The sequence below is a fragment of the Prosopis cineraria genome, unplaced genomic scaffold (genome assembly GCF_029017545.1).
Source record: "Prosopis cineraria cultivar Desert tree isolate PC_DT_omini unplaced genomic scaffold, ASM2901754v1 PC14, whole genome shotgun sequence".
Classification (NCBI taxonomy): domain Eukaryota; kingdom Viridiplantae; phylum Streptophyta; class Magnoliopsida; order Fabales; family Fabaceae; genus Prosopis; species Prosopis cineraria.
In genome coordinates this window covers 981,270-1,125,448 of record NW_026555345.1, presented here as the reverse complement: position 1 = coordinate 1,125,448, position 144,179 = coordinate 981,270, and the positions used below count along the sequence as shown (strand labels likewise).

Below are 144,179 nucleotides of genomic sequence, written 5' to 3'. Positions count from 1 at the left end.
ACTTGGTTACCTGTCATACGGAATCATCTCCAGCTTAAACTTCTTTTGCTAAAACTTCAAGACAAAACGTCCTCTTCCATTCCAATAATATTGAAGTTTCTTTTGACACTTGCACGGGTAAAGGGAGGTGCTGAGATGCTTTATGGTTCTGGTTTCTTGTCGTCTCTGAGAGTGTTGTTTGCTGAATGTGATGAGGTGTTCTCAAGAATTCATAGTGAAAATGTGGGTAGCTTACATGGAAGGTTTGAAATGCCTGGAGACATTTGGGGACTCGGATTAGCTGTGGTCACAGCTATGGTTCAATCCTTGGAAGACAGTTCTTCTTGCACAGCTCTTGTGGAAAGTGTGATACCTTACTTTTTCCAGGAGAATGCTTATCTGATTTTTAGATCTCTAAATGCTCCAGACCTCCCAACAGATCATCATGACAAGAAAAGACCTCGGCCACAGAGGTCGTGGATTTCTCTTGCTAATCTTAAGGAGACAGAACATACTTTGATGCTCATGTGTGAACTAGCAAAACATTGGAATTCATGGGCGAAGGCAATCAATGAAGTGGATAGACAGCTTAGAGAGACATGTATCCATCTTTTAGCCTTTATTAGCAGGGGCACTCAACGGCTTGGTGATTTGTCTGACAGGAGTGCCTCACTTTTATGTCAGCCTTCTCTTAAAGAGGATTTTGACAGTTTCTTAAAGCCTTCTTTTATCAACAGTAAGAATGGATGGTTTGCCCTCTCACCGCTTTGCTGCGTGTCAAAACTGAAGACCAATTCTGTCTCGACTGCTTTGACCATCTATGGTGAAGCAACTAAAAGTACAGATTTGTTTCCAAAAACATGCTTTTCTGATACTTTTGCTGTGCAGATATATAGAATTGCATGTCTCCTTTTAAAGTTTCTCAGTTTACAAGCTGAGGGAGCTGTCAAAAGGGCTGAAGAGGTTGGCTTCGTTGATCTTGCGCATTTTCCCGAGCTTCCAATGCCAGAAATCTTGCATGGATTGCAGGTATGTTGAAATTCTCTTGCATACGCTGTTCTCATCCAGTTATCAAATGTAAAAGAATGTTCTGACAAATAAAATTAATAAATAATGTGATGGAACAGAAATTGTAGTTGTGCTGACTTACATTTCATTTGTGTTAGCAGTATCATCTTGTTTGTGATGGTAGAAAGCGGGTGGTTAGGAGAAATAGAAAATTGATTTTTGTCGCAACACCGGAAACCAATAGACAACGACATTTCTTTTGAGCTTATTTTCTTTTGATGCAGGATCAAGCCATTGAGATTGTTACAGAGTTATGTGAGGCCAACAAACCCAGGGTTTCTCCCCAAATTCAGAATCTCTGTTATTTATTGTTGCAAATAATTGAAATGGCCTTGCAGTTGGAGCTTTGTGTCCTGCAGATCTGTGGCATAAGGCCAGTATTAGGGCGCGTGGATGATTTTTCAAAGGAAATTAAAACTCTATTTGGTGGTAATGTACCTTTTCTTTTGGAAACTTTTTTGCCATTTTGTATTGGATTCTCAATATTTATTCGGTTGTTCATAAAAACTGCTAAACATTTATTGATGCTTTGTGCAGCAATGGAGGGGCATGCGTTTCTGAAGGCTTCTAAGAAGTCCTTAAAACAAATGGTATTTTTGGTCTATCCTGGAATCCTGCAATCCGAGCGTTTATGACATCCGCTGTAGACGACGAAAGTGAGAATAAAATGTATATAATTATTTAATGGCGTGTTGCCAGTTAGAATGAGACCTTTCTCACTCGGTTTGAGGCTAGCCGTGGTTGTTCCTGTTGTTTATATATAATTTTGCTTTTTTCCGCTCCTTTCTTTTTCTGATTCTTCCCATTCGGCGTAGATTTTTTTATCTGAGAAAAGGATGGTCATCGCTCATCAGTGAATGGTGGGGTCTAATTCTGTAAGTAGTGCGTTGCATGGTTGTCAGAAAAGAAGATTTCTTTTCTTTTGCCCTTTTTGTTTTTGTTTTTTATTTTTATTTTTTCGGGTGGATGAACTGAATTCGTATTGGAAGGATCCGTTTCAAAGTTCAATGTTCATAGTCCCAAAGCGACTGCCCGTGACATGTTTAATTTTTTTTAGTTTTCCGGATTGAATTGCATATGATGTTTCTAAAAAGCCTTGTGCTTAGGCTACAGATGGTACATTTTAACATGGTGGTAGTGATACTACCCGACTTGTTTCTTATAAGTAGAGTTTGGAATAGCATTGTTTTTAAGAGTTGAAATTTTAGAGTATTAACATTTCTGCACAATTAAGAAATTGAGTTACCCCTGCATTTTTTTATGTACTTTGGTATAAGTTTAATTGGAACTATAATTATAGTTTAGATAATTAAATTATATATACTATTAAGTTAATTAGAACTTATAAATGATTAATAGAAGTTTCTCTAAATAAATTAGTTACAAGTATTAGCAAGGTATTATCTGATTTATTGATATACTTTGGTATTATCCTTCTTCTAGCGCACAAGAAGAAAGGTAATCTGCTAAAAATTGTTAATTTAAAATTAAAGGAGTGATAACTGATAACGCTAGTTGGTTTGCGCCTCTTTGGATCTGCATTTAAAATTAATTAATATTATAGAAATCATGTTTTGGCAAAAATTATTCAAACACTTATGTTACATGTTGAAATTAATTATGAATTTAAAATCATGTTTCTAAAAAATTATAGTTTGCTTAAAAATATTCAACCACCTTTTATTATGTGAAAATCAATTATGAATTAAAAAATATGACCTGTAAAAAAGATTACTCTTTTTATTTAAAAATGTAAGTTATTTTTAATTGAATTTTATTTCTCAATTTACTTACTTTTAAACTAACTTTATCTTTTTATATTTATCTTTATTAAACACTTTACAATAAATATAAAGTTACTATTAATAGGGATGTTTTTGAAAAAAAAATAATAATTACACTTTAAAAGATTAAAAATGTTTTACATTTTTAAATATTCAACTCTTTAAAAAATGCCTTACATTTTTAAACGGAGAAAGTATATAATTTTTGAATAAATTTTTAGAAATAAATAATTGAAAATTTGAATTGAAAAGCATGTAGTAGTAATTTATGAGATAATTGTGGTTTTGAGTTTATAATTGATTTTGACATGAATGAAGGTGTTTGAATGTTTTTAAGAAAATCATGGTTTTGAGTTTAAAATTAATTTTGATGTGTATAATGAGATTTTGAATATTTTTTTAAAACATTATTTTGAATTTATATTTGATTTTAACATGTAACTTAGGTGTTTGGATTTGTTTTTACATAACCATGATTTTATCTTTTTTTAATTTAATTTTGCTTTTCAATTTTGGTTAAAATCAATCTTATTAATTAATTTTATAAATTAATTATATATTAAATAACACAATCAATTATATTTCAAATGACTCATATTAATTAATTTTTTTTGAAAAAAAGATGATTCATTCATATGTTAGGAAACAAGATTAAGATACACCCAATAGGTCATTTCTCTCCCCTTCCTCCTCTTCCTGGATAAATAAAGGAGGATGGTTAAAGAAATGGTCCTTTGTGGTAAGTGTCTAAGAAACTTTGCTAATGCATCAGAATGTTTTATGAAGTCCTAAGGCATGTAAATAATATTTACAAACCAATTTCTTTATAGAATTAATCTAGCTTCCTGTATAATATCTCAGTAGAGGTGGTTCTGTGGAGAGTCCCTCAAAATCATACTTATCACATTTGCAAAGTCTAAGATTACATTAACTTTCCTAATCCCAAGCTTCTAGCTGTAATGTAAACCCATGGTAATGGCTTTCACCCCTGTAATGGTTGGTGGTAAAGATTCAACCTTTGAACACAAACTCAAGAGCCATCTTCCATTTTGCTATTTGATAACTCCACTAGCTGCACTTTCTTTCTCTTGTATGCAAGATGCATTTGTTTCCAAAGTGAAAGTCTCCTCATCCTGATGGTGGCAGTAGCTATATGAATAAACACTTTACCTTTATGGAGTCATGCTTTGCTTCAATCTAAGATCTTGTAACACCTGAAATAAACATTATATGTGCTCTCCCCCCATCAATTTCTTCCTCTCTAAACAATCTTTTACATCTATTAACCCATATATCCCAACAAATATAAGAAAAAAGAGAACTCCAGTGGATGAACCTAAAACTAGGTCTACCCAATTCTTTGCTGAGATTCTACTTCATCGATTCCTGGCCCTCTAAATTACAAAACTTGTCCTAAAAATTGGGCAAAATAAAATCAAACCCTTTTCTTTTGGCATGGGTACAATCACGAAGTTGGTGCATCAAGCTCTCCTCAGTATTACAACCAAAGTGGAAAAAATTGTCTTCTTGAATGCCTTTATGCTTGCAGAGATCCGCCATGTGAACCCTGTTATGGGCAATAAGCCATAAGAATGATTTCATTTTCTTTGGCACCTCAATTTTCCAAATGCTCTTCCAAACAGTGTTCCCATTACTTGCCATACCTGTAGATAAAATCAAATAAGCAGATTTTATGTTAAAATTTCCATTAGGAGATGGAAGCTATATGAATGGATCTGTTTCACTCCTCTCACAAAAAATTCTAGTGCGAGCTATGATGTTCATAATTTCTGAATTGAACCATAACCCCAGTTTTCAAGTATCCCACTCCCCATTAGGTATGATGTATTTTGAGACTTTTTCTTCCATATTACATATGAGTACATTTTCTCTATTGACCTTTGCCAATGGTTTTCCTAATCCTATCCATAGATCCTTCCAATAGAAAATTTATTGTCTCGAGGTAACTTGCCTCCCTAATCCATCTTTGAACTCTTTCCATAAATTCTCAATACTATGCCAAGTTGAGGAGGCATTCCTTTTCTTGGTAACAGTTTGCAATTGTTTTATCCCACAGTTATATTTTGATTTCAAAACTCTAACCTATAGAGTGTCCCTTTTTTAATCAAAATCCAACACAACTTCATAATAAAAGTCTTACTTTGAATGCGAAGGTCTTTGATCCCTAAGCCACCTTCTATTTGCCCTTTTGTAATTTCCTTTTAAGATACCAAATGAATCTTTCTCTTATCCCCTTCACCAGCCCATAGGAAATTCTTGCTTGATTTTTTAATATCTCTCAACAAAGTGTTCAGTAAGTATATGGTTTGTATGTAATAGCTAGGTAGGGCAGAGACAACTGCTTTAATCAGAATGGTTTGCCCAGCTAAAGTCAGGAATTTCCCCTTCCATCTGGCCAACCTTCTTCTAGTCTTGTCCAGTATCGGTGAAAATAGGCTGGTAGAAGCTCTCTTATGGGTAAGAGGGATACTCAAGTATTTTCCAAGATTACCTGTTAGGTAACCCCCATAGCTCTACATAACTCAATGCCTCGGTTGATGTGTACATTATTAAAAACACACATTTTAGTTTTATGTTTATTCATTTTTTGGCCTGACATTTGATAGAACTCACAGATACAACTTTCCATAATCTCTACCTATCTTAGACTTGCCTCTCTAAAAAGGAGGAAGTCATTAGTAAAGAATAAGTAGGAAAGCTATAGGCCATCTTTGTTGAGCTGTATTGGTTTCTATTTATCTCCCATGATAGCATCTTGAATGATATAGCTCAATTTCTCCATGCATAATGTAAAAATATAAGGAGATAGTGGGTCTCCTTATCTCAAACCCTTAGGTAGACTAAACTCCTCAGATGCATCTCTATTATATAAAAATCTCATTTTAAAACTAGAGGCACATTCCAAAATGAGCTTATATAGGTGATCTTTAACTCTAATTTCTTTGAGGACCACAGCCAGAAAGTTCCATTCCATTTTATCGTATGCTTTTTCCAAATCTACTTTTAAAGCAATGAACCCCTTCTTCCTTTTCTTTATCTTCATAAAGTGAATGATCTCTTAAGTTATAATAATGTTATTGCTCCCCTATCTTCCAATTATAAAGCTACACTGATAATGTTTGATCAATTTGTTTATAACCCTTTTTACTTTATTGGCAATCACTTTAGATATGACCTTGTAGCTCACATTACACAACAAAATAAGATGAAAGTCCTTGAGACATTCTGGTCTCTCTATCTTCAAAATAAGCATAAGGTTAGTCTGATTAATGGTTCCTAATTTGACCAGATTTTTAAAGATATCTTTCACCATCTTGCACACAAACTCCCCTACAATTCCCCAATATTCCTGATAAAAGAATGCTTGAATGCCATCTAGGCTTGGTGCCTTAAAAGTACCCATTTTGAATACTGCAGCTTTTATCTCTTCCATAAAATGTCTTTATGCAGAGACCTCAGTTCCTCTTCATTTAACTTCTTGAAAGTAGATGTAGTCTTACATCTAGGAACCTCATTGCTCTCACTAGTGAAGAGCTTTTGGTAGAATTGCTTAGCCATATTTTTCAATTCCTCCTGACTCTCAATCCGCTCCCCATTCTCTCTTTTCAGGGTAAACATATTGTTTTTCCATCTTCTTTCTATGGTAGTTACATGGAAGAATTTACTGTTTTTATCTCCCCATGTTGACCAGTTACATCTCAATTTCTGGTACTAAATCAACTCCTCTTGATTTAATACTTTATTTGTAGTACTTTTATAGTTCTTTTTCAACTTGCCTCAAATATTGGCTATCACGTGTTACTCTGGCTCTTTCAACTCCTTCAATTCTTCAAATTAGTTTCTTCTTTTTATAGATAATGTTACCTACTTTATTTTTATTCCATTCAACAACAAGCTTTTGTAAGGCCTCAGTTTTTTTTGTCCACTCCTCCTGCTTCCAAGCTTGTGTAACAATATCACTAAAACCCTCTTCAAGAACCTAGGTAGCTTGACATTTGAAAAAATTATTTTTTCTAGCTAGGATATCACTAGTCCCTTTCTTTTTGAGTAAAAGAGGTTTGTAGTCTGAGCCAAATTTGCTTTGATGGCAGAACATCATGTCTAAAAAGCTAAATTGCCATTCAATATTAGAGAAGACACAGTCAAAACGTTCTTTTGCCATATTCTTTTCCTAGGTATATCTATCTCCTACTGCCATAAACTTTACAAGATTAGCCTTATTGATACATTCACGAAATTCCTTCATTGATGTCTGGTTGATCATGTCCCTTACTTTGTCTTCATTAGTTAAGTGGGCATTAAAATCTCCCACTGGTAACCACTAGTCCTTCATATTCTTGCTGATCAAATGGATATCATTCTGCAGGGTTCATCTATATTGGTATAAAGGTTCATTATAAACGCATGACAACTAAAAGTAAGCATCATTAGATCTTTTTTTTACCAGGCAACGTAGCATTTGTGTAGAGGAATAATTGTAGGAAATATCAAATTCTTCTTCATTCTATAAAAGCCAAATTCCCTCTGCATACCCAGTAGTAACCCCAGTTTTTTTTTGAAATAGAGTCTACCTTTTGTCTACTAACTCTAGTTTCAACAATGATCAAAATTTTAACATCTTTATTCTTTAATAAATCCCTCAATCTTAGAGGAAAATATTTAAAGGCTATGCCTCTGTAGTTCCAAGCAACTATATTCATAATAAACAACAAGTTACATGAAAAGAACTTGAGTTAAACCATTAAGGCATCCTCGAGTTGCTTTCCATGGCAGTGGCATGCATGCCTTCCTTGTCAATTTCATCCCTGGTATTGGTCAAATTTTTGTCCCGATCACTGGCATCCAAGTAAAAAAATTGGTCTTGATTTTCTAGCATTCCAGTACTTAGACATGTGTTTGCTTTAGTATGTATAGCTGGGTTTGAAGGTTTTGAATTTCTTACTCCCCCTAACATCTCTTGTAAATTTATGAGTATTATTTATAGAGAAATTGGGCTAACCTTTCCTCATTAAATTGGGGGATATTGGGCTTGTATGTGTATTTGATGACGGGTCCATTTGCAGTGGGCCTTTTCTAGTGGCTAAGCCCATAACAATTTTGTACTCTCTAGAGGAAGCTTTCCTATTTAATTTTGGGATAGTATCTTGGGCCTATATACTAGGCTTCATTTCAAACCTGTAACTTTTGACCTTGAGGATGATCCACCTCCTTCCTATGACTCGTGTATCTTATTACTTTTCTGCCCTTTATAGTACTCGTTGTGTTTTTGCTGCTCTAGTGCCTTAAATAAAAAAATTATTTTTTGTTTCTCCCAGATGAATACCTTCCCTATTGATTGGTGCTTTTCCTTTGTCATAATCCAACCTACCAACTTTCTGCTCTATCCTTATATTAGTTTCCTTCCCTATGCTATCTTATACTCCTTTACTGTCATTCTTCTCTTCACCCATGTGACCCATGTCTAAGAGTATATCCATTATTGACTTCCCAGTCACCTTTTGTCCTTTTCCTCCCATCGAGCTTTGACCCTTATTATGACCTTGTGTACTTTTCTTTACCCCATTTCTCGAGGTTCTCCATATTTGAGGATATTTCACCAGTATCCATTCTCCAACCGCTTCCTCTACCAAGACTTCGTTAACGGTGCATAACAAGTTTTGGGCCTCTTGAGTCATCGATTTCCCCTTTTCTACCTCTTGTCTCTCTTCTATTTCAATGCCACATGACACTACTTTTTGTGTGTATGGGGATGATTCCATTTTTTCTCCATTACCTGCGCTCGTGGTTGGTTGATGGAGTAGACACTCTTCCTGTCGATGTCCATATTGGCTGCAGTGGAAGAAAATAACATCTAATCCCTCATATGCAATTATGAACACATGTTTTTGAATCACAAAACAAGATACCAACCTTTTCGATAGATCTTCTTTAACATTGATAGGCATATAGCCACCCCTTTCGACAACTTAATCTTATCAATGCCTTTACATTCTAAGGTGTTCATATCAACTTTTAAGGTCTTCGTAATGACATTTCCCAGCTCCTGTAAAATTTCTTCATCATAACAGTACACCAGAAGGATGGGAACCCTAACCCACACTATAAGTTTCCTTAGAGTATTACTGTATGGATTGAAGTTTGGACTCCAATGTTGAACAGCCACATTGTGTCCTTGAATCATCCATGGTCCTTGAGTAAGAACCTTATGGTAGTGGGAAATATCACTGAATTTAACAATGTAGTACCCATTAACAAGATCAATAAACTCAAAGTCACTAACAGACCATAGCTTACTTAAACAGTCCTTGAGTTCAAATTTGTACATACATCCTTCTACCTAGGAGAGTTACCACAAGGGCATCCTTCCATAGTTTACACAAATTCATCCATCTCTCATTTGACATATCTAGCTTCGGGATACTTGCAAGAATTTCTTTTTGAGCATCTACCAGAGTCAGAGCTAGTTGTGCTTCTTCTTGCATCCATTCCTTCATACATTCCATTATATCTCTCTTTTTCAATCTTCTCTTCTCCTGCATCAGGAATTCTTATTGACCTTCTACTTTGTCCATGTTCTTCCTTAACCTTCTCCTGCATGACTTCATCTTCAACTATCTTCTTCATACCTCTTATGAGGACATCTTTATCCATTTTGGAGGGATCCTTGTCATCTACTTGAGATTCTGAGGCTTTGACATTAACACCTAAGCTCGCACTAGTTATCACTCTCTCATCGTCGCTCACTCTGGCTCCTCGCTTTCTCTCTCTCTCTCTCTCACCATCTCTCTCCAGATTGTTCTGCATTTTTATTAATTAATTTTTTTCATAACCAATTATATGCAGATGAAATTTAAATGTATAAGCCATTTGCCAAAAAAAATCTGATACAGTTTCCTACACGTCAACTTAAGGACCTAACAACGTTACCGTTTGGAAAGGTCCTGCTCCTTCAGAACTTGTGCAGATGGCCCCACAAATTTATCAAAGTTCTTAGTCATATGAGGGCACGTATGACCACGACTCTCACCGAACGATTTATGATCCGACGCTTCTGAGGACGAACATATCTTATGCTACTTTTTTTGTTATGAAAAAAAAAAAAGCAGATAAAAGAAGCGGCGTCGTGTGTTAGGGCTTTTATAATTTATAATAACTTGTGTGTTCATCTTCATCCCCTAAAAAATAAAAATAAATAAAGCACATTCACCTTCCTTGGATCCTCCACCAACCATGGTCGCTTCGAACTTAACCACGGTTACTTTACCCCTCTCACAATCCTGCCACGTGCCCCAATCGAACGGCTAATTCAAAGATATTAGATACACGCCCCACTCTATATAAACCTACTCATCACTCCAAAATCCCTATCCTGTCCTCTTCTCCTCTGTCGATCACTCTTTCCTCTCTGAATCTTTCTTTACTCCCTCGCAACAATGGTAAACCCTAAGGTCTTTTTCGATATGACCATCGGTGGTCAACCTGCTGGCCGGATCGTCATGGAGCTTTACGCCGACACCACCCCCAGGACCGCCGAAAACTTCCGTGCTCTCTGCACCGGTGAGAAGGGAGTCGGTCGCAGCGGCAAGCCCCTTCACTACAAGGGATCCTCCTTCCACCGCGTGATCCCCAACTTCATGTGCCAGGGAGGTGATTTCACCGCTGGAAATGGCACTGGCGGCGAGTCGATTTACGGCGCCAAGTTCGAGGATGAGAACTTCATCAAGAAGCACACAGGTCCTGGTATCCTTTCCATGGCGAATGCTGGCCCTAAAACCAACGGATCTCAGTTCTTCATCTGCACAGCCAAGACCGAGTGGCTTGATGGCAAGCACGTGGTGTTCGGCCAAGTTGTGGAGGGCATGAATGTGGTGAAAGAGATCGAGAAGGTCGGATCTAGCTCTGGCAGGACCTCCAGGCCTGTGGTGATTGCTGACTGCGGGCAACTCTCTTAAACGGCTGTGGCCTTTCTGTGGTTGCTCTGATCTCAGAACCATTATGCTGTGTCTTCTGTTCGCTGTCTCGAGCTTTTCTTAATCCTCTGCGTTTACTAGTGTCTTAGGTATTGGGGTTGTGGTTATGATGAAGGTGCTCTGGATCATGTGAAACTTTTTACTCTTTTTCGTAAAAGTCGGTATTTGATGATGATAAAATGAGCTACCTACCCTGAATAAAAGTAGAATTGTTGACCAAATATCTTCGATCTACGAGTTTATTGTCTGAGCATGCCATTATGTTTGTTTGAGTCTTATAAATTGGTCAAATAAAATGGATCAGTAAACTGGCTCCTTTGAAAACAGGAACAAAATTGTTTGTTCCATTTCCGGGAAAATGAATTGATTGCAAGGATGAAGGGGAAATTAGATGGACTACATTGGGGTCATGGAAGAGGTGACTGAATTTTTTATGATTGTTAACTGCTAAAAGATGAGGTAGGTTTTGGTGCTTGATGACTGAACTCTGAACACGAATCTCGCAATCTGGGCTGAATGGATTTGGGATTGGCGTTACCCATCCCAACTCTTTCTCTACTAGATTTGTTTTTTATTTTATAAGAAAAAAGGGGGTAGCTTGCAAGTAGCCTAATTCTATAGCATTTTAAATCCTTTCTAATCATCCTGTTTGCTTGATGTTTTATTTACACATAGGGCAATCGTGACTTTTTATTGTCATGGTTTTGGGGCGGTTTAAATTTGCATGAGCAAATTAGACGTGGAATGGAGTGTAGGTGGGGAGACGCATGAGTCAGTGCATCGCGTAACTTGAAATGTGATCCACAATCATGGCTGAAGCACCGAAAATATCTGGTACAGCACGCAGCGATTTCAATCATCTCATTATAGTTTGGGTATGTGTCGTCCCACCGCAGGTGATGAGATTATGCAGAAATACCACCGTTTTCTAAATTTCGACTTTCGTTGGGCCAAACAATTTCTTCAAGATGTTGTTGTAAAGACAAGATTATTTTCGAAGAAATATTTTCATCCGATTTTGCAGCAAAAGCAGTTAACCTGATCATTTGCCGCAAACAAGGCATATATTTGTATTTCGCAGTTACTTTTACACCTGACAATAAAGAAAAGAATATTTTTGCGGTAGAAATTCACCCAGAATAGATTGGACACCAAACACGAGCCAGTTTCTTCAAGGGCAAAAACAATGTGATCACTTTTCCGTTGCCATTTACGCGCGCGCGCGCGCGCACACGCACACGACACAAGGTGACAAAGGAAGAGTCAAAATGAGCATGAAAAGTCTAATGAATGAGTGATGAGTAATTGAGCTGGGAGCGTTGAGAGTGGGGCAAATAAATATAAATTAAATTAAAAAGTGGGGCAAATAAATATAAATTAAATTAAAAAATTAAAGAAGTTATTTGTTGAGAGCGAGTCCATCCAAAGGAGGCATGATATGGGCTGGGCATGGGCTTAACCTACTAGCTAAGCGGGTAGATCCAACAGTCCAAAGCCGGTGTCCAATTCTTCGGGCTCTCCCCGAGGGCATTGCATTAAAAGGCAAGAAGGAAGAACTGGATCCTTCTGGCAGGGAATTCGATTTTTGTTTGGCGGCAAACCAGAGCACACAGACGTCCCCGTCTTCATCATTGTTACCGATTTGTCATGTTCAATGGTTAAAATATACTATTATTCTGCTCTGAATTTTTTGCATAAGGCGACATTGGAAGCCATATTTTGTGTGAAACTGAATTTTTGAAACGCTCTCAGGGTCATGTGAGAACAATTTATGAAGTCCCTGATTGAATTGAACCCTGAAAGTCTCAATATAAAGGTCTAAGGTCCTCCCTCTAAATATATTAGGATAGTTTCAGTCACCTCACACTCTTTAATCATCCATTGGGTTCATTTCATTATTGTTTGGGTTCATTATCACCTATATTTATCATCCTTGTCACCTAGGTTCATCACCTTGAGGTTTGTTGGTTCTTCCCACAAGTTGGTGTGATGTGGGATATAGTCTTCTTCACTTTTGGCTCAGTGCCTTGGCCCTCATGTATCAGATTTCATCGTTTTTGAAATAGAGGTTCGTTAAATCATTATTCAATCTTGATTCATGGCTCAACTACGACGCCTACTTTCTAGTGATATACATTTTCTAACCTTATTCGACATATAGGTTGTTTGATATGTCATTAATTTGACATCTAGTTGTATTTTGAAATTTGTAGGAGTCGGTAGTCATTATACTTTTCTACTTGAACCACTTTGTTTTCAGGACTTTACTCTCTCCTTTTGGGAATTAGGATACATGAAGGGGACCTTGAAGTGATGTTTAGAGATTGTGTTGCTAGCTGCAAGTAGTTTTAAGTTTGAGTTGTGATGAAAAACACTATCTTTAACAGCTATTTTGCCATATTATTTTGTTCGCAGGACAACCTTTCAAGATTAAACGGATTTTTTTTACAAAATAATAAGGGACACAAAATAACAGAAACTAGCATAAATAAACTCAAGCACTCAATAGCAAAATAGTGTCAGAGAGGAGATATAGCTTGAAAATTTGAAGGCTGGTGTGAATTGTTTTGTCTACATGCAAGCCTTCATATGGCCGCAATTTATATATGAACATTAAGCATCGTTTACAATCATAAAACCTTTGTTCGGAAAGGTTGGGAAAATAAAACTTTAATTTGACAACTCCGTTTAAGGATCAAAATGTCGGCTTAATGACTATTAAACTAAAGCCTTTCAAATTCAAATTTCAAATAGCCAAAATCCATGGTTTTCTAATAAGCTATTTTAAATGAATTAATATTTATTTTTGTGAAAATAAATCTAGTAAAAAGTTCCTAGTACTGCATTAACTTGTGCACAAGGGGAAAAATAAGTTGTTTTCAATTACAGCTGCTCTATATTGGCCTATCTCATAAACATGAGTTTACTCTTTTTCTAAGCCCATTTACTAGCACACTTTCATTCCTTGGTACTTATACCCTTGAAGTTCCTCTTATGTGAGTAATATGGGACTTATCATTTTAACACATCACTCAATTATTGCAACAATTCCACTCGTGTTAAAAGGATCACTATCATCTGAATTATTCATATGGAAGATAATCATTTCGAATCTAGTATTTTTTAACTTGAACCTAATCTAAACTAATAAAACTTAACACACAGAAAAATTGATATAACTTCGTTATTGAACCACACGTTTTAGATGTGTACTAGAGGTCTTATTAATCGAATTATACCCCCATAGTCTCTACTATTAATGATGATTTTATGTGATATTATGTGCACACCTGATTCTAACAAATTCTCTAGAAATTTTGCCACAATCTTGTAGGAGTGGCCCCACTTTATATTCATATAGGTGTTTTCATCAAGCATACTTGCAATAAATACATCATCTATACAGACTATAAAAATCATTAAAAGCTTTCTCTTAGCCAATCAATGCATTCTAATACTTTTTCAAGTCATATAGAAAGGGATAGAAAATTTTGCGTTAGCAAAACTAATAAGTGACTTATTCTTACTTGTTGAGCCATATTCGTGGGATTTTTAATCATAAGGTTGGATTGCCATTACTTGTAATTTCAAATGCGTTTAAGTCTCATTCTTCTCATTGTTCCAATAATTAAGTTCTTCCTCAGGGGTTTAGTTAATGGATCCACTAAATTTAACTCTGATCTTATATAATTGATTGAGATAACCCTATCTTTAAGCAGTTGTCTTATTATATTATGTCTCAATGGAATGTGTCTACTCTTGCCATTAATGGTCTTATTTTTAGTCGTTGATATCATAGATTAGCTATCATAATGTAAAGATATTGATGGTGTAGGCTTCTTACCTACTGGGATACTTAACAAAAAGTTTTTCAACCACTCAACATCAGTTTCAACCAACTTCATGGCAATAAATTTAGAATCCCTTGAAGATTTAGTAATAATTACCTACTTTGCAAACTTCTAGGTTTTTGCATCACTATTAAGAGTAAATATATAACCACTAATGAATTTTGTCTCTTCTAAATTTGAGATTTAGTCAACATCACTGTATCTTTCCAATATAGTAGAAAATCAACTATAGAATATATTATAATTATAATGTATTATAATTCATGGAACATCTCAAATATCTCAAAATTTCTTCCAGAGCCTCCCAATGTTTATTATCTAAATAGTGGGTATATCTATTCAATTTACTTATAGCATAAACTATATCAGGCTTAGTAAAATTCATCAAATGCAATAAATTCTTAATAATCTATGCATACTTACATTAAACAGCTGGATTACCCTTATGCCTTTTTATTTGCATACTTGAATCTATGAATACTTAGAGGAGTATCCTTAAGGTGTTCAAACTTTTTGAGAATTTTCTCAACATAATGCTCTTGGGATAGTAAAATTTCATTGTTATTCCTTATGATCTTCACACCTAAAGTAACTTTGACTTTACCCATATCTTTCACATCAAAATTTGATGAAAGAAAGATTTTGGTCTCATTCACAATATTCATATTGGAGCAAAAAATTAGCATATCATTCACATACAAGCATACAATGGCACAATCATCATTTGCAAATTTTGCATAAACACAACTTTCTACTTTAATAGTAGAGAAGCTACCACTAGTCAAAACTTGATAAAGTTTCTCATGTCATTGTTTAGGTACTTGTTTCAAACGATATAAAGATTTAACAAATTTATACACTTTGTTTTCTTGCTTAGGGACAACACATCCTTCAGATTGTACCATATAAATCTATTATTTTAAATCACCATTTAAAAATGTTGTTTTAACATCCACTTGATAAATGAAAAGCTTGTAAATCGAAGCCAAAGTAATAAAACTTCTTATGGAAAAAATTCTAGTTACAGGAAAAAATGTATCAAAATAATCAACATTTTCCTTTTACGTACAACCTTTGGCCATGAACCTTGCCTTGTATTTATCAATTAAACCATTTAAAAAATACTTTTTTAAAAAAATTCAGTTACACCTAATAGCCTCTGCTTCTTGAGGCAAATCTACCAAAACCTAAGTTTTATTTCTTCCTTAAGGAATTAATTTAATATCAATTGCTTCTTTCCAAAACTTAGTACTGGAAGAAGAAATAGCTTCATGAAAATTTAATAGTTCATCTTGTACTAAATAAATATAAAAATCATCCCTAAAATTTGTTTTTTTTCTTTGTCTTTTGCTTCTCCTTAAAACCGAATCCTCATTTAAATTTTATTCAAAAAAAAATTCTCAAAAGATTTAAAAACATGCTTAATTTTTAAAGGAAAAAATATGTTTAAAAAATTCAACATCTTTAGTCTCAACAATTATATTTTAGTCTAAAACATCACTTTTTAAAATCAAAAATCGATAAGCTACATCTTTTTCAGCATAACAAATAAATATGCAATCAAAAGTTTCAGATCTAATCATTCTCCTTTTATCATCCATCTCAAGTCCAATGCTCAACACATGCTACTGTAGAGGAATACTGGAAGTTTAATCACTCAGAGCCTTTAATTGTCCCTGTTACTGGGTCTTTTAATACTGTGTGGTCTCGTCCTGATTCAGGGACCATAAAGATCAATAGTGATGGAGCTTTCTTGAGTATCAATCATAAAGCTGCAATTGGAGTCATTGTTAGGGATAGCTTTGGTAAGTTTCTAAAGGGATGGAGGGAGCTTGTTGTTGCAGACCCAATTTTCTTGTCCGAACTTTTGGCTTGCAGGAAAGCAATTCATGGAGCGTCTGATTTTAGCAGAAGCAAAGTCATTACTGAGTTGGATTGCCTCGACCTTTATCGTGCTATCATAAAGAGAGATGTTGCCTACTGCTTTTGGTCATCTCACGGCATACTGGAAGACACGTTTGTTCCTTGCCTTTTATCTCTTTCTCGTTTATCAAGGGGGAAGGGAACTTAGCTGACTCAGATCAAAATCATCACTCATATTACCAGCATCTTGTGATTAACAGGGATAAGGAAGGCGTTGGTTGATTACTGTGATTTTTCCTCTCCTTCGTTTCAAATCTTTCCCTTCTTAGCTTATGACTTTTCTGCTATATTATACAAGTACTGATACGTATATCGGATATGTCAATATTTTTATTTTTAAAAATATAAGATACAATATATTTTTGATACATGCAAATGTATTTATAAATATGTTATAAAAATATTAAAAATACAATTTCAATTTAAAAAATATCCAACCTAGTATATATGTATAGTTCTTCATAATGATATCAATCAAAGCATAATAATTAATTATACTTTTATTCCATCTCTACCTACCACCTAATCCTTGCTAATAGTTCTATACTTAGGATTTATATACCAAAAAATTATATCCTACATTTTTATAATTAAAAAAATAATTTTTATCTTTTTATTATATCTAAAACTTATTTTTGTAATGAAAATATAATCTTTGACTTTAAAATAAAATCATAGAAATATATTAGAAATAAAAAAATTAATATCACAATATTTAATAAAATTTAATTTCTTAAAAATAGTCTCAAAGTATCAGTTTTAAAATGTGAACTCGCACTTCAAAAGTATCGGATATGTATCCAAAATTTAAAAAAAAAAATTAAATTAAAAAAATAACATTTTGATACTTTATAAATACGTATCAAAGAAATATCGGTGAATATCGATATCAAACACGATACCAATATAGATACGTGAGATAATTTGAAGTATCTCATCCTTATAGATTTTCTGTTGTTGCTTTCTAGACTCTAGTTTATCCTTTTAATGAAGGTTTTTCTGCTGGTTAAAAAAAAGAGTGTATAATTGATTGTTGGAGGTTATTGACTCTAACTTGAAAGTTTAACTGTTTGGGAGTTCAAGTAAGTTTTAAAGGTTAAAAAGATTACTTGTACATAGATCACATTTCAAGAGAATTTTGTGTAATTTGGCCAATCTTCTTCTCTTAAAAATTTAAGTAGCTTGAGATAAGTATTTTTTGGATATTAATTTGAAGGTGTTTGGTATATGGTTTTACTCATTCTAGTTCATGGAATGCTGTTGGTGAAAACTGTTGTCATAAAAGATTTGAAGAAGGCACCAGATTACAGTAATTTGGGTGTTGTAATACCCCCTAAAACTATAGTAAGTATATCCTACGATATAATTTGCAGGAGTACAACAATCATGAATTGTGAAACTAAATAAAAAAATTATAAATACAGTGATATATTATTATATTATAAAATTTCATAAACTAAAATTTAATTTAAGATGCTGGAAAGTATTGGTGGGGTCAATCCTCAATTCTCGATGGTCGCAACCACCACGGATCAGGGCCTCTGGTCCTTTGTTACAAAATTTTTATTATAAAATATTTTTAATCTTTTCATACATTTTAAAAAAATTATTTTTATATTATAAAAAATGTATTTTTATTTTTATTATTAAATTTAAATGATAATAATATAATTATATCAAGGAGAGGATGAAATTAAAAAAGTGATTTAATTATTATAAAATGTTTTATATTTTAAAATAAAAATTATTTTTAAAAGATATTTAATAAATAAAATTAGAGTAAGTAACATATTTCTTGTTTGGAGGAGAGGATTGACCGATGAGGAGATCAATTATCCTCTCAGCTGATGACCTCCATACTATTTAATATTGAATTTTGTTTTTCTACACAATTCTTTGCAACGCTTAATACAAATTAAAGTACGCATGGTTATGAGTAAGATTAATTAGATTCATTATTATCACAGGGATTTTTTTTAAAAAATCAAATCCACTTTAAATATCCTTTTCTTTAATTATTAATACTTTTTATTATTTTAGGTTAAAACTTCATTTATTTAAATATTGATAACTATTTCACAAAAAAATTGATAGTTAAAAATTGAAATTATCTTTACTTAACATTTCGCTTTATTGACATACAAATTGTGATTTTCAAAATAAAAAATAAAATCTGAACAATTTAACTTTAATTTATATTATATAATTTTAGCACAAATTATGTATTCTTAATTTAAGAAAAATGTATAGTTTTTTTTTAATCAATTACCAGAGAAGAAAAAATATATAAATTTATATTTTAATGTAAGTGAATTCTTTAGCTTGTTTACCATGTTTTATTATTATTAACACTATACACTTGTTTTTTAATTCAAAATCCATTTTTTTTATTTATTTAAAAAATCCAGATACTTAGCATTTATCCTATCTTAAAATCCAGACTTAGAAATTTTGGCAAAAATATATAATTTCAAAAATGAACACAAATTCAACCATTATAAGTCAAATATTGAGCAATAAAAAATAGTGAGTTTTGTAAATGTGAATGACTCCCTTTTCTAATAGGTGAGCATTTTTGAAATTAACTCTCAATAAGCTGTCACCTTGAACTTGTACTCGGGCCTTGGTGTTTTTATTAAAAGGTCAATCTCATGGAGAAGGATGACTTCTAAAGGTATTAAATTTTGACAGAAAATGTTTAAAACTCAAAGCAAAAAAGTTTTTTAGGACATTTTCTCTATTATTTTTGTGCTTAAAGTTGGAAAAATGAGTCGAACTCATGAGATCAACTCATTCAGACTCAAGTATTATGAGAATTGACCTTGGGATCTTGACAGTAAAATAGAAAATAGCCTATCAACAAGCATGTAGTTGAACTAATAAGTGGTTATAATGGTTTCACTAATGGTTGAGTTTGAGTTCTGAATATACAACTATGTTAAATACTTGTTAAGAGAGCTTTATCGTTAATATGATCTTACTTGACATGACTCATGAATAATGGGTAATTATATAAAATAATATAACTCAGCCTTATAAGGGCTATTCTTAATGGATTAAAAACTTAAACAAGCTAACACTTTAGGATTGATGAGTGGTCCATTTATTTTTTTTTTATATTATTGATATTTTTAGTATTGTTGATAATACTGCAAGTATTTAGTTATCACTATTTTTTTTTATTATTGAACTTTGCATAATGGTCTAGTTTATTTAATTTTAGATAATAATTTTTTATCTAAACTTTAAAAGATTGTTTGATTTGATTTATGTTATGTGTGTTATTGTTAATATTTTTAAATTATATTTGTTGACATGAGAGTATTTTTATACTTAAACTTTGAATTTTATTATTTGAATTAAAAATTTGAGTTTTAATTTTTTATTAATTGAAGGTAAAACATGTTTTATTATTTGAAATTGGAGCCCATTTGAACATTTATAATTCTTAGATGTTATTGTTTCATTGAGATTTAGAAAATAATTATTTAACTTATTTTGTTTTGGACAATGATTTAGTATTATAGCGTACTAATATTTATTATTTGAATTAAATTTTTTATGAGATTTATTTTTTTTATTTTGTATATTCATTTAAAAGAAAAAAATTAAAAAAATATAAAAGAGTCAAGATTTTTTTTTTCCCACCATAACCTAATCTTTCCCTAAAGGAAAGATGACTCACTCACACAACACACACACACACACACACACACACACACTTTCCCTCATATCACTTCGGGATTTTTTTCATTCGAGGAAAGGATTAATTTGATTTGAGGAAAAAAAATCCCTCAAGTTGCTAATTTCTTTCAAAAAAATCCCTCTAATAGTATTAGACACAGTGACCCGTTATATCTCTATTTTTAGATTATTGTTGCCAATGTGTTATCTTGTCTCCTCATCCACAAGGAGCAGCAAGGTGAGTTTAAAGGAATTAAAATTTGTCCAAACTCATATTTTGTTTCTTATCTATTATATGCTGATGACTCAACTATTTTCTTTGAGTTAACAAGGAATGCAGCTAAGACTATTTAAGAGGTCATTCATAATTTCTGTAATTGGTCAAGGCTTTCATTAAATGTGCAAAATCTTCTTTGCTTCTAAGCCATAACTGTAACACTATACTTTTTAAAACAATATTTATCAAAACCTACTATAATAATTAAAGGCATAACTTATCTTTTAGAAAACTTATCATGGCAGAAAGAAATCTAACTTGTTTAAACAAACTTTATCATAGTGGAAAAGAATTTTTCTTAATTAAATAAAATTGCTTCGAAACAAACTATCATGGAAGAAAGAATTAAACTTAATAAACATGATTACCATGATAAATAGTAATTTACCAAAATAAAGAGGTCCACCCTAGGGGATCCAATTTTCGAACAAAGTTTAAAACTCAATTCTTGTGGTAAAATATAAATAATCTAAAATCAAAATTTCTAGGGACAAAATTTCGTCTAAAACATTAAACCCTACAAATATATAAATATAATGATTCAAGTGTCCATCCAAGACATTTTATATAATCAAATATTGGCTTTAGTTTGATACACAATACTTTCTACTATAAACTTAGTTCACAAAACTCATTTAGGGCCCAAATAACAATTCCTGAACAATCAACTTCACAATACAAACCAAAGCCAACATTTAGTATGAATAACTTGATCACAACCCAATTATCAACTTCATCATGTGTAATTTCCATCACAACTAAACACAGATAAAATTTATAGTTAGCTTACAACCACATATAATAATTTATATAAAACTGACCATAATTGCATTCATCTTCAAAAGATATATAGATTCTTGAATATAACAAATTAAGATCATGGGTATTAGACACAATTCTCATGGCCAACATATGTAGAAAGGGGCGAAGTCGGGATTTAAGAATAAAAGGGGCCAAGATTAAAAAAACATATTTACTCCAAAGTTTTTATAAATTTTAGAAGGGCCGAAAGTATGTAACACCTATATAATATAAAAAAAATTAGAGAAGCCACGGCCCCTGCTAGTCCCCCCTCCCTTCGCCACTATATGTTAAGTCTATCAAAAACTAGAGTCTATATGCTCAATTATATTTAAAATTTTTGTAAGTTGGCAAATATACATTAAATCACAAAATGAGGCATGACAACATAAATTGGTGTTTCATAAACCAACTCTAAGTCTCTGATGCTTCTGCAGCTAGATCCGCTCTTATAAAAATATTAATAATAGGAAATGAGATAGAAAGGTCCTACTAACTAAAATGACTATGCCATAATGCATGTCATGCAACTAGTCATGTGGGTGCTAAGTAGGGTATGTAAAACAAATTTCAAATAATTTAATCCAAACACATTTCAAACAAATATAACCAAACAAAATATGCAAGGCCATCGCCTTATCTCCCCTTTTCTTTGAGACCGAAGCCCATGCTTGATACCTGACTCACACAACTAAATGTAAGCTAGTTCAAGTGATAAAGTGCCACTCATGAATTAGATGAGGGCGTATCACGTGGCATAATTTGTTTCCAAACAATAAACTCCCACTTAATCTCCCAAAATTGAACAAGTCTTGCATATAATGATTTCCAAATAGTTATAAATTCCAAACATTAATACATACTTCTAAATATAATAGTTTCATACCAAACATAAGTCTATATAAGATTTTCATCCTACAAGCAGCACATTTTTCAAACTACAATATTCATTTCCAAACATGTATTTTCCTAAACAACATTTATTTGCAACAAAATATACACATAATTAATTACAAAACACATACCACAATAAAATAGTAAAGGTTACTTTTTGTCCCTAGCAATTGAACTTCTCCATACACATGAGTCTTCACCAAAATGATTACCAATATTACAATATACATACATGATAATGTCAAACATAATTAGTACTTGTGATTAAACACTAATTTTAAGGTTAGGTTAATTAATCTCCTTAATCCAACACCCTTCCATACACTTTAAATCTTAAAACTTAATCATCTCCATCATTAATTCACTTCTAATGCACTCATTTAATCTCCAATTATCATAATTAATATCTTAAAAACCTTAATTTTTGAACTTAATAAATCTAAAAAAATCTAAAGCTTGACCCAAATTTCAAATTATCATTTCAATATCTTATGAATATTTTTCTATACTCAAATAAATTTCTATTCATCACCTTCAAAATTCAGCTTTATGAAAATCTTAGCCACATAAGTCTAAGATTTAACCTATGAGCCTCAAATTACAAATTTTCTACACTTAATGCTATATTCAAAATATTCATTTTGTGCATTTCAATCTCGACCATCAAGTTAAACTGATTAATCCTCAATATAACCTCCAATAAACATAATCAATCCATTAAATTTGAAATAAACCACCACTGTATTTGTAAATAATTTATCTTCTCAATTAAAACCTGACTTTGATTCCTCAAATCAATTATTTGGACAAATTTAAATCATACAAACTCTTATTCTAAAATCATTAGCTTTATTAACAACTAAATAGTTAACAAAAATATTCAAAATTCAAAATCTAACAAATCCTAAAAAAATTTCTGTCAAAAATTCTGAAAAAAAATAAAAGAAAATAGTTAAAAAAATGTTTAGGATATATAGTTTTAGAATGTTTAAAATTATTTTTAGAGTATCCTATTATAAAGTCTCCTTCGAGAAATCACTCCCTCTTGGTCAGTCACTCCCCCCTCCTGCCACTGTTTGCGCCGCGCACAGATGATGAAGAGGAAGAAATCGTGCAATGGGTTGGGAGGAATAGAAGGACCGAAAGATCAAAGAATAGGGTATTATGCCACGTGCATCCACTCCTCTTCCTTCTTTTTTTTTTTTTTTGTTTTTTAAGTCAAAAAAAAAACTTCTGTCTTTTTTCTTTCAACAATCTTTAAAAATTTATTTTTGGATTATATATATCTATTCTATATATTATACCATTTTTTAAGATTATATTAATATCTCTAAATTAAGCTCCACTAGCTAGTTTACTATACTCAAACAAGATTTTTTTTTTCATATTTATATGATTATAGTTTCTTAAATGAAAAATAATTTACATATTATTATTTAATCCTCACTTAAAATATATAACCCCTCTTGAATAAAATTATTTTTACTCAAATAATTTTATAATAAAATATATTAAATTTAATAATAAATATTTATTACTTTTAATAAATTTATTTTCTTCTTTTTCATAAAATAATAATTTGATGCTTTAAAAATATAATTAAACTCTACTTATCTAGATCAAGATTTTCCCTAATTTCATGTCCCATTTAATTAAAATTACAAACCTATGTGCCTCTATATCTCAAAAAATATTAAGTTATATCTAATCTCAATTTACTTATTTTGTATTTTAAAATTTTTTAAATTCTTAGAATAAAAATTGAAATGTTATACTAACTACTCAACTGAGATTCAAGAAAAACTTATTGATCAATTGGGTATTCAACCCTCTGCTTTTTTAAGTACTTGGATTGATGTTAAAAGAGATAAATCATTAATTTTTGCCCATATCATATATTTCATTGAGAAGAGAAATGCCTCTTGGAAGCTCAAATTGCTCTCACAAGCTTCTAGACTCACTCTCATCAAATCAGTTTTATCTGCATCTAACATCTACACTCTTTCTTGTGTTAAGATTCCTCAACTTCTTTGTGACTCCATTGACGCTAAACTTGTTGATTTCTTTTGGGATTATAATGATGATAAAAGGAATATTCATCTTATTAAGAAAGAAATCATTTTCTCTCCTATTAAAGATGGTGGGCTTGGTTTGATGAACTCCAAAAATATGAATTAGCTTTACTAGCTAAGTAAATGTGGGGAGTTTTAAATGTTGAGGAACACTCACTTTTGGGCAACACAATCAGAATGAAGTATTTTCATAATACCAATGGCTCCTTTATAAGATATCTCATAATGCCTCTTAATGTATTTTCAAAGCTTCTAATTTGATTAAAAAGTGCCTCACTTGTCATGTAGGGAAAGGTGAGTCTTGGTGGAAGTTCAAAAATAGAGATCTTGCTCGTGACTTGAATATTTCTAAGGATTTTAATTTAATCATCACCAACCCAACACTATCGATGGTTGCCAAATAGAATGTTTCACTCATTAATAATCTCTATGGTAGGGAGGAGGCTAGCTTAATTTTAAGGACCCTCCTTCCTTTTACCAATCAAACTGATTGTTTAATTTGGGGCTCTAGTTCCTACTTTGTTAGATATAGTTTTCCTAGACTCTCCTATAGCCTTCAAGATAATCCCCTTGCAAAAGAGAAAATTTGGAATTTTCTTTGAAAACACCATTCACCATATAAAAATCTTCTCTTCATTTGGAAATTAGTTCATGAGGCCATGCCTACTGAAGATATCTTATGCAAGCATTATCTCAATTCTTCGCTCTGGTGTGCGTTTGACTGTAATTCACTAAGTACTTTACATCACACTTTTTGTGATTGTTCCTACTCAAGAGACATATAGTTTGGGTCATTGTCCATATGTTCCTTAAACATCTTTAGCTGTGGTCTTGTTTTTTGGATTCTATAAATTTCTAAATCTCTAATCCAAAATAAGGAGATTTAAACTCTAGAATGCATTTACATTCTTCTTCATTTGATATGGTATAATAAAAATCAAGCTCTTCATATGAGGAAGATAACTCCTATTGTACAAGTTATTCGGCACTTTCATGAACAATATTTATTTCTAAAAGGTGCATGCAGATGGAATAATTGATGTAATGCAAAGATATTTACAAACTATAAGGTCATAAAAGAATGATCTCTTCTTTCTTTTGATAACCCTCACACTTAGTTTCATTTTTCAACATGAGAAATTCATTTTACCCTCTTCAAAAAAAGAAGAAAAAGTCTTATCTTTCAATAATGAAAGACGGTTTGAATTACTACTCTATATATATGAAGTTATCTCCCCACAACTTTTTTTATCTTTTGTGTTCATAACCTCTTAATTTAAATTAAAAATTTCACATTAAAACGTTTTGAAAATCATGTGAGTTTAGAGAATTTGAAGATTAAACATAACAAAAGAGTTTGCTTCTATTCTAATTCACAACATCTCACAAACCAGAATATCTTAAAGCTTCTCTAGAATTTTAATAGTTATACTCTTCAAAAATGTGGTCGGTCCTAATGATTTGTCTTTTCTTGCTTTCTCTATTTACTTTAACATACCCATTTTAACACTTGCTTTGTAGACTTTTTTTTTTTTTTTTGGGTTTATGCATTTGCTTTTTCACAATAAAGAAAACTTAGAGGATTTGATGCCACAACTTTCCTCTTGTCAGGTGAGGGTTTTGGCCAAAAAGTCAAGCCCTTAAACTTGCGCGATCAAAGCCTGAATTTACCAATAAAAACTCGTTTACATAAACTCGAACCTATCAAAAACCAGCTTTTAGAATCCGGCGGCGCGTTTTCGAATGTCTGCTTGTGGTCATGATATTTCAATTTTTCTTTGAACTTTCCCCGTTTTTTTACAAGTCACAACTTATCTCTTTAAGCTTTCCAATTCTGATTCTTTTTGTTTTTGTTTTTGACAGCTCAAAAATTCTCTCTCTAAGCTTTCCTATTCTGACTCAAATCTGTGACAAGCCCAAAAACCTTACACAAAAATGTTTATTTTATTATTTTAAAAATTAATATTTTATAATTGTCAAAAAAAAAGAATTGATATTTCATAAAATATGTTTTAAAAATAAAAATTATTTTAATAATTTTTTATTTTTAGAATAATAAACTCAAAAATATTTTTAAAAATTCGTTACAAGGCAATTTTTTTTATTTTTTTATTCTAAAAACGAAAAACCGGTCTCCAAAACACGGTGTTATGACCGTCTGTACAATTTGCAACCTCATTCTCCACCGTTTGATCTCCGGGTGTATATATACATACAAGAATACATATATACATATACATATACATATACATATACATAAACTCATCACCTAGCTTTGGTGCCAAGCAACGAAGAGAGGGCGAACCAGAGTTTCGAGGGAGACGCACGAGAGTGAGGCTAACCCAGCCATAATCATGGCGGCTACTGTATCTGCCTGGGCAAAGCCCGGAGCCTGGGCCCTGGATTCCGAGGAACACGAAGAGGAGCTTCGTCATCAGAAGGAAGAAGACAACACTGCTGCCTTTCCTTCTCTTGCCGCTGCCGCTGCAACTAAATCCAAGAAGAAGAAAGGCCAGACCCTCTCCTTGGCTGAGTTCTCCTCTATGGAGGCGCTAAACCGGCCCAGACCTCTCAATCCGATGTCTTAACGCATGAAGATCTCATGATGCTGCCAACAGGTCCTCGCCAGCGAACAGCCGAGGAGCTTGACCGTGACAGGAGTCGACTCGGCGGTGGTTTTAGGTCATATGGTTCGTATGACCGGCCTAATAGGAATTCCGGCGGCGATGATTCCTCCAATTCTCGATGGGGTTCTTCTAGGGTTTCTGATGAGCCAAGGCGGAACGGTTCGTTTGGTAGGGAAGCAAATCGGGATATGGCCCCCTCGCGAGCCGATGAAATAGATAATTGGGCTGCTGCGAAAAAAACTACCGTAGGAAACGGATTCGAGAGGAGGGAAAGGGATAGAGGACGATATTTTGATTCTCCTTCCAGAGCCGACGAATCGGACAGTTGGGCATCGAAGAAGAACTTTGTGCCATCAGAGGGACGGAGGTTTGGTTCTAATGGTGGTGGGTTTGAAAGAGAAAGGAAAGTTGGATTCGGTTCCAGTGGTGGTGCAGATTCGGATGATTGGAACAGGAAGAAGGTGGAATCCAACGGTGGAAATGAGAGAAGTGAGTCTGGAAGTGTTAGACCGAGACTTGTTCTGCAACGTCGATCAATGACTGTGAACAATGGAAACCAGGAGGGCTCGGGGACCGTGACCAAGCCCAAAGGCCCAAGTCCTTTCGGAGAGGCAAGGCCAAGGGAGGAGGTTTTAGCGGAGAAAGGGCAGGATTGGAAGAAGATTGATGAACAACTTGAGACAATGAAGATTAAGGACACGGTGGAGCAAAAGGATGGGTTTGGGAAGAGGGGTTTTGGGACTGGCAATGGCCGTTCTAATTTGTCAGATGATTGTTCTGAGAGAAGTTGGAGGAAGGCTGAATCTGACAATAGTCGTCCAAATAGGTTTGTCAACTTAGTAATTTAATTGTTACTAATGTTTAGCAATTTTATCATTCTTTGTTCATGATTGGCCGTGTTGATTCCTTCGTGCATGATTTTACTTCCTTTACGCTGTCACGAAGCTCGAGACCTTTTCGAGTTGGATTATGCAATCTTCTTTTGCCATGTTGTGTTGCTGGTTTTAATATGCTGCTACTCTTTTGGCTTTTCATGAATATTCCGCCTCTATAAGTTGGCTATATGCTGTTCTGTATATTGCACATTGGTTGTTGTTCTGCCTGTTGAGGAATGTACTTATTATTACTGGTCTGTTTTGGAAGCCATTATTTGGGATTCTTTTTGATGGGTGGGACTTTTTCTATGGTCTTTTTTATGTTCTAGTATTTTAGCATCTTAAAGTTATGAATTCTCTTTTATTGCTCTCTCTGCATGATCTTGTTTTTAACCTTAGCTGGAGGTTCTGCTACATTTGACTCGGCGACCTTGTGCTGGTTCCCATGTGTTGAACATAACTTGTTGACAATGTTTTTGATCCTTCATATTTTCCTTCTGCTGAGATGAATTTTAAGAACATAGAGTTTATGAGCCTATATGTCTTGATTGCTTATATGTAGGCTGAGTGTTTTTGGCAGCCTGTTTTAGTTCCTTGGGGAAATCTTCAAAGTTCCTGCTTGTTGCTTATTGATCTTTAGACTAGTTTTACATTTGCAATTTTCTTACACTGCAGTGCCGAGAAAGTTGAAAATGGACATGTTGAAGAAAGCTGAAGAGCTGTGAATCACCTTTGCCCCTGCACATTTTTGGAAGAGTTGGAAAGGTATGTGGGAATGTTAGACCTTAGTTTTTCGCCAAAATTAAGTTGTGTCACCATGACTTCGGCCTTTTCTTTGTGAGACAGTACTGAAATGATAAAATTTTGTTAGTTATTATGATAACTTAGGTAGTCTTGTAGCTTTTATGGCTTTTTTGTTAAGTGCAGCAGTAATTTTTATTTTCTTTCACCATTTAATGTATAAACTTCTGTTATGTGCAAAATCTCATTGCTGGGTTTTGCAGACGTAGTCTGTGCTGTCGACAAATTTTCCAGTGCTTTGGCGAGATTATTTGTTTGTTGTTTTGTTCTTTTTCATCATGTTAGGTTTCCTTGTATTCCACAAAACTTGGTTATAGATGTCAGTATCATTTTCATCATGACATGTTGATTATTATGAAGTGTACTGTGTGTTGTTTAGTTTTAGCCAAAAGAGTGTGTGAGCTGTTGGTAAACTGCTGGCTTGTGTTTTTCAAGGTTTAATAACTTTTCTGTTCTTGGTACAATTAGATTGTCATATCCTTGACCATGTCTCCCATGGTTTGTTCTGATTTGATTTGTAACCGTGTTATCATGATCTATTACAACTAGTGAATGGCATTTTTCTTTCTTTCTTTCTTCCGTTTTTGGGATACAATAAATGGTACGAAGGTTAGGCATCTCGGGCGCCAATCAATAACATTGAATTTGCATCGGAAAAGTCGTTGAGAAAATAGTGTAGCGTTAATTCATGGAGCGATTTTAGTTTTTCAAGCTATACTTTTTTTAACATATGATGCAATGAGATTTTTAACATTAATAGGTATCAAATATATCAATAAAACGTACGAGCCATTGTACTTTCGTGAGAAAAGAGAGAGCGAACTTGGTTGTAAGTGTAGTTTTCCATCCAGTATTTGATGGCTTGTGGTTGGCCATGTACCCGGTGACGTGTACCTTTCTAATGGATATGAACTTTTGAGGATTTTGATCAATGAATATGCGAAATTATTCGCTTGGAATGGAGGCAGTTTTCCAGTTTTAGATATTGCTTCAAGGGCTCCAAATACTTGTTATGATCGAAGACTTTGGTTGGGTTGGGTTTTTAGTTTGTTGAAAATTTATTTGATAAAAGTTAGTTTAATAAAAATTAATTATTGTAATGAATTTATTTGAATATATATTTTTAAAAGTTTGTGTGTTAAATAAAAAGTTTAAATTAATGATGATTTGTGTTTTTAAAATGTGTTTATGTAATGATAAAAAATAATGTTAATTTATAATAATTTATAATTTTTTATACAAATGTGATATGTTATAGTTAATGTTTGAAAATATGAAAAAAATTTAAAATGACATAAAATTTAACATGTTAAACATTAAAAATATAAAATATAAAATTTAATATAAAAAAATTATATAATAAATAATTCAATATTTATTAATGTTCATTAATATTGAATAATAAGGATATAAAAATATAAAGTTAGTCCTATTGAATAAAAATTATTTAAATAATTTAATAATATTAATATTAAAAATTAACATGATTAATTATTTAGTTTATATAATGTCTTGTTATAATAGTTTTTAAAAAATTTTGTTGGCAATCAAACTTTTATTAATTTGATCCCTCAAAAACTTGCATGTAATTTTTTTTTTATAAAAATTATGGGTATTATGATCATATAAGAAAAATAAAAGTCATGTCATGAAAGTTTTTCCATATTATATTTAAAAAAAAAGTACTTTCAAAAGCTTTGAAAGGATTTTTGAAATCAATTTTAAAAAATCAAACAACTTTAAATTCTTAAAATTTTCAAAAGTCCTTCTGAAATGTTAGAAGTTAAATACTCGAGCCTTTTGATTGTTAAATAATTGATTTTATCCCTATTACATGATTCTTGGATTTACATAAATTCTTTTTTTGCCTGATCTTCAAGAAATGAATTTAGCAAATTAATTAAAGTTAAAGGCTCAACATACTGCAAATCTATAAACGCTCGCACATATAGCAAAATCATTGTTGCTAAAGTTAACTGTAGTTTCGCTTTCACAGCGTTTCTTAATCTTCGTGACATTTATTTTTTAAAATAATATTTTCTTAATTTTCTCCTACATTCGATGCTTATTTATTATTCAATGAATTGAATGAATTACTAATTTTTTGTTGATATCACATCCTCTCACGGAATTGAGTTATATATATATATATATATATATATATTATATTTAGTTTTTACCACTGAACTTCTATATTTAGTTATTAATTAGTTGTTAACTATCAATCATGAATCATCAATGTAACATATAAGCATGAACGCATAACTAAAAAACATCAGCCTTTTTTAATCCTAATCATATAGCCTTTCTTTTTATTTTTAAAATTTATATAAACATTTTCAAAAATAAAAAATTATATGGTATGGGTATTTCTGTTGTTTTAACATTCAATTTTCATCTAACCAATTGTTAATTGATCATTAAATCACCTATCTTGGATCAAAATACTATTCTTTAACATAAATGTAATGCAAAAACATTCAGGTTGAAAAAATAATTTTAATATATGCATTTTGACGTTTTTGACATATTTAAAAATATTTTAATGTTCAAAATATATAAATTGGCTAAATAATAGTTTAAACCTGCGTGTACACAAAAGTCTTCCTGAATTAGGAACTTACAATTATAGTTTAAACCTGTATGTACCCTCTGTAAATGACGGTTTTGAAGACAAACTACAGTACATAACAGCAAATGTTTCGTAAATCCTCCATTTGGAGGATCAATGATAATCTCCAGAGAAAGATCCCACTAAAGAAAAAAACAAACATTGACTAGTAATTAAATGCCGGCTAATGCATTACTTAACGAGTCATTTCAACATTTTCTTTTGTTTTCGCATGTTATTCTGGTACAACAATATATGCTAATGTCTCATTACTCGTACAATATTTCTACCACCCAATTTTTTCTGAATGTTCCCATGCAACTTTAAGAATCTGCCGTAATCTATACACAAAGATGTTGATTAATTAATAGATTCCTTCTCTGGTCCATGCATGAAAGAGACCAACGCGAGCTCTATTTTAATTTTTAAAAATATTACGTTACTTTATGCTTCCAAGGGATATAAATAGCCGGGCAGTGCTGCAAAATTGGCATAGAACAACTAGAGCTTTGATGGCTACCACATTAACGCCTCAAGGCATCTCAATAATGCAGATAATTCTCGTGATCATATTATCACTTGGGTCACACTCCATTTCGATACAAGAGTTCTCCATTAAAGAAGCAACCATTGATGAGATCCAATTGGCTTTTAAGCAAAATAAACTCACCTCCAGGAAGCTGGTTGAGTACTATTTGGGAGAGATCAAGAGACTGAACCCAGTTCTAAAGGGCGTGATAGAGGTGAACCCAGATTCCTTGGATCAAGCTGGTAAGGCTGATTACGAGCGCATGATCAAAGCACCAGAGTCCCTGTTTGGATTGCATGGCATTCCAATTCTGCTCAAGGATAATATTGGAACCAAGGATAAACTTAACACCACTGCTGGTTCCTTCGCTTTGCTTGGCTCGACGCTGCCTCGTGATGCTGGTGTGGTTTCAAAGTTGAGGAAAGCTGGAGCTATCATACTGGGAAAAGCAACCATGACTGAGTGGGCTTCGTTTAGGTCTCTTACTCTTCCTAATGGTTGGAGTGCCAGAGGCGGCCAAGGAAAGGTTTGTGTCAATCTTTTCGTCCTCTTACGATTTGTTGTTAAGTGTCATGAGCATGAGACATGGTATGATTAACGTTGTTTGCATCAAAATCTTGGTGGGTATGCAGAATCCTTATGTATTGTCTGCAAATCCATGTGGGTCAAGCAGTGGATCAGCAATTTCGACTACTGCTAATATGGTTGCAGTGTCACTTGGAACAGAAACGGATGGGTCACTTTTGTGTCCAGCAAGTTTTAATTCTATAGTAGCCATAAAGCCAACAATTGGACTCACTAGTCGAGACCAGGTTATTCCTATCTCTCCCAGACAGGACACTGTTGGGTAAGAGTTATATTCTTGCTTTGTATTGTTTCCTCTTTCAACTTGAGTTTGATTTTTCAAGAGAATGATTTGTAGATTTAGATGAAGTTAGACTTTAAACTTCTTTAAGCATGTTACATCTTTTTCTTTTTTCTTTTTTCGGCAGGTCTCTTGCTAGGACTGTATCAGATGCTGCTTATGTTCTTGACGTAATTGCAGGGCCAGACTATAATGATCCTGAAACTAGAACTTGGTCAAAATATGTTCCCCAGGGTGGCTTTAAAAGATATCTTAACCGTTATGGGCTGAAAGGGAAGAGATTGGGAATAGTAAGAAACCCATTCTTTAGTCTTTTGAATGACACCGATATTACTCTCGCTTTTGAGAAGCATTTTCAAACCCTAAGGTAACCAACCATCACTTAAGCTTTTACAGAATTTATATATTGTACTCATTGTTATAGCACCACTTGTAATTTTCTGAGAAATGTAGGGAAGAAGGAGCGACAGTAATAGATAATCTTGAAATAGCAAACATTAATACCATCTTAAATCCAAACAAAAGTGGAGAAGCGGTGGCACTATTAGCCGAGTTCAAACTATCCCTTAATGCATATCTCAAGAACTTGATTGTCTCACCAGTAAGATCATTGGCAGATATAATTGCCTTCAACATCAAGAATGCTGATCTGGTTTGTATAACAAAAGTCTTTTTTTTTTTTCCCTACTAAAGATCAAGTCCCTTTCAATGAATATGAACAATATCCATTCATAATCGAGTATGAACCCTGCAGGAAAGGATCAAGGAATTCGGTCAGGATATTATCTTGGCATCTGAAGCAACAAATGGAATTGGAAATACTGAGAAGGCAGCATTGGCCAATTTGGCAAGATTATCAAGAGAAGGGTTTGAAAAATTGATGAGAGATTATAAACTTGATGCATTGGTGACCCCTGGATCCAGGGTCTCCCCTGTTCTAGCGATTGGAGGATTCCCAGGAGTGAATGTGCCAGCAGGATATGACAGTGAAGGAGTTCCATTTGGCATTAACTTTGGAGGATTGAAGGGTTCTGATGCAAAGCTTATTGAAATTGCTTATGGGTTTGAGCAAGCAACTAGGATCAGGAGGCCCCCTACTTTCAAAAATTGAAACTCTTGAATGTTGTTTTGTTTTCACGTTATATTTGTTGATTGATTTAATCTATATCTTTCCTCGTTGATATTTGAAGAAAGCTGAATGTAATGTATCTGTGTCCTGCTTCTGCGGGCTAAAATAAATTTCTTGTCTCGTTTTCTTTGTTTTATTAACTTGGATTTCTTCAATGACAAATTTCTTTTCTTTAGTCCATTACAAAACAGACTAGGACAATGTCATGCCATGGTAATTTCTTTATCATGAATATCATAAGAATCATTAATCTCATTTGTTGAGTGTAATCCTGACTAAAGCATAATAGATTTGACTTAATAGACCAATTTAACTCTCGTTCTTTAAATAAGTGGGATGATGATTTAGAATTAGCTTCCAAGAATATGTTTTTTTACCTTCCATACCTTATGAAAGATTAATATTAATGTTCAATGTTAGTTGAGGATTTTTCTCATGTTTTTAAAAAAAGGGTTAAAGGTCATTTATACCCCTCAATTTTACCTAAAGATCATTGAGCATCTTAAACCTAACTATAGCTCAATTATTTCCTCAATGTTAAAGACTTCCTTTCTAGTCACTTTATCATTAACTCACTGTTTGTTCATAGTTAGTAGATCTTACATTCAAATTTTTTAAATATTATTTTATTATAAAATATTGAGTTAAGAGTTAATTTTGTCTCTCAACTTTTCCTCAAAGAGTTAATAGACACCCTGAACTTGAATGTTTTATAATAAAAAATATTAAAAATTGAATGGGGAGCTCAATAGTAGTGAACAACTGAATTGACAACAAGATAATAAGGGAAGAGATTTTTAACGTTAAAAGATATCATTAATTTATAGTTGAGTTCTAGGATACAGGGATATTGATACGAGTACATATCCAAACCTTGATACTTTTATTTTTAAAAATATAGGTCCTAATGCATCCATGTATATTTATAAAAAATTATAAAAATATAATTTCAAATTAGAAAATATCCAAACTAGCAAACATATATAGTGTTAGAAAATATGCTCTAGTGTTAATCATTGTACTATGAACATTGTTATTTAATGAATTTTTTTTGTTATCATATTAATTGCATGTTCACTATGATAATTGTATCATTGAATAAACTATAGTGATTGTCCTAAATATTTTTGGTCGGTTATCTATGAGGGTTTATAAATGAAACAAGACTATTATGACTTGGAGTAATTATAAATCAAAGTTGTAGGCACTTAAAACGGTACAAGGTGTTGGGCCGACCTACTCTGAGAAAGTTGCATGGTACAAGTCATAAGCTTGTCTTATAAGTAATCATGTCACTAAACCCTTTGACTTGAGATCGTCATGGATTCCTACATAATAATTATTGAACTTTGACTTAGTCAAAGTCACCTTTAACTAAGTGATTATAAAGGTTGTGATTGAATTTAGTAATATTCATGTAGAGGAATATGAGTTGTCAAGATAGAATTTGTCTCTCACATTAATTGAGAGGTATTACTAGGCCTCTCAATAAGTAAAATTGAGAAAATGTATGGCCATACTATAATGAAAAAGATTTTTTTATTGCTATAATCAGTCTACTCAGATATCGAGAAAGTAATGGTCAGGTAAAAAAGAATGATAATTTTATGTCTTACACTTGATCGAAATATCGTGTGATAAAAAGGACGTGATATGATTATATGATAAGTTACATCGGATTATTGATCTCTATATGAATTAGATAATTGCAATGTCGTACTAGAAGTCACTTGTAACTTGTGACTAGTGGCTAGTAGTGTTATTGGCCTATTGTCAACTTTATATGGGCTTATAGGATCACACACAAGAACAACCCAACTCGAGCTATAATGTTCAAATTCATTGAATCTGGAATATGTCTAGATTTAATGAACATAATGTTTTATCTAGGATGAACGAATTATATATATACATACATACATACATACATACATATGTATGTATGTATGTATGTATTTGAATATTTATCTAATGTATATATAATATAAAATTCAAAATATATATTTGTGTGTGCGTATATATATTATATATATAATTATATTATAATATTGTATTAGTTTTAAATTTGCTTTTATATGATAAATTAAATTTAATAACTAACATGATATGAGAAGATATCATATCAATTTTATAATTTAAATTTATGAGATAAATTTAAATAAAATATGGTATCATAGATTTAATTTATGAGATAAATTAAATTATATTTCATTGCTCTTCTCAATTTATTTTAATTAATTAGGAATAATTGATAAGACATAATTTTTGAAATAATTGTGATTATTTTTAAAAATTCATAAGGGAAGACAAAAACCCTAAACTATATAATATAAAGAGGGACGAGCTTCCTTACAAAGACAAACTTCTTGACGACAAAATTCTTGACAACCATAAAAATACCTTAGAGAGAGGAAAAAAAGGGGGGCACGATTGACTGAGGCCACAAGATCATATTTTCCAAAGCTTTTGTATAGACGGTGAGTTATTGAGAGTGTTAGCATATTGTTTGTGTTGAAAAGCCATTAGTGTGGATATCGGTAAAGGGAGCCAATTTGTGTTGTTAGCTCCTGAGGTTTAAACACTTTAAGGAAGTTTGAAAGTTTGACATATAAAAGGTACTTTTTCTGTCTACTTTGACTTAAACAAATTTGATCGGTCTACTATTATGATTGGGGTTTAGAGATTTTAATTTTTCATTGTGCCCTCCAATCCAACATATAGTCCTTTATAGTAATACCAAGAAAAACATAATCATTAATTGTACTTTTATTTAATTTATACCTAATTACTTACTACCTTTCTTACTAATAGGTATAGTATCAATATCTTCTCTCCTAAACCATCATCTATAAAAAAAAGATAGCTTCCATATATGGTTCATCAAGAGATAAGTTTGTCATTCCTAAAATTTCAGTAACATTAAGATCATTCCATTCATCTCCACTAATATCTTACATCTTAAACTTGCCTTGTTTATATTCTTCACTTTTTCTAATCAGGAGTCGCAGATTAGTATGGGCATTCACCTTTTAGGATTCAACTTGTTTTCATTGGATGAGTAGGTACTCCATTCCTTTCACAAGATGATAAAAAGCATGGTTCCACAAGAAGCTTAAGAGCAAGCTTTTGAAGTAAAGGGGTTGAAGGATCATACATCACCTATCAAGATTTAAGATTTAATATTTAGCTATCTTCAATGGAGTAAAAAAAAAAAAAGACTCATAATTTTAAAGTATTAGATGCGTATTGAAAATTAATTTTTTTAAATTAAAAAAATAATATTTTGATACTTTATGGATTTGCATCAAAGAAGTATCAATGAGTATCGATATTAAATATGACATCGATATGTGAGGTAATTTAAAATATTGGTGCATCATAAGTTGAGTTTGCCTCTGACATTTAATTGTTAGTTAGTTGATTAACTATGCTTTTGTGGCATACTTATGGCTTTCACCTTATTTTTTTTGGATAAAATATTTGAATTTGGCTTCTCTTCATTTTTTTTTCTTTCCACTTCCTCTCCACTTCTCATCTCAACCGTCAAATTTATTTTTGAACGGTTGAGATTTGATATTTTATAAAATTATATTTTATAAAATTATTTTAAAAATGAATTTGACGGTTGAGATGAGAAGTGAAGAGAAAGTGGAGAGAGAAAAAAAAAAAATAGAGGGTACAAAATATTTGCTTAACTGGAAACTTGCTCTCTCCATCGCTCTAGTCCCCAAAACTGAGTTTCTCCGTTGGCTTCCATCTCGTTTGGATTAATCTGGAGAAATCCTAGGTATTTTAAAATGCTGATTCGTCTCACTCCAATTCCAATCGTTTCCCTTTAACTCGAAGCTATGTACTCTACTACCACTTCCGTCAACAATTCCTCGGGCAGAATCCAACGAGAAATCCAGGATGACCATAGTTGCTCCTTCACAACAGCCACCGAGAAATCCACTTGCCTGACAGAAAACAAAGATCTAAATCTAAAAACGAAAAAAATCTGTGTGAAGTCTTCATGTTTTCCCTTTCAAAGATCTAAATCTTCTCTCCAAGCGCAGTTGTATACCCAGATCCCTCCTTTCTCCGACGCCGCTATGAAACCTATTACCTTCGTCGCCTCTCTCTCTCACTCTCATGGAGTGAAGGGGTGGCCGACTCCCCAAATCGCTTGCTTCACAGAGTAGGTGTCAACGGCGGCAGCGAAGGATTTGGCCGAGATGAACGGGGGCTTTCATGAAAGAGTAATGGTGTGGAGAGGCAATTTGACTGCAATACTACCAAAAAAAAATATATATATATATTTACCTATACGTTACACTTTTAAAAATATTTTTTCACATACTCAAAATTTAGATTTTAGTTTCATACAGATCGAGTTTCAAAATTTTTTTTTAAATATGAAAGTATGAAACTTGATTTTAGTCAAGCCAAATTTTATATTTTATTAAAACAAAAATTAATGTGATAAGTTAACATCCTTTTCTTTTTTTGACTATTGTGCGAATACTTATCCTTTTTTCTTTGTTTTTTATTTTATTATTTGGTATCTTAAAAAATTTAAAGGTATTATTATCCTCAAAAAATATTTAGGTTGATTGGGAGTATCATGTCATTTGTGGCATGTCTAGTTAAAATATAACATTTAGGTAATATTAAATATAAATTAATTTTAATAATAATAATAATAGAGAGAGAAAAAGCAAAAAAATTAAATATGCATTAAGTTATAAAAATAAAATTAATTTAAAAATATCATACAAAATTTTATTTAAAGTATTTTAATTGAATAGACTACAAATGACATAGTGTACTCAATCTATTTAAGTATTTTTCTCTCATCTCCTGCTCAAATTAATGTATACTCCCCCGTGTGTGATTGTTATTTATGTGTATTTGGATATAAATTTTATATTTAAAATATCTCATTTCAAATTTGATGTTCAAAATTTATATATTTAAAAAATTTTATTTGAGTAGTTTAAAAAATTTCAAATAAAGAAGAGAGATAAGTTGATATTTGAAACAAAAATAAAAAATTAAAAGTAATGAGTTAACTTTTATGTTTTTTTAATTGATGAGAAACAAGAACAAGATATAAGAAGATATAAAGATATTAATAATAAAAACATGATAATGAAGTATTTGAAATGATTGAAATTTTAAATTGACAATGGTGTAAATGAAATTTAAAATTACAGAAGAAATATAATAAGAAATAAATAAATTTAAATTTGATACTTAATTTTTTGTGCATCAAAGAAAGAGATTTAATCCAATTCAAATTTCATCAATCCAAACAAACACACATGTATAAACTCATTAATTCAAATTTTTCATATTTTTATTATTGATGTCTCTATGTCTTCTTATCTTTTGTTTTTGTTTTTCATTAATTAAAAAATAAAAATTAACACATTACTTTCATTTTTTTACTTTTATTTTAAATATTAACTTATCTCTCTCTTTTATTTAAAAATTTTTAAATAATCTAAATAAAGAATTTTAAACATATAAATTTTAAATATTAAATTTAAAATGTGATATTTTAAATATAAAATTTATATCTAAATTTATATAGATAACAATAACACATGAGGGAAGTTCGCATAAGTTTAAACGAGATGATAAAACTTCCAAATTTTCTAATATACCAAATAATGGAATAAAAAATAAGAAGAAAATGATAAGTATTCAAGAAAAAAAAAAGGAGGGAGAACACTGTCAATTTATTACATAAATTTTTTAAATAAAATATAGAACTCCGCCTTGTTGCAATTGGATTTCATATTTTCATATTAAAAAAATATTTTAAGACTTTGTTTGCATCACATCGATATTTAAATTTATAGTATATGGGGAATACCTTTTAAGTGTGGCAGGGAAATAACTTTTTTTGTTTTTAATATTGCAGTCTATTGCCGTGTGGAGAAGATGATAAGGATGGATTCGTGTTAGTTCTTATCTCAGATTTGCTCGCGCTCAGATCAATCTCATCTCAATTCTTCTTTGGAACGTTAGTATCTGATCCTGATTTGCAGATTCATGAAATAATTTTTCTTTCATGAATGGCTTTCTTAGTCTCGCTTGTGGAAGAGGCATGTTCCTGATTTGCTGGGTATGCTATTTTTTCTTTGACTTTGGCGGAGATGAACAAGGGCTTTCATGAAAGAGTAACGGTGTGGAGAAGATGATAGGGATGGATTTGTGTTAGTTCTTATCTCAGATTTGCTCGTACTCAGATCGATCTCATTTGAATTCTTCTTTTACGAATGGCTTTCTTAGTCTCGTTCGTGGAAGAGGCGTGTTCCTGATTTGCTGGGTATACCATTGTTTCTTTGACTTTGTTGGGTATTGTTTCTTGATTTCCTAGGTATTGCTGATTCTTGACTTGACTTGTTTGATTTGCGGGGTACTATGCGTTTTGTGCTTAATTTGTTTTTGGATTTTATATGTTTTTTTGGGTTCTTGAAGAAGCTTGCTCAGTTTGTGCATCTGAAGGAAGATGGGTGAAGAAGGAGGAGAGAGAGGGGACGGTCAACGTAAAGCAGAAGGATAGCGTGCATCATGGTCGCCAGGGATGTAGAAGGGAAACAAAAGGATGAAGATAAGTTGAGAGGATGCCACGTGGATATCCCTATTAGCATTTCTTGTCAAAGTAAATAGTCAACGTTTTCAAACCGTTAGATAGGATACCGTTTTAAAAAAACATCGAGAGGAGCACCTGCACTACTCCTAAAAATATTTAAGGATATTAAAGAAAAATGAAATTTTTTTTGAATTATATAAATAATAATGTAATCTTTCAAAATATCATAATTTTATTAAAATCTTTAAAAATTTTTATGTTAATAAATTTTAAGGTGAAATAATTATTTTTTCCTTATTAAAAATAATAAGTTTAATCATAACTTTTACTTAAAAAATTACAATATTTATTCTGTGATTTACAAAATTTGAATAAGAAATTATTAAATGTAATTTTTATTACTAAAAAACAAGTAATAGTTACAACTTTTGTTTAACTTCTGTTTTATAAATTATAAGAATTAAATAAAAAATTATAATTTATCAAGTATAATATTTGTTATTGAAAAATAATTTCTCAAAATAAGAAACACCAATTGCAATTTTTATTTAATGAATAATAATTTTTATTCAAATAATTATAAAAAATAAACAAGAAATCATAACTTGTCAATAAGAGTAAAATAATATTTTTAATTTAAAATGTATTGATATAAAAAATTTTAGAAACTTAAGTGGAATGGTTGAATTTAAGGGACCATATTTTATTATTATTATTTTTTGGATATTAATTGCAACTTCAAAAATATTTTGAGGTAAATTTGCACTTTAATTTAAAATAAAAATCAATGCTACTTCTTCAACAATGAATTTGGATTCTAAAGACATGATAGGGCGTTGCTGGTTGCCAACGAAGGATATCAATCCCACACATAAAGATGGGAATCAAAGTGGGCTCGGCTCTTAAAGGCTCATCCTAAAGCTTGGTTACCTAAAATTTGACTTAATTTTGAGACCCGACCCTTATTTATAGGATTCAGGGCCAGGTCCTTAAGCCCTATTTCTTGAAAAAGATCTAACATTTTAATTTAAATAGAATATTCTAACATTTAATATAAAATAAATTAAAGTCTCACATAAAATTTAACATAAAGTTCGACAAAGATTTAAAATTTTAAATTTAAAATGAAGATTAAAATCTTCATCAATGTAAATCTAAATCCTTCTCACTATCATCTAAAAATAAAATATTAGATCACTCAGATGTAAGTCTACTTGTTAATGATGGAGGTGAAGATTTAATGTTAATTATCTCTGCAACTTTTTTTTCATCACCTACAATAAATATTAATCAAATTGTGTCATTATCATTTAAATATATATATATATATATATATGTATGTATGTATGTATGTATGTATGTATGTTTGTATGTATGTATGTATGATAACTCAGTCTATTAAGGTTTATAAGGCTGCTTAGGCTCGAGCCCTTTTCCACAAGACTTATCAGGGCCAGGCCCTTAAATTCGATTACTTTAATTTTTAAAGATTAAACTCTTATTTAAACAAGGCCTCCAAACTCGGCCTTTATTCGCAACTCTACCCACATAAAGTGAGCGTTGCTAGTTGCTTTAGCATTTCTTACAACTAATAAATATCTCGCTGCAATGTGCAAGTGCTATGCTTTGACATATAGACTAGCACGTTCTGTCTTACGATCTATGAAGCCAATTTTTTCTTTGTTTTTTTTGGTATAAAAGATGGCTAAGCCCAATTAATTAAAAGTAAATAACATAAAAAGGTATTTCCCATACTATTAGAAGAAACTAAACTCCTAACAAGCGAAAGAGCAATCTCAAACAAGGAGGAGGAAGAAAGTATCCCTTCCTTAGCTAGTTTATTAGCTACTCAGTTTTGCTCTCTCTTTTCATGCTAAATCTTCACCTCCCAATTCTAATGTAGCATATTTATAATCTTTGTAAATGCCAACTTACCAATAGTGTTGTTTTTGGTATTAGTTAGGTGATCTATCAATTCCTTGCTGTCCAATTCAACGAGCCCCTTCTTGAAGCCAAAGTTCGAAACAAAATGAAGACTTATCAGCATAGCCAATTCCTCCACTTCATAAGCATTGCATAATCCTAGGTAGTGGCAAAAACATGCTATCCAATATTAGGTACTCGATTTCTTTCCCCTTAGAAGAGCCATCAATTTACTAGATTGATTATTACAGTAGCTAGCTTCTACCAAATTACTGCAATCAATAAAGGAATTTTAGGTAGCACTAATAACAAATATGGGGTCATCTCGTTTGTCAAAATTTGAATAAAAAATACTACTATTCCTCCATTTTCATAATTTTCAAACCACGACTCATCGTAGCAAATCCCAATCCAAATTATTCTGGGTACCAACTTTCCCCTTTAAATTAGAAGTAATCCAATCTTTCAAAGGCAAAGAGAAAAACAAAGAGTGATACCTTAGAGGCATAAGTTGTTTCTATATCTTTTGTATATATGTGCAATCTTGAAAGATGTGTGTAATGCCCTACTAATATTACCATTCAACCTTCCACATAATCTACTAATCAATTTAAAATATCTTTAAAAGTTTGTTGTCCCAACATAGAATTTTGAAAATTTCTTTATAAAATGCCTTAGGTCACTTTTGACTCGGATCTTCGATTGAGGTGATTTAAGTACCTATACTTTAAAAATTTTATAATCTAGATAATGGTTTTAGTTTCATGTCAACCTAACATTAGACGAAGAATTTGGATACCCGAGACCACAATATCACATTTTTGCTTCTAAAACTATCAACTAAGTATTCAAATCTCACACCATAAGCGATTAGCCCTCATAAAGGCTTGAATCACACTCAATAAATTCTAATAACATTTGTCTAAATAGTCACAAGCATCAAACAACTCCTGATATAAGAACTGATCACCTAACCACCATAAAGCATATAACAAGGGGTGAAAATGTAATTATTTGCATTCAAGCTAAATAATTACCCAAAACATGTGAAACTCATTTAACCAGTTTAAATATTTTTGTTCAAATTATCTTGTCACACTACCATAGTCAGATTAGAGGTTTTGACCATATTTAAAACTACAAATGCAAGTAGACTTTAAATAAACATAAGTTAATATAAAAGATCCCTAATTGATAAATGTTGTACTCAAATTATACATAAAAGACAAAACTAGAGATATTACAATTGATTACTCAGTCTCTAGCTTTATATGCCTCCCTTTTTCTTTTAGTTTGATCTTCACCTGTAAACATTAAATTACGGGAGTAAGATAAACATCTCGATAGTCAAGTAATTTAATCAAACATATTAAAATATGGAAATCACAACAATTAAGCGTTTAATATCAGATAAGGAAAACCAACATTATTCACAATGCATCTTTATAATATGTTTTACATGATCAAATGCAATTGCCATATACCACTCCTTATATTATCTGACTGAATGTATAGGAAATTATCTTATATAAGTCTAGCTTGTGTGATTGGACTGGCCTCACTCTCCAATTGTGAAGGGTTATCAAGCCAAAGGCTCCCACACTCACTCTTGGATCATAAATTTTCCTTATTCAAACTTTGAGGTGTCATAAGTACCTGACCCACATTATCTAATCCAAGATCAATGATACTGAGTATTATGCCTTACTCATGCCGCACCCGTAGTTTATTAGCAATACTAAGCACATATAGTGATGAAGTATGCCAACCACTTTGTGCAAATTTAGTAGAGGCTACATCATGTGGATTTTCTATCATAATCCCTCTATTTTGTTAAGGTGAACTCTCACCCATTATGATCATGTAAATGCGAATATAAGCTCTTGTATATCATAGTGATTCATTATTCTCATAATTTCTAGAACTTGAATGCTTATCACAATTTACACCACATTATAGTTTACAATAGCTCGTTTATAATCAACTCATAGCTAATCTAGGCCCACAATTTATATTTTAAATACCAAATAACATCTATATAAATATAATCATTAAGCATTTCATCACAAATATACATGCTTACCACATCTCTTCCAATATCATCAATTACGATTACTCATTATGTTAACAGATTCATCTCATAGGCAATCTAAGCTTAACATTTATATAAATATAATCACCAAACCCTCATTACAATGAGTCATGTTTTATATTTGGGTAATAGTTTAAAATCAACATATTAATCCATGAGCTCATTTCAAGCTATCCATAATAATGCTTAAAGTGTAAATGTAGATAATAATATACTATATTTAAATTTTTGATTACCTCAACCCTTGGTTTACCAACCAAGAGTACCTGTGAATATCAGTCAGAGCCTCCAACAACCTTAATAGCACCAACAATAGTCAATCTATAATCAAACACATCAATAATCATTAATGACTAATTATCTTTAATGAACTCTAATCAAGACCTAAACTTAAAAATTTCATTGTGGTCATCTACCTACAACTAAATCCATTTTTAGGTTTCATTAGTTCACTTAAACTCTTATTAATCTAATCAACAGCATTAATAATTCATAACTTTCTTAGCTCAATTAATTAGCTCTAGGGTTTGCTTCAACCTTCACTTTGAAATCCTAAAACTTCATTAGTACCATAACCCAAGGGTTAGACACTTAAATAAACATTCATTAATCCTATAGAAGTTAGAATTCTAGACAAAATCACAACCCATTTTTAGATTCTTAAAGAACTATCCATAAACAATGATGAAAATACATAAGAGAGGAAGAGAAGAGGTTGTAGGCACTTACCCAAGTGATCAGAATATCTAAATAGACTCAATTAGACACCCACAACAAACACTAGCAGAGTCCTTTTCGTTCACCTTTAGACTCTCACTCAACTCTTTAATTTTTTAAGTTGAAATGTAAATCTAAAGGCTTAAAAATTGAGCTTTGGCTATGGCTAAAAATCAAAATTCTAAATTCCGAACACTATTTATTTAATTGGGCCTAAATGTGACCCAATACTACCTAGGGTCCAATTTTAAGCCCTAATTAGGGTCTAATAGACCTATTAGTCATCCATACATTATATTTTAATGTGAGTTAACTCTCAATTATTTAATTTATCTTTAATTATTTAATTAACCTTAAGTTAAAATTTTTAAGATATTATAGACAGCACTTGTGTTGTCATATCACAACACTAGTAGTAAACTTTTGATGCACTTCGAGCCTTTGTCTGACATCTAATTGAGGTGATCTAGGTGTTCCTAGAAAGCTTAGATAGTAAGCTAGCTAATGGCATTAGTTTCATAACAAAATTTCATCTTAGTAAAAAGCTGGACACCTGAAACTAAAATCACTCCTTTTTCACAATTACACCACTCTAAGGAGTCCAAAACACACGCCAAGTGCCAAAAGCCTAAACACCCACTTAAAACAAGTCCCTAGGACTTAAGACTACCTACATAATGCACCAATACAAAGGTATACCACATGCATAGAATATTCACTCGTTACCCCTAATTTTAATAAAAAATCATAAGGGAAGTCAATATAACATAACTTCATAACTTAACCACTTTACAATCATCAAAAGTAATATCAATCAATTCTAAATCTACTTGCACCAGTATTTAGGCCTTGAATAGAATTTTCAACACATAACAATAGATTAGGGTACTAAGTATAAAATGATCACTACAATTAAGATGTAACGGTACAAGTAAACTAAAAATGCTTGTCCTAATTAGAAATGCATCATCATCATAATTACACATAATGAAATATCTAAAAGATAGAGGCTATAAAATAAGAATTGGAGTTCTTAACCCTTAAAAGTCTTTCCCTTTTCTTTGCCGAAGCTAGTGCCTATAAAATGGTAAATAAGTTGAGTACAAATACTCAATAACCAAGAAATGCTTTAAATCACACACATGCAAGTCAAATCAATAAAGGCATGTAAATTAGGTATTTGTATAAAATACATTATAGCATAAAGCATAATATCACAACACTCATGTATCATATCCCATGATACAATCCAATACATGAACATAAACTCCTTATCTCCTCTATATACTATCGACTGAACACCATAGAATGATAATATAATAAGATTGAGTCTGTGTGAATAAACTAGCCCAAGCTTACCAATCATGAAGAGACACATGGCCAAAGATGCCTAGCTCAATCTCGAACACGGATTCCCTCAATTCTTGAATCCATTAAGGTGTCGCAATGCCCAACACCATACCCAACCCAAGGTGATATAAAAGGGCAACAAGTCAGGACATCTATGCTTACACCCAATACAGGTTGAGATTTAGAAAGGGTCAGCTTATAAAAACCACACATTGGGGCTACCGATAGTGTTAGTTATATAGTTTCATGTAGAAATATAATCTACTCCTTCTAGGGCATCCTTCGGTGCAAGCCATGATCATGCACATTTTATCACCATGCATAATCACATTACTCAAGCATACATAGATAATATGGGCAAACTATCATAAGTATGCATTTAAAGCTTTACCATCTCATATTAAAATCTTTCAACTGTATAAATACATTTCAACATAATTTGCTTTAATGGAAAATCAAGAAAAACTCCACTTGTATATTTTTCTAAAACAATAATTAGGTTTATAATTGATTAAGCTCCCAATAGCCATATTCACAAAGCAACCTAAATCAATCTAACAAGCTAGGATCGAGCTCAAAACTTGTGTGACAATGATAATATACAATTATAAACAACTAATATCACTAAATAGCAAATAAATTCTCACTTCCAAACTATTAAAACTCACACTTTAACAATTCATATTTCCAACCATAAGGTCAAAATTACAACCAATGAGTTATCAACTCCCACTAACATTATTTAGCTCTCATTAGCTTAAATATCAACAGTTACAACATTCAACAATTCAAATTTCTCCTTGAAGTGGTTAGGTTTCGTCCAAAACCTTAACCCCAAACTCATAACCTTATAAGATCCTCAAAATTAAGTTTAGAAGTGTTAAATAACTCTCATTGATCCCATCATGACTAATGGGTTTAGACTTAAAGCCCTTAGGTCTGAAATCAACATCTCCCATATAGAAGAATCAATTTCGGACATGTAGAGGGTAGGAAGAGGGAAAAGGAAGACATACCCAAGTAAAAACAAGCTTAAATCTCCTCCAAAATACTAATGAACTCATGTCGTAGCAAAATCCGTGTGTCTCCTATTGCCCTCTCCTCTGATTCTCTTCTCCTTTCTATAGCTCGAATGCGAGTTGGTGATTTAAAATTTTGACCATTTTCCATAGTGAGAAGCCCTATTCACCTCTGTGAATGGCACAGACGAGCCGGCCTAAAACTTTGCCTTTTTTCTTGGATCTAAGTGACTCAAAACCCACTAGGCCCATTAGCTATCACTAATCGTCAACGAATTAATTAACATAATTTTACCTTTTTACCCTTTAATTAAATAATTAAATTTGGAGGTTAAAATCCAGAATATTACATAATGTCTATAATTAATTAACTATTGAAACTAATAACCAAATATGTTGTTTATGTTATATGGGGTAAATTCAAATATATATATATATATATATATACATATAATAATATTCATGATTTGCAGAATATATAAGTGAAATTGAACTCACCTATGGAATGAAATGATCAGACTTTAATTGTGATCATGTTAGAGGAGTTCTAGCGTAAAATTACAATGAAGATCCCATTAACCCAAAAGGCATGAAGGCCCATGAATACGCATGAATCCTTGGACTCTGCCCCACCTTTACCAATAGAGATACGCTCTTACGGTTAGCACTAAAACCTAGTAAATTCCTTACCCAAAACAAATTAAACCTATTAAACTCGCAGATAAAAGGAGGAAATATATACTTCCATCGAAGAAAAATGCTTTAATAAATTGAAGGAGATAATCTCGTCTAGGTCGAATCAGACCCTTTTTTTAATATATAATTTTGGTCGTGGAGTGGAACACGTTGATAAAAAAGTGATTTTTAGAATTTTAGATTGATAAAAAGAAATTAGATAATGAATGAAGATAGAAGTGGTTTTCACATGTACACACACCAACTCTTTTTTGTACCATCTTCTTTCAAATATTAATAATTTCACACTGATCCAAATGATGTTTGGCGTTGTCAAAAGAATAGATCTGTCTAAAACTAATACGATAAATTAACTAATATCTTAATATGCATGTGTACAGTATTCATCAAAATTTCCCGCTTTTGGGTGAGCTAAAATGTCTTAAAGTCATGAAAAAAGGGATGTTTTTAAACGAGTATTGAAAAAGTTTGGTCATAAAACTGCTGCGGAATCTGACAGATCGGAAAATTTGACGTGAGAAGTTGTTGGTTCTTTTATTTATTTTCATTCCCCTTGTGTTTGTTTTGGTTTTGACGATGGTTTATTTTAATATAACTCATTTTTCTATCTAAAGATTTTATCTTCAGTTAATACTATTACGGTGAGGCTTGGATCACCTTCACATCACATGTATAATAAGACAAAGAAAGTTTGGCCATCCATCCATCCATCCAAGTGGACCAACCATGGACAAACCCTCGATTATGGCTCCCCACCAATAATGACATCGACGGACCCGAACAAGGTCCTACCAGCCTACTGAACATTCATCAATTAACACATTACTGTAAGTCTGTAACCATAAACGAAACTAAATTTTTTTTTATAAAAAAGTATCAAAATGTTTAATAGTAATGTAGTATTTTAACTTTCAAAAAACTTGTTACATTATAGACATTGCTAGCTTGTATTACATCATATCTCACATTATAAGAAAAGATCATTGGTCATGGATGTATACGGAGTATTATATTAATTTTACTTATTTAGTCGTTTATACAAGTTCGTTCATGATTAGTTTCCTGAATCCATATTTACTGGATTAAGTGTAACGAAACTATTTCTTATACGCTAAATAATACATCAACTACAATCCATTAAGATATAATACAGACAAATAAGGTGAATAAAACAGAAAATCATAACCTATCACCGTTAGTCCCCGCTCACCAATTCATCATTTGTTGTTTGATTCAATTTATTTATGTTCATAAATATGTTGATGCTCTTACCCAGCAATTCAATGCCTTCATCAGCTTCCTAGTTGTGGACGCGGAAGAACTGGGAATTCTCCCTCCTTCTCCTCCTCTTCCTCGTCATTCATCATCACCTTGTTGTCGTTCTTTTACTCTGAACATGGGTTCTCGATGTTCCAAACAAATTGAACGGAGAAAGAAAATCCGAACAGAGAAGAAATCTCTGGCTGATCTCAAAGTCTCCGGCGAAGACTACCCGGGCGCTGATTTTCACCCACAGGATAGAAAAAACTGGATGTCTGAGCTCAACCCGGAGAAAGTTCATATCAACAAGATTGTGTGGCCAGGAACTCACGATTCTGCGACTAACAAAATAGGAATCCCTCTCATCACTCGTCCTTTCGCTGGATGCCAATCCCTATCGATCTACCAACAGCTCGTCATGGGGACCCGGCTCCTCGACATCCGGATCGAGAAGAACCGACGGGTCTGCCACGGAATACTCACCAGTTACAGCGTCGACGTCGTGATCAACGACGTCAAGAAGTTCCTATCGGAAACCCAATCAGAGATCATAATCCTGGAGATCCGAACGGAGTTCGGGCACGAAGACCCCCCTGAATTCGACAAGTACTTGATCGATCAGCTGGGCGAGTTCCTGATCCACCAGGACGATCACGTGTTTCAGAAGACTATAGCGGAAGTGTTGCCCAAGAGGATTATATGTGTTTGGAAGCCGAGAAAATCAGCTCATCCGGGAGCGGGAAGTCCGCTGTGGAGTGCAGGGTATTTGAAGGATAACTGGATCGAGACTGATTTGCCATCGACGAAATTCGAGAGCAATTTGAAGCACCTGGGGGACCAGCCGGCGGCGGCGTCGAGGAAGTACTTTTACAGGGTGGAGAATACGGTGACGCCGGTGGCGGATAACCCAGTGGTGTGCGTGAAACCAGTGACGAGAAGGATCCACGCCTATAACAGATTGTTTATATCGCAGTGTTATTCCAAGGGAATTGGAGACAGACTACAGGTATTTTCTACGGATTTCACAGATGAGGATTTTGTGGATGCTTGTGTTGGCCTTACTCATGCAAGGGTTCAAGGGAAAGCCTGAATCTCGTTTAGTTTTGGAATTTCATTTCTACTCTCTCATTATTCTGCATATCTGCGTAATGCTTGCAACATGGTGCCGCCAGTCTCAGTTCATTATGGTTTTTGTTTCTGCAGTGCTGTGTACATGTCTCACGTCTTTTGGTTTTTCTTTGTAAATTGTAATGTGATTATCACACCGGTCTGGGTTACTTGTGGCTTGTAAATTTATTTATTTTAGTCCACTGTGGGCTCCCATAAAACCTATGTTATGATGTTGTGAATTTTGTTTATTTATTCAAGTTGATGAATTCGAAAGTTCTCATATATTCCGCATAAAGTTTGAAAAATTGCTATTAACTTTATATTAATATATTTGTCAAAATTAATAGATAGAAATTTTATTTGGACCAAACAATATATCGAGTCGGGTATCCCATATGTTGGTTGAGTGAGACAGACTGGCTGATCGAGAATTTTTTTGGCGATCGATAATTATGTTTCCAATCATCAAAGTTTAACGAAAGAATCCATTGTAGGGACTTCATTATAACTTTTCTTAAATTATAAAGATGAATGACGAAACTTTAAGCTTCAATTTAACCTTAGTTTAGTTTCAGGGTCATGGCGATTAACGATGTATTGTTATCAAAAATTGAAAAATATAACATATATTTATGAAATAATATTATCCAGGCTTAGAACTCAGGCTTAATATAGATGAATAAGCTGTCAATGGAGTAATCGTCATCGCGGATGGAAAGATTCTTTTTTTTTTTTTTTGGGGGGGGGGGGTTTTATGTATCTCATATTAGCACGTTAACACCTAACAATAACTGTCTCGGTAAAAAGAATTCACATTTTATGAACTACTTTGTAATTTCTTTGTTCCAATTTTATTTCTCATGACAAACATACCAAAGGATGTTTCAGTCTAATGAAAAGAGTTAGTTACTCACTTAACAAACCAAAGTTCATATCTCGTCAAAAAAAAAAAAAAACTCACATTTAATATATAATTATACCTCTAATAAAATGATACGTTTGAACGATTAAAAGAAGTGTTTTAAAGATGATACATTTGATAAAAATAAATTTAAATTTTAAAAAAATATCAATAATTTAACTACTCTTTATTCTAATAAGATAATTAAAAATAACTTATACTTCCTTGTTTAAAAAATAAAATATTTTTAATTAAATGTTACCTTTTAATAAAATAATTAATTATTTTTAAACTAACTTTATTTTTTATTTACCTTTATTTAATAAGATGTTTCCCTTAAAAATAAATATAAAATAATTTTTTATACAAGATAAAATGATTTATTTATTAAAAAAATTTTGAAAAAAAAATTAATTACACTTTTAAAACATTAAAAATATCTTACATTTTTAACACATAATTCTTCTAAAAATGCCTTCAATTTTTTTAAGGAAGGAAATAAATAAAATCAGAAAGAGTAAATTTTTCATTATTCTCTGGAACTCTTGAGTTGATAAGAGAGTTTTTTTTTTTTTTTTTTAAACAACGATCTGAGAAGAGAAAGTTAAAAGCAAGAACATTCTCCCCTTCAAGACACGAGTTCAAGAGGAACTGTTTCTTAATATTCTAATAAACTAAAATCCATTCCCGAATGTTCCCACTAGATTCGACATCAACCGTGATTCCACGTAAGCATGCATCGTACACGTTATCTTCTATAAAATTCCAAATTCCATTGACCACATAGGAAATACCTTCCAAGAAGGTTCAAAACCCAATACGATTGAAATTTTTTTTTTTTCCCCCTTTCCAGCTTTCAAGAGGCAGAAATTCAATGATTGGCAGAGTCCCACTCGCCACGTAACCAATGAATGCCATACAGCAAAGCAAAGATTATCTCCATAAAGAAACCGCCAGCCATTAATGCACGATAGACAAATCAACACCCATCCAACCAAAGTCCAAAACACAAGGCGTCAAGCCGAACCCAATAATTGAAATGACACTTCTGTCCAAAAACAATGAAATATAACCAAGTATCTACTCCACTCTAATGCAGTAACCCTGCGACTTCCTGTTGCTAAAGACTCAACCAAATCCTAAGCTGATCTTCTATCTATACAAAATTTACCCCGCAAATCTTCCTCCATTTTTTGAAATATCAAAGAGAATGCCCCTGCAAACAGAATAAGCAATAACTGAGTGCTTTATTCACTCACTCTAGCTCAATACTCCAGAAATGAGAATTCAGTTCAAATGCAGGAAACCAATGACATAAGGTGCAGAGATTGGGGGAGACCATGCATAAGAATCGTGAAAGAAAGAGGAATATCCTGTTCTATCTTGACCTAAATGATCAGACCCACAACGCTTATGATGTGCACAGTGCAATGCAAACCACCAAAACCCTCTAGAGTCAGCCGTGGGCCAAAATACTAATCAAACTGTAATAATGTATAGGTAAATTAAAATTGGAAAAACAGGTTGCACAAACACCTGATAGTGCGCTACTCTTTTGTTGCAATGAACCTTTCACCAGTAGCGTCCCAGGAATTTGCTGGAAAACCTTTAGTGTGGAATAGATAGCAGGGTGTCAATGCAACTTTTACCAAGAAATATCATATCAAGTCAGTAAAGAATGAAAGCATACCGAAACACGGAAGCATAATTTATCATGACTAGTGTTGCCATAACTTGATCCATCAGATGTTGCTCTCCCAGATTCAGATTGGGCGCATTCATGAATAAATGGCAACTCATTCTTCAAGATTGAATCACACTCATCTTTTGATGCCTCAACCTATGAATGAGATTATGCGTAACAGCCATCAAACATTATGTAAATCACAAATTGGGAGACTTAGAGAAGCGCGTCTTACATCCACTGTGAAAGAGGAGGAATTCAGTGTACAGGGCAAGCTGTGCAACGTAAAGTAGGACTCGACAGCTTGCAACACATGTATGGCCCCATGATGGCGTTGAATACACTGAAAGATACATTTGCATTGTAAAATTCATATGCAACAACAGGAGGAAAATAAGAGCGGTATATCATTTGAGCATGAATATAAATTATATGAAAGGAAAACAGAAGCCCAGTTATAGGCAACACTGTGTTTATCCTAATGATGAAAACATTTAAACTTGTCGATGTCATCTTTTTTCCTGCTGGTAATTGACACACAAATGCAGCCATAATTTTCCCTGGACTGATCAGCTCAATCAACAATGCTGACCTCCGTGTGCAAAAATTGAAAGCTCACCCACCAATAAGAAGTTTTCTTTTGGTGTATCGATTAGAATGATAGGGTAATGTAAGGCCATTATGTATGCACAGATCGAAAGGTCCCCAGGGACAGCAGGGAGGGGAAGCTTCTACAAGCTGTCACTTGAGGTTCCCAAATTTACGTTAGAATGGTTGGCGTCCTTTTACAGATTAGTCAAAAATGTTTCAGAACTTGCTACATTTCCATCGAACTATCAGGAACACATTTTTAGTAAGCTAACTTGCATTGACCAAATCCACACTCTCGTGATCCTATTCGTAATTTGAATCCCAAAAGCGACTAGTTAGATTGTTATTTAATACACTTTTAAATTAATAGTTTACTCATTATGACATAAATCTATTAGTACAATAGCATGAAAAATGAATAAATAAATAAATAATGTGTATAACAAAACTTCCAAGAAATCATGTCTTATCATGCGTAACCATCTTTGTAGTGCATTATTGTTTTCACATGGCCCTAACACATTATATGGCATAAGAAGCAGTCACTTGACAGTTTTTCCATTCATATCATTACTTTTTTATTCACATCGTCATTCGATTGGCATAGGAAAAACAACCAACAAGATTATTTATTTGCAGCCCCAAAGAAATGTAATTCTTAAATGCAGCAATTAAAATACCACACCTCAAGCATAAAAGACATGTTAGTCTTCTCAGGAAGGGAGGTTGATATCTTCTTCTGCATTGGAGGCAAGAAAGACCAAGCAAGCCCCCATCGGCATGTCTTGCCTTGAACAAATTCAGTTGTCCTCACTATGGTCACTCCATTTGCCCAAAGTTTTGATATAAGGTATTTAAGGTTTGATTTTCTCCCAACCATTGAAGTGTACCAACTGCACGCAAGGATGAGCACTAATTTCTAGTCAATTTATCACAAACAATGAAGGAAATGGCAATAGATTTTTTCATAAACAAATCATGGTACCGGAAAGAATGTCTAAGTGCAGCACTATCTTCAATAATACGAGTGATGAAGGCCTTCTCTCCACCAGGGCAAACCATTTCTTCTCGAGAACCACCACAAGAAGTTTTTGGATTAAGTCCTGCTGCCTCTAAAGCTTCAAAAAATGGAGGATTACACATGCAGAAATCAAACTTTTCATCACCCCTGACTACCCCAAGAAGTATAGGTGGTCCATAATAATTGTTATTACAGCTGGGATGCAAATCAAGTAGTAATGAAGGCTCAAGAGGTACCTCTGTACCAAATGTCCCACTCAAATCTATCTTACTTTCATTGCAGAGCAACTCTCCATTATGACACGCTTCAACAGAGACAGCATTTTCATTGCTTTCAGCTTTTCTAATTTCAATTAAATCAGAAATATGTGGATTACTATGAACATTTCTGCTTGCCCACTCTATTGCAACATCAGTAACATCTGCAGCCATTTGAGTGTAGTTCAGTACAGATCCAAAGTTCACAGGAGTTACCAAAAAGAGAATACCCATATCTAAGAAGCTCCAGCTAAAGACCCAAAATACAGCAATACCACTCAAGATAATATATACCTGACCCTACAAAACTCCAGCCAAGAAGTGATGCACCAAGAAGTGGGTAAATGCAGTTTGCTCCAGTTCCTATATCAAATCCTCTCACCTTATCTCCAGTTGAACTGGTATGCGGAATGATGTCAGAAGAGAGAAGATCTTCAACCCAATGGATGTAGTTAGACCTGTTGGGTACAGTAGGGCAGAGCTGACCATCGGGAATCCACCTAAAAATTGGAACCAAAAAGGCAGTCAACACAGGCTTCCATGCCATAGAACCAAACAGAATGAATAATTTCTTGAAGATAACACCGTTAGAATATCACAATCCTTTCACTAGCCAGGATTCAATTTGTTGGTCTTCCGCTGATATTGATTCTAGTAGAATAAATTTTTCAGATTCCATTGGGTCCTGAGGAGGATCGCGTAGGTAGGTCTGACGTGAGCCAGAAAGAATTGAATTTGGCATGATCCATCGTAAACAGAGGTCAAAAGTAACTCTTGCTAAAGAGAGAATAGGACTGCATTTGCAAATTTGTTTATCGTTGTTTGGCAATGGAAAACAGAATTTGCAGATTGGTTGGGAGAAATGGAATAGCAACTAGCATCTTTCACTTTATGCACACAAAGATAATTACTAATAATCTCCATTCACCACAATTCAGTCAACAGGATAAAACAATAGGAAATTTTTCAATAGGAATCAGAGTCACCAGATAACATGAGCTCGTTAAACTCAAAATGAATGTAGCTCGCGAATTAAGTACCACAAATAAGCATGAAACACCCTTAACTCCGTTAATTCAACTGAAACTGCTACCGGAAGACGCAGTTACAATAAACAGAAACGGACGAGAAAACAAATGCATTGTATAGAAACAGAAAAGTAAAAATTTTAAGCCCATAGTAAAACCAATCAAATTACCAGTTAAGAGAATGATCATGGAGAAGCAAAACGCGGGTGAGTTCTCGGGTGGCGTTAAAGTCGGTCCAATCAATGTTGGGACGACCGTCATGGGAGTAGTAGACAAAAGGTTGGAAGGTTGGGTAGAGAGAAGCTAATTGAGCAAAGTCTGGAGGGTTCTCTGAGTACTTGTTCCTGGGATGAATAGTGGGTCGCTCCTCCTTCCTCTTCCTCTTCTTGCTGCCCATTCTTGGGGTCCTTCGCGTAAAGCGGAAACGCCGCTTAGCTCCTGGGAGACGCTTGGGTCCTTGAGGGAATGGAGAGGCAGGTCAATTGGAAAAGCCTGACAGCTTTTGCCTCTTCACGCTTTGGTCTCCCCTTTCTTCTCGTTCTCAACTTGCTCCGGCCTCAGGTCGATTCTGAGAAGCGACGTCAAGGGAGGGGGAGCGGAAGCTGATGGAGGTGGCTTTGGCCAAAACGCAACACAGTTATGCGTTTTCTACATTGAAAAAAATAATAGTTAAGTCCCAAAATTTTAAGTTAATGATAACTGAGTTTCTAACAAAATTTAAAAAAAAATTAGTTGTGAAGATAAATTTAGACAAGCGTAAACAAGAATCTCAAATATAATATAAAAATTACATTTTTAATTTAAATATGTTATCTATAATTAAAACTTTTGAATTTATTTGTTTGAATTAATATTTATAACTTATTTTTTAAAAAATTATTATGATATCATTAATTTAAATTTTTGGAATTTACTGTCATTCTCCTGTTTACATTTTCTCTTTCTTATTTTTTTAGTGAAAATATATCTATAAATCCTTATAAATTCACTTAATTTTAAATTAAATTCCTACAATTTATTTTATTTTAATTGAATTCTTGTAATTTAATCAATTAAATTTTTTAATATCTAAAATTAAAATCCTTAAAATTTTCCTTAAAAAAATTAAGAAGTTAATATTTTTATTAAATGATTATATATATTTAAAATTAATTACATATTTTTTATAACTCAAAATTTATATAATTAGATTATCCTCTAAATATTTTTATATATGTAAAATTTTTACAAAAAATTAATAAAAATGTAAAAAATGTATTAAATTAATTTTAATTTTTTAAATTTTGGAGAAAATTATTAAATTCAATTTTTAATAAACTCTAAAAGTATTTTTATTTTTTGAATTTTAATCTTCAAGGGTTAATCACATACAATAAATCAAATTATAAAGACTTGATTAAAACAAAGAATAACATAATATTTAGTCTTATAATTTCATGAATTTTGCTTTTAATTCTCATAATTTTTTTTAGTATTTCAATCTTTATAGGGATTAAAAATATTTAATAAAATAAAAAATATAGGGACCTCAAAAATAAATATCACATAATCTTTCTAAAGTTATAAAAGACTGAAAATATTAAAAAAAATACAGAAATTAAAAAAATCCAATAAAATTATAATATTGATAATTTTTTTTTTCTTAAAATAAAATAAATTATAAAGAGCCAATTCAACATCAAGAAAAACTATTAGGACTTGTAAATTATTTTTCTCTTTTTTATAATTTAAAAAATAAATGGGCTCAAGATAGAATTGGGCCTTTGGTTATAGTCTGTACTTTAAGCTCAAAACAAGAAATGATGTCTATGTCACCGTTTGGACTTGGGAGTCCATCTATTATCTTCTGGCATCGCAGCCCTAATGATCAGGTGGGATGCGATTTTCAATTTATGTTTATATTTATTTTGATCTTGGTCTGAATTATAGTCTGGAAGACCTACACAGATACAACAACGTCATTTGTTGGTATTGATGATATAAATATGAGAATTAATTATTTTTACAAGCATAAAAGTCCAAATATTTTTACAATCTTTCGGTTGATGGTGAACCTCAAACACAACTAGTATCACCTTTCTAAAACTACAATAAATCTGGCTGGTATATGAATAGTATTAAATTGCAATGTATAATAAAGTGAAGTTGTCATTGCTAATAAGGTGCTTCTTCCTCAGTTATATAGGGTAAAAAAACATAGGTCATTCTACAAGAGTTTATTAATTATTTTATTTTAAAAATATCCTTTTTATTAATGTTTAGTTTCACATAGGTGTTTTTCTATTAGAAGTATGATTGACCATTAAATGTAAACAATTTTCTTGATAAGGGTTTAAACTTTAATTTGTTATATTGCGAGTAGTTAGCCTTTTCTATTAAATAATTCAACCCCTCACTAGTATATTTCTTATTAGGACAATAAAGAACACATGCTTTTTCAAATAGATTATATTTTATTAGGGGAGAAAATAAACGTCATAATAATGTTTACATAATAATGATACAATTAACTTTTCATTTTAAGAAATATGTTAAAATTTTTTATATCAAGTATGAGAATAATAATTCTCTTGTTAAAAAAAAAGAGGAAGAATAGGAAGGAAATTAATCGTGAATGAATAAGAAGACTAAGGAATGTGCAGTATGGTAACTATATGGCTAGGCACAAATGTCTCAGATAAATAAGCATTAAATGATAATTTTACTCATAAACTATCTATCTAGGAGTATAAGGATCATAAATTCATTTTTAGTGCAGTATTTTTTATTACTTTTGGAAAAAATGCAATAATGTCATTACTATTAACAAATGTTAATTTTGATCATTAGTTGAACAAAATATTATAAAAAAATATTTCAAAAACTATTAAAAAATGACCAAGAAAAATTTTTTTTCTAGTAATTTCTTGGATTGTCTGTAATTTTAGGTTATTTTCTATATTTTTTGTCATTTTCTATAATTATTGAAGTTTTTTTTTATAATTTTTTAGTTAACTAACAATCAAAGTTAACCTTTAATAATAGGAGAGGCAGTGATGCACCATCTTTAAAAAGTTGAGAAGAAATATTATAAAAAAAAATAAATTGAGAAAATTGGTGAAAAGGACTTGGTTGGGAGGAAAATTATGCCTAGGGACCAAATGGAATTAAAAGACCAAACTCATTTTAATATTCAAAAAAGGATGGGATGAATGAACCAAAATGCCTTTTGTTGTTGGGAGAGAACAATACAGTAAATTAGAGACGATTTCTAGGCAATAATGCACGTTACAAGTTGGATCTTTCATCTCTTTATGTGCAACTGTGCATCTGAGCACCATTAGAAGTTTCGCGCAGCATGGATAGAGATTAAATAAGAGAGACAATCTCAAATCAGAGAACCAAAGAGACAATCGAGGTAGAAAAGTTGAGCGTATTTGTGATGGCAGGAGATTTTTGCTCGAGCTTTAAACGATTGGAGGACCATCATTGAAAGTTGATTTGCATGTTAGAGTTACGACTAAAGAGATTCTGACATTTGTGATCACTCTGGCAATTCTTTTTATCAAAATTAAGGTCCCTTATGATGAATTGTTGGAGATGGTTATTGGTTGTGTCTACTGTGGTTCTAGTCATGGCTGGCTCTGCTTACACTAAGCCTTTCATATATCTTGCCAATGTGAGTAATCACATCTTTTCATTAACTTTTGAATTTTACAATATAAAAACTATTTGATAACCTTTAAAAGGACTTGTTATTTTACTATTACGATTCCTTGTCCTCTTATCTTTAAAATATTTTATTCCATCTTTTTTTTTTTGGTCTTTCATATCATCCCTAGATGCATTCACCTTCCACGTTCCAAGCTTTAGTACTATTATGTATGGTGTGACTTCCTTTTGAAAGTTTTTGTTATCTGGAAATAATGAGTAGTAGGAGGATGGGTTGAAGTTTGTTAGTAAGCAAGGCACCCATGTAAATGTCTATGGGTATAAATATGAAGATAAGATATCCAAATATAGTAAGGTGTGATATGAATTCAATATGGACTCTGCAATAAAATATTGATAAATATGTTTTCCAATTTCCATGCAATAATGTGTACATAGGTCTTACTCTTTTGTTGTTCAAGAAACATTACGAATCACTTGTAGTATGGGCTAGCTTTTGTACTCCCCTCTCCTCCCTCATGCTGCGTTAATGATCACAAAGATCAATCTAAGGCAACCCTTGATGTTCTCTTTCCATTTGTCTTTTGCTCTTTTTGCCCTCTCGGTTCTTTTTTTAGTTTAACTTTGTTCTTGTGAATAGCATATCCATGTACAATCTAGTCTTGTCATCTTGTAATATATAGTGTAAAGGTAATAGGATTTAGTGACTTTTGGTGTTTAATCAGTATTATTTTAAAGTTGCAGATAAGGATAATAAAGTTCTCTTTCTACATTATGTCATGTGAGAATTTTTTTTTTTTGGGCCTGATCTTAAAATCAATCACGGAGAATGAGTGTAAAAACTGGGAACATGACAAAATGAGGAAAATGCTTGAAGAAAAGAGTTATAGCTACTTTACCAAGCACAATTGACTTCTCTGGGGTAAAATAGTTTTTGCTTGTCTTATAGTAACTTACTATGTCATTGACATTGCCTTTACTACTTGCATGAAGCAGTGAATTTTGTGAAAAAATATTTGATAACTTATTCTTGATTCTTAATTTGATTTGCAACACTATTTAGTTGTTCTTTGTGAATTTCTGGATGAATGTATTTGTCCCCCCTCCCCTTTTATGGTTTCGAATATGGTGCCTTCTGGATCAGCTACGACTAAAGAGAAAATATTGAAGCTTGTTTCATGTTCTTCGATCAGTTTTTCTTTTCCTAATAAATGGAATTTTCATCTATGCTCTGTTCCTTTCCTATGATGCGTGATATTTCAATTGCATTTTTCAAATTAATGTGTATTTATAGCTTGAGCTTTTATATACGTGATAAAAAAAATAGAAGATTAAAAAATAGAGGCCTAAAAGTGAGATACTTTTTCACATCTTTAGAGCTTGACCAATTAACTTGTGTGCTAGGCCGACTTTTGATGTTGAATCTTCAAAGCTCCACAAGCAAGTGAATTAAGCAATTGACTATGGCTGATTACTTTATGTCAAATGGAGCATCGCAGCACACGACGATCCTCAACCTTTTCTCAAGTAGAGTACAAAGTTCAAGGTTTTTTGGTTCTCTTCTTGAAACTTAGGCATTTTTGGGTATCACACTTATCTAGCATTTTGTCTATCTATAATGAATGAAATTAAGTTTGAAAAATCCAAGTGCTCTGCAAAATTGTTTATAATTGTAAAATGAACTCCTCGGGGTAGGCCATCAAATCTTCATGACGCGTGAATTGAGTTTTTTCTCTATGAACAAATACTTATGGTTTGTAAATATGTAAATATCTACATAATATTATTAAAGAAGCTTTCTGTACCATGTTTTGACTAATATCTACGTATAAACAAGAACATAATTTATTGTCATGTTCCATGAGCTTATAATTTAAATGACTTTTCTAAATGGTTATAGATTCAATTGGAAAATATATTAGGTAAGGAGCACTATCAGTGGTTCTATCAAATGCCATACATGATAAAGAAGCAATTGGATAGCATAACTTTGAAGAGATATTTAAACTTGCTTAATATGTAGTCCTATTAGGTAACAATGTTGTAAATCAGTGAGACTTTACACTTTCATCATTATATAGTTTCTAACTTTCTACTAAACATTGTTAATATGATTACTGGATATTTCTTAAACCTTTTAGTAAGAATTCATGGGACTTTTTAACCTTTTAATAAGAGAATATTTATAAGTAATAAAAAAATCTTTGTTGAAAATAATATTAATTTTAATTTAGATACTTTTCACATAATAATAGGCAACTTTTTGTTTATCATACTATTTACACCGTTATTAATGTTATTGTTCAAACATTAACTTATTTTTAAATTGAAAATCCACATTTCCTAATTTATTTAAGAATATTAGATTTATAAAAATAAATATTTATATAACTTACATTATATGTTAATTTACTTCACAATATTTGTTGTATGCATTACTATATTTCCTTTAATTTTATTTTGTTATTATATTAAACGATAAAGTTTATCGTCCGCCTCATTCCATTTTGTGAGCTACATCACTTATATTATTCAAACATGATCCTAACTCTAATATGTTTTTTATAATTATGAATATGGTGATGCAAATATATTTAAGAAAAATGATATATGCAAACTCTCCAATAAGTTTTGAGCATTCCAAAAGGTCTATTATTTGCAAAATTTCGTATTGGCTCGATAATCAAGTTCTTGTTAGAGCTTTGGTTTCATCATCTTGCTGCGGCTCCTGTAAAATTTGTCTTTGTGGCAAGTAAATATTACCCTTCTCTCTTTGTGTTAGTCAATGTGGGTAATACTTTGCTCACAGGAAGCTTATCAGTGTACATCTCTCAATGTAAATGGATCCTAGATTTGTTTGACCGATCCGGTGTGGTGTCTATTAAAGGTTCTGTTATACACCCAATATGTTTTGCTCCATTATTGATAACAACCAAACTCATCGGTGGAGCCTCACCAAAATCCAAATGTTTATGCGCTATGTTATCTATGGCAATAGTTATTCTATAAATCAACTCTTCAGCTTTATAAATGTAGTTTTACAAAAAGGTTCACCATCACATGGGGCAGAGGGCAGCTAGGCTAAAGGGGTGTTATTGGACCCCACGGAGAGTCGTGAATATAACACGCGCATGGAGTGCAGCCGTATGTGGGGCCCTCCACCATGACCAATCTCTTCTCCACTTCCCCACAAATCGTTTACATGCTCCATCTTTTCTCTCTTTATTTTTTTTCCTCAACTTTTTTGTCTAAGTCATTTATATGTTTTATTTTTTTTAGTCACTTCTAACTAACTTAAAATAATAAAATTATTTTAAAAAATTATTTTTTATTTTTTCTCCAAATTTAAAAATATTTAAAATATGAATTTTTAAAAATTAAAATAATATACTTCTTTTTAGAATTATACATTAAAGATTAAAAAAAAGACAAAAAAACTTATATAAAAAATCAAATTTTTTTAAAATATAACTAATAAAAAGAATGGAGGGAGTATATCATATGAATTTTTCTTTTTTAAAAAAATCAAAATACTTTTTGAGAGTATAGCCAAGAATAGAGAACAAGTGAGTAGGCTTATTATCTCTTCAATAGCTCTAGCTTTATCAACCCAAGTTATCTTTAAAATTGGTCAATATTTTGCTTCTACTTCTCCTTTCAATATGCTTATTGGTGGCTCATATTTGTGACCAATCTCTTATAGTCATATGAACTTGTTAGACTCAATGAACATTTTTACTTTAAAATTCTTTTTCTACTTGATAAAGTAAACACTTAATTTAATATTGCAATCTTTTTCTTCCTTAGAATTTGGGAATTATTATTCTTTCAAGATGTTGAGAATAAATGTAATACGTGTAAATATTGCAATTTTAAACCAACACTTAAAGTAATTTTCCGCACAACTCCTTTGTCTAGTATAATCTGCCACTCTTTGTGTTGTATAATTTTTATTTTGCTTTTCTTATGTAGGCATTTGCTAATGAAATTAGCATACCATTTTTGGAAACATGTGCAAAGAATGCTACAAATGTGAAATAGACATTCATGGCCATGATTGCTGGAAAGGATTTGGCTAAGAGAGAAAATAAGGTTTTGTCTAAATATGAGAAAAAATAAGTTCAAGTCAAGAAACTCTTGCAAATTCAACTCATGCATATCATAAATCAAGTGAGCTATAAAAAAATGTTAATCAAGAGATTTCCTTGGAAGATAGAATGAAATTGTGATTGTATTCTAAATTGTACTTATGACCATTCTCCTTTTTTTTTGTATGGGTTAGGATATAGTTTAACGTAGGCATGATATTGTTCTTAACCCTCATGATATATATATATATATATATATTAATATGGGGTGCCTATGATCTTTGTTTATCATTTTGATGGTATTTGACAGAAAGATAAACGAAACATAATAAAATTAATGTTCTTTCATTGAAATTATTGTTGCTTACTATTTCTCTTTACATTTAATCATTTTTCGGGACAATTCAGTTGTCCTCAATGTTGCATTATTGAACTCACATCTTTTACAGGTTAACATGACTTGATATACAATATATAATATTTAAAAAAGACAAAACTTATTGTGAGTGTTTCCTTTTTTTTAGGACAGGATATAATGTAACATGGGCATAATATTGTTCTTACACCCTATAATATATTTTTTTGATTTGGGGTACTAGAACTAGAGGGTAAAAGTATTTTGGCTTAGGTATGGCTTGGGTGTAAAGCTTATAGCTTAAAATACACGTGTTATAGCTTAGGGTGCAAGGCTTTTGGCTTGGGTGTAAGGGTTTTGAATTGGATACAAGAGTTATGGCTTAGGCACAAGGCTTTTGACTTAAGGTGCATATGTTATGGTTTAAGGTGCAAAAGGGTATGGTTTGGGCATAAAGGATCTAGTTTAGAGTGTAAAACTTTTGGTTGAGTCATTTTCATGTAATTTAAAGGCACTGATAGTAGTAAGCTCTCCATGTCTTTAATTTATATGTAATTTACTAGATATTACATGTAAATTATTCTTTAAGTATGCTCGTGAATTCTTTCATATATTGATTTACATATAATCTATAATCATTTTCACATAATTTAGGGGCCCTAACACGAATGTATTCTCTATGTGTTTAGAGATTACATATAAATCATTTGTTAATCATGCTTACAAGTTTTTTCACATATTAATTTACATGTAATTCATAGTTTTTTTCATGTAATTCTAAGGAATTTATAAAGGCGTGCTCTCTATATGTTTGATTTACATATAATTGGTTAGAGATTATATATAAATTATTCCTTAACTATTTAATCCTATAAATAAATACTCCTCAGTTTTGTTTACAGATTACTTCCAATATATGTTTTACTGAGATTAAGAAAAGCTTTAAATCTTATTAACTTTATTTTAAAATTTAATAAATTCTTACATCAACCTCTAATATGGGCAAAAAAATTATTTTCATTAAATTTTTGACATTTAATAAGGACATATAGATAAACATAAACAAAAAAAATAGTAAAATCATTCATATATAAAATTAAAATTAATATTTTTTTCCTACCTCTGTAAATAAGATTAGAGGAGCAAAGGACTGTAGCTGACCCGCTAGTGCAATGCTTGCTGCGCGACTCGCTAATGCCAAAAATAAATGCTGCGCGCCTCCCTGGTCATTATTCGCAGAAGATGTGCAAAGCAACTTCATCTACGACGGTTGTGGGCTTGTGGCAAATGTGATATCTGCAATCATTTGGTTATCAAGAAAGCCAAAAAAAAAAAAAAATGAAACCATGTGCCTTTTCTCAGGCGGTCCTTGGTAAGTATAAATCGTCAACATCCATATAGCCAGTCAATTTCACCATCCATCATCAGTCAATACACCAATATTAATTTTTATTGTTTTTACCAGATAAATTTTGTTCGAAAAATTAAAGTAACTTGACGCTGCCTGCAGTAGGTAAATCATGACCGTGACTGACATCTTTAAAAAACAATTTTTAATTCATATTTTAATAATTTAGTTGTTTTTTTATCTTGAAAAATGAGGTGGGGGGGGATAAGAAACAAGAAATGAGAAAAGAGGGGTTGATTTTATAAGTAGAAGAAAACATTTATTTCAAAAATAAATTTTTATTTTATTTTTAAAATTAGCAATGCACAGATTTATTATGATTTGAAGAGTTTTTTTTATTTATTTATTTTGCAATGCTCATTATTTATATAGTTTTTCAATTTTCTGCCTAAAAAATTAGGTGAGTTGGGTTATTCAATACAAGTAGGGCATATCTTCAAATGTAAAGAGTATTTATAAAGATAATCTAACCGAAGATGTCGGCAAAGAGAAGCAGATAGGTGAGGAGCCACTTGTAACCCAGGCATAGGAGCGTGTCTTTGTTTTTAGCAAGATAATCCGCTGCTCTGCTTTGTTCACGACATATATGCTGTACTTGCATCACCTCCCATTCTAACCCATGGAGATTAAGAACCTCCTTAATGAGACCATAGTCATGGTGCTCCAGATTCATTCAGTTCATGACGCAAAATTTCCAGTGTCTGTAGAATCAATCTCGAGCTTTATCCTTTTGAATCCTCTATCCCATGCTGCTTTGAGACCAATTAAACAAGCCAAAATCTCTGCCGTCCGCCAATCCCCTCCATCCATCTGACACGTAAGACCTTGAATGAACTAAATTTTAAATCAACCCTTAATCTTAGCATAAGTAATAACTTTCAAATAAAATAAGGTGTTTAAATTTTTAATATACCCCAGCAATACATTCTAAACTAAAAAAATTATTATTTATTTTTTGTTATGTAACTAACTGACTGAATTAAATTCAAACATTGTCGGCCTTTACTGGGAGTAGTTGTCACAAAAGGTTTTTTTTTAATTTATATCTTCTAAAACCCACTACTACTTTTATAAAATTATTAAATTAATATTTAATTTTTATTCATTTTTACTATCCCAACATTGTACGGGCATTAAATCTCACATCAAAGTAAAAGATAAGAATAGTATATTTCACTAAGGAGCCGCAAACATCTTTACGCCCATTCGAATGATGGTGCTTTACACAAAGCTTTATGAAACAGATTAAACAGCACTTCTCAATTTTTTTTTTTTTGCATTTCACAGAATTAATTATACACGATATATTTCAGAAAAATTTACAAAATATAAATATAAAAGGGATAAAAATTATTTTATGAATTATAATATTTTTAATAAATGAATTTTATCTGTGATAATATTTTGGTGTTATTTTCATTTGAAAGCTATGACTGTGAAATGCAATGGAAAGAAGCGACAAGGTATATAATGGAGGGGATTGTGTGTCCCTACCACATTCGTGGTGAACTAGTGTTTGTATTTTGAACCTTCAAGCCTGACTACTCCAAAAAAGAAGTGATTGTGTGTTTGAAAATTGAAAGTGCGTGAAAGAGTGGAAATGCCGTCCAGCTTGAGATGAGTGAGGTACAGAGATTCAGTCACATGTCAAAACCTACAAAACTTTTCTTTTCACATGGAAGCTCACAAAGCTATTCTCACATGTAATATCCTCATCAATCACCACCTTCCAAAACTCAACCCTACGCCCTTTTGGTTGTGACATTTAGAAACTCTTAATCATATTTGTTGTGATTGTCCCTTTACTAAAGAAATCACTATTTAAAAAAATAAAATTAATAAGCAAAATTCATCACTAATTTTAAATTTAACAACATATTGTCACTAATTTTAGTTTTTGTTACAAATATGGTGTCATTAATTTAGTGATAGAAATATATGATAAAGAGCTTCTTCAAATTCTGATTACATGGTCACTTAACACAAATCCAACTCGCTTTTGTAGATACAAATCAAGTGTAATGGTTGGGAAGTAAAAAATCCTGACCATGAGAGTTTTTATCTAATAGCTAGTAAGAATCACGTTTTATACCATGAGAGTGTATAAAAAGGCTTTTCATTTGCAAAACACACAATCACGTTTTATCTAAAAGAAAAATTCATAAAAAAATATAATATTTTTAATAAATTTATTAATCATTAATTTGGACAATACATATTTTATCTAAATGATCCAGCTTAATAGTAATTTTTTATTTGTTATAAATTGACTATCTAGGGTTTGAGAAATCCTGAAATAATTTAGTCAGGTAATCCGCACAACTCATAACCTCTTTAGGAGCATGCAAGAACTTGTAGTCCTTATGTGCAATGACCATTCCTTGTACTTCAGCTGTGTCGTCATAGAAAGGATGAGAATTATTTACACCTTGATACACCATGTTTGCCGCATCCAGAGAGTTTGAATAAATCCTCACCCTGTCAAGATTCAACTTTCTACCAAGTTCCATCCCCCCTCTAATGGCTTTAATCTCTGCAATAGTTATAGAAAAACTGCCTAGGTTAGAAAAGAAACCTCCTAGCTGCTCACCACATGTTGCATTATTCATTTGGCTTAGCGATGCATCAACATCCACACGTACCAAAACTTCAGCAGGGGCTGCCCATTTGTAACCATGAAAATTATCTTGCACAGAATGTTGGACCGTGAGGCATTCCAAATCTCTTTCCTCTACATCTGCTTTACTATTTTGGATATATCTCTATAGCCAAGCACACTTTTTCTTGGTCTTCTGACTCTTTCACCACGTCTTTTTTTTTTTTATTATTATTAGTGACTTTTACTTTCTAATTACCTTTTGTTTTATTAATATTATTTGACTTTTCCAAAAATAAATTAAAATGTAACCTCTCACAGTCAATATATCAATGTATATACATACTAAATATATATATATATATATATATATTGTGTGCGCTAGAATATACTCCTTCTATTAAAAATGTATAGCATTTTTAATCGAATCTCACCTCACAATAAAATAGATATTTATCTTTAAATTAATAATATCTTTTCATATTTACTCTTATTTAATGAATTATTTCACTTTAAAAAATAAAGTCATCTATTTAATAAGAACACTTAAAAAAAATATAATGATTACGTATGTGCGTGCGTGCGTGTGTTAATTGCACGGTAGACAAAATTTCTATTCCTAATGCAAATAATTAACAGAAGGGATATTGAACCCACACCTTTTTTTTTTTTGCAAATAACTAACTTAATTTTTTAATTTATGTAAATTAACTATCTAACTTCTACATGCATGACGAAAGCAAGTATATAAAATCCCTCTTATTTTGGTGAAAAAAATATAATCCGTCTTGTTCCCTTTGTTTTAGACATTTTTAACGTAGATTAATAAAAGTCGTTGTTAGATTTTTTACTTGTTCAAAACATATCAATATTCCAATTATACCCTTATTGATTAAATGGAACTGCATCATGCATTGTTCTAAATTACAATAAAACTATTAAAATCATAGGATATTATTTAAACAATATTTGATATTATAAGGAGACACCTAATTATTTTGGACTAATTTAATTTGTTTTAGAAGGCTCGTTATACAAGGATCCGGGAGAGTATGTCAAACAGAAGTGTCATAGACTTGATTTATTTTGGCAAATTTCTTATAAAAAGAAAGATTAGGAGAAGAAATAATTGGTTTAGCCGTTTAGGTGTAGCCTGCAGGAATGGAGGAAGGGATTACAAACATATTCTGGCACATTAATCAGTTTTCATTATCGTTTTTGAAAGGAAACAAATACGATGATTGCGGTTTTCAGTTGTCATTCAAGGAAATAAGTGTGTTATTTTATTTGATATTGAAGTGGACGGTGGACATGTGTGTGACATTAAACCTCCGGGCCCCTTAATTTCCAATTTCTGTTTATTTTCTCTTCATTTGACAATTCAACCTTATTTTATGCAGACCACAAGATCAAGTTTTGGATAAGACCCATTCATTACGTAGATATTATAGTATTTGGGATTGATACCCATTGGCATTTGTCAATTAATCAGTCTTCGATGCTTCAATTTGTCTACATACATTTTGTTTTAAATAATTGCGCAAGTAAAACATCATTTATTCGCCCTAATATTTTATGTTTCACATATAATATTATCGCTATCTTTATTGCTTTAACCACCAGCTTAATTATTAATCTTGCCATTTTTGTTTTTTTTTTCCATTGATCGGTATCCTAAGAAACATGAAATATTATCAGTTGCCACTACCCTACTAGACTAATATGAACTCTCACTATGTAAGAATCATTGTTACTAATAATTGCCTCACGGATACCTTCAGAATGCATTTATCATATTTAATTTATTCACTGCAAGCATGTCCAAAACCATAAACTCAATATATTAAAATAAGTTGATTCAATGTAACTCTCTTTATTAATTGAGCCAAGTGTCTTTCGATATTAATCTCAATTTTCTATGACAAAAAAAAAAAGAAAAAATCACGCTGGTTAAAAGATAAGGACAGGGAGATCAGGTAATTCTTAAACATTGATTGACTTAAACAGATCATCCACGTATTCTGGAGTTAATTGCTCAGTTGTTTTGTTTTTTTGTTTTTTTTTTTTGGGTGACCCATGAAATCAGGAGAAAAGGTCGCTTTTGCTTTTGCTAAAGGTTCCGTCTCAGAAATCACGACCGGCTATACTAGAGGTCGCTCCTGCCCCTTTCAACTAGTGGAGACTGCACCCTCTTCTACGCCTTGCTTATATGTACTACTTTTTTTTTAAATAAATTAGATTGTTTATAAATAACGAGTAGTCTGACTTATTTTTAAATTATGTAGCAAGTATTGTTGAGTTCACATAGTCTTCTCTAAGACTCTAATGCTTCTTATCCACGTTTAGCATTGGAGCCCAAAACACAAGGGTCCACAATTTGATGTTCTATTTAGGACAAAAAGGCTTAAATGTCCCAAAAATTTTTTTTTAGGAGTGCCTAGTATTTTAAATTTTTTTTTTGCAAACAATATTACATTGAAACTTTTAAAAACTTGTTCCACCGTTAATTTAGACTAACCATTGATTGTTAAATTTGATATTTTGACCAATATATTACACGTGTCATATGTTAAACCTTCCCCTTGTTTTTCCTCTCTCTCTCTCTCTCTACATTTGCTCTCTCCGGCAACCTCAGCAATAAACAATAGAGAAAGCTTGTATGCTGTCTTCAACAATCCATTGCACCTGCCTGTTGATCTTGTTCTCTATTCTCTTTAGAACCACTTTTCCTCTTCCTCTCTTTCTCTCTCTAATGAACTGATCCATTCCCAAGGAATCTTTGTAACTAAACCCAACCTCAATGGAACCCACGACGGAAGAAGAGATTGATTTGGTTTTTGAAGTGTGGTTGTGATGAGGGAAGAACTAGTGGGTGCTTCAAATCGTGCACTCTCTTCTATTAAAGCATCACATAATGCTTTATGAGTTATGAAACTGTCCCCCTTAAAAAATATAATATTATAAAATAATATTAAATCACAAGATGTTGCTCATTGTTTCATGTATGTGACACATCAACATTACATAGTCATTGATCTTGATCTCTTTTAGTCTTTTCATATTCTCTCCACTATCCTCTCTTTATGTATTCCTTCCTTCTTTGTGTTTTCTCTTGTTATGTATCCAGACTCTAGATTATCCTCAAATTATTTTAGTTTTCACCAAAATCAACCTATAATTTGTATAGCCATTTGGGTTGGTTTTAATCCATTAAGCTTATTGCCAATGGTGGATGTTGGGAATGGAGGAAAAAGGCACATTTCAACCCCTAGTAATTTCCCACAAGATCTGTTGCAATTGCATAGATTCATGTCTGTGAATCACTTGCCGATGAAGGTGAAGCTAGAGGAGGCAAGCGAGAAAGATGAGGAGGATCTGGAGCTGACCCTTGGCCTCTTGATGAACAGTCATTTTATCTTCCAACAATGAAATGAAACAAAGACAGAGAAGCGAAAGGTAGAGACTTGCGATAGTGATGAATAAGCGAGGAATGGTAGTGATGGTGGGTTGCAGAGAAGCAAAAGTTTGCAGTCGTTAGAATCCGCACTGAGGAGAAGAATAGCTTAAAAAATGACACCTGTAAAGTTAGGTTAAAATATCATATTTAACAATCAACAAGTAGTCTAAGTTAACAACAGGATAATATTAAACTATTTTAAAAAGTTCTAAGATAATATTACTCTCAACAAAGTTTAAACTACTAGGCATTTTTAGAAAAAAAATTTTAAGATATTTTTGCTCTTTTGCTTTTCTATTTACCCATTAGTCTTGATTTCTAAGTGTAATAGTTATATAACTAATTTATATAAATTTAAAAAATAATTAGATCAAATATTTATAAAAAATTGTGTGTTATTTTTCATAAGATATCACTTTTTTCAATCATTTACATTAAAAATAGAACTATTATTTGTGCATGTTGATGTGAGAATTTTTCTTAGAGAATAAAAAATACTAATCTGAGAGACAAAATAGATTGAGATTTTATATATGTTTAGGACAAAAAGACTGCTCAATTAGTTACTATATTTAGGATGGGAAGAAGTATAGTTTATTAAGGATTCAATTAACCTTTTATTTATAACTTCAAGTCTACAACAAAGGAGGGATACCATAGAAAACTAAATTCAAATACCACAGAATTTGGGGAGGGAAAGTGAAAGAGGAAATAAAATAAAAAAGGTAGGACCATTGGCTATAAGAAAAAAGAGTAAGCCTATCCATTTGAACAGTAGGCTGAGTCAGCATGGGAGAGCATCCAATGGATAAACCTCTCCCAAACATTAACTTCCACAAACTCAACCTCATCCACCCAAATACCTTATCGGTTATCGCTCTTCATCGTCTCTCATCTCCCAAAATTTCTTCTTATCAATTTTTGACTTCCCCTGTTTTAAACAACTCGTTAAAACTCTCATCTCACCGCCACACCACACATGCCGCTATTTCATTTCTATCCTTAATAGATCAGTATCAACATTTCAATCATCAACATACGTGAATTGGAAATTACAACTTATTTTTAAGCTCAAACGCAACCCACCGAAAGGTGTGTGCACGCCTGGAAGGGTGAAAGTGGATTCTTCTTAAATTTAAATCAGGACAAAACAGTACAACCTCGGTCATATCTGCCTTGTTCACGACCACGTCACGAGTAACCGCGTATTACGTTGGTAGAGTACACGATCTCTGCAAATACATGTATACGCTTTTCTCTATATAAACTCATGTATCACCGGCTGTGCCTCATCAAGCCACAAGCCTTACCCAATGTTTTCTTCTCCTCCTCCTTCCTCCAGCGTCTTCGTCCAACCTTCCTTCCGACCCTCTCATCACAGAGCCTCCAAAGTCCAGAAAGTTTATTTTCCCGGGAAAATTGCTGCCTCTTACACTGCAACTGAAAACAGAGGAAACAGAGTATTCACGAACATGGCTTCTTCTTCCTCTGCTTCTCTGTACGATGTGCTTGGGATCTCAATGGGTGCCAGCAGCAACGAGATAAAAGCCGCCTACAGGAAGCTTGCGAGAACGTGCCATCCTGATGTGGTGGCCATGAATCAGAAGGAAACCTCGGCCACCGAGTTCATGAAGATCCATTCTGCTTATTCCACGTTGTCGGATCCCAACAAGCGAGCTCTGTATGACAGACAACTCTATGGCCATAATAATAGCAGGCCTCTCACTTCTTCAAACATAGCTTCCATGTCCGGATATCGTACCAGATATGCTCACTCTGGAATGAGCTGGGAGACCGATCAGTGCTGGTAATCTAGTTTTGATCTAGCAGTAGCTATTAGCTAATATGTACAAATGTCAGAAGATTATTAACCCATGTTCTTTCGAAACAGAACACCGGAGGAACATGTACATAGTTTTGGAGCACTTGTTTTCCCAGAGTTTGCTCGTTAATATTAATCATGTTATTGTATATTGTATCCGAAGGTTCTCTGGGGAAATGAGCTTTCCCTCTCTTATAAGTTTTAATGGTGAGCCCTCAATCTATACCAAGAGTGCTGGGACTGGCAACCTCTCGCATTGTTCTTTTGATTAAAATTACGTTTCCATTTGTAATTGTCTTACAACGGTAACAAAAAATATGAGTGGTTTATATATATATATATATATATATATATATAAGGAGAAAAGGGGAATCTTGTAAACAGTTTAGGAAATGAGTCATGGTGATGTGCGATAACATGAAGATGTATAGTTAACCAAGTACTGTTTTGGTCGGTTCTCAAACTATTCAATATCACATTTTAGAGCAAAGAAGGCATTAATTAAATGGTAATAATAATGTTATACTAAATCATGTCAGGAATCTGATTACCAATATTTATATGCGTGAGAGAGAGAGAGAGAGAGAGAGGAATCCATGTTAACCGACAAACGCAAAGATGGCATTGAAAACGAAATATGCTATGGGAAATAAAATTAAAACATTGGGAGAACAAATGGATGAAGACAAACTGTATAATTCCTTCTAAGAATAGATTTCGGCATAGAATTTGGGATAATGGAAGAGACGAGAGGATTGGGCGTGAAAGATTGACTTGAGAAAGGAAAAAGAAATGTGGACGGAGTGAGTGAGGAATAGCCAAAACTAGAGTGAGCCAAAATGTGAACAAATATGAGGATTAATGGGTGTTCTGTTTAACTGTGTTAACCTTGTTGGGCATGCCGATCCCAGATGGAGCTGGAAAATTGAACGCAGACAACTACTGGTATTGTGTTGTGTTCATTGGATTGGCTTTGGGCTCTTCTGTTGGGACTCGGAACTAACTACCAGTACAAACTACCTGTCGCCGTGGGATTCCACGCTCTTGGACTTGAGGGATCCCTCTATTTATTTATATAAAATAATAGTATGAATTATGTTCTCACGGCTCACAGGAGTAACTAGAGTGACTATTTTTGCAGTGTATTAATAATTATGCAGATGCTCTTTTGTCTTTATCTTTGTCATTTTCTATTCATCCAGCATCTTTTTTTTTTTAACCCCCTTAATATATCTTTTTATTTTTTAAAGAGCATGATTTCTTTTATAAATGTTAATTAGCATTAGAAATAGAGTAGACGGTGTAACTCATATTTTTATTGTCGCGAGATATGCAATCAGACGTGTGGTTTCAAAATTCAAATTTTAAATATTGCTAACCAAATGAATTCTACGGTGGGAGAAGAATCAATTGATAAGTGTGTGCATGAATTGAATCGGGAAATGTTAAAGCCACTTTTGAAGTTACTTGTGGAATAGGATACAAGTGATTCCTCCAGGTTTTCACACTAGTGTAAAGCTTGTTGTGTGTGTGTGTATATTAAGTTATCTCTATAATTAACAATTATAAAATTAATTTCTTAAGAAATCTGAGTGTCATTCAAAGAATTATTCTCTTCAAGCAATGCTCTCCATATACACTTTAAAAAATCAAAATCTAAAATGATATTTAAAGAAATCGAACACCATGCCCATTAGTGTAAATCTTTTGCGGTGATTGCAGCAGGGGAAAATTGGGCATGAAGATTAAAAATAAAAAGAGAAATATTTGGAAGGCAAGACTAAATCTTTAAATTCCACAGCAATTCAGCAGCGGAGCTTCAAGATCTCTTGAAACTCAATTGATAATTTTAGAATATGCAAAGGAGTTGTAAGGATGAATCACTTTCCAAATATTTAATCATTTTGGTGTTGATGTGGAATTTTGGCTTGTAATAAGAGCAAAACATGTGAGGAAGGGAAAGGGAAGCAGGAGAACATGAGTGACGCGTAATGCTGAGGTGGTGAGTGGCCTGAATGGCAGTTAGGTCCTATGGATAAGAGCTTAGCCATACAAGCAAGGACGCTCCGCATCCACCTTTGCCTGCCACATCTCTACACATGTACTCACATGATTCAAATTTCACAAACATGTACTTGCTTTTCTTATTTTTTATTTCTATTTTTTTTTTTAAATAATGGAGAATGATAAACTAGCAATCCTTTCGTCCCAATCCATGCGACATTTCTCAAAGTGATTTTAGTATTCACAATATAAAATATTTTGATAAAAATAAAATTTTATTAATGATAATTATTTCAACATTATCCCTCATTATTTTACTCATTAAATAAATTTATTCCCTTTTCTCTCATTGATTAAGAATATTTTTAAAATTTATAAGCTGTATTTAATTAAGGGTAAATGAACAAATTATCAAATAACATCATAGACATTAAATTTGTTAATTATACAAATTTTTCCTTAACTTTCTAAAAACGATGCAATCTTAATTCTTATTGTTGACAAAAATTAATTTCAACTATTGGTTGATTGAAAAATGATAGAAAATGATTAAATTTTTGGATCTTTACATGTAATTTTTATTTTTTTTAATCAACTAACAACCAAAATGAACTTTTGTTAACAACATGTATCAAATTGTATCGTTTTTAAAAGGTTAAAAAAATAATTTACATAATAAATAAGTTTGATGTCTGTGGTGCTATTTAATTTAAAATTCAGAAAATAATTATTCATTTATACTTTAATTAACTTCATTATTACTATGTGTAGTTTTATAAAAAAAAATATCTTATAATAAAGATGGAGTACAATCAACGTTCAAAATTATGGCACGTACTTCCAACCACATGTCCTGTTGGGGCATTTATGCGTGTTGTTACCAATATTATCCATTCATTATTTATTGCGGCCTAAAGCTCCCCCCGTTCCGTCCATCGTATTACGAGTGAAAATTTTATTCCATTCGTGGAACCTTCGTCATTATTTATTTATTTACAGTGAGTTAATCATTAAACATAATAGAATTTGATTTATTAAAATACATGAAAGTACTGTTATCACGTATGTATTTAATTAAAAAACACGACATTGTTGTTTTTAGAAGGGAAAAAATAAGGACACGGGTGTTGGGAGAGAGCAAGAAGTGAAATGGAATTGAGTAGTTGGTTGGCAGGAGATGAGAGTTCCTAGTTATTAGAGTACTCATTATTATTTGCTCCTGAAAGCTTTTTGTTTTTTTTTTTCCATTGCTTGCAAGTATTTTCTTATCAAAACAATCATGATTAAATATTAAATGTGAATACTTTTTTTAATAAAAATTTAAAAATATTAGTACACTATGTTGTGAGCTGCCCGTAAACTCAACTTCTGTCGGTGAACTCAGAACCTTTTGTGGTGTGGTGTCATGTCGTCCTGGAAGATTTTGGCAGAAACTTGAAGGAAAAAGGAATTTCAATTTCGGACTGAATAGTGTGCGGACAAGACATGATATTTGATCCTCACATGTAGGCCCAATTCCCCTTCTCTTACAAGTTGTAAAGCAGGCCCGTTCTTTATTAAGCCTCCAACAAAAACTCAGATCACAACTGCTTTGGCCCATGTTGTAATCCAGTTTCTCAGCCTTTTACGAACAAGGTGTATCTATTTTCTCGTTAAAAAATTAGGATGATGTCTTCCTTCTGACAATCATTAGTCATTACAGTCCCAGAGGGAAAGTTGATTCGATATCCATGGGACAAACATAATTAAGAACAACCAAATTGCAATAATGACATGATTAAATTCTAGAAACAATTTAATCGCTTTAATTATGGCAACAAACTGAACTGATCGTAGACTAGATTGAAATGAAAGAACTGGACCATTTGGAAGAGCAAATATAAGAAAGAACAGTACAGTAGTGTAAGTGATGGTAGTTACCGCTGTTTGTCCTCAAGCTCTTGGAATCTTCACTGCACTTTCCATACATCACAGAATGGAGAGCCATACAAAAGCCGGGAACCGTACGATTCATAAATTTTCTTTGTCATGGTCACTAATTAATACTTGCACGCCCCATTGGTCAATAATACATCATTTCTTTCATCCTTAACAGTTCACAGCCCGTGATTCACTAGTTTTATATCCATTTTACTGTGGCCAAAACTCCTTGATCGAGATATATGTAGTTATATCAAATCAAGATTCAAGAACCTGAGGCGGAGAGGAACGAAACGAATCTTTCCTTTCCTTTTTTTCATTGTTCATTTCTCCGTCGTGTTTCATTCCATAAAAAGCTTCTTAATTGTTATACACTTGTAGCGCCCCGCAGCTTCTGTTAGCAGAACCAGTGATGTCGTTACAGTCACGTAATTGTTAAATTTTTATGCCTCCAATAAATTAGCCAGGGAGGTAATCTTTAAAGTGAAGATAACAGAAGAGATCAGATGAGACGACAAAGCAACGTACACAAGTTATCAAGAAGAATTAATGTGACTAATATTCAATATTCAGGATATTATATGAGGCACGTAGTGAGATGCTCTTCTAGATTGTCATGATATTAAAAGAAAGCTGAGTGACAATAAAAATGGGGTTCACGTCACATGAATCTCATTCAATATACGCCCTTTCTTTTTCTTTCGCATAACATCTCTGATCTGAGACCTGTTATAATTTATAAATTAAGAAACTGCACGTGATTCTCGATCCGCACATCAGTTTCACTAAATTGATCATTCTCATTAAAGAATTACGGCTAAGTGGATAACATTTTTCCCACTTGGTTTTGACATTATAATAAACTTGGGGATGGCATCATTAGGTGATTCAGAGAAGAAATTCGATGTTGGAATTTGAGTGCAAACACACAGGTTCCACATATATGGAAATATCTTATCAAGAGAAGTATGAGTGGGATTGGCCAGATTTAGATTGATGAGTGGCAATAGGCTGTTGCATGTGTATATGATGGAACGTTTTACCAATAAGTATGATGTGATGTGAATAGAGGCTACTAATTCACACCACATGTAGTATACTGTGCTGCTGCATGTACGTACTGCCTTCATTCTGAAGTTATACTATATTGAATTCTAGCTAAGTAATTAAATAATCCATGCATGACATGCATTGATTCCAATATATATAGCAAAGGAAATTCTGGTCACAAAGATACAGAAATTAAAAAGGAGATTGGAATTACATCCCGTCGACTATTATGGTGTCGTCCACTAAATTATTATGCAATAAAATTAACTGTGTGAAAATATCCAACTGCGGGGGCCTGGGGGAAATCATCACCTAAAGGCAACCATATACATGTCGATCGCTGAATTACTTTTATTGAATTTGTGAGAGACTGCTCGATAAAAGAGAAAACAGACACCATAAATCTTATCAGCAGCCTGCAAATAATGTTGATTGAGTATCATTAATGATGATGATAATATAACATAACATACGTGCGATGCATGTTTCAGTTTTACTCAACTGTCAATCGTTTCTTTTCATCATTCGTCCTTGTAAGTACTATCGCCAATTAGGAAAGGGGGCTAATTATTATTAGCTAATTAAGCGTCAGTACAAATTAATTAAGCACATCACTAATAATTAATACGTGGCCGTCTCATTCCATTTGCACAATCAAAATTTTTAAGCGCACACTAAATCAATGCATAAATGTGGAAATGCCCTCATTGAAATTGTGCAACAAAGAAGCATAATTCTAGATAGAAGCTTACAACACTCCTAAGCGTTATTAAAAAAAAAAAAAACAACTAACATCCATATTTCCCGATGTTCATTAAAGAACTTGTGTGTGAGTGAAACCTGGATGTTTTTGGGTTGAAAGTTTTAGCTCGATCTCTTTCTTACTGGCAGGGGAAAAAAAAAAACTTTTTCTTCTTTATGGGAAGAGGAAGTGTCGAAACCACGACAAAAACAGCGCATCATGCTTGAGTGAAGCTTAAGATTCTTTCTATTATATGATTCTTGAATAGTACTATATGGGGAGATCATGAAAACGACTAAAGCTTAATTGATCTTTTGGCTCAATAAGTGCGTTCTCAAAGCATTTTACTATCTTCCTCTTTGACGAACATTTGAAAGAGAAATTAATATTTTATATTTACTTAATAGATACGCTATATGTTCAGAGAAAAAATTATCAAGGGTTAGTTGAAACAAAAGACATTAATGCATGTATATAGAATAAAAAAGTCCTTCCAAAACAGAAGGTACCTGCACGTATTATTTACAGCGACAGAAAGCACTTAACAAATAAAATAACAAACTTATTTCGTTATTTGGTTAGATAATATAATAGAGGAAAAATGACAGTTAAGACTCAAAAGATTAATTAATTTAAGTTAAATTCTAACTAATTTCAGAGTATTAACAAAATCCTTTAATCCTTCAGTGGTAAAATATTAAGTTTAATAACCATGAGATTTGCAAGTTTAGCCTCTAAATTTACAATTTTATTGTGATGCATTTGTAATTTATTTTTTAAATTTTAATAAAGAATCATTTGTCATTAATGCAGAAAAATAATAAGTCTAATAATTTTAAAAATTTGCAAATTTGACTTTCAAATTTACAATTTCATTGTGATGCATTTGAGAGCACAAATATTTATCTTTAATATTAAAAAATATTAAATCTAACAGTTTTATAAATTTGTAAGTTCAGCTTTCAATTTTATAACTTTATTATAATGCATTTGCAACTTATTTTTAAAATTTTAGTAAAAAACATAAATGTTCATCTTTAATTTTGACAAATAAAAGGCTTAATAAATATTGATTTTTCTTCATAATTCTATTAAAATTTAAAAAATAAGTTACAAATTCATTATAGTGAAATTACACAATTAAAAGTCAAATTGATAGACTTGACATTTCATTATTAAAGGACTAAGAGATTTTTTTTTGACACTTTGAATTAGTTGGAAGTTAACATAACTTAAATTAATTGATCTCTTTGAAATTTAATTTTCATTCTCCTTATAACAAACTTATGGGGCTTGGGCTTGAATGCTGTTGGGTACTTGCATACATTCATACAAGTAACAACATGGGGGGTTTTGAAATTTTTAAGATATTAAAGATCTTTTTTTTCCTTGGTGGATTTTTTTTAAAGAGTGTACATGTATATCTTCCAATTGAAAGAAATCATGCATGTTTGAAAGATAAGGTCAAATATTAGTTGTGACCATTTCTTATAATGGAGATTTAAACGTTAGTTTGTTATATATTGTAAGTAACTATAGCTGATTCAGTTAATCTTAACCTCATTAATGGAAGATTTTTTTTTTTTTTTTGGGTTGCTTGGTGATGTTATTAACTTATGTTGCCTGCTTGGCCTTTCTTTTCCAGTGGAATATACATATTTTTCTCTGTGTATTGTAAGATGCTAAAAGAATAGCTAGCTAGGCACTATTCGTGATTTATGAATTGTATAACATAAACTATAACTTTTTTTAAAATTTTTTTATTCATATTTGGATAAGTTGCTCTGCCTCTCCCTCCCTGACTCGTGTAGTTAATTAAGTTATTAAAAGAGTCTTTAGCATAACCTTTTTAATAATGAGTGGTACCAATAATATTCTTTAATCGTAAATGTAAAAGATGAATTTAAAGAAAGGTAAAAAGAAACGAAAGGACGATCATGATGAGTAATTATTGTTGTTCACTTCTATAAAAAAAGAATAAATGACGGTTATTTTAGTTCATAAATGATGGTTAATAAATGTCATTTATTCGGCTGACATTTAAAGACCCTCAATAAATGACGATTATAAAACCGTCATTTAAAATAAAATTTTTACGAAGAGAGAAGCAAATTGAGAATTTAAATGACGGGTAAATAAAATACCCGTCATTTAAAGTATGGTAAAAATTACGACCATATTTTAAATGATAGGTAAATGAGATACCCGTCATTTAAAGTCAGTATAAATGACGGGCAGTTTTTTTAACCGTCATTTATTTCATAGCCGTTATTTTTTATGTGGTTTTTTTTAATTCGTGAGCTGTTTTTATACCAGCCCCCTGCAAAAAGAAATCAAAATAGTAACAGCCAACTATTCCAGATTTTAATACCAACGAAATTTATTGTATTCAATTTCAAAATTAATCAATAAACAAATGTAATTATATAAAGTAACCTTTTTCCAAAAATAAACTGCCTATTAAAAAAATTCCTAACTACTTCTTCAAGGTAGTTCTATTAATCTTCTTTATATAAAGTCCACACTTGAAAAATATATTGACACCATTCTTCAATTACCTCATTTATTTCTGCATTCTCGAATTCTTCAACATAAGAATCATCATAGTACTGCAATATATAAATGATTCAACATATATTAATATAATTTTAATACATTGTATATTTTTATAATTTAAAAGTTAATATTTTTGACATACCATCTCGGGAATTATGCTCTCGTTATGGATAATAATGTCCTTCATGAACCTCATGACGCAATAGCCACAATCCAAGTTATTTTTCTTTTGCCTTGGACACTAAAAATTAAAGAATATATAAATATGTATTAATGTATTAAATTTTAATTTAATAAATGATTTCATTACTTTAATTATATTCCAAGTGTAGGCCGCATCAAAATTTGTAAAGGACCTTGAAATTGATTGTTTTGTGTTAGTGCAGTATAACACAATCGCCCTAATGAAACAATAAAAAATATGTTAGTATGACATTTAAATAATTAAATAAATATGTAAAATACTTTATATATGCACTTACATATTAATCAACTCTAATAAAATTTGTCTCCTCCCTGGTTCCCCTTTAAGAGAATCGAGATAATATATTTTTGGAGTGTTGCCGAATGGTTCGGCGGTGATCAACATCCAATGGTCCCTAATAGTATTAACAAGTGTGGCAAAATTATAATTAATCCATTAAATTAAAAATAAAAAATTTATTAAGATAAGTGAGAATTTCGTTACCCTTGACAGTACGGTATTATGAATAATGTTCCCTTTCGAGCCCTTGCTTTAAAATTTTCGCTTAATGCCTTTGCTTGTTCTAAAATTTTGTCGCTTTTAATTAAGGCATGTGCACCCACTTCATGAGGACTAACAATGACGAACTTCGTTTGCAGATTGAAAGGGCAAAACATGAGGAGATATTTAAGCAACAAAAATCAACCAATAAAATAATCTATAATCTCAAACAAATCAATTCCATAATCTAGAAATCTAAGCATATCGGAAGAAAATGAAGGAAAAACCATAGAAATCACAAACCCATGTACCTTAGAGAAGAGAAGATGAAACACAAAGAGAAAGCTAATAAGAGAGGAATCGGACGGTGTAGGAGGAGTACTTTCACGTTGGCGAGGGACTACGGTGGTCAACAGCAAGAATGAAGGCTGATTGTGAGATTTCTATCGATTTCTTGTAGAAGAGGAGAAGAGAGAAAACATGAACGACGAATGGGCGGGAATGAAAAAATAAACCTGAAAACAAAAATAAAAAGGAAATAAATGACGGGTATTTATATAGCCGTCATTTATTCCATAATATATGACGGGTCCATCATATATAAGGAAGGCTTTAAATGACGGTTGTTTTAAACAACCATCATTTAAAGCCTAACGTTTTTTTATTTTTTTTAAATGAAGAAAATCAAACGTTGGCCACGAATATATGACGGGTGTTTGAAAACTCCATCATATATAGTTCAGGACTTTAAATGACGGGTGTTTAAAACAACCGTCATTTAAAGTCCTGAACTATATATGATGGGGTTTTCAAATACCCATCATATATTCGTGGCCAACGTTTGATTTTCCTCATTTAAAAAAAATAAAAAAAAACTTTAGGCTTTAAATGACGGTTGTTTAAAACAACCGTCATTTAAAGCTTTCCTTATATGTGACGGGTGTTAAAACCCGTCATTTAAAGTTTTAAAACTTTTTAACTTTTTATTTTAAGAATCTGAAACGGCGAGTACAAATATATGATGATTTTTTCTATAACTGTCATATATTGTTTAAACTTTATACGACGGGTTTTTAAAATACCCGTCATTTAAAGTTTAAATTTAGTTTTTATTTTTTTTCTTCTAGTAAATGAAATGTTTGGCTAAAATAAATGACAGGATTTTTTAATACCCGTCATTTAAAGTCTTGTAATATATGACGGTTTTTTTAAGGCCCGTCATTTATTTGATCACCATCACCTGCCTATCTCATATATGACATGTTTTTATTTGACCGTCATTTTTTATGGCGTCTTATATTTACGTATTTGTAGTAGTGGTTGTTGTTATCGTTATTATATACACACACTTTCTCTGATCGAATAATACGTTATAGTTGTAACGTATTATTGTTAGCCAATTTCTCCTTCCCCATTCAGTTTCTGCTGAGTGCTGAAAGCAATTTATTTTGGTTATTGCATATTTTGATCAAGTTTCATGTTCTCATTTCCACATAAAATTTGCATATGAGCTTTTTTTTTTTTTTTTAACCTGCAGACATCGATCATTTGCGATGTTTACTTCTCCATTCCCAACCAGCATTCACAAGACAAGTAATCCCCGAATTCTACGGAAGCGATGCTTCACATTCACCTTTAACTTTTTTTCCTTAAAAAGAGAGGAAAAAAAAAAAAGGAAAGCAATAAATTGAATGAATGATATATATATATATATATATATATTAGTAATTGAACGGAAAAATTTAATTTTGACTGAGGACCTAGGGTCTGCAGTGAGATTTTAAAATTGTTTGGGCCATTCATGCTAATAAATTTCTTATGTATGCGGGTCATGATTCATGAATGAGGTTCTCTCAACTTTATGTCTAATATCTCCTCCTTTGGAAGGTCTAGATAAACATTCTTTGTTTTTGTGGTGGAGATGAGGAGCGAAGGAAATTCAATTTCCATTTTTATTCTAGTAGAAGGGTTAAAAAATATATAATATGACCTCCCTTCTATTTTATTATAATTATAGAGACTTCTATTTTGTTTTCAAAATATACACTTTAGTTCAAATTTAATATTCTGTTAAATATTTTAAAATGTTTAATTTTTTCCTTGTAATTATGTTAAAAAATTATAATTACTATTTTTTTATAATCAAATTTTATATTCTTTCTCTTCAAATTTAACTAATTCATCTATAATTATATTAAATACTTATTTCATTAAGTTTTTTTTACATATGTTTTTGTTAGCCAACTTATGTATTCATTTTAAAAAAAGTTAATAAATAAATAATTTTACATAACTAAAAATAAAATATCAATAAAAAATTATATATATATATATATATATATAGTTAAATTGTTTTTAAGTAACATTAATGTTTAAAGAGAAGTGCTTTGATCTAACAAATATGATTTAATGGTCAACTAACAATTTATGTAGTTGAAAATTAAATCTTTAAAATATAAGGGAGGTTTGTATTTTGTGATTATTGATTGTATAGAAAGTTTGCATAGGTTTTTGAAATATAAGAGATGTACACATAATTAAGGTAAAATCGAAGGGAGGTTTGTGTATGAAAACATTGACTCAATGTATGATTTATATTCTATGAGTTTATCAATGTATGACCTCCAAATCATTAGTTGAAACCTAAAATTGGAGCACCTATTATGCTTTTGAAAAATATTGATAAATTTCTTGTCTCTATAATGAGACATGTCTAATCATTACTTAGACAAGAAAGCATATTCTAGAAGCACAAATAATTTTAAAATCAAATGTTAGGATAAAGGTCTATATTTTAAAGATTGATATGTCACCTTATAACTTTTCACTGTCATTCACTCTTCCCAGAAGACAATTTTCAATTATATTGCCCTTTGTTATAGCAATAAACAAGAGCCAGGGTCAGAGCTTGCTTAGCATTGAGTTGTATTTACTAAGACTTTTCTTTACACATGACCAATTATATGTTGTTATATACTTCCTCCATTAAAAAATGTAAGACATTTTTAATCGAATCTCACATCCAATAAAGTAGTTACCTACTTTTTAACTAATCTTATTTTTTTATATTTACCCTTATCAAACACCCTATAATAAATATAAAATCATTATCAATAGGGGTACTTTTGAAAAAAAGAAAATAATTACACCTTCAAAGATTATAAATACCTTGCATTTTTTTACATCCAACTCTTTAAAAAATATCTTATATTTTTAAATGAAAAGAATATATCTCGAGTGTGAAATAGGAAATAGTTAAAGATAATAATTCTTGATGTAGATGGTGAGCCAATGTTAACTTCAAACGTACTCCTCTAGTCCTATTTATAAAACAAAAGGAGAATATTTGATTTGATCCTATTTGTAAGCATTTCAATGATTATTATGTTCATTTTTATAATTTTACCCCTGTTAAATGTAGAGTAATTTATTTTAAAGTACCTATATTTAATAGAGATAAAATTAAAAACTTATTAAATTTTTAGATAGAATTAATGAGGTTTAAGGTTTTTTTTAATTCTAATGAAAATGTTAGAAGTGACTTATAAATTAGAACTAGAGAGAATAATGATGTAGAGAGATGTTTAGCAATCTAACATATGTATGACAGCTTTCCATCCATTGAGATGGTGTACTTTTTTTTTTTTTTTTACTCTTTGACTCTTTATATGGTGTAACAAATGGTTGTATTCATCCACAATATGTTTATAAATTATCTTCTTTATTTATTACAACACATTGTTGGATCCATCATTAGATAGGTATTTAAAATTTATCTATCATATCATCACCATAATTTTTTACGCTATCATTTTTAAATAGTAATCATTAATCATTTATTGGATAGTTATATCTTATTATTGTTTTAGGCATTAAAGTACGTAATATGTACAAATTGGTGCCATTTAATAATTAGAAGAAGTTGTAAAAATAACATCAATGCACAAGTGAATAACTAGTTTTACTAAAAAGATTCTTAAAATTTTGGTGGTAACTTAACAAAATGTTGACAAACTTTGATACATTTTTTTTACTGGAATTGGAATACGTATCACCTGAGAGATTTATCTATCAATTGCCTTCACTTTGAGCACGATGAGCGATTTGCACATGCGGTAAACTGGGGTGACATTGTGCCACTTGCCACTCATGCGCGTGCGTCCATTACGTTATATCGCCTCCAAGATGACGCAAGCACCACGAAAGCGAGAGTATTCATAATCACAGCTCATAAGCCTTAAGATCGAAGCACGTGCAAGAATGGCCTATCTCCGAGAGTGGGAATCATACAGGTTGTCCTCTCAAGTACTCGAAAGTAGAAGCCTCCATGTTACCTCTAGAGTTTAATTGGAGACCAACCGATTCCAATTGCTATATATAACGTAACCCATGAATTATGGTACATCTTTACATAGAACTTGCAGGAAAAACCGTTACACCATCACCATATTCACTATCTTCTTCTCTCATGGTCACCGGCGGCGCCACCTCTGTAACCGGCGCCTCCACACCCTGCCTTTCGTGCTAGAACGCAGATGCATACACAATCCCAAACATGTCAAACACAAAAAAATCCTGTCCAGAATTCGAACTTTCCTTGAATGTATAATGTTATTTTGCACCTTTCTGTATCTCCAAGCCCGTTGATAGAATAATCTAGAACTAAAAGCAAACAAAAACTCATCGATCTCATTATCGTTTTCCATTCAAAACTTCGTCCCCAAGACTGTATGTCATTTTGTTTGGCATCAACTTTCTACGAATCCCAGATTGGGGGGTGATTTGATCCATCAAGTTTAAGGTTAAAAGGAGGTGATTGGGTCCGCTGAGAAGATGTCGAGCTTCGTCAAGGACATCCTGGCGAGCCCGATACAGATGGCGGACCAGCTGATCAAGATGGCCGACGAAGCCCAAACATTCAGAATAGAATGTTTAGAGCTCAAGGCCAAAACGGAGAAACTCGTTGCCTTACTCCGGCAGGCCGCGAGGGCCAGCAATGACCTCTACGATCGGCCAACGCGGCGCATCATCGACGACACCGAGCAAGTCCTCGAGAAGGCCTTGGGACTGGTCGACAAATGTTGCGGAAACGGCCTCATGAAACGACTCTTCACCATCATACCCGCGACAGCATTTCGCAAGACGTCGATGCAGCTCGAAAATTCCCTCGGAGACGTGCAATGGCTCCTTCGTGTATCTACTTCAGCCAACGAACGCGAAGACGCGTGTCTGGGTCTACCACCAATCGCAGCCAACGAGCCCATCTTGTGTCTAATCTGGGAACAGGTAGCAGGGTTGCTCACAGGGTGTTCCATAGAAGACCGCTCGGACAATGCCGCTTCCTTGGTCTCTTTAGCTCAAGACAACGACCGGTACGCTAACCCTTTTTTTTTTTTTTTTGAAAAAAAGAAATTTATCATTATCATCGAAAGTACATTCTCATATATATGGTGCCTATTTAAAATCTTCAGTTGTTATGTGTTACACAAGTATTGCAACTGAAATGTTTTTCTCATTATTATAGGTATGGCAAATTGATTATTGAGGAGGGTGGTGTTCCTCCACTTTTGAAATTGTTGAAAGAAGGGCATTTAGAGGGTCAGCAAAATGCAGCAAGAGCGATAGGGTTACTTGGGAAGGACCCAGAAAGCGTGGAACAGATTGTGAATGCTGGGGTCTGCACCGTGTTTGCAAAAATCCTCAAAGAAGGTGACATGAGGGTTCAGTCGGTGGTGGCTTGGGCTATCTCGGAATTAGCATATCATCACCCGAAGTGTCAGGATCACTTTGCTCAGAACAATTGCATACGCTTGCTTGTAAGGCATCTTGCCTTCGAGACCATCCAGGAACACAGTAAGTACGCCATTGTCAGTAAACAAAACATGTCATCCATTCATTCAATCGTGTTGGCCAGTAACGCTCAGAATGATCATGACAAGAAAACGATGCATGAAGATGAAGATCATAAGCATCAAGTCGCTCACCCTATAGAGAACCAATCATCGAGCCAAATGCACCACATAGTTACCAACACAATGGCCATGAAACAGCAAGCCCGAAGCAATGCAAAGCACGGGCACGCACATGTTTCGATTGCAGGAACGAGTTTGAAAGGGAGGGAGGCTGTAGATCCAGCTACAAAGGCCCAAATGAAGGCCATGGCGGCTAAAGCGCTGTGGCAACTCTCCAGGGGAAACATAACTGTTTGTCGCAGCATCACTGAATCAAGGGCTCTTTTATGTTTTGCTGTTCTGTTGGAGAAGGGACCTGAAGATGTTAAATCCTTTTCAGCTTTTGCTTTAATGGAGATCACGGCTGTGGCAGAGCAGCAGGCGGAGTTGAGGCGTTCTGCTTTCAAACCCAATTCCCCTGCTGCAAAAGCCGTGGTGGATCAGCTTCTTAGGATCATTGAGAAAGCAGATTGTGATCTTCTGATACCCTGTATCAGATCAATAGGTCACTTGGCGAGGACCTTTAGAGCTACAGAAACGAGAATGATAGCACCGTTAGTGAGGCTACTTGATGAAAGAGAAGCTGAGGTTTTAATGGAAGCCACAATTGCACTTATCAAGTTTGCTTGCACTGATAACTTTCTGCATGAGACTCACTGCTCAGCCATAATAGCAGCAGGAGGAGCAAAGCACTTAATCCAACTTGTTTACTTCGGGGAGCAAGCGATCCAAATTCCCGCACTGAAACTTTTGTGCTATGTGGCGATGCACGTGCCCAAAAGTGAGACGCTTGCCCAAGAAGACGTCCTCATAGTTCTGGAGTGGAGCACGAAGCAGGCGCAATTGATGCAAGTACCCACAATTGAAGAGCTATTACCTGAAGCCAAGAGCAGGTTGGAACTATATCAGTCAAGAGGCACGAGAGGATTCCATTGATTTTTCTACCCTATTTAAACTCTCGAACAGACCAAAGTTTTTTGGGGTTTCCTTTTTCTACTTATTCTCTAAAAGCCTTCGATTAAAACTCAAAGTGTATATAAAACTTAGCAAATGGTTTGGGTGATCACCCTTCTGTGAATTAATTTAGGAGAAGATCTCAGCTTGTTACACTTCTTACGTTTCTTATCGCCTTGCTCTAGCCGCATGATTCATCGTTGTAAAGCGTTCAATTCAAAGCTAACAATGGTCTCGGGCCTTTTTCATACAGTGGGTCTATTTCCCAAGTTCTCATTCAGGCCTATGAGTTGCATACTCACTTAGCTTCAGTCATATCTCCTTTTTTGGTTTGAGGTTTAGATTCCATTAATGGTCAGGTGTGGAGATCATGGGCGAACAAAAGGAGAAACCAGAGTTCTTTCGATCTATGGACGGATATTCGTCCTGTTTCGTTTGTGGGTCAAAGTGGCATCAGTTTGAAGCATCACCTGGTTCAGAAAAATGGTCGTTCCCTTTGTCTGCGTGATGATGGGCTCAGCCACTTTAAGGTGGGCTTCGTACTGACTTACAAAACATATGCAGGCTTGATCGGTTGTTCCTCCATGTCTCCTTGGGCCCTTGCCCTGCGCACAAGCTCTCGCACACTTGCAATTGAACAAGCAAGTGAATAGAAAAAAAGAGATGCTTTTTTTGTTCTGAATTGATCTGAACAACTGTAGCTTTGTGTCGGCCAAAAAAAAAGTGAGAGGAAAAGTATCAACGGAAGGGGGTGAGGAGATAATATGCTGAAGATGTGGACCACGAAAATGAGATATAAGAGGAATGGGGATAAGAGAAGCTGCAAGATACAGAGTCAATTTTACGAGAAGTAACCTTCTTCCTTCCCAACTTGATTCCCAAACACTACCAAGGTGGGAATGCCATCACATGGAGCATTGCGCATCCTCAAATTATAGCGACGTTCCCATCAAAGTATGTTTCCGTGTCCTAAAACAGTGACAGCCAAGACCCAAGAATAATGAACAACAAACACAAGGGACAAACATATTTCTTCTAATACTTTCAGGGGACTTAACTGGATGATTTAGAACTATGATTTTGTTAATTATGCAGAAAAAGCAAGGGCGGAGCATGCCTGCAAAAAAGCGGAGAGGGCATCGACTTGTTTGTCTCGGGAATAAAGCAGAGAAATGGATTGGTTTGGTTGTAGAGAAGAAGGGGCTTTAATTCAACTGAAAAGTATCTTCTGGCGTTGCTATATTCTTTGCCTTTTTAGCCCTGTTCCTTTTGTGAAAAGCATTCACATAACAGAACACTTCACACGAAAGGTCTCTTTTGATACTCACTCACTTTCTCATTCACTGCCAGGTGTTCATTACGTACACTCACCCTTTCTAGGAAGCTAGATTATCATTAGATTCCCACTCAACTCTCTTCATACGTCAACACCCTTCTTCTTTCCCTAATATTTATGCCATTCATTCACTTCAGCAACAGTTTGGAGAAAAAAATAAACCAGAAAAGGAGACCTTTTTGAGAATAACTCTTAGGTCTCTTCTCCATTTATTTGTTTAAACTTTAGATTGGGGCGGTGCAAAAATTCTTTTACCTGTCCGGTTTGATTTAACCCAAAAAAATAAAGATTAATCTGAATAAAAATTGATCTTTTAAGATTAAAAGTATTAAAAAGATTAAATTTTTTTTTTCGAATTGGATAAAAGATCGAATATTCAGACTATTTGATCTAATTCAATCCTATAAATTTATTTAATATTATTATAATTAATTTATTCATTATTATTACAATAAATTAATTTATAATAATAATTAATAATTTTTGTATTTTATATTTGTGAATTCATGAATATTGAGCCAAATTCTTGCATTGACCAATCTAGATCTTCTTTTTTTGTTGGTGAAATATATTATTAACTTGGTGTAATAGGCTTTAAATATGTTGAAGGGTATTTAATTTGAATCTTTTTTATTATAACTGAAATATTTTTTTTTGTTATTGAAGATTGTTATAAATTTATAATTGTTATTGTGATAAATTTTACATAACTATAAATAATTTTATTATATTAAAATAAATTTTTGCCTATCAAATAAAAAGAAAAAAAATATAAATTGGACAAAACTAAAATCATTCACTTAATTCTACTAAATCAATTCAATCCTATTCACCTTCTGATTATATCAAGAGCAGATTAAATTATGAATTGTTTAAATTAATCTTTTTTATAAAAAGTATCGGACTTTGAGTTAAATAGAAATCCTGTCGGGTTGTGCAGCCCTTCAGATTATGCAATTGACCTGGCAGAATCCAGCCTTGGCGGTGTGTGGGTTAGAGAAATGAGGTGCCTTCTCCTGGTGGTTATAAAATACTATCAGACACACGCATGCATATCCAAAAGTACAAGCACCTCATTAATTAATCCTCAAACACACTTTTTTGACCTGATCCCTCAAACACTTGAATTAATAACAGTCATTAAAAAAAAAAAAAAGATGCCTCCTTTATTGTCAGCTGCCTGATTATCATTTTTTTAAAAATATGGTCTATACCTATGTTGCCAAAAAAAAAAAAATTCTATAGCTATCATCTTCAGCAATAACGCCAAACTCTCTGCCCTCTGCTTTTATTTGTTTTTCCCGGACTCGAGTGCCAGTCAGCAAGACCATTGACTTTTCAACGTTTATATTCGGTGCCATTGCTCTGGGCCAATTATGAATATAATCCTATACATTAATGGCAATTTTCAAGAAAAAATATTTATTTCTTATTACCGCCGTGGTTCTCAACATGTATCGCACAAGGATCCTGCAATGAAGAACTATGGAACAAAACTTGTTACAATAGATAATTTAAAAGGATCCGGCACATATTTTGCTTTCCAAATAACTTTCATGTCTATGATTACCGATCACAAACAAACTCAAATTTGTTTACAGAATCTTTATAAAAATCTTGAAGAAGCAACGCGGAAGTTTCAAACTTGTAATCTTGTTTTTCTGAGTCATTTTTCGAAGTCACGTCATCCTCATCACAAGGTTCTTGTTAACTAATGAAATCTAGTATTACAAAGACAAGAGTTGAAGGTTACAAAGTTTATGAACGCAACAGAGGGATCATGTCATCAATATCGGTGAAAATATAATATCAGAAGCTCTGGCACAGCCTTCCCGGTAACCATGATGCCGATTAGATGAAGGGCGGCATGATCAGTGGTGGTGATGAGGCGAAGGGGCGGCGGCGGCAGCGGAGGCTGTGGCGTTGAGAAGAGAGGGAGGAAGAGGAGGAGGAGGGCACTGGTAGCACTTGGTGAAGAGGCCGAAGGAATCAATCTGGCGAATGAAGTTAACCATGCTGGCCCACCCTCCGAATCCGAACCCGACAACCATCACCCATATCACCACGAACACGTTGATGATGTACGAGCCCACCCATCTCCCCAGGTACTTGGGCGGTTGCTCCACCGCATTCTGCAAATCGTAAAATCGTTTGTATTGAGTCGAGTATTGCAATGCAAGAAATTACGAAAGAAAGGAGAAAGGTGATTTACCCGACGAGCGGTGGGAGAGCGGAAGGTAAAGATGTGAGCAAGAGCCGGGATTATGTACACCGTGAAGCTGACAAGCAGCGATCCCACCGTGGAATTGATCGGACCGAAGAACGGGAATATGATCGCCAAGAACCAGATCGGGATGACCACTGGCAACCTCGACGCCGCGCGCTTGCACAGGCTCTTACACGAGTGAAGCCCTATGAGCTTCTCCCACACCAGGTACAGGGGCGTGCAAGCGAAACCGAAGGTGATGAACTGGTGGATCAGCATCAGCACCACCGCTATGTCCCTGAACGCCGACCTGGGCAGCAGCGAGAACGCGTTCGAGTGGTTCAGCAGCATGTCCCCGAACGCCCAATACACCGCAGCCGCCGACGGCAGCGTCAGCGTCAGTACGTACGCCGTCGCCAACAGGTATATCCCCTTGAACTTCTCCGGCCTCCACATCGCGTGCATGATTTCTCTGCGTTAATTATTATTAAATTAAATCAAGAAAGTCTTTGTAATTCGAGCGTCACACTAAAATGAATACAATCAAATTAAAGATAAATTACAAAGAGATTAGTCTCACGGTCTGGAATTTAACCTATCTAATGTTTTGGTACACGCAAGACATTGACACACATCCATCAAGTAAGATTATCGAGTTTAAAAAGAATGGAAAGAAAGAGAGAAAAGGAAAGAGCATTTTTGGCTGAAAAGGAAAAGGAATGCAAAGTGAGACCTCAGAGTTTGGCTTTTTCCCACATATCTCTACAAACAGAGCATCTCAGGTTCACACTAAAAGAGGCACGTTTCCTGCCTCCCACGACAATCAAGGCTGTTCGGCCCCATAGTCCAATCAAATTTAAAAAATATGGTTCTAATTTAACGCTCAGATAAAAAAAAAAAAATGAACGCCAAGTATTGAGGCATCGCATCAGGGATATGTTCATGCTAGGCTATGCTGCATCTACAAGCACGCTAACCGGACAGGGAGATCTGAGCTCAGTCAAAGCATTTAAACAATGACACGAAAATGACTGCAGACGGGTCATCAGATCCCACGGTCAGACCATGTGGGACGCCGAGTCCAGGTTAGGTCCCTCTCGAAATGACATTATATTTACTACTGAGTCCCCCGTCGCCACCCTCACAGATCAAGGGCAGATTCGTCATCCCGAGTAAAAAGGACACGGAATTAGACATTTGAAAAGATTGTCTTACACAGTCACGGCATGCCCCCCGAATGTGTAGAGAATGTTTGTGGCCCCCGTAAAATAGAGAACCAGCTTGCTCGGCCCCGAATGCCTCACTCCCTCCACCTGTACGCCCATCCATTAGCAACCGTGCAGTAATATTCCTCACCTGACCGGTGAATTTAATTGAGTAAAAATGATGTCCATACCTGGCCATGCACAAGAGAGGCAATGGTGAGGTACCAGGCCGTGTAGGTGGTCATGAGGAGGCCCAAAAAGGACCAGATTCGGTAGTTGTGGAAGGAAGGGATGAACACTGTGGTGGCGCAGCAAGCCCCGAAGATGTAAGTCCAAGTCCTCTTGTCCAGATTGTCATTAATGTAGTATATGTTGCTGCACAATCATCACACACGGACACGCGCATGTGAGCTTTCGAATAAACTAACAGAGGATGAGGATGAGGGTGGACAGAGACAGAGATTAAAGTGGTCGGAGTAGGTAGGCGAAGACGACGCGCGTACCTGGCACAGGCAATGAGTTGGATGACAGATCCAAACAGAAGAAATGTGCAGTTAAACGCCAAACCCAGGTTTCTCCAGTGCTTCCCGAGAAGCCCGTCGAGAACTTCGAACCACTGTATCACGTGGTTTCTGAAATCTGCTTTCTCTCTTTCCTTCCTGGTTCTATACTCCACGTACAGGACGCTGATCAGGTACGCCGTCCAGCTTCCCATCAAGCTGTAGAACAGCTGGAAAAGTATCCCGGACAGCATTCCCAGCTGAGAAAATGAGTATGGCAGCGTGAGCAGAACTTGAGCCACCTGGTGAAATCAAAAACAAGCCCATCGATCAGAACAGATAACCAGAACGAGCTAGGGAAAGTGAAAAAGAACAAGAGTCGAGTAAAGGAACCTGGTTGGAAGCACAGCTAAACCAGGCATCGTAAACAGAGCCGCCGTGCCACAACAACTTGGATAACTTGGATTTCATGTCATTAGGCTTGCCTTCTGTTTCCATTTCCACGTAGTTTCCGATGATCACCGGCTCCATTTCCTTCTCCGATGCCATTCCGGCTTTCGTCTCCTGTAGCTTGCCTGTCTTGTTTTGGTTCTGGATAACAGTGTTAGGTGGGATTGGAGAGGAGAAGGATACAGACTGAGGAGTTCTGGTTACGGGGCGGGGGTATATATATATAGAGAGAGAGAGAGAGAGGGAGAGATGAGATGACACAGTAGGGTTCTCGAAGGCTGGGAAAGTCTGTGCGTGAGAGGGATTGTAGAGGGGGATTTTGGGAACTGGGAGATTAATAATCTTTTTTGGACGACTTAAAAAAATGAGCATATGATTAAATAAAAAACTTGCCCGCGGTGCTTTGACGAAATCCCCTGGTTTTCGAGCTCCTTTTTGCAATTAAAAATTTGTTATTTATTTTCTTTCGCCCCACATGAAATTCGAGAAAACAATACTCAAACAAAGAGCTTAATTAATTAAGTTAATTAGGTGTGACGATATTAATAATAGGTGGATACGTAGAGGGGCGTGATGGCTTCACCGCACGAGTGGGTCTCCCCGCTTCCCGAGCTGATGAACTAAATCATTGCTTCATTTTTTTATTCCTCCGCCTAATTTGTTCAAATTGCCATTTTCTTATGATTTTGGTCATTAATTTCTCACCATAGATTGATGCACTACCATTCACGGCTCCTTCACTTCTCTGCTTGTAATTTTCAACTTTTTTCAAATAGCATGAATCCATATTTTTTCATTCCTGTTTGATAAATGCGTGAGTACAAGTACAACAATATTAATTTTATTAGGAAACTCAAAGATATGAAAATCAATGACAAGAGTCAATTAAGAAGAAGTTTCACCTATAGCCCATTATTCCCGTGGGCTTTCAAAAACTCAAGGAATTGACTGTTTTGAATGGCGTTGGTTTGCATTTGCCAAAGTTGAATCTAGCTAAAAGCAAAATACTCAAAGATTTTGTCTCAGGATTAGTAGAAACAAGAAATATATGTTGAATTTAGTATTGGTGGGGGTAAACATAGAAGACAAATTGAAAAGAGGAGGCCAAAATGAGTAGACCGAATGATTGCGGCCAAAGAGGCGTGGTCGCTTTGCTAGTCGTAGAAAGCTGCTTTTATCACATGGCCAACTCGATCATCCCCCCGTCTCTTGTAGTTATATTATTCTCACATGCCTTCCATTTATTTTTACTCCTCTTCCATTTTTACTATTCCATCCAGACAATCTCATTCAACATTCGTCAACTTGTTAGATCATGTGCCCCTCTTCACCTGCATCTTCGCTTTTAATATTTTCACCCTCCATATTATATTCTCTCCTGTCTCTCCTCTCCAGCAAGTTTTTCTCTGATCTCGATCTCTTTTAATAACGCAAAATGCATTCTCTGCTCAGATTCTCTTCCGCCTTGCTCTCTAGCAAGGACTTCTCAATCTTTTGTTCTTTGCTTGTGATATACTTTATTCAACAGGGTTTAAACCTTTTCAATGAGTGGTTGCTTTCGTGGGAATAATTCATTATAGTTCATCATTGGCCCAAATGTTCGTTCCTTTCACTCTGTCTTCAACTTCTCTGACAGTGGTCCTAACAAAAACAACGCCCCGGTAAAAAGTTGAGAGTTTTACTCATTGTTCACCTTCTTCTCATCATGATCCCCCATTATGAGCTTGTCTTTTCTTTATTAAGTGCACCAAAACAAGTGCTTATGGAGGAAATGGGAGGCACGAGTTGAGTTGAAAGATGTACATATAACCCTCTGCTTGCTGGTCATGCTTTGTGAAGTGGCTGGGACCAGGAACATTCTCTGTGGCCTTGTCTCCTTGACCATGTCCGTTCTGTTCAAACCTTCTAGTTTGTTCAAGTGTACTTTGTTAACGTAATCAAATCCGACTGAATTAGATCTTGAAGCAAAAATACTGTGGTGCAAGCCGAATGATGTGTTTCATCAGTTGCTGGGTCGACTAAACTTTCTTGTGGTCCTTCTGTCAATTGAACTAGTTAGTGCCCATAAGATGGATGTCTGCATAATTATTATTGTATTCAGTATGTTTCGGCACACTTCCAAGAAATTTCCAACCAACATATTGTTTAAGGAAGCTTCAAATATGTTCTAATTCATTTTCTTTAGTTAATTACCAGGGATAGAACATATAATTTATGTACCTCTTCTTGAACCTGAATGTCGTCAGGAGTAACTAATTAACGTCTTCATCACTCAAGTTGCTTTGAAATAAATATATGGGTGAAGAGATTGACTTTTTTAATAGAAAATCACTAGTCATAAGAATCTCTCATTAGCTATAAGATTGATTAAACTAATTGTTGACGCGATCAAAGTTTAGAGGTGGGCGAGTTAAAGACAAGGCATGCTTGTTATAGTAATAAAATGTTGTTTCTTCAATCACATCGTAGAATCTTTTAACACTGGGACCGAAGATAAAATAGTTAAAATCATTGAATTTCTATCTATAATTGATGAAGAGAAAGCGAGAGTGTTTCAATTTAAACTGCATGCTGCTAATGTGCATGTCGCAACCAAACTAACTAACTAACCACACAGTAAATATGTTTGCTAAAGCTCACTACACGCTGTCGTTGGGGTCAACTGCTATAAATCTACCAAAGCGAAACCTATAAAAGTTGGAACATTCTGGGCTAGTTATATATATATATATATATATATATAATAATCCGTTGGAGCAGAACACGATCATATCATAATCATATTTTAATATCATGCATAAACGTGCCATTAAGGATACAGTACCGCTAAACTTAACTAAGCTCAGTCAAAATACTTAGAAGAATTTCAAGCTGTATATATTAATTGTCTCGTGTTACATGAGAATCATGCAAAGCAATGATTGAACTCCACATTTGATTTGAAGTGGCTCTTTTTGGCATCCACATGTATCTTCTCTGCTTGGTGCTATAGGTTGTGGGTCTCAGTGATTGATGATCATAAAGATGAAAGGGGTAGCACTTTGGGAGGTTTTGGTAGGCAATAGAGGGGGAAAGAGAGATATATAGAGAGCAGCAAACGCAACTGCATTGACTTTGTTATTCAAATTTCGTAAGGTAAATGATTAATTGGCCTACAAATACTGTTTGATTAAAGAGTGGTCAACCATATATAGTGCAATATCAGTGGTAGTCAACAATTGAATTGAAGATACTTGCAATGAAACACCATCATGCTTCCCACTCCATGCTGGGGTCCTTCTATGCATCACTAGAAATTACACTTTCTCTCAGGCAACATAAATTATGAATCCTCTCAATGCCTTCTTTTGCTTCATAACGGAAGCTTTTCGACACGAAAGGAGGCGCATGATTGAGAGAAAATAGTGAATAAACGGATGGTATCTCTCTACATTGATAATATACTTGTGTTTAAGAAGTTATTACAATTCTTAAAACATGTTTCAACTTATTCTCAGGTATGCAATATTGGTCGTATGAGAAGCCTTACCATGTTTCAACAAAATCTATTTTGGGCAAAAGATGTCATTGAATTCGTCAACTTAATCACCCAAGAATTGGGCATTTATTATTAAGTTATTCATTAGATGTATAGCATATAATATCAATCATCAAGCACAAAATGTCAAATTGTAAATAAGGTTCATACTGTCTTTTTTTTTTTGTTGGTATGTACTACATATTGAATCCAGAAGATCACATAATAGTACTCTTACTAATCAAACATAATGTTTTGTGGATAACAACCCTTGTACACAAACATTATTTTTTATACAAGAAGAACCCAATGACTAAAATCCAATAATGGGCTTAGACCCTTGTATTTTGGCCCAACAATATTCAATCAATCCTATTATAACCAAACACATAACTCTAATATATACTTCCCCTTTAAGTTAGGGTCATCCAAATTGAAGACACCTAGCTTGACTAACAACCTTGTAAAATCATTATTTCCAAGCGCCTTAGTCAGTATATCAACCTATTGATCTTGTGATCTCACATGTTGAAAGTTGATTAGCTTTTGTTGCAACTTCTTGCATACAAAATGATAGTCAATTTTGATGTGGTTTGTACGCTTGTGGAAGACAGGGTTATTCACTATATAAATAACAGCTTTGTTATCACAAAAAATATTAGCAGGAGCTATTTTTTTTTTACATTCAACTTAGACAATAATTCTAAAATCCAAGTAACTTCTGCTGTCAAAATTACTAGAGCATGATATTCTACTTCGATTGAAGATCAAGAAACCATGATTTGCTTACTTCCAAGAGATGAGTGAATCTCAAAGTTTAACAATGTACCTAGTGACAGAGCATCTAAAATCAGAATAGGTCCCCAATCAGAGGTACAGTAGCACATCAAATTCATATCTTTACTTGAAGGTAGTAAGATTCTTAATCTTGGATTCCCCTTAAGATATCATACTATCTTTATAGCAACATTAATGATAGATCTCTTTGGTTTATACATGTACTAGCTAAGAACCTATATAGGAAAAGCAATGTCAATTCTTATCATAGTGAGGTATAATAATCCCCCTACTAACCTACTATAAGGTTCAGGACTAGTGAGGAAGTAACTAGGCTTTTCTTTCTTATTTTTATTTTTTTTAATTTTCTTCTAGATATCACAACAAAGATGTAAATTTTGCTCTGTTTGAGTAAATATGGGTTTTGCTCCGCTCATGCTAATATCTGCAAGTAAATCTAGCATATATTTTTGTTGATTCATAATAATACCTCTATCACACTTATGCTACCTCTAATCCCAAAAAATATCTTAAAACTCTCAGATCTTTAATTTTTAAGTTATTATACAAATATCCCTTTATTTCATTTATACCAGCCACACTATGCCTTATTATGATTAAGTCATCAACATAAACAAGCACAACAATAAATTGATCTTCTTTATGTCCGATGAAAAGTGAATAATCATACTAGCTTTGCCTAAAACCACCATTTATCAAGGCTTTAATTAACTTGACATTCCATTGCCTAGATGCTTGTTTAAGTTCATATAAGGACTTAACAAAGCCTACACATCTTATTAGATTTACCATGTTTAAGGCCTTGTGGTATACTCATGCAAACCTCTTTATTGAGATCTCCTTGTAGAAATGCATTATGGGCATTCATTTAAAAGATGGCCCATTTACGCATTGCTACTAATTTTAAAGCAATTTTAAGTGTTAACATGTTGACAACAAGAGACAAAGGCTTTGGTAATCCACTCCTTCCTTTAGGCTATAACCTTTTGCTATGAGACATGCTTTCAATTTGTCCAAACTTCCATCAGCTTTGTATTTTGCTTTGAAAGCCCATTTTATAGCCTATGGGTTTCTTTCCTGAAGGCAAGTCAACAATCCTCTAAGTTTGATTATCCTTTAATTCTTAAAGTTCTTCTTTCATAGCTTGTACCCATCGGGGATCTTTTATGGCCTCAACATAAGTTCATGGTTTAATAATAAAATCAGTATAAAATAGGTGATGCTTATATGAGGGAGAAATATGGGAATATGATATCAAACTTTGAATAGGATATAAAATAGAAGCCTCCTTTCATTTCTTCATGCTAGGCATATTTTATTTGCTCGTTTGAAATATTAGGAGGTTTTAGATATAAGCATTCATAATCTCTCATCCATGCTAAAGGCTTGATATGTCTCACAAGTCTATTTAGGGCATGGTTCTAAGATTGTACTAGCAAATGCTGTTCTTGAGACTATGATAGTTGTGGTTGGCACTACTATAAAAAGAAGTTATAAGAGCACCCATATAATCAAATCATATGGAGTTTTAAATTTCAAAACCTTACTAGGCATTTGATTAATTAGGTAAGCTACAAATTTAATAGTTTCACCCTAGAAATGTAAAGGAACATCGGAATGAAAAATTAGACTCCAAGCAACCTTTAAAAGATGTCAGTGTTTACACTCAACCACATTATTTTGTTTAAAGTACAAGGACAAGAGGTTTGATGAATAATTCTATTTTCTTCAAATTTGTTTTCATTATCAATAAACTCAATTCCATTATCACTCCTTATTATCTTAATAACAATACCAAATTGGCTATCAATATGAGAAAGAAAAGCCTTTACATGACCCAGAACTTTAGATTTATAACAAAGTAAAATCCCTCAAGTAGCACATGGAAAATCATCTACTATAATTAAAAAATATCTAAAACCTTAATCCAACTTTCTTATAGGGACCTAAAAAATCTTCAAAACAAGCATCATATTTTATATAGCTAGAAGCAAATTAAAAGGGAGACAAAGCTATTAAGCCTGAATACAAGTATCACAATCATAAGTTTGCATTTTAGAAAAATTAGAGACAGATGTTTCAATATGTGTCAAATGTTGCGATACATGAAAGGAAACATGGCCAAGTCTATAATGGCACATTTTATTAACATATTCATCTATATTTCTTTGTGTGACAAAAGAAGTTTCAAAATCCATAATTTCACCAATCTTTAGCAAATATAACCTGTTATGGAGCTTACTAATCCCTATAATCTTCCTAGTCTTCAATTCCTTCACAATGCATAAATTTAAATAGAAGGAAACCATATAATATGTATTTGTTATAAGTTAGGAAATAGATATCAAATTGAAGCATAAGTTAGGGGCACATAAAAAACCCTTTAATTCTGCATTCTTAGACAATTTAACACTACCTATGTGTGTGACAATAAGCAATTGACCATATTAGAAAGTTTAATTCTCTTAATAGGTCAAAATAAAGTCAAGCATCATCTAAGTATGTTAAATTTCTAACTATATGACCTGAAGCACCTCAATTAAATAAACATTCATTTCTAAGAAATTTAAGATTATGAAAACATTAGGTATTTCCTGCCATGCTTACCGCCCCTTCACTTATCTCCTTTTTTAGAAGTAGGAGTATCTGGTCATATTGTTCCTAAGTAAGGGTTAGACCAATAATGCTACCTTGATTTGTCCCCATTCCTTGAGATGAAACATCCTAGGCAAAGGCAGCGAAACCAGTTACCTGATTTACTTATCCTTCAAGGAATTTTTGATGATTGCTTCTATAATTAGGGGAAATTTGATGATGTGGTAGCAATTGTCATAAAAATTCCCTTTTTGATGATAGTTAGTACACCATTCTCCAATCATATTTCTTCCTCAGCGTCTATTAGAGCATCCACTCTGACTAGCTTTTCCTCTTGTAACAGTTATCACAGTAGTGTCCCCAATTTTATTGGAGGGGCTAGTAACGAGTGATCGTTACTCTTCATCTTATAACATCATGGCATAGGCTTAATTAACCATAAGCAAAGGAAGCAATAAAAGAACCAGACTCCTAGCTTTATTATAAGAGTCATTTAAACCCATTAAAAACTAAAAAAGGCATCATTTTTAGAATATCTAAGTATATTCTAGTGAGGTTGAGCATTGACAAGTTGAGATGACTACCATAGTGGCATATTCATCCCATAAATCTTTAAGCTTGCTATAATATTGAGAGACTGCAATTAAGCCTTGGCTCAAAGTACTAATACCTTTCTGAAGGTTGAAAATCTTAGCTACATCTCTCTTATAAAATCTTTCTTTGAGATCAGCCTAAACCTTTTGGAAGATTAAAAAAATGTGAGCTTATATGAGAGGTCCTTATCAACAAAATTTATGATCCATGAGAGGATCATGGCATTACATCAGTCCCATTATGGCTAAAATTATTCTAGTTGAGTTGCGTATCTGTAAGTGCCATTAACAAATCCTAATTCATTCTTCCTCAAGAGAGAGATCTTTATGGCTCAACTCCAGGCAGTATAGTTAGTTAAACTAGTTAAGGGATTTGGCATAAGGGTGGTGGCAAACATGTTTTATAGGTAAAGATACAAAGGTGGTTAGAAATTAATGGAAGGCTTAGTAGATGAGTTTCCATCACCAGCCATAGAAAGGAAGAAAGCAAAAATTCAGAGAATATTGTTTAAGAAGGATAGAAATGGCAAAGTAAGAGAGATGATGTGAAAGTGAAACCCTAATTGCAATAAGAAACTTAGAGCCCAATAGAAACATAAATTTTTAAATTATTGATCAAAACATCGTGTAAGATGTAGAACTTCTCGGTTCTCAGACACTTTCTATCAAAATGCACAAACATATGCGTGCTTTCAAGATTATGTGTCTTAATTTTCAAGCAGGTTGACCTTCTAACCCATGCTTTAATACCATATTGGATCCAGAAAGTTACTACATAATATTCTTATTAATCAAACATAATGTTATGTGGATAACAACCTTTGTATACAAACCCTATATTTATGCAAGAACCTAATAGCTAAAACCTAATAATGGGCTCAAACCCTTATACTTTGGCTTAACAATATTCAATCAATCCTATTATAACTAAAGACATATAACTCTAATATTACATTTTGTATAGTTCTTTTTTGTTAAATACTTATAGTAAAGTAATTTTTTGGTCATAGAAATGCAAGTCATTCTTGGGCCAACAATCATAAGTAATTTATACAATAGGTAGACCTTTAAGTGTTCCAGCAAAATAAAAATGATAGCATGTGTCTTGATCGTCTAAATTTCTAAAGCATCGATACCCTTGCCTGTTAATTTTGTATAAAAAATTATGCTGCAATGTTAAAGATAAATGGTAATGAATGGGCTTATTGTTTATATAGACTTGGATCATGATAATGAGACTGTTAGGCCATAGTATTTATCAAAATGAGCTATGAGAAGTAAAATGGATTGTGAATAAAGTAAAATAGATCATCATAAAAGAGTTACGAAGCACACTTATGGTTTCATTGTGGATAAAGTAAAAAGTAGGTTAAATAGTTGGAAGGTTTTTATTCTATCATTTGTAGGTAGGAACATTCTGGTTACTTCTTTTATTACATCTATCCCCCAATATTCCATATAGACAGTGATTTTATTAACTAGTATTTGTTATGGGGTTTCACATTTAAGAAATGTAAGACCCATCTTGTCTCTTGGGATAAGGTTTGCAAGGAGAAGGAATGTGGTGGCTTGGGAGTTAAAAGTTTGAAAGAGCAAAATCAAAGCTTTTATCATTAAAAAAGGGTGGGAGTCGATGAATAAGAGAGATACCCTCTGGGCTAAAGTTGTGAGGAGTAAATATAAATGTGGAAATAATATTATTCTTAAGATTGAAAGATCAAAACCTAGCTCTCATTTTTGGAGTTGAGTCAAGCAAATTTGGGATTTACTTGAATCAGGTTTGCAATAAATGAGGCTGAATGATGGTAATATTTCTATACAACAACAACAACAAGCCTTATCCTATTAAATGAGGTTGGCTACATGGATTATATAATGTTATTGTGCTCTATCATTTATTAAGTTTTTAAGAATGTTATTAATTAAAAGGTCTCGCTTAATAATTTTCAAAAGTATTCTCTTCAGTTTTCCTCTACCCTTCTTGATAGGGTTCAAAGTCATATATTTCACTATCCTCATAGGTGCCTTTCGTGATCTTTGTATATGTTCGAACCAGCTTAAATGATTTCCTACCATTTTTTTCTTCAATAGGTGCCACATTTACTTTTTCTCATATTCGCTCATTTGAAATTTTGTTTTTACATGTATATCCATACATCCATCTCAATATTCTCATCTTTACTACTCCAACTTTATGCTTTTACTATCTCGTCAAAGCCCAACATTCACTACCATATAAAATTATTAGTCTTATAGTAGTTCGATAAAACTCTTCTTTAAGCTTATTAGGTACCTTACAATTGCAAATAACTCCTTTAATGTTTCTCCAATTAAATTATCCTGCTTGTATCCTATGTATAATATCTTCATCAATATCTCCATTTTGTTGGATAATCGCTTCCAAATATCTAAACTTTTTTACTTGAAGCATGGTCTGATCACTTAATTTCACTTCCACTCACTGACCCTTTATCAAAATTATAATATAAATATTTTGTTTTACTCTTGTTCAAGTGAAAACCTTTTGACTCTAATGTCTTCCTTCATAACTCGAGTTTATAATTTATCACTTCTCTTATGTTTGCAATAAGAATTATATCATACGTAAAAAGCATGCATTTGGAAATTTCTTCTTGAATATGCTCAATCAAAACATCTAACACTAGATCAAATAAATAAGGACTCAAAGATGATCCTTTGTGCAATTCAATCTTTATAGGAAAATCTTTTGTTTCACTACCAAGTGTTCTTATAATAGTTGTTGCCCCCTCATACATATCTTTATAGCTCAAATATAAGCAACCCAGACATCCTTCTCTTCCAAAGTCTTCCAAAGTATTTTTCTCGGTACACGATTATAAGCTTTTTTTAAATCAATGAAAACTATATGTAAATACCTTTACATCAATACTTTTTCATTAATCCCCTTAATAGATAAATCACTTCTATAGTCACTCTCCCTAGCATGAAGCCAAACTTATTCTCCAAAATTTTAGTTTTCAATCTCAACCTATGCTCAATCACTCTCCCTAGCATGATGGTAATATAGCCATGCGATGGAGATTTGAGAAAAATGGGAACTTCTCTATCAAGTTTGCTTACTCTCTTATCTAAAAAGATGATGCACCTTCATCCTCAACTTGGAGTAAGATTTGGAAAGCTAAAGTTCCCCAATAGTATAAGACATTTATGTGGCTGACATTTCATGAACGTCTTTTGACTAATGATGTAAGGTGTAGGAGGAGGATGAGTAATGATGCTAACTGCTCGGGTTGTAACATTAGAGTTAAAGATCTTATTCATGTTCTATGTGACTGCCTAGATGCTCAGGATCTTTAGAGGAGGAATGTTCGTATTGAATATGCAGAGAAGTTCTTTAGCCTTGGCCTGAAGGATCGGTGGAGGTAGAATTTGAACAGATTGGGATTATGAGAGGAGATTGGAGTTGCTGTTTTATTGTTATGTGTTAGTTGTTACGGAAGAGAAGGAATGAAAGAATTTTCAGGCTGAGATTACTCCTATAGCGACTGTGGCCAGTCATGCTACAGGAATTACGAGATGTATTAAAAGAGCTTATTGTAAAATGTAAACTGAAGCCAACGCTTTTTGGAGTTAGTAACCAAGTGCAGAACCTGACGAGTACTTGTGCTAATCACAATCTCTACCATTTGTATGCTGATGGGGCTTTTTTAGAAATTTCAGGGAGTGCTGGTTGTGGTGGTATTTTAAAAAATGCTAACGACAGGACTGCGAATGCCTTTATGTTTGGGCTATCAAGTAGGGATGCCTTTGACGCTGAAACGTGGAGTTGTCTTACTGGTCTGAGGTTTGCTTGGGAGAAGGGAGTCCAGAATTGTGTGCTTTATAGTGATTGTGCTGATCTGGTTGTTGCTATTACTAGTGGAGACGTGAAGAGACATGAACGAACATATGAATTAGCTGAAATCAAGTCCCTGTTGTCCCGTGCATGGAGAGTTGATGTTAGGCTAATTCCAAGAGCTCATAATGTTGAAGCTGATCAATATGCTAAGAGAGCACTTACAGCTGCTACTGGCTTTCATTTAATCCTTCCTGGGGATCCATGCAATGCGGCGAATTTGAGGCCTCCTTGATGTTGCCTCTTAGTTTCATTTTACTTTTTGTTTTAGCTTTTTTAATCATTTCCTTTTGTATCCAAAAAAAAAGTAAAATGGACTGTGTGAAGGTCTCTCTCCTTTGAATTCTATTCCCCGAGTTATTCTTCCATTCCCTCCCTGTTATTTCTTCCTCTACTGTTCTTGCTTTGTTTTTGGATTATAACCGAGTGCTTGGAACTCAAAGAATTTGAATCAAGATTCAATCTAAGGTGATCAAATTGTGTGCTAAGTATATTTTCATGTGCAGATACATAACATAGATTTTCTCCAATTCTGACTGTGGTATGTAATAAATTTAATATCATGATCGTGGATTGGCTAATGTAATTTAAGTGAATTCTTTGGCTAATGCAAGATCAAACTACGAAGGGACGAGCAGATGGCCATGTCTCTTTTAGACAAAGCTAGCGCTTCGAAATGGATGAAAAATTCTTTATGCACTAATATGACAATGAACTACCTATTGTGTTTACTAAAGTACGTTCCATTAATATATGATTTACGCATTTTGGATTTCAAGATTGACAAAGTATATAGTAACTCGACACGAATTGGGTTCTTGAGAGTGCTCTTTCCTTTATGTACTAGTTCATTCATGTCGATGCTTGTAATGACTGATTAATTACCCCGAATCATTACCGTCATAATAGATAAGTACAAGACCTCCCTCCTTTGCCTTACTTGAAACCATGATTGAACTCTATAATTCTAGTATTTGATCTGAACAGTAAAAGTTTGTTGTACTAATCCAATGTGAGAATGTTAGGATTTAACTTCTATATACCACGGGTCACTATTAAGTTATCTGTATGGTTATTAATCACGCGTCCTGTTAGTGTAAGTTGTAACTGTTTCTATCCAGTGAATGTACTTGTATTACTATAAATGGTACATTGCAGGTTCTCAGTTCATTAACTGATTGAGCCATTTCTCCCTCCCTTATATTCTCTGACTAAGAGTATGACCACCACCAGGGACTTTGTCAAGAAAATAAGGTCTCTTTTGCTTCTGGTCCTGATCTGCTTGTTGATTGGAGCAGTACCAACTTAGAGAGACTTTGGTGGGGCAATCAAGTGCATGTGACATTTAGAGAAGTAAGATAATGTTGAACAACAAAAGATAACTGCAGGATCCACTAATAATCTCTTGGTGTGCTTGTGAAATCCAAGGATGAGCTTCCCATTTCATGAACACCACTGCTTCATTCAATCTTTCATATTGAAAGCTCCTTAGTAACTTGTGACACATGCTTGAAATATAATACTTAAAACAGGTTGATAGTTGATACAAGTGAAAGTTGGCAATACTGTCGAAATGCAAGCTTTAAGAAAGTTCAGTAGTTAATTACTGCTTAGAAAAAAAAACATTGTGCAGAAATACTTCTTCACCATCTTAAATATACCCTCTTTCAGACTGATGTTCTTGGCACTAATCGATATTCTCTTAGTTGACTAGTTGTCTTGTTCAAACTCTGACTTTAGCTTCTTGTTCCTTTTGCCTCATTTGACATATACAATGAATTGATTCTGATTAAACATAGAAATATCACTCTCCTACATTTAACTCTTACTTCAGTTTGATGTTTATGGCTAATTGCCTGTTTGGATTGAGGACTTGATTGATTTTAGGGGCAAAAAAATTGATTGAGCCATAATTTACCCAAACACCCACTTTTTTCCAAAATCAATTTTTTCCCAATTGTGACACAACGCGCCAAATCTCAGCTTCTCCACTTTTGCGTGTTTTTATTATAAAGTTATATGAGTAAATTACATAAAAAGTCCAAGAAAAAAATCACAAAAAGGCACAAAATTTAATAAAACTAAAACAAAACTTTTTTCTCTTCTTTTTTTTCTTAATAAAATTTGAATCTTTAAAAAAATTATTAGCATGAGTATTCAAATAGATTGCGTTTTAACACAATCAATTATGATTAAAATTTACCACTTAATTAATTATTTTCATAATCTATTATACCCAACTGAAATTTAAACAAATCTTAAAATAGCAATTATTGAAATGTAAGCTTTTAGAAAGTTCACTTACTATTAATTAAAAAATGCTAAAAGCTTGTTTGGTTTGGCTTTGGAAGGACCAAACCCAAAAGCTGCGGGTTGGAAACTTATATTTCTTGTTTAGAAAAAAATAGGCTCAAACGGCTTTTGGTTCCAAAACCATGGTTAATTTTAAAGCTATCTTTTCTTGCTTTTGATCTCGAAATACGATTTTTTTCACCGTTTCATTATAAAACAGACTTTTAAAAAAAAGTTCTAAACACAAATCATAGGAACTGACTTTTCTCCTGTTTCAATTTGCAAACTATAATATGCAAAAATTTCAGTTTTTCAAGCTCTAATTCAAATACACTCTAATATCTTATGGCTGCCAGTAACTTCAGCTGGTAAATAATCTAAAAAACTGTACTTGATTTGCTTACAAAACTGGCTCATCTCGTTGCATTACACAATACAAGGGGGTTTTGAAATATTTAGAATGAATAAATAAATAAAATATTTTAGTTGTGCAGAGTTCAGTAAAATATCAGAACATATGAATAAACTTGTAATATACACACACATATGTGCGCATGTTAAAAATAGAATAGTCATGATTCGAAAACAAAATGTTTACAGGAGATTTTCAATTGTAGCTTTCCTCAAAATATATATATAGAGAGAGAGAGAGAGAGAATGAATACACCATAAATTAGAGCTAAAAATTTAGATAAGTTGGGCTTATTTAGACTTGAATAAGTTTGACTCGAACAAGTTTGACTCTCTAAAAAAATTCAAATAGTTAAACCTGACTTAAATTTTTTTAAATTTTGATGGCTTGAACATAAATAATATTTTTTTTTTAAAATTCAACCCTAAATTTTTTTGGATGGATTCGTGTGGCCTTGGCCAAATTATGTGTGTGTTTGAATTAAAAAATTTATAATTGAAGTTAGCAAATTAAAATTAAAAAAAAAGTTAGTGAATATAATGTGATTTATATTTGAATATTTTTTTAAAATTTAGTTAGATAAATTAAAATTTGATTGGATAATTTAATTCAAAAAAATTGAGATTTTTAATGACAAAAATAAACATAAATTTTTTATATATTTTTTAACTAATTAATAATTAAAAGATATTAAATTTAAAATTATAATTAATAAGTAAAAAATTTTAAATATTTAAGATAGTATTGAAAAAATATAAACCAACAGATCAACACAAAAGCCAACGTAAATACAAAAATTAGAAACCTTAACTTCAATAAAAAAGCTCGTTCAGCTCTAACTTAAGTTACAATTTTTTTGTAATCCAAATACAATTCTTAAAACTTCCCTTATTTTAACCTCTGTTGTAAAGTACTCCAAACATGCTCTACCAGCTCCACCACAAACGCCGCAAGAAAAGTAAAGTTCTTTGCCATTGTCTAGACTAATCTTTCTCTCATGTTCAGATGAATAATTCTTCTGCCTTCCTGTATGGGACACTTTCTTCGCTTCCTCTTTCTTCTCATCATCCTTGCATTATCTTTCCTCTCAGGTAATCAACACAAATTTCACCGACTGCCCAAATCATCCCTTTCAGTCTTCTTGTTTCATAACTTTCTTATTTCTATTTTATCTCGTCTTGCTCATCATTTGTCGTTTCTGTTAATTTCAGAGGTGCAATCGGCATCATTCAAGATTGTGAATAAGTGTCGCCACACGATTTGGCCGGGCTTGCTTTCTGGCGCCACTTCCCCACAGCCTCCCACCACTGGATTCGCTCTTCAAAGTGGCAAGTCAAAGACTATAAACATCCCGAAATCTTGGTCGGGTCGGATATGGGCTCGGTCCCTTTGTGGTCGTGATTCTGACGGAAAGTTCTCCTGCCTCACTGCAGACTGCGGCTCTGGTCAAGTAGAGTGCACCGGCGGAGCTAAGCCGCCCGCGACGTTGGCTGAGTTCACTCTCAATGGCGCCGACGGGTTAGATTTCTACGACGTAAGCTTGGTCGACGGCTACAACCTGCCGATGCTGATCGTTGCGAAAGGTGGAAAACGGGGTGGATGTAGCGCCACCGGGTGTTTGGTAGACCTGAACGGAGCGTGCCCGGCCGATCTTAGGGTGGCGCGTGGTAATGGGACCGGGACTGGTGGTGAAGGCGTGGCCTGCAGAAGCGCGTGTGAGGCTTTTGGCGATCCGCAGTATTGTTGCAGTGAGGCGTACTCCACACCCGACACGTGTCATCCGTCAGTATATTCGGAATTCTTCAAGCATGCTTGCCCGCGCGCGTATAGCTACGCTTACGATGACAAGACAAGCACATATACGTGTGCTTCTGCTGACTACTTGATCATTTTCTGCCCCTTGCCCTACACCAGGTACAATTATTAATTTATTGTTCCATAACCATAAGGCAAATATGGCATATCATTGTTACATTAAACTTGTGTATGATTCGGGAAGACGACATATAATCCAGATAATATATTGCTGGCAAAAGAAGACTAATACATTAATGCTTGAACATTTCTTTTTCTCTTTTAACTTTCAAACACGCGATAGTGATTGGTTTTTCCGGCCAGACAAAATAATAGATGGTTTTAAAGCCTTAGGCAGTGGAACATGTTTTTGCATACAACTCAAGAAATAAATTGACGGCCAATAATTTTTTTTTAATGAATAAACATTGAGTAGGGATAGAATGGGCTATTCTATCAAATCTCAATTGTGCTATTTTTATTTCAGATGATGGCTCTATTCATTACACAATTAAAAACTTTAATCTAAATTATATCATTTTGTGTAGTATAGTTATCTGAAACTTGATATACTATCTGGAAAGCAACTATCAGAATTCTCAATTTGTATGTAATGTATTGATAACCACATCGTGTAAACTCGGAGGTATCCGTGTCCTTGAACAACATTCTTGCTTCCACCTTGTGTCAAATTAGTCTGTCACATAATTGAATGTTGCCTAAGGGATGTCATAAAATGGAGGTTAGCGTTGGGGTTGTGCTGCCCTTGAATTACATTTTGGCCTGTTGGCTGTTGCTCATGCTGCCCCTAGTGTCACATGTTTTTTCACTCTTGCCTTACTGAACAATAATAGTTTTCATGGTTGTAACGGAGGTGGGGGGCCGGATGCCTGATTAGTGCCCTTTGTGGTGCTATACTAGATAAACTGAACAATGAACTTGTCGTTATTTTCACGAGCCCGTTCCATGATATTCTCTGGTCTAATTTGTTTTCCATGCGTGATCGTTTTGTTTCAGACGTGACTTATTATCAATGTGATAGACTAATAACAGACTCAGCTATGTGAACTTTTTAGTTTTAGATAAGGTAGCAGGGGTTCTGGTTTCTAAACAAGGGATAAAGGAGTTTGCACATCCGAGGTTGTAAACCATGGAGCCAAAGTTTTGTGCAGTTGATTGGTTGGTGTTAGGAATAAAATGAACTCTTGCTTGTCAATTACTATATTCCAAATGGAATCTCAGGTTTTCACCCTTCACAAAGAATGAGAATAGTTTTCATTCAAAGGCATAGTAAAATCAAGCAACACCTCACAAAATTCAATCAAAATCTTTCAAACTACAGTGGGTACGGATTGGTGTGAAGCTATGTATTTTAACTAGTTAGGTCAAGTGGAAAAGACTGGATACCTCTTAATCAAAGTTGTGAGTTTGAACGACATTATGAAAGCTACTCCCTGTTTGGACGCAGCAATATTTAAATCCAGAATAGTCAATGGCCTAGATAGTTGTTACACACTCAAAATTCTCTTCCCGTGTTCTAGCGAACTGTTGATTAACTATAACAAGAGCATGCCTCCTTGAATTCTCACAAACACACACACATGCCTCTTTTAACTCAGTTTTGAAACTCCTTCCCTTGTAGAGTTTGAATTTTCCTTCTGCTCTTGCTTATAATGAACGTAGACATCTATGTTGTATATTGCATAAATGGTGTGATATAGCATTTGTGCTTGGCCACTTATTACTATTTTATAACGTGCATATGTATCCTGTATTGGGTTGATGTCGAGCAGCCAAAAGTTGCTGGGAACACGAAAAGATGGCGCAACACTTCCTCTTGTAAACAAGACCATGATGTACTTAAAGCATTCAGGAGTTTCTTCATCAAAAGGTCTGAATCAAAAGCAGATTATGGCTTACATTGTCTCTCTTGCAGCATCATCTTTCCTGTTTTACTCTCCTTTTCACCTATCATGACTCATTGGCTTTGACGCTTGAAGCAGATAGCTAAACGAAAGTAGATGAGTTGCATCTAAGCTGAATCTGTAGGAGGTCTTCATTTTGTTTAGTGCCTTTCTGCTTCCTAATTTTGCATTAATGTTTCATACGATTAGAAGTCTGCTGATTCTTAACATCATGCAGGACTGCAAGAATACTGTATGGGGGTATACTGTAAATACATTTTTTTCCTTTTTTTTTTTTTGCCCCTTTTGTATAATGTACATCAAACTTTTTAGAAGCTTCTTTGGGCTGATTGTTGAATTCTTAGTTTACTAGAAGAGGCATTGGCAAGTTGTAAAGTATTGGTTGGGTATTTCTGTGTCTGGAATCAGATTTTGGGAGACGGAGTTAGTTTAGTATTCTTGATATAGCATGTGCCAATATATGTTCAAATTTGTGATTGTCACCGCTCCACGCAATCAGCCAATGTGCATGTGATCCTCCAGTTTACTCATAAAACCATCCTTTCGCCTCTGGACCATCAATCAACATTCTAGGGGCCTATCATCTATTGCTCTTCCTTTTCAGATTCATGTATGTAAAACCCCACTTGAGTCTTAAAGCCATCTTATTTTTCTTTCTTTAACCATGCGGGCAAAATTTTAGTTTTCCCTCCACTTTTTCCCTCCCAATTTTTTTTCTTGTCAAACATAATGACAAGATAATTCCCTACAATCCAGGGATATACTGAATTCACAATAATTTAATTGATATGTTTACTTCACTAATGAACGGCACAGAATTTCCTGTTAAATTTTTAATTTTTTTTACTTTAGTATTTTAAAAATATTTTAAGTATTAATCTTAAACGGGTAATGATCGTATGAGAAGATAAAGGTTAAAAAGTTAACGCATATTACGAGAATTAACGAACTTAAAGTAAAATGAAACAAAGATGAGGAGCGAAAATATAGCTTAAAATAAAATTAAACAATTAAATTATAACTAAACAAAATTAAATTATTTGAAAAAACATAAAATAACGTTAAAAATAAGAGAAGAGAAAAGTAATACGTCTACTTTTCTACCACCAGAACCATAAGAAATGTCTCATTTTAATCCTTTTCTGTGCGACGAGTCTCAACTCTCCACTGAGCCCCGATGAACTCTTCATTTGGGAAAAAGCACCACACTGTAATAGAGGAGAAGAGAATTTTCATCCAAAAATAGGAGGAGAATTAATTTAGAATTTAATATACCAGTGGAAATTACAAAATAGGGGTCGGCACAATGGGATAGATCGGGACACTCTATTTGCAATTGTAATCTGGTACCTTTGAAGATGTAGAAATGAGAGAATATTTAACAATGTCTTTACTTTATCATTAGCACTTAGAGAGAGAATCTATAACTTTGCTAGAGTAGTGTAGTCAAGCTCAAAGAATATTGTGGGATTGACAGGCATGTTAAGGCCACCGCAAAGCAGTTGGGAGCCTCCTATGAATGATTGGTTCAAGCTTAACATTGATGGTGCTGTGAGAGGCAACCCAAGCAGAGCTAGCTGTGGTGGTATCTTTCACAATGCTAGAGGTCAATGGATGAGAAGTTTTGTTTGTAATTTGAGAACTTATACGGCTAAAGAAGTTGAATTTTGGAACTTCTACCATAGTCTACAGATGGCTCATAGTCTCAATATGACTGAACTTATTATAGATAGTGACACCATGAATGTAATTCATGAGGTCTAGGAGGTGCCGGAGGTTAATGATAGCCATCAGTGGCAGGTATGGCGTGCGAGATTAAACTTCTAATTGAGGATTGGCAAATAAGGGTGAAATATTTGTGTAGAGCAAACAGTAAGCATGCTGATTGAATTGCAAAATATGGTTTGAATCAATGTATTAAGTGTAGAATTTTTCTTGAGCCTCTTAGAGGTTTCATTGAGTGGTTGTATTAAAATAACAGGATCACAGTGATCCCGAATTACTTTTTACTTAAACAATATTATTTTGGGCTTTGCCACATTTATGATTAAAAAAAGAATTTAATATATTAATGGGTAAGTGAGGACTTGAAAGAGAACATTAATACAAGATTTTGAAAGCAACTTAATTTTATAAAAGAATTGTTAACAAGTAAACAATTCACAAGTAAAATTTTTATCTTAACAGGTATCGGATTTTCCTGTACCTTTATCAAATATTAAATTTTTTTTAGAAATCCTTCATTGATGTTTTCTCAATTTTGTTTATTAGACTATATCATGTATGATTAGATGCTTGAATTCAATAACATAATTGAATTGATGCGAATGTTGCAGTCATGTTTCAAACAATTAGCTGGGCATGAGTATGGAAGTAAGGTGTTTTTTTTTTTCCTGGGATAAATTTAAAATTAAGACAACGAAGAATATTAAGTTTACATAAACTTCTATTTTAGTCTCTACACTTCAAATGCTTTTCAATCGCTTCCTAAAAGATAGTGCCGCCTGGGTGGAAGTTAATGTAAACAGTAAACGTTGACCATTTCTTGATCTCATATTTTTATACTCCGGCCCTCCTGCATTTTCTTCTTCTTTTGGGCCGAGGCCTTCCAGCTTGACTGACGGCGTGAGGGAATGCTGAAGTGGCCTACGGGTGACCCAGCCGCGACTCAATCTTCAACTGTTCAATAACGCAGGCCTTCGGGGTCAGAGGTTTGACTTCTGCCATTAATTAACGACTAGTGTAAAGTACAAGCATCTTTCTCCAAACATGCATGAGATTTGGCGAGGACCGTTATTTAAATGGAAATACACACTATTTTATTAATTACTCCTTTTATTAAAAAATATAATATATTTTTTAAAAAATTTATTATTAAAAAATATAAATATTTTTAATTTTTTAAATATAATTATTGTCTTTTTTTAAAGTACCCTTATTAATAATAACTTTATATTTATTGAAAGATATTTGATAGGAATAAGTATGAAAATATAAGATTAATTTAAAAATAAGTAACTACTTTATTAAAAATAAAATTTTTAAAAATATTTTATATTTTCAAAGAGTATAAATCATACACCAAAAAAGTTTTTTTTAAAAATAAATAAAAATCAAATTGCCCTCGCATGTAATTCTAACAAAACGTATCCCTCACCAATGATACTAATATGTTGTTTTTGGGTATTTCTTATTTTTCTTCTTGGGTGGGGGGTTTGGATTATGAGAATGTCGGCTTCTTTAAAATTATTTTTATTCTATTATTTTAAGAACTAGTATTTTATATAAGATTAATATGTAACTTGAATTTAGAATTATAAATTCAGGAACGATTTAAATTTTAAATTTTTAAAATATACATTTTGAATCTGAAATAATTAAAGTTGAAGCAATTTCGTCACACCATTAAATTCAAACAAACATTCATCATTTTTTTTGAAAAAAAATAGGGCTTATTATGCAATTTTGCTTAAATGAAGGTCTAGAAAGAAGGAGAGTAGAATTTGGTTAAAAATTACACATTAAGCCCTAATTTTAAAAAATTAACAACCTTTTATTTAAATTTAATGGTGAAGACAAAATTACCTCAACTTTAATTATTTAGAATTCAAAATATACTTTTTTAAAGTTTAAAGTTTAAATTATTCCTAAACTTATAGTTTAATATTCAAATTATATATTAACGATTTTATATAACATGGTCTGAAAAAAATAATAAAAATATTTATTTTTTACATTCTTTGCCATTATCTAAAATAATAATTCTAGAACACTTAAAGATATTACTATTTTTATATTTTTTATAATAATATTTATTCTTTTTTTTAAAACACTATTTAAAAACACATTATCAAATAGATATTTTTTTATTCTATAAAATAGAAAACTGTTTCAAAAATATGTTGCTAAACAAACCTTTTAAAAAAAAAATATTCTATCTAACCCTTTCCCATAGAGAAGGGGATCCTGCACGCACGCATTTCACACAAACACGGCACACAGCATACAATAGTCCACTACACACAAGATTTTGGTCCCTTCTTAATCGCTTAGGAGTTTGATTCTTTACATGAGTGGTTGCCATTAGACCAAAGGTCATTCACGGTTTAGGAGATTGTTTGGTTTGCAGGGAAGATGTAAAGAAAAAAGAGAATACCATAGGCAATTTACTATATGTTATAGTTGGTAAAAAAATAATAATTTATTTTATCAACAATAAATATATAAATTTAACCACCTATTATTATTTTAAGAGTATTTGATAGCTTAAATTATCAGATAATACAAAATAAAATTTAAAATTTAAATTACATCAAATTGATTTCTAAATTTATATAATATAAAAAAATACTTTTAAAAGTGTAGCATATGATAAAACATTTTTTTTTTGGCAATATTACAGTCAAATTGCCTAGTTATGAAGTTGAAACTTGAAACACTAAAGTAACGTGGTTAAAATTTGGAGGGAGTCGAGGCTTGAAAAAAGAAGAGAGAAGTATGGGCATGGGTTCTCTCTTCTTTCTTTCCTCCCTCTTTCATTTTTTTTTCTTTTCTAGCCATTAAATTAAGATTTAAATAATTTAAATTTAATATCCTATAAAATTATTATTAAAATATTAAATTATAAAAATATAAATAATAAAATTTCAAACTCCTAAAATTTAATAAGAAAAATTTAAAAATACATTAAAATGAAATGTTTTAAAAAAAATAAAATTTGAATTATCAAAAAACATAATTTAATGATTAAAAATTAAAAAAAGGATGGAAAGGAAGAGGAGAGCATCATGTCGCATAAGGGTAGCAGAATCCAACGCGAGATGAGACACAAACAGGCATACGTGGCGTAACAAGAACGGTGATCAAAATCTGACATGTTGAACAAGACGTGGTGCACGGGCCCCATCATCGCCCTCTCCTTCCTTCTCTGTTTCTCGGCTCTCCTCTCCCAAGGGGTCCGGCGTTCGAACCGCTTCTCATTGGATTCTTTCACTTTTCAATTATTGTTATTATCTGATAACTTAAGTATTTGGCTCCGTAATTAACATAAATATAAATCATGTGACTTTATCTCTAAAATATTGTACTAGCTCTATTCAGGAGCATACAGGGATAAATTTTTAGTGAGATTCGTTACTGCTGTAAATATATGGAGGAACCTCCAAACAACAGCCCTTTCTTGAATACAAAAACTATTTTATAGAAACAAACACATTCGAAACCACATATATAATTTAATTATTAATAAATTTTATAATAATTAATTCTTTTTTTATGAAACTTTAACATAATTTTTTCAATATTATTATGGATTCAAAGGGTTATTTTTAGATGAAAAAAATTATAATACCTTAATTTTTTTATTTTTTAAAACTTGTCAACTCACGAATAGTTTTTTACTAAATACAAATTGATACTTGTTAACTATTGAATGATTAATTGTTAGAACATGATCTATACTTATCTTTTTATAGTTCAATTTTATCATATTTTTAAACTTATCAATTAATTAATGACTTTTTATCAAATGAAAATGAATACTTATTAATTATTAAATGATTATTTGATGAAACATGATTTACAATTATTCCTTCATACAACCAAACTCTTTTTAAATTATTGAACTTGTTAATTAGCAAATAATTTCTTATTAAATATGAATAGGTATTTATTAAAACATGATCTACACTTTCTTTCCCAATTATACAACCAAACTCTTTTAGATTCTTGAACTCGTCAATTAACAAATAATTTCTTATTAAACATAATCTACACTTGTCTCTTTTCATAATTAAATTATTTTAAATTTTTAAACTTATTAATTAATGAATGACTTGTTATCAAATATAAATAAATACATGATAATTAATAAATGATTTTTTATCAATTAAAAAAGAAATATAGAGTTATTATGATTCTTCTATATTTAAAATTATTTTTAAATCAATGCCATCATGATCTGGGTGATATTTCAAAAATTTTAATTTTTGAATTAGTCCAGTTGTGATATTTCAAAGTGTTGTCTAATACTTTTCCTGCATAAAACACCAAAATATTGTGGGTATGCTTGGATACTTTTTTAAAATTAATTCTAGAGTAAAAATTATGATTTTAAAAAATTGTATTCAAACCTCCCAATTTTTTAAACTTCATTTAAGATAAGTTAAAATTTATTTTATTTTAAAAAATTAATTATAAACATTATTAACATGTCATTTTAAATAGTAGAATTACTCATTTAAAATTAATTTTAAAAAAAATATCCAAATACCATTAATTTTATCATAATTAATTTTTAAAAAATTTATCTAAATATCATTATATTCTAATAATAATTTTTTTATAATTAAATTTTTTAATTAAAATCCAAACACACCTTTGTGAATCACCAAACCTGCGTTCCAAATATGGATATTATTGAATATTGATCATCTAATCCCAACCGAGAACCCTTCTCCTTTTAGGAAGCCTCTCTGATCACTCTTCTCTCCTCCTCCGTTCCCACTTCCCAATTCTATCATGGAGCCTCTCTGCTTCCTCTCCTCCTGCTTCACCCTCTTCCTCGTCTCCTCTCTCCTCCTCCACATTCCGTCTGGTAATTCATTTAACTTTCTAAATCTCTCTCCCCTTCTCGCTTCTTCTTTGCTCTTTTATTTAACATTTTCTCCATCTTTTCTTCTTCAGCAGTTCACGCTACCACTTTCACATTCGTCAACCGATGTCACTACACCGTCTGGCCCGGAATCCTCGCTAATGCCGGCAGTGGAAGCCTCGACACTACCGGATTTGAGCTCCCCACGGATGCTTCCCGCTCTTTCCTTGCTCCCACTGGCTGGTCCGGCCGCTTCTGGGCAAGAACCGGTTGTCACTTCGACGGATCCGGCACCTGTGTCACGGGAGACTGTGGCTCCGGCGAGCTCGAGTGCAACGGCGCTGGCGCATCGCCGCCCGTCACTCTCGCCGAGTTCACGCTCAGTAGTAGCACTGGAGGGCAAGATTTTTACGACGTCAGTCTTGTGGATGGGTACAATGTTCCGATGATCGTGGAAGGGTCGGGCGGGTCGGGTCTGTGTGCTTCTACCGGGTGCGTTTCCGATCTGAACCGGCAGTGCCCGGAGGAGCTCAGAGCGGGGGAGGGAGATGCGTGTAAGAGCGCGTGTGAGGCATTCAACAGCCCCGAGTACTGTTGCAGCGGCGCATATAGCTCGCCGGCGACGTGCAGGCCGTCCGTGTACTCGGCAATGTTCAAGTCGGCTTGCCCGAGATCGTATAGTTACGCCTACGACGACGCTACGAGTACGTTTACTTGTACGGGTGCAGACTATACGGTGACGTTTTGTCCATCCTCTCCAAGGTAAAGGAGCGAGCATGCTTTTTCTTTTTATTGCTACGGTACACAAACATTGACTGACCCTCTTTTCTTTATCCGGCACTCACGTCTGCTCCTGAAGCATCCAAACTAGAATTAGAATATATGCCTTAACCTTTCCATAAAAAATAAAACATACGAAATACATGTAATATTCAAAAAAGTTTAATATGTTCATAAATATTCTCTTCAACTTGCACCTTTCTATTGAGTGAATCTTGTTTTAATTTTAAATTGCATTAAAGTATTAAATTTGGATATAAGTCTTTGTGGGAAAATACAACCTTATAATTTTATCAAGTTTTGCACCTAGTTTTTATAATTTTTTGCAGCATTTTTAATCCCTATAATTTCAACAAGATTTTGTGATTTTTGTTACTAAAACTTTTACAAAAACATTGAAAAAAATATAAAAACTAAATCAAAATTCAACAAAATTATAAAGATCCGTGATCGTGTTTTCATTTTCTTTTTATTCAGCCGCTCACATAAAAATTTTATTGGATTTTTTTTTTAAATTTTTTTAGAAATGTAATTTCTTATTTTTTTTTTAATTATAAAAATGATATGCTGGGCATATCTTTGTTGATAGCATAATTTATTAATTAATAACTTTAGAGAACCCTCAAAGACTGGTGTTCGTAAATCTGTGGTACATACTTTGCATGAAGAGAATTGCGTCATAATCGAATTAGCATTAATCAACGCATTTGATACATGAGATGCCACGCTACAAACCAGTGCCTGACTTCAGTAGCAAGAACATTCCGTTATAGCTGCACGTAGGCAAGATATTATTGGAGTATAATTTTTCTATGATCTTGACAGCGTACAATACTTATAAGAATATTAAAATCCCATTACGAGGTGGCATTTCCATTGTATAGGGCCATGGAATAACTTTTGAATGCTTTGGCTATAAATTATTGGTTGGTTTAGAATAGATGTGTCTTAACAATGGTTGGTGGATTTGCCTTTAATCATAGATCTCACTCACTCACCGCCACTTATCACCAACACAAATGAGCCAATAAGTTGTAATTACTTCAGCTAATGAATCTCTCTCTGATTTTGGCAGTCAGAAATCTTCGCAAGATTATTCCCCTCCCATGATGACCTCAACACCAACGCCACCATACTCACAAGGATCAGGATTTGGAGCAACCTCCACTGTCACCGGAGTAACCATGGGCTCCGGCTCTGATTTCGGCTCCGACCCCAAGTTGGCCTCGGAGTCGGGCTCAAACTCGGACCCGACTATTGGGTATACGGTTACGGGTTCAGGGTCAAGTGGAGAGGCCATGCTGGCAGATAGCTCATATATTGCTGGCTTGGCCATGGGAGCTTCGCCCACCACACTCCCTTTATCGTCTCTACAATCTGCCTTCGTCTTCATTTATAGCATTTTGCTTAGTTTCTTCCTCGTCTAGCTCACCAATTCTCGTTATTAAACCGACCATTTCAGGATAAGTGTGCTTATTTATGATTAGTTTGATACCTTTATCATCGATAAACTGAGTCTACTCTTTTGGTCAAAAAAAAAAAAAAACTGAGTCCACTTTGTGATCTTTCATTTTTGGTGTACATTGTAATGCATGATTTATTTTTGTGGGGGGGCCACAAGGAGCATATATGCAATTTTTAGCCGCCCTGATTTGCTGGTCAGTCACATGAATAAGAGGGTGGAAGAAAGTTACTTGAAACAGGCACTGTAGACTCAGCTGGTGTTTCTGTTGTCAGTGGCAGTGTACACTTTGCAAACTTCACTAGTTATCTGCTTGGCTTTATCTTTCTATTTTTCATCGCCTGAGATGAAAAATTTAGATGAATTTGCGGTGAGAAAACATAAAGATTAAAGATAAAATTTTTATAACTATCATACACATGGATTAACTGGCAAGAGAATTATACTAACTTAATATGATATACATAGATTAACAAGAGAATTATACTAAATTAGAGATTTTGAGTTCAAATCTTCAAAATATATGCAGCAACATTTGATGATAGAACTTTTTATTAAAAAGAACTTGACTCATTTCCACTGGATCCAAATTAGTTGAAGCGTTCTTTATCAAAAAAAAAAAAAATAGTTGAAGCGTTTAAAGGTATCTAATGATTGCAATAATAAGAAGATTATGAGGGATGGGCCAAACCGCCAAAGCAAAAGATGTAGATGTTCCAATATGCCATTCTAATCTCAGTAAGACCATTAAATTAAAGTGAAATATAAAATAATGTGAGTATGGTCGGAAGTTGTAAATATTCTGGACTGTCATGTTTGGGGCCGGCTTTCTTTTATCAAGGGTAATTTTCAAAAAAGAAAGGATCATGTCTGAGGCGGAGAGGGCCTACCACTAAGGAATCTCTCTATATCAGAATTATACATTCACGAATCCTTTTGACAATTATCCAACTTTTCTTTTTTACCAAATAAAAAATAAAATTAAGCTTCAACAAAGTCTTTTCCACTTTTTGTTAACTGAAATTTTCAAGACAATAACTATAAGGTATTTGTAAAAATCGTTTTAAAAGCCTCAATCACACAATATCGAACCATAAAATATACCAAAATGAGTGTTGTTGGGCATCCTATCTTGTTTGCTGAAAAAGTCACATGAAGTGCAATGATCAAGCCACAAAAACTGTCACATGTTCTCATGTGGTTGATTCTCTCCAATTTTTTTTTAAAGTTAAGAGTTATTTTTATCTTTTAACTTTATTTAAAAAAGTTATTAGACACCCTAAAATTAATAATAAATCAATTCTCTCTCTTTCAACATTAAAAATTTCCTTCCTTATCATCCTACTGTGTGTTTACCTTTAGTTGGCCCTACATTGAATCCTTTTAATTTTTTTTATCGGATAAAAGAGCAAATTAGCTCATAGACTATAGTCCATGAGTGTCTAAAATTTTAAACTCTTTTTTTATACAAGGTTCCTCTTCAACTTTTAAAAATGATGCGATTCAGATCCTGTTATTAATGAAAGTTAACTTTAATCGTTAGTTGACCAAAAAAATAATAAAAAAAGACTTCAAAAATTATAGAAGAGGGCCAATAAAATTTTCTTGGTCCTTTTCTGTAATTTTTGATGTCCTTTTATGTCATTTTTATCTTTTATTGTAATTTTATTGTCTTTTTTTATGATTTTTGAAATTCTTTTTTGTCATTTCATGATTAATTAACAGTTAAAATTAACTATTGTTAATGAGAGGTACTAAATTATACCAAGGAAAATATTGCACAAAAATGAGTTTAGGGTCCTAAGCGCTACTGAACCTATAGTTTAGAAACTAATTTTCTCTTTTATCCTTTTTTATTATAAAATATTAAGTTAAAGATCTTTTTTTGTCTTTAATTTTACTCAAAAGGGTCAGACAAATATTTTTATAATAAAAAATATTAAAAAAATAAAATGTGAGGCTCACTAATGGTGAATGGTGGTGAGTTAACGGTAGGGTAATGAGAGAGAGAATTTTTAACTTTAAAAGATATAATTAACCCATAGTTGAGTTTAAAGTGCTCAATGACCCTTCGAGTAAAGTTGAGGGGCAAAAATAATCATTAATCCTTTTTAAACAATTGTTAGAGATTATGATTCAAATCCTTATAATTTTTTGTGATTGTTTTTATATATTATGTTGGCCTAAAATTTATCATATATTTGTTATATTTATAATTGAGATTTTAAGAGGTATTACTGGTTAGCCAAATTAACATTTTTAGTTGATGAAAAAAATTATATATACTTGGTCTCTTTTGTAACATTTCAAATTTTAATGCTTAAATTACTAAAGAATTAATTAAGTTCAATTATAGTAATTGAGTAATTTTATGTGGTGTGTGGCTAAAAAGGTCAAGTGAATGTAATCAGTTGTGATTTCAACCCAAATTATGGGTCCGGAATAAAGACAGGCCACCCAAGCATCAAAGAAGGAGAAAAACATGAAGGATTGTCTCTATGCCACATGTCGCGGCATGTCGCACATTTGCTGCAATGCACAAATTATAACTGAAGGAAAATGAACTCTTTTGACATGTGCTGTAGCACATGGCCCTTTTTCTATAGAATTTAATCGTGAGTTGAGACAGAAATTAGAAGAGGAAAAAGAAGGAGCTTGTTCTTGCTTTGCTAGGGTTTTTCATATTGGTAATTTGTGAGTTTGGTGTTAGAAAACACTAAGGTAAGTGTCCTATACCCTAATCTTTTTTTCCCTTGTATTTTTATGAAGTTTTTGGTTAAGGTTTGATAATAGGAGAAAATTTTCAGTCCATATAAATTATGGGTCTAAATCCATTAACTTAAATGAAGTTAATGGTTGTTTAGAGTATTTAAATCTAGAGATTATGAGTTTTGACACTTTTGATTGGTGAATGTCATTAATGTTCGAAAATGGACATTTAATTTGAAATTTTGGAGGTAGTTGCGGCATTTATGACAATATGGACACTTAATGAAGCTATATAATGCTAAGGATGGTTAATGCACTAAAAAGGTAAGCCCAAAGGTGAGAAATAAGGGTGTTGGGTATCGTGGAAGTGAAAGTATGAAAGGTGAAAATGTATTATTGATAATGTTAAAGAGCTTAAAATTATTTAAATTGTAGATTGAGTGTTCAGGCACCATATTTGGCTTGGAAATCAAGCTTAGAAGTTAGTTATTGAGAGGTAAACCTTTGACCTCTCAAAAGTTTAAAGTAACTGAGGAAACCTTACTTTGAATAGTTGTTTGTTAATTGAATGTTAATTGTAAAATGTGCATATTAACATGTATGATTTAATTGTGAATGTGAAGTATGTCATGAGCATTGATGATTGGTTGAATTGTGAATATGCAATATTTTATTTGAACTTGAAATGTATAATTGATGTCAAAGTGATTTGAAAAACTATGATTATATGCATATTTTGGAATGAGAAATGTGATTATATGTGATATGGTAATTATGTGTGGAAGAAGAAATTAGTGAATTGGAGTTCAAAAAAAAGTAGAATGTTGTGAAAATAATGATTAATACTCACTTAAGTAGCGTATTATTATAAGCCCAATGTGCTGATATTAAAATAATAGAATGGTGAATTTAGTGAGCATCATACATTACGTGATCAGTTGGTGGGAGTTCACCTGAGGAGAGGAGTAGTTAAAATTCATATAGTATTTTTAGCTGCCTTCTGGTGCACGAGAGTATGGCCTTGTCCCATAGTGTATTGAGGGACTGTCCCATAGTTTGTCGAGAGACTAGAACCTAATTATCTCTACTAGTTTATTGAGATGGCTAGCTCAAGGTATACATACCTTAGAGATTCGAGAGCGATAAAAGCCATGGTCCAAGAGTGAGTCCTGTGATCTTTAGCTTGGTCACATCTTACAATTAGTGAGCTTGGACAGTTTAGTCACACGAACAAAGCCCTTTTTGATGTCATAATCCACGATTAGAGAATAAGGAGGGTATAAGGATGGTTTAATCATGCACATATGTTTCTATGATATGTCACATAATTGTTTTAGTTTGTGGCAAGTCATGTTAATAAATTGGGTCATTATGACATGTCTATATATCTTATGGCAATATACCATGTGATTGAGATAAAAATGATGTGAGAATTATGAGAATGATAGTTGAGAAATAATAATTTGTGTTACATGTGTTTGTATATAATTTGAGAAAATCAACTCTAATTTTATGTTTTTATTTAATTGATATGCAACTATATAGGATAAATTTTACCTTCGTTACTAAGTGACTAGATTCACCCCTCTATTTTAAAATTTTACAAGCTTTAACTCTAGTGCAGAGAGAGAAAAGGCTCCGAAGGCTTAGGAATCTGAGCATTTCTATTGTAATGCCTCTTTAATTCATTTATTTTGTGTAATATTTTGAATATTTCTAACTAGAATGCATTCTGTTTTACACTTGCACTATATAATTGTTTGGGATGTCTAGAATGTATTTTGAGCCTTAAGATATTGTTTATAATAAGTCATAAATATTAATAGGGCCAAAATATTATTGCAAGTGTAGTAAGGTTGTTTTAAACATGATATGGATGATTTTTAATGAAACACAATGCTAAAACCTCTCATTTCTGTTTTTGATATTAAAAGAGTTGATGAATAAAAATTTAATATAGTGGTGTATATGTGCATGTGATGTATTGTACAGTTAGTCCCTAGGTCTAATGAGTATGGTCTAAGTGTTAGGAATGATATTTGGCACATGTATGAAATTTTAGACACCCCTTTGTTTATGAAAAGTGAGAAAAGTTGTGAAACTGTATTTGAGTATTCAACTTTCTTGTGTGACTTAATTTGAAAGTAAGATCCACATCATTAGCTAGTTTATGAAAAGAGCTTTTCATAAACATTTAAATCATTTTATTCTGATAGAGAAACAAGGTATGCTGAAAGTTGCCTAGATCTGTTGTAAAATGATAGCATAATTATTGTCATGAATGTGCAACACATCGTGACGCGTGGCACAGAAAGTGACAAGCTGTGGCGCATTACTTTGTTTTTAACAACTTGAGATTTTTTAACTGTTTTCAACTCCTTTAACTACTCTGAGGTATCTCATATTTCTATAACATTATTTTACTTTGATTAAAAGTTGATAAATGGTTTCTAAAATATTTTAAACTATGAAAACTTAAGATCTCATTTCTATAAATTACAAACTGGATAATCTCTTTATAAGTTAATCCTTTAATTATCATGAATTTAAAATGTTAATTGTATTTAGTATGCAAATATTTCATCTTCATTTATAGACAATTATTACAATTCACATTTTCTACAGTAAAATTTCTTGCTTCCTGCTCATGAATTTTTTGCTATTGTCATATTAGTGATTTTTTCACGTTAAATTTCATATGTCATCCTTTATTATTTGATCTAACTTCTTTATAATCTATTTTGCCCTTATTTTTTTAAGGGTTAAATATTATTTTTGCCACTCAACATTACTCGAAGAGTTACTGGAGACCCTAAACTCAACTTTGGCTCGATTTTATTCCTTAACGTTAAAGTTTTTTTTTCTTGTCACCTTGTCATTTTCTCATTGTCTCTTCACATGACCCCACATTATTTTTTAATATTTTTTATTATAAGATATTTGAGTTGATGGTGACCACTAACATTTCGAGTAAAAGTTGAAGATAAAAATAAACTTTAATCCAGTAAATTATAACAAAAATATTTAAAAGAAAATAGTGAGACTTGCTGATGACAAATGAATGTTAGGCATTATTAACATCATAGTGATGATAAAGGAAATATTTAATATTAAAGGATAAAATTAACTTATAATTAAATTTAAAGTGCTCAATAACTTTTTAAAAATTTGGTAGAGCTGACGAGGGAAAAAAAACCTTCTCAATTTTTTTAATTTCACTTGTCATTTATGAGCATTCCAACAAAAATTATTGTGAGAATGACAGTTAGGTTTTAAAGAAATGAATTAATGATAGTTAAGTTTTGAAATTTTTTTTACAAAATAAATTATAAATATAAATTCAAAAAATTATAAACAAAAATTTTTGTTACAATTTAAAAATTAAATTTTGATATTTAAATATTTATTTACAAATAAAACTCCTAAATTTATAATAATTTGAATTGATATTTTTAACTTATTTAAAAAAATTGTTAAAAACTTAAGTGATGTTAATTTAATATTTTGAGACCTCATTGTTATTCTCCCAAAAATATTCCGTGCAATGGTGAATGCACTCATGTAAGAGGTCAGAGAGAAGAAGATGAACGCGTTATGGTGTTATGGAAGAAGATCCTGGTCTGGTGCTTTAATTGTGATGAGTAATTATTAATTTCTTCATAATAATTCAAACAGTATTGTGGAGTAGAATCAATATTTCACTTCAACATTCCTGTCCTGTCCTCTTCCACCATCCCCTCCTCCATTCTCCTGCTTTGTGCTTTCATCAATGGCCGAGAGGCTTTCTTGCCGAAACTAACTAAAATGCCAAAGGGTGGGAATCATTCTACTCAGTTTAATTTGTTTTTACTAACTTTTAATTTCACCGACATACAAAATTATAGTTTAATTAATACTACTGCAATTAAAAAGATCTTATGATTTCATATTTTAATTAAACAATAATAATGAAATTATGAGGGGTTACATGGTGATTTTATTGTACAGATAATCGTGAAAAGAAAATACTTAAGTGAGATGGTAAAACGCGCGGTCTGTTCACAAAAGCCGTGGAAAGGAAGCATCCTTATCCTTAAGACCTTTTTCCGAAACACGCGTCTTATTCCTCAACAACCTTGTCTCCCACGTCACTTCCCAGGTGATCCCCAAGCTATTATCCTGAGATGCCCCCCCAAAAATTATAGGTAACTTGTCTATCATCGTGCTTTCATTGCTCATTCAAAGCCATAATTATCATTAATACAATTTTGCAAATATAATGATATACTTCAATTAAATTTTCAGTTACCTTCACTTTTGGGTTACCACCCAACAGTTAAATTTGGATATCTTAGGAAAGCTTTCTCAAACACAAGCTTTGAACACAATTAGTCTACATAATAATCCAAAAGCATCATTAATGATTAATTATTATTAATTAACCATTAATCACTATTAAGGCCTTAGAGTAAATGAAGAGGAAAGTGGGGAGTTGATCGGCGTGGAGGCCAAAGTCTTTGCTGATGTCGGTAGCTACAAAAAGAGCATTGATGAGCTGAATCTGAGTGAGGTGCACGAGGGACTTGAGGGCATGGGAGTAGTTGAAGAAGGTGTAATCATTGCTGGCAAAGGCTTGAATCCAGACAGCGGCAACGAAGCCGACCCATTTGCTGGAGGTGGAAGAAACGGGACAAGTCGAGTTGGCGCGCTGGAGTCGGTCAAAAAGAAAGAATGTACTGTATCGTAATGGGCCTCATGACTTGAATGATGCAGAGGACTGGTTAATCCTATCTAATGTGTGTTTGATTTTTTGTAAAAAAAAAAATAGTTTATTAAAAATTTATTTTTATAAAAATTAATTGAATAAATATAACTTTTGATCTTTATACTTTACACACATTTTATTTTTTATTCTTATATTTTTTTTCAATGTTTTAGATTTTTACATTTTTATATTTTATTATTTTTAGTTCCTCTATAAGAAAAGTATAAGAACTTAAGAAGGACCCAAAATAATAAAAAATAAAAATGTAGGAATTTAAAATATTAAAAAAAAATTAGGAACTAAAGCAAAATGAGAATTAAATACAAGGATTAAAAGTCATGTTTATCCAAATTAATTTAATGAAAATCAATTGTTATAATAAAATTTGTATTTGAATATTTATTTTTAAAATTTAATTTAGCAAATTAAAAGTTATGTGGATTAATGATTTGTGCTTTTAAATATACAATAATAAAAAAGGACATTAATTTATAATAATTTATGATTTTTGTTATGTACTCTCTCTGATTCTATCTATAAGTCATTTTTATTAATCTCATTAATAATAATATAACAAAAATACAAGAAATAAAAGTAAGTAAAATTTTAAATATAACTCTCAAATAAAATATAAAAAGTAAACAAATAATATAATATTATTTTTTTATCTTTCTCTTTCTTACTTTTTAAGTATAGTTTAAAAATTTTAATTTAAAACAAAATAATCCTACCAGCTAGTGACTTATAAAGTAGACCAAATTATACTTCTAGAAGGTGATTAATATACATGGATGAGTAAACGTTTTAAAAATGTGAAAATTTTAAAATAACATAAAATTTGATATGTTATATAATAAGAATAAAAACTATAAAGTTTCATATGATGGAAAAAATTATATAATAAATAGCCCAATATTCATTAATATTAAAAATTAACATAATTAATTATTCAATTTATAATGTACAATTTGGTCACTAATTGAATTGCAGATTCTATTTATCTCTTTATCAGAAGCTGCACTTGAAATTGATGATAGAGATGCATGGTTGTTACTATCATTGTGAGAATTAATCATATTTTCATTAATCTCAAAACAACTAAAGTCAAAATTAGTTGTAATTTTTTTAATAAAATTATATATAGCCATTATTGCACCAACTATATGAACTTACGTTAGACATGGATAACTAGACATGTGATGTAGGATTGCAAATATGTTTTTTCAAATCTTGAAAGTTCTTAGTATTTAAGTTAATTTCATGAGATTTATTGTGAAAACAAAAAAAAAATCATGTTTTTTAAGACTGAATTTTTTTTTTCAGTGGTATGATAATAGTATTGTCAGGACAATAGTATTGTTTCTCCTTGCATATCTCACAATCACTGATTTCACGCCATACATAATAGAATTAAGAAAATTGATCATGATGGGTTAAGTGTAAACCTTACAGCAGCGGTTGTTGCAATTCTTGTTGGAACCGTAGCATATGTAACAGCGGTTTTCCAGTATTGTCCATTCATAATATAACTGAATGTTTCATTTTCCTGTAGATAGTCCAACTTGCTAAACACGACACGCTAGATGATGACGAAACAATAACCTGTGAGAAATTCACAGTTGATAATGAGGAATACTTCCTTATCATATCGAAGCTGTGTTAACAAGCGTTTGTTAGCTTTTAAAGCTTTCAGATTGTGACTTTCTGTGTCCAGATTGGATATCGACATCATACTTTGCCTGTATATTGTATAACCTATACTGAAGCTTTCTCCAAGCCAGGAATCAGCCAAAATGATAAACCTCATGGATCTCCTTTCACTTCTTAGTTCCCATTGTTACTTAAAATTCTGCATCCATTTACTTGGTAGTTGATTAAATATGGTTGTGTTCTGGCAAAGGAAGGCAGAAACTTGGCTGCTGCCTCATGATCCATGAGCACCACATCAATACTGCTCATGATAATTAAGATACAGAGAAAAAAAAGTAAAACTACTCTTTATAACAAGTTAAATATCAGTCATTGCTGCATCATTAATTAAATAAGATATATATCCTCGTTTCCCAGAAAATTGGGAAGCTCCTATAGTCACTTTTTCCCCCCAACCCTATTTCATAGAATTAATGCTGGTTTTAATTAAGAGGGTTTCACATCCTTATAAATCTTCGTGTTCTTTCCCCCTCTTGATGGATTCTTTTCGTCATTAAAAAAGGAGGTATCCTTCTCCCTCATGTGCCGGATGAAGACTTCTATCACGTGTTTCTGTGTTGCAACAAATATTAGGAATTTTAACTGATGTAGTTTTGGTAGCCGATTATTTAGAGAGTTGAATTTTTACATCTCCAGGTGCAAAAAGATGGATTAAGAACTTCTTGTGCTTGATTTAAGACCTAGCCATTACCTGATATTGTAATGAAAAAATCTAGTACATTTTTATGTTCATCCTCAATGTCAGGTATATACGAAGCTACAGAATTACCAAATTATGACCCTAGACCTTCATTTTATAAAATTTAAACGAATGATTCTATCATGATTTTTTTTTATAACAAAAACTAGATTTGTCCCGCGCCATGCGAGACATGTGAGAATTGGTCAAATGAGTTATGTAGAAGATGTTTGTGCCTTTTATTATATAAAAATTGATGTTGTTTGTGTTTCTTGGGTGAGCGCATGGAATGTGATAATCTTATTTTGTAGACTGTTGATTGTTTAGTGTATCAAATACAACGAAAGTAAATTACTTGTAATTATATAATGTGATGAATGATGCATTAGGTGTGAGAATTGCTGACGACTTTTGCAAGATTGATTTAGAAGTTTCTCAACTCTGTTCAGGAAGCGCGAGTTATAATTATAAATTCTAATTCTTTGGAATTAATTATATAAATTATCTTGAACTGAAATATATCCAAACACATGCTCATCCTAGAAATATTTTCTTTAATCCGATATCCTCTTTGTTTTTAACATGTTAATTTATTATTATTATCATTTTTATTGTATTTTATAAGATCTCATTTGCAATGGATTTTTTTAGGTATTATTTAACATGATATAATAACGACGAAGAAATGCACACAGCGATATAACACACAAAAAAACAAAAGCAAAGCGAACAAATTCACAAAGCTTAGCACGGACACTAAAATGATAAACCCATTGAAAGATATAGCTAACTTAAACAAATGAAACATAAACTCAAAAATATAATAATAAACAAAATGAGAAAATGTTGTCGTAGAAGAGAAAGGCAAGGGAACCTCACCACATTCTCATCTCAAGGCAAAAAAATAAGGTTAAAGTACAAATATATTCTAAAGTTTTTCTAGAGATATAATTAATATTTTAAAATATTTAAAGTCACAATATCATCATAATATTTTTCAAAACATTACAATCTTTGCTCAACTTAACGAACGACCGAACGGTGTTAACTTTGTCAAGTGGGTCCCATACAATGCTGTCGACTTGTTTTTTTATTTGTTTTCTTCACTCTTGACTTTTCAAACAACGCCCCACGTCATCTTAATCTCCTTCCTCAACCAATCAAATGTCTTGCTCTCTTCTCCTTCTTCACAACTTGCAAGAATAAAAAGGAAAAGTTATACACAGGTTTTAGACACAAAAAAAATTATTATTTTAAGTTTCTTTAACAACTGAACTTAAATTATTGTATTGTCATAATTCGGTTGTTAATAAATTTTATAATAATTATTTTTTTGTGTAAAAATTTAATGTAACTCAAAAAAAAAATGATAAAACTTCGATCAAGCATCCTCACTCTCAAGTGAAAATATAACACACAAATCCAAACATGCAAATACAAGAAGAATCACAAAAGCTTTAAATGCATACCAGTCAAAATCTAACTGCAAGAAACCCATTTTGAGCTTCATCCCCATATTAATATTCTGATCGTCCATGAATTGATGAATATGGCTTTAGCTTGGCCGGTTAATGGAATCAATGGCCAAATCTACAGATATACAAAAACAAAGTACCCCCATTTCATTGCAAATTGACAATTCATATCTAAGGAAATGGCTTTAGCTTGGTTATTATTTACTAGAATATGGTTTTAGCTTGACCTGATCATCTACTTTTTGGCTCTAGCTTCAACTTCATATCCTATCTGATCTCAGATGGCCGATTTCTTTGACTGTAGATCCATGCTTGCTTTCTCCCATAGCCGCGTCGTCTCGCCTTCCCGCGACCAACTCCATGCGACACCTCTTCTACAACTGTCAAGCGCAGAGGTAGGGGTAGGTGGTTAGTTACGAGTTAGACAGTTAAAAATGGGTCGCTTTGGACCATTTGTTTGGGCGTCCGCAGCAAACTGTTCATAAAAAACCATCAATTTAAGTACTTAACATATTCCTTCCATTTAAAAATATAAAATTTTTTTAATTAAATTTTACCTCTTAATAAAATAATTATTTTTTTAAATTAATCATATCTTTTTGAAGATGTCATGTTTTTTTTTTTTTCACATTGTTGTATGTTTATAATCTTTCTCACTTTGTTGAAAAAGAAATTAAAGCATGCCTAATCGTAACTATTAACATTTAATAAAATTTTATATTATTTTTTGTAATATGATGTTAACATATTTTTTTATAAGATCTATTATATTATTTTTATTCAACTGTTATAATAATATTTTATGCAATTTAAAACGGCTGAAATTTGATAAAGAAGAAAATTAAAACAAATATAATGTATTATAACCTACTAAAAATAGACAATACATTGAATACAACATGTGACTCACATTTTATCAAGCTAGAACTTCACATAAAGATATATATTCAAGTGAAATAATGTCCATAAACAAATAAAATAAGTAAGTGAATTGTTCTCCAAAGTAATTCAAACTAATGGAATTAAAACAAATAAACAAATACAACATGTTACTAATGGAATTAAAACTAAAAAATGGTTCAAACTAATCTTGAGAGGAGAAAAATATATAACCAAGCAATTGTGTTAATCAGGAAGAGTTGCAAACTATTGACCTTGAGCTGGCTTGACATCCAAAGTGCCCCGCCAGACGTTGATATCAAACCATGTGCTTTGCAATAATAATAATTAATTTAAAATTTTGTAAAGCATGTTGGGTGGAGGAATCTCTCACACTCATAGGCTTTGCTTCAATAATAAGACTTCCCAATATGGATTCACGACATCAGAGTCTCAAATGAAATCAGATCATGAATGAATGTTCTGAGGCACCAGAGAATGAGAAAAAAAGTAGAAAAGCCTTCAAGTCTTCAGCCCCGGGGGCTGTGGCTCTCATGAAAAACTCCAGTTCATTGTTCTAAAACAACTACTTTAACTTTTTTAAATTTCTCAATCATCATGAAATATTTTTTAAAATTTCCTTTGTAGGTGCGGAAGTTTCTATCAAAACAGCTACTTTAACTTGGAATGTCAGCGGGGGGCATAAAAACTAAAAAGGAATGTAACAATGTCGTTCACAACTAATAAAAAGTGATTTTTTTTCCCAATTATTGAAGGCGTCCAATGTTTTTCAGAGAAATAAGTTAAGTTTTAACCAAGAAATTTGTTTGTCCCCTGATTTTTTTAATCAAATCAGTAATAAATACTAATACCTAACATTTCTTTAACATCCTATTTTATTATTATTAATTTTTTTGCCAACAACATTCTAGTTTATTTCTTAAAGACATGTTTGGCATTTATAATTAAAAATAAAAAAATTAATTGTTTCGTTTATATGTTAAAAATAAAAATAAAAATTGTTTTATGACAATTAAAAAATGTACGAGACGAGATGAATTATTCGCTTTCGGAAAATCAAAGTGGCCATAAATTAAACTAGAAAAGGTTATGGATGGTGATTCCTGAATCCTGAGGAAGAGGCTTATAGTTTCGTTTCTGCTGAGTAGAAATAATTAATGCCGTCCATGTATTAAATTGTGATGGGAAGTGATAAGATCAGAGAACAGTGGTCATCAGATTCTCACACAACTGCTGTTCTTCTCTGCTGAGCCTTAGTCAACCCTGAAAATGGCACCTCGGCGAGCCATCTAATCTCCTCTCTTCTTCTTCCTCCGACGATTGATTCAAACCCTGTTGCCCTGCCGTCGCTCATGGGTAGTAGCGAGGACCCCAACAAACCCATTTCCCTCCATGACTCCTCCTCCTCCTCCTCGCCTTCTCATTCGCAGCCTCTCCTCTCCAAACCATCTTTCCCTTCTCCGATCGATGAACCGCCCCGCAGCGAATCCGACCCGACCCAGTATCTCCAAATCTGTTACAACCACGGTCCTCGCTCCTTCAAGGACATCCCTTTCTTAATCCTCTTCCTTCTCCTCGTTCTCTGCACCTTTGGTTTCGGCATCTTCGCCATCTTTCATAGGAATTCCAACTATTCCACTGTCTCTTCTTACACTTACAATTACAATTCTTCCTCCTGCGTTAAGGATGCCCTGTCGTCTGCAAATTGGGATTTGTTTAATTCTTCGTCTTCTCATGTTCCGGAAGATTTGATATGGACCCTCGTTGCTACCCTGATCCTGAGCGTGCCCATATGCTTCGGTCTTCTTTTGTTGCTGAAGTATTACACCAAACAGATTGTGTATGTTTCCCTCCCATTCTTCATCACTGTCCCGATTTTTTTGAATGTGTATTGGTTCGTTGCTTGCACTGTCAGCTCCACTTGCAGCGATGCGTTCCCCTGGCATATAGAATTTTAGTCCTCGTGTTCGTCTTCTTAATTATTGGGGTGATTGTGTGGATCTTCGTGGTCAATTGGCATCGGATTGAGCTCACTGTAAGAATTATTGGGGTTGCTTCCGACGCGCTTTCGAGGAATTTGGGTTTGTTTGTGGCACTGCCCTGTTTGACTCTTGGATTGGCTATCTATTATGCTCCGGTTGTCGTGTTTTTGATATTTGCGAGATTCAATGGTGATATTGTGGCCAAAGAATCGAGTGGTAAATATACTTGCGTTTGGAAGCAGGATAGCTGGGTGCCCGCTTATTTTGCGTTGGCAATTCTCACGATGTTGTGGTCCGCAACAATTATGGTTGAAGCACAGGTTTATGTGATCAGTGGCACAATCGCACAGTGGTATTTCTCCAAGGAGGATGGAGCTCCAAGAAAGAGTATAAGAAGTTCTCTAAGGTGAACATGTTTGCTCATCTTTGTGATTTTTGTTGCTTTTCAGCTGCTTATAGTTTTCCATTATGAGCATTTCTAGACTGGGATCATGAGATACTTAACTATATGATGTTTGGTAATAGTCAAGTTGTCCAGCTTGAGTCCATTGACATGAACGTACTTGTTAGATAAAATAGCTTGATATGTGACACAATTTCAGCGTGCCCTAATACGTAGGCAGGGTACAAAGTAGAAACAGTCTTAATGATTTATTTCGTGTTGCTACCCTGAGTCCCTAACCATGTTCTCTCCTTGACTTCTTTCATTGTAGAAGTATCATATCAAGCTCCCTCGCCCTGTGCAATACACCTTCACAGTCTAGAGTCAAATAGGTTAAATTAATTTGCAAATTGAACTCTTTTGGATGGGGAGTTGTTCCAGATTGATTTGTGAAGGGGCTAGGAACTGTTAACTCATATAACATTGCGCCCTTTCTGAAATATCACCTAGAGAGAGGTGAGAGATAGTTCTCCATTACAAAGGCAGTGAGTAGAAGGGTAATAACCCAACGAAATTTATCTTGATTTGGCCCCATTACCTTCGTTTAATTCCCTTGAGAATACTTTAGAGATTTGTGCTTTATATCGTCATTCTGGACGCACGCGGCTAAAGAAGTTAGTCCATAAGAGCAAAATTAGATTTGGTACTTGGAATGTTGGGACATTAAATTGTAAATCTGTAGAGGTTGTAGGGGTTATGATTCAAAGGAAAATCAATATCCTTTGCTTGCAAGAAACAAAATGGCGTGGAGAAAGAGCTAAGGATATTCAAGGTTTCAAACTTTGGTATACAGGAAAAGTAAGTGCACGCAATGGAGTAGGCATCATTATAGATAAGGAGTGGAAGAAGAACGTTGTAGAAGTTAGCAGAATTGGAGACAGAATTATTTCTTTAAAAATGATAATTGGACGTGAGACTGTTAATATTGTTAGCGCTTATGCGCCGCAAGTCGGGACAGAAGCCAGTCTTAAGGAATTATTTTGGGAGGATCTGGAGGGGTTGATTCGACACATACCACAGAGTGAAAAGATTTTTATTGGAGGAGACTTTAATGCGCATGTCGGGAGGGAAGCTGGTCAGTATGCGAGGGTGCATGGTGGTTTTGGTTTTGGAGAGCTAAACAATGAAGGGCAAACTCTTCTTGATTTCTCATTGGCATATGATTTTAAAATTGCCAACACTTGTTTCAAGAAGAGAGATGAGCATCTCATCACTTACAAAAGTGGAGCCTCAAGGTCGCAGATTGATTTTCTTTTGGTTAGGAACACAGATAGAAAACTTTGTAAAAATTGTAAGGTGATCCCTGGAGATGCTGTAACGACACAACACAGGGTCCTAGTCCTTGATGTGTGTATTATGAGTAAAATCCAAAAACGTCGACAAGTAGTAACACCAAGGATTAGGTGGTGGCAATTAAAAGGTGAGAAGCAAGATATTTTCAAGCAAAATCTTTTGGATAAAGGAATTTGGGATTCTCAGGGAAGTGCTAACATCATATGGGAGGATATGGCTAAAAAGATACGGGAGGTTGCAAAAGTAGTTTTGGGAGAATCGAAAGGTTCTGGTCCGAGAGATAAGGAGTCTTGGTGGTGGAATAATAGTGTACAGGACAAAATCAAGTATAAGAAGAACTGTTTTAAAGCCATACATTTGTGTAACAATGAGGAAAATTGGGAGAGGTACCGTATGGCTAAGAAGGAAACTAAGAGAGCTGTGGGTGAAGCTCGTTCCAAAGCTTTTGAAGAATTTTATAAGAACCTTGAGACGAAGGAAGGAGAGCAAAATATTTATAAGATTGCCAAGAGTAGGGAAAGAAAATCAAGAGATCTAGAACAGGTAAGGTGTATTAAGGATGAAGAGGGAAGAATTTTAGTTACAGATGATGAAATTAAAAATAGATGGGAGACTTATTTTTCTAAACTTTTCAATGATGGAGAGGATTCATCTAGTAACTTGGAGGATTTAGTAACTGGTGAAGGAGAACAAAATTTGTCATTCTATCGAAAAATACGTGATAAGGAGGTAAAGGAAGCTCTTAAGAAAATGGCAAATGGTAGAGCTAACGGACCTGATTGTATATCTATCGAAGCGTGGAAATGTTTAGGTGAAGAAGGGGTGAGATGGTTAACTAAGTTATTTAATGTGATTTTACGGTCCAAGAAAATGCCTGATGAGTGGAGGAGAAGTACATTAATTCCTATTTATAAAAATAAAGGAGATATTCAGAATTGTACTAACTATAGAGGGATTAAACTCATGAGCCACACAATGAAATTGTGGGAGAAAGTAATTGAGCACAGGTTGAGATTGGAGACAAGTATTTCTGAGAATCAATTTGGTTTTATGCCAGGTAGATCAACTACAGAGGCGATTTATCTACTAAGGGGATTAATGGAAAAGTATCGTTGTAAAGATAAAGATCTACACATGGTTTTTATTGATTTGGAAAAAGCTTATGACCGTATACCAAGAGAAGTGCTTTGGAAAGCGTTGGAAAAAAAGGGAGTACGGATTGCTTATATTAAAGCCATACAAGATATGTATGAGGGGGTAAAAACTAGTATAAGAACGCCTAGTGGTCAAACAAAGGATTTTCCTATAAAGATTGGACTACATCAGGGATCATCTCTGAGTCCTTATTTGTTCAACTTGATTTTAAATGTTTTGACGGAACATATTCAAGAGGAAATCCCGAAATGTATGCTCTTTGCGGATGATATAGTTCTTATAGCAGAGACAAGAGAAGAGGTTAATTGCAAACTTGAGTTATGGAGGAGGACATTGGAGTCGAAAGGTTTTCGTCTGAGTAGAAGTAAGACGGAATATTTATATTGTAAATTTGGTAAAGGACTATTCGAAAATAATTTCGAAGTGAAATTGGGAGATCAAATTATACCTCAAGTGGAAAAGTTTAGATATTTGGGAGCCATTATTCAAAATGATGGCGAAATCAGTGGAGATATTTCACATAGAATTCAAGCTGGGTGGTTTAATTGGAGAAAAGCTAAAGGAGTTATTTGTGACCGTAGGGTGCCTAATAAACTTAAAGGAAAGTTTTATCGTACTGCTATCAGACCGGCAATGTTATATAGTAGTGAATGCTGGGCTCTAACGGGACAGCAAGAGCATAAAGTTGGAGTAGCAGAGATGAGAATGTTACGATGGATGTGCGGACATACACGTAAAGATAAAATTCGAAATGAGCACATACGTGAAAAAGTGAGGGTGGCACCTATTGAGGAAAAAATGGTAGAAAATCGGTTGAGATGGTTTGGGCATGTACAAAGAAGACCAAGGGAGGCACCAGTGAGAAGAGTGGAACATATAACTTTGAGTCCGATTAAGAGAGGTAGAGGAAGGCCTAAGAGAACACTCTTGGAAGTTGTTGAACGTGATCTCTTAATTAATAATATTTCTAAAAGCTTAATAAATGATAGAGCACAATGGCATCTTGCAATCCATGTAGCCGACCCCACCTAGTGGGATAAAGGCTTGTTGTTGTTGTATCAAAGTCAATCACAATAGATAGTTTTGTCAAACTCTCCGACTACTCAGCTAGGTTTCAGCTAACATAAAAATGGACTCACGCTTATAATAGACTTGGAGTTTTCTTACAAGTTCAGAACATAAGATAACCTGACAACACCTAAACTAAGCTCTCACTAGCCATACAGTTTTACAATGAAGTTCACACGACACAAGATTTTCAAGCAACTCAATGTAAGTTTAGAGAGTTTTCGTGCTTGATCAGTTGTCTTCAACTCTTCATCTTTGTTTTATACTTGACTCCATTTGACCATTGAGACTGAGCTGTCTAACATCAATGCTCGATCTTTATCTGCTTTAACCAAGAAACGTTCTTTTTCCTTTCATGGTTCTAATTAGATAGTCAGTCCTCCAATCTAGTATTCTTCGCCTATCATGCTTATTAGTGCACATAATCTGGTCATGATTTATTCAAGTCAATTGATCACATGATGAAATAATCATAGAATCATATTCACGTAAATCTACATTAGAAAATATTTGTTAATTAAAATTTTAATATTTGTTATTGTCAAAATTCACATAACCCTGGGCCCAACACTTCCATTACAGTTTCAAAATGATAGTTGTTTACCCATCAACATGTACTTCACTCTAACTCTAATGTTATGTCAATAGCGGGAGGTGGACAATATCTGTGATGTATCTTGCTTCCAAATTTGGTTATTCCCCTTAGCCTAGTCCTTGGAGGGGGGGGGGGGGAGAAAGTTATCATTCAACTAAGAGAGATGATAGCTTTGCATTTGGTAAGATGTTAACTATGAGTTTGCCTTGCAGAAATGCATTTGGTCCTTCATCTGGCACCATATGTTTGTCAGGTTTGCTTATCTGTATTGTCCGAATGGTGCGAGCTGCTGTTGATAGTGCAAGACATGAAGATGCAGTTGGGATAGTGAACCTTGTATTACGATGTTGTGTAAATGCCTTGCTGACTGCAGTAGATTTTCTTAACAAGTTTACCATCAACTTTGCTGCAATAACTGGTGAAGCATACTGCTCATCTGCAAGGATGACATATGAGCTTCTGAGACGTAATCTTCTCTCAGCTGTTTTTGTGGAGACCATCTCATCCCGTCTCTTGGTTGGAATTGTCTTTGTCCTCTCAGCAATATACACGATTGTGGTGCGCTTCAATATTACTACTTTCTTTTGGACGTATGCTTTGGACCAGATTTTTGTTACCGTGATTCAGTTTATACTATAAGTGATGTTTCAACAGGTTTTGTTGGTGCCTGAAATTCAGATTTCCTTGCTTCATTATAGCAGTCGGATGGTTATATCCTATAGATGTAGAATGTTATTGAATAGAATATATCCTTGATCAATTTTAAACATCAACAGCGTTCACATGGCAGGCCAAAATTATGACTACCTTCTAGATTTTTCATTTTTTTTCTTTTACCTTTGAGGCGAGGGGGAGGTTATTGCCTTATTGGCGCTGGAAACTGCTCTTAAGTCTCAGATACTCTGGATCGTATCATTTCAAGTTGCTGAACTGAATTTGAAGTATATCAACCCTCTTTTATACTGAATCACAATCAAAACTACTCAAACTGTTTGACTAACCATCTAGCTAACAGACTTCTAATCATGTGTGGCCATACAAACCAATCACGTGTCGCATACTAATAATACACAAAGCCCATTATACTTCAACAATTGGAACATTCGAGGTGCCTGCAATTTCATTTCTGTTGTTTTTATTTTTGGCCTTTTGAATTTAATGTCCAAGGACAGATTTTCTAGGGATTTGAATAAATAGGCGAGTCAACCATATAACTGGATTTTGTTACCTATATATTTAGTATTTTGGTGTTTAGCTTCTAGTTCATTATTCTTTCTGATTTCTTTGGATATGTCAACGGTTTGTGAATGAGCAGGTCTGTGCAATCTTAAAAGCTGTGACCGATCTTGGGGTTTATTCATATGTTGTGGCTGCGCTGGCTTGGCTGCTACTGATACTAGTTCTGGGTTTCTTCGTGCATGTACTAGACAACGTGATTGAAGCAGTTTATGTGTGCTATGCCGTAGACAGGGACAAAGGAGAGGTTTGTAAACAAGAGGTTCATGAGGTGTATGTTCACCTCCCTATTAGTAGAAGTCAAAGACAGTCTCTGCCTTCAAGAACTATTGGCGTGTAAATTGATCCTCGGGTTTTACAATTGCTTGTCTGCCTATTGTGCATACACCTGAGTCTTGAGTCTTTCTTATTCCATTCTCTGATTTGATAACTTGTTATGCACAGCAAGGCCGAATTTCGAGTTAATTTGGTAGTTGGCTCTGATTGTCAGTGTAGCCTGGACGCTGTATTATGGGGTGAGTTAGAAGTTTAGCCTTCGACAAATTTTTGTCCATTATTTTTGGGACTTGCTTTATGGCGCTTTTATTCCCCAAATTCCTCTTTTTTAAGGTGCTGTTCTTCTAGTGATTGAACTGGGTACAAGTTACATTATTATCTCTTTCTTTGATCTTAGAAGTTTCATTTTCGATTGCTCTATGTTGGCAAAAAAGAAAATTTATTACTTTAGCAAGCCCTTGTCATTATTTCATTATCCTTACAAAATATATGGAGAAGGCTTAGTAAGTAAACTTTATATATTTTTATTCAATTAAATCAAAACATATATATTGTATTATAAAGTATTAATAATAAGGTTAATAAACATTTTAATTCTTAAACTATTATGTGAATGGCATTGTGGATCAGGAATTTTAAAAATGTACAAAAGTTTTTTTTAATTTTTAAATTTTGAGCACTTAGAATCTTTTCATTAAGTTTGAAAAAACAGCTATTAGTTTTAAAGTACAAGATAAATGTCACATTAGCATATGATTAGGTTTTATAATTGTAAAAGTAATAGCTGATTTTTTCAATTTAATAATGAGATTTTAGAAACTTTAAATTTATAAGTTAGGTAGAATTTTTGCACATTTTAAGAATTTAGAGTTGAGAATGCTATTCACGTAATAATTTAGAGTTTAGGATATTCATTAACCCTTAATAATATTAATAATTAGAGTTTGTTATATAGTAATATTTTTGCTAACAAAGAAAAAAGGGAGAATCACGTTGTAGCTTTTTGAATTAACTAGATATAACTAGATAGTATCACGTGCATTACATAAGTTGGAATTAAGAAATTTGGAACAAATATCATCGATATCATTGATATCAATGCATTTGAGATGGCTAAATTTTTAAGAATTTCTTTGTTTAATTATTTTTTTTCTTAAATACTTTATTTGTATATATCTTGTCTTTATTTCTCGGGCCTATAATGAAAAACCTATCTAAAAAATATCTATTTTTAAAATGCTTAAAAAATATTAGCCCAAAAAAAGAATGCTTCTTTAAAATTCTCAATAACCCCTCGTTTTTTATTATGTAAAAAAATTAAATATTAGTTCATGAATTATGACATAAATTATATTCTAAAAAATATGGATATAAAAAGAATCTAAATGGATTCCCCTTTTTTTTATTGTATTATATTCTTTTGTATTTTTTGTTCCTATTTCTCTTTTTTTATGTGCAAAATAAAAGAGCTATAAAAAAGATACATTTATCACTCAAGTCTGGTTAAAGTATTTAAATAGTCGTCATGTTATCATGTCAGCATAAAATATATGGTAAAACATCCACAGTTTGAAGGATTAAAATCACAAGATAAGGATTGATAAATCAAATCAAACTTAAACTTCTTTTTATTTTTTTTTCTTTTACAGATAATATTTATGGATGATAGTTTATGAGAGTTGATTGATATTAAATACAACAAATCAGGAAAATGCATAGAAAATAGGAAAAGAAATTAAATCCTATTGATCAAGAAAATTAAAAAGGCATGAAAAAGTATAGCGAATGGAGAAAGATAGCAAAATGGAGTTAATGCTAACGATCAAAAAAATTTAAAAATGAGACTATTTTTGAATTAATGCTCCCGTGAAAGTAGACTAAAAATACATGAAAAATAGAAAAATAAATTAAACCTCATTAATGAATCAAGAGAAATTTTTATATTAACATTAGCCTAAAATCTATTAGTTAGTGAGAGTCAATTTTTTTTTTATCAATTAGATTGAAGCTAAAAAAATTGTATATATATTGATATTGATGATGATGAGATAAGATGCCTTGAAAAGAAAAACCAAAACACATGAGAAAATGCAACAAACATGAGCCATGGATGGAGAAAAATGGAGTTAGTTAATGCTACCGTTTATATTGTGAATTACAGTTTAAAATTTAAAATTAAAAATAGGTGGGGCCACATGAAAAATTCATTGAACCAATGGGAGAAGATAATTAAATTTTAGTTAAGAGAAAACGACCAATAAGAAGGCTCAAAATCTAACCAATGAGATGCTTTTTACAAGATTTGTTTATATATATATTGATATATTTGCATTAAAGGCTCAATAGGAT

General features: G+C 32.9%; 12 protein-coding genes across 19 annotated transcripts in view; 10 read left to right on the top strand and 2 right to left on the bottom strand.

Annotated features, from left to right (window-relative positions):
• LOC129292825 (uncharacterized) overlaps positions 1 to 1,970 on the top strand; it is a 21,413-nt gene extending 19,443 nt beyond the window's left edge. For all 5 annotated transcript variants that reach the window (XM_054930481.1, XM_054930478.1, XM_054930479.1 and 2 more), the window contains 3 exons: positions 1 to 1,008; positions 1,272 to 1,476; positions 1,585 to 1,970. The exon at positions 1 to 1,008 is cut by the window's left edge and continues 519 nt beyond it. In XM_054930481.1, coding sequence (XP_054786456.1) covers positions 1 to 1,008; positions 1,272 to 1,476; positions 1,585 to 1,682 — 1,311 coding nt within the window. In that variant the 3' untranslated portion in view covers positions 1,683 to 1,970. The remainder of the gene's footprint in view (positions 1,009 to 1,271; positions 1,477 to 1,584) is intronic.
• An 8,246-nt stretch (positions 1,971 to 10,216) lies between these two features.
• On the top strand, positions 10,217 to 11,045 carry LOC129293193 (peptidyl-prolyl cis-trans isomerase 1). The gene has a single exon (XM_054931006.1). The coding sequence runs from the start codon at positions 10,286 to 10,288 to the stop codon at positions 10,802 to 10,804; it is 519 nt and encodes a 172-aa protein (XP_054786981.1). The 5' UTR covers positions 10,217 to 10,285; the 3' UTR covers positions 10,805 to 11,045.
• A 15,544-nt stretch (positions 11,046 to 26,589) lies between these two features.
• On the top strand, positions 26,590 to 28,965 carry LOC129293790 (eukaryotic translation initiation factor 4B3-like). The gene is given in 3 exon segments (XM_054931897.1): positions 26,590 to 26,862; positions 26,865 to 27,777; positions 28,502 to 28,965. Coding segments are annotated over 3 exon segments (1,137 nt in total). The 5' UTR covers positions 26,590 to 26,678; the 3' UTR covers positions 28,542 to 28,965.
• Positions 28,966 to 31,750: 2,785 nt separating this feature from the next.
• On the top strand, positions 31,751 to 33,901 carry LOC129293054 (probable amidase At4g34880). The gene is made up of 5 exons (XM_054930856.1): positions 31,751 to 32,293; positions 32,400 to 32,614; positions 32,760 to 32,999; positions 33,086 to 33,284; positions 33,387 to 33,901. The coding sequence occupies exons 1-5, from the start codon at positions 31,751 to 31,753 to the stop codon at positions 33,741 to 33,743; spliced, it is 1,554 nt and encodes a 517-aa protein (XP_054786831.1). The 3' UTR covers positions 33,744 to 33,901.
• Positions 33,902 to 49,295: 15,394 nt separating this feature from the next.
• Positions 49,296 to 50,793, top strand: LOC129292589 (uncharacterized). Its single transcript, XM_054930163.1, has one exon. It carries the CDS (start codon positions 49,538 to 49,540, stop codon positions 50,489 to 50,491), a length of 954 nt encoding a protein of 317 aa, XP_054786138.1. The 5' UTR covers positions 49,296 to 49,537; the 3' UTR covers positions 50,492 to 50,793.
• Positions 50,794 to 52,198: 1,405 nt separating this feature from the next.
• LOC129292150 (uncharacterized) lies at positions 52,199 to 56,613 on the bottom strand. 2 transcript variants are annotated; one of them, XM_054929684.1, is made up of 9 exons: positions 56,164 to 56,613; positions 55,260 to 55,465; positions 54,980 to 55,129; positions 54,673 to 54,805; positions 54,373 to 54,580; positions 53,332 to 53,439; positions 53,103 to 53,252; positions 52,949 to 53,018; positions 52,199 to 52,628 (listed from the first exon to the last, which is right to left on the bottom strand). In XM_054929684.1, exons 1-9 carry the CDS (start codon positions 56,388 to 56,390, stop codon positions 52,552 to 52,554), a joined length of 1,329 nt encoding a protein of 442 aa, XP_054785659.1. In that variant the 5' UTR covers positions 56,391 to 56,613; the 3' UTR covers positions 52,199 to 52,551. The 2 variants fall into 2 exon arrangements, with proteins under 2 accessions (XP_054785659.1, XP_054785658.1); XM_054929683.1 differs by having other exon boundaries at positions 54,673 to 55,129; positions 56,164 to 56,612.
• A 16,066-nt stretch (positions 56,614 to 72,679) lies between these two features.
• On the top strand, positions 72,680 to 73,599 carry LOC129292702 (chaperone protein dnaJ 11, chloroplastic-like). Its single transcript, XM_054930312.1, has one exon. It carries the CDS (start codon positions 72,862 to 72,864, stop codon positions 73,357 to 73,359), a length of 498 nt encoding a protein of 165 aa, XP_054786287.1. The 5' UTR covers positions 72,680 to 72,861; the 3' UTR covers positions 73,360 to 73,599.
• Positions 73,600 to 86,728: 13,129 nt separating this feature from the next.
• Positions 86,729 to 89,387, top strand: LOC129293707 (uncharacterized). The gene is made up of 2 exons (XM_054931792.1): positions 86,729 to 87,699; positions 87,852 to 89,387. The coding sequence occupies exons 1-2, from the start codon at positions 87,161 to 87,163 to the stop codon at positions 89,212 to 89,214; spliced, it is 1,902 nt and encodes a 633-aa protein (XP_054787767.1). The 5' UTR covers positions 86,729 to 87,160; the 3' UTR covers positions 89,215 to 89,387.
• Positions 89,388 to 92,201: 2,814 nt separating this feature from the next.
• LOC129292232 (auxin transporter-like protein 5) lies at positions 92,202 to 95,177 on the bottom strand. The gene is made up of 6 exons (XM_054929794.1): positions 94,873 to 95,177; positions 94,483 to 94,781; positions 94,171 to 94,354; positions 93,990 to 94,087; positions 92,781 to 93,246; positions 92,202 to 92,700 (listed from the first exon to the last, which is right to left on the bottom strand). The coding sequence occupies exons 1-6, from the start codon at positions 95,026 to 95,028 to the stop codon at positions 92,440 to 92,442; spliced, it is 1,464 nt and encodes a 487-aa protein (XP_054785769.1). The 5' UTR covers positions 95,029 to 95,177; the 3' UTR covers positions 92,202 to 92,439.
• Positions 95,178 to 109,908: 14,731 nt separating this feature from the next.
• LOC129292045 (thaumatin-like protein 1b) lies at positions 109,909 to 113,235 on the top strand. 2 transcript variants are annotated; one of them, XM_054929556.1, is made up of 4 exons: positions 109,909 to 110,104; positions 110,225 to 110,341; positions 110,447 to 110,927; positions 112,601 to 113,235. In XM_054929556.1, exons 1-4 carry the CDS (start codon positions 110,044 to 110,046, stop codon positions 112,782 to 112,784), a joined length of 843 nt encoding a protein of 280 aa, XP_054785531.1. In that variant the 5' UTR covers positions 109,909 to 110,043; the 3' UTR covers positions 112,785 to 113,235. The 2 variants fall into 2 exon arrangements, with proteins under 2 accessions (XP_054785531.1, XP_054785530.1); XM_054929555.1 differs by having other exon boundaries at positions 110,225 to 110,927.
• Positions 113,236 to 119,166: 5,931 nt separating this feature from the next.
• Positions 119,167 to 121,804, top strand: LOC129293263 (thaumatin-like protein 1). Of its 2 annotated transcripts, none has more exons than XM_054931130.1 (3): positions 119,167 to 119,327; positions 119,417 to 120,086; positions 121,180 to 121,804. In XM_054931130.1, exons 1-3 carry the CDS (start codon positions 119,252 to 119,254, stop codon positions 121,529 to 121,531), a joined length of 1,098 nt encoding a protein of 365 aa, XP_054787105.1. In that variant the 5' UTR covers positions 119,167 to 119,251; the 3' UTR covers positions 121,532 to 121,804. The 2 variants fall into 2 exon arrangements, with proteins under 2 accessions (XP_054787105.1, XP_054787106.1); XM_054931131.1 differs by having other exon boundaries at positions 119,170 to 119,327; positions 119,420 to 120,086.
• A 13,110-nt stretch (positions 121,805 to 134,914) lies between these two features.
• LOC129292815 (uncharacterized) lies at positions 134,915 to 142,221 on the top strand. The gene is given in 4 exon segments (XM_054930466.1): positions 134,915 to 135,715; positions 135,718 to 136,171; positions 140,531 to 140,876; positions 141,634 to 142,221. Coding segments are annotated over 4 exon segments (1,641 nt in total). The 5' UTR covers positions 134,915 to 135,135; the 3' UTR covers positions 141,895 to 142,221.
• Positions 142,222 to 144,179: the final 1,958 nt, after the last annotated feature.

Bases quoted from the DNA above. Each gene is read 5' to 3' on its own strand.
- LOC129292702 (XM_054930312.1), top strand. From the start codon at position 72,862: ATGTTTTCTTCTCCTCCTCCTTCCTCCAGCGTCTTCGTCCAACCTTCC.
- LOC129292150 (XM_054929683.1), bottom strand. From the start codon at position 56,390: ATGGGCAGCAAGAAGAGGAAGAGGAAGGAGGAGCGACCCACTATTCAT. The intron at 55,466-56,163 runs GTAATTTGATTG...TCCAATTTTTAG, and splicing joins CATGATCATTCTCTTAACTG to GTGGATTCCCGATGGTCAGC. The intron at 55,130-55,259 runs GTATATATTATC...AAATGGCTGCAG, and splicing joins CTGGAGTTTTGTAGGGTCAG to ATGTTACTGATGTTGCAATA.
- LOC129293054 (XM_054930856.1), top strand. From the start codon at position 31,751: ATGGCTACCACATTAACGCCTCAAGGCATCTCAATAATGCAGATAATT. The intron at 32,294-32,399 runs GTTTGTGTCAAT...GTGGGTATGCAG, and splicing joins CCAGAGGCGGCCAAGGAAAG to AATCCTTATGTATTGTCTGC. The intron at 32,615-32,759 runs GTAAGAGTTATA...TTTTTTCGGCAG, and splicing joins CCCAGACAGGACACTGTTGG to GTCTCTTGCTAGGACTGTAT.
- LOC129293263 (XM_054931130.1), top strand. From the start codon at position 119,252: ATGGAGCCTCTCTGCTTCCTCTCCTCCTGCTTCACCCTCTTCCTCGTC. The intron at 119,328-119,416 runs GTAATTCATTTA...TTTCTTCTTCAG, and splicing joins CCTCCTCCACATTCCGTCTG to CAGTTCACGCTACCACTTTC. The intron at 120,087-121,179 runs GTAAAGGAGCGA...TGATTTTGGCAG, and splicing joins TTTTGTCCATCCTCTCCAAG to TCAGAAATCTTCGCAAGATT.
- LOC129293193 (XM_054931006.1), top strand. From the start codon at position 10,286: ATGGTAAACCCTAAGGTCTTTTTCGATATGACCATCGGTGGTCAACCT.
- LOC129292589 (XM_054930163.1), top strand. From the start codon at position 49,538: ATGGGTTCTCGATGTTCCAAACAAATTGAACGGAGAAAGAAAATCCGA.
- LOC129293707 (XM_054931792.1), top strand. From the start codon at position 87,161: ATGTCGAGCTTCGTCAAGGACATCCTGGCGAGCCCGATACAGATGGCG. The intron at 87,700-87,851 runs GTACGCTAACCC...TCATTATTATAG, and splicing joins TTAGCTCAAGACAACGACCG to GTATGGCAAATTGATTATTG.
- LOC129292232 (XM_054929794.1), bottom strand. From the start codon at position 95,028: ATGGCATCGGAGAAGGAAATGGAGCCGGTGATCATCGGAAACTACGTG. The intron at 94,088-94,170 runs GTATGGACATCA...ATGGGCGTACAG, and splicing joins CCTCTCTTGTGCATGGCCAG to GTGGAGGGAGTGAGGCATTC. The intron at 92,701-92,780 runs GTAAATCACCTT...TACGATTTGCAG, and splicing joins GCTCTCCCACCGCTCGTCGG to AATGCGGTGGAGCAACCGCC.
- LOC129292045 (XM_054929555.1), top strand. From the start codon at position 110,044: ATGGGACACTTTCTTCGCTTCCTCTTTCTTCTCATCATCCTTGCATTA. The intron at 110,105-110,224 runs GTAATCAACACA...TGTTAATTTCAG, and splicing joins TGCATTATCTTTCCTCTCAG to AGGTGCAATCGGCATCATTC. The intron at 110,928-112,600 runs GTACAATTATTA...GATGTCGAGCAG, and splicing joins TGCCCCTTGCCCTACACCAG to CCAAAAGTTGCTGGGAACAC.